Below are 144179 nucleotides of genomic sequence, written 5' to 3'. Positions count from 1 at the left end.
TTTTAGTTGTTAAAATAAATATTTTAAAAATACTTTCTTGATAATTTTAAATCACCTAAATATTTGACTCATGTGAATTGATGGCCTTTTCTACACATTTTGGCAATTTTAATAAAGAAAAAATAAAAGCATGAATGTTGAGTTGTGGTGATTTTAAATGTATTTCAACAAATTTAAATTGTCACAAATCATTTTTGAATAAATTAAATTAAAAAATCATGACAATGAGAAATCATCACAAATTGTGTCATCATCAATACAAAAGAAATAAAAGAAAATTTTAAAAAATTTTAAGGATTAATAAAAAAAAAATTTATTTGAAGGACTAAAAATATATTTAAGAAATAAAAAGAAATAGTACACTACTAGCTACTACCAGAAGAATATATTTCACCCGTAGTTTGAACACTCCACTAGATAAACTCTTCATAAAAAATTCCATGAGATAAATTTGTATTTTATACTAATATTTTAGTATGCGTAATGTATATAATAAATATTTATTTTACATGATTAAAATTTAAAATAAATAATTATTTGAAATATACAAAGTTTATTATAGTTAAAATTGAAATAAATAAATATTTTTGAAAATGTAAATTATATGTTAGATTCATGATAAATAAATTATATGTGATGTAAAATTATTTTTAATTATTTTATGTTATTTTTAAAAAATAGAAAATTAATATAAAAATAAAGATGAAAAAGATAGATTAAAAGAAATAAGCGGTTAAAAAAATATAATTTATTCATATCAATCAAAGAAGAAAAACTAAATCATTTTATTCAACTAATTAAATTATTTTTTTGCTTTTTTTTTCTTTAATCACAAATTCACTTTATAATTCTTAATTAATTAATTATCATATTAAATAATATAATAAGAATAATAAGATATTCTTAGCACAGTAAAAAAATTAAATTCTCACTTTTGATAAGAATAATTTTGTGAAAAACATATGTTCAAGAACACCATTTATATAAACTTGGGGTATTTTTTTTTAATGATAATAATGAGAAGAAGAAAAAAACCTTATTTGCGCGTAGTTAACTACCGACCACCAGAAGTATAAACTGAAGTTGACACGGAAATTCATTGAATTGAATAAGAATAATAACATGCAAAAACGTAACACGTGACAGTTCACGACGGACATGACAGGAGACAGACACAACTGATGCAAGTGCAGCCTTTGCTTAGATCTTCTGTTCAATCTGGTTAGTTAGTCGACAAAGATACTTTTTTCTTTTTCTTGTGGTTGCACACTTGCACGATTGAGAGTCTTAGTTAAAGGATATATGGAGTTTATTTCGTATAAGGATTGGGAAAGTATTTATCAACACCATCAACAAATTAAAAAGCAATAACAAAGTAAATAATATTGCTGATTGAACATCTAACTAATCTATTAGGTATCTTAATAATGCTTATCTGACACACATATGAGGCAAGGCCCCACAAAAAACAACGGCAAAGCACAGGCTTATTACTACCAGGAAGACAGCATGTGACAATTTGATACTCATCACCAGCAAAATAATTTAATCACACTTCTGCTAACATTAGTATATATTTAATGTAAAAGCAACGCCGGTAATTAAAACAAAGGATAGAAGAGTGGGAGATCCATTGAATTGGTACAACTTACAAGATAAACTAATCTTACGTAGACCCTATTAGAAAATGGGTATTCTATATTAATTTTGATGATCTTTTTACATCGATTACAACACGTGATTGTAGTCGATGTCGTTAAAAATCCGACACGTGATTGTAATTGGTGTCTAGACAACACGGACTTGTCAAAATCTCAAAACTAACCTGAAATGTATGCTGACAGAGCTGAATAGAGTATTAGAGTACGACCCATAGAGAAAAAGAATTCAATGTGATCTTTCATAATATAATAAGTAAAATGATATACGAACCCTCATAATTTTGATTTAAGTACGGAATTTTATTTGGTACCTTTCGGACAGATACATGGGTACATCTTTCAAAATTGTATAGAATTTTTTTATTAATCAAATTGATTTTAAAATTGTTTATTTTTTTATTTCAGTCATAATAAAAAAATAATAAGTAATGTGAAAAAGTCTCCCCAAAACTTATTTAATAATAATATATTTTTCTGTGAAAAAACATTATTAATAATATATACTATAATACTAATTAATAGTAAATATACTATTTCTAGTAAAAAAATAATATATACTATTTAGTATTTAATAATATATACAAATTAATAATATATATTGATTAATAAATCTGATAATTAATATATATTACCACTTATTATATACTTTTTAATACTGGAAAAAAGTATTAATCTTTTTTAATAATATATATTATTACTAATTATAAGCTAACCCGGAGATATATATAGTAATCAATAAATCTAATGAGGATGATATTTTTATATGGATTTTTCATCCATTGTTATTATCTAGATTAATTATACTTTATGTATTATTATAATTCTTATTTATTTATATATTTAATTATTAACATTAATTATATTATAAGTATATTTTATATATTATATATAATTCAAAATTTAATGTTGGTTCATTAGAGCTATAGAAACTTATACCCAGAATTCTCAGCAATAAAAAAAACTTCTCACAGTATATAAAATAAACTTTGTAGTTGAATATAAATATTTTTTTCCACTCCACAAAGATAAAATTAAAGTAGATAAACAGAACTAATTCTAATTCCCACATGATGTGTTATGAAATTTGATGACTTCTAATCAGTTATTATTATAATTGATATGTTTGTTTCTTTTTTTAATGTGAGATTATTACGTGAGTTTTATTTAATTGTTATCGTGCTTGTGAGATCAAAAATATCATTCAAAACTTAACAAAATTGTACAAGGTGTAAACAAACATATTTTCTTTTTGTATCATTTGAAATAAAAAATAATAATTTTACATATAAAATTAATAAATAATTTATAAACTTTATTATTTATTTTTAGAAGTTAAATAATTAAAGTAAAAAAAAATTCAACTCCTTCTTCGACGGTGTCCTAGATCCGTTCCTACTTAGAAGTGTACTTTTTGGAAGTTACAAGCTGCAGCATGTGTTTTGCTTTTCTTTCAAGTTTTATACTATAATGTGGTATTTAAACATTAAGATTGTGTTTTAGCTGAGGAAAAGGAGAGATAAATGAAGAAGAAATAATGTGAATTTTATGTGAGTATGGTATCTTTCACATTGTATTTTAATTTAATTATTTATCTTCTAAATCAAATACAACTGAACAAATGCTTGCATAAAAATTTATAAATCACAGACATCAAAATAAGATTTTTTAAAAAGCTAATCAACCAGCAAGTTCAGCGTAAAACAGTGATAATTGATTAAGTACTTAACTTTGATAACAAAGTCTGATTTTAGAAACATCAAATAAGATATATATTTTTATGATATCGACGAATGAAATTTAAGCAATGAAAGATTCTTCGTTAAAAATCATTTGAAATTCATAAATATTTCGGAAGCAATTGCATCTTAATCAAATTTATAAATTCAAATACAAGTATAATAGCATACGTTAATTCCTTCTTCTTTTTTTTTCGTTTGTCCATAGCGTGTGTCGATTCAGCCAGAAAGGATTGACACAGTGAATAATAATTGAGTTCCTAAGAGGATTCAATTATTGATCATGTACATGAGAATGCTTTATTTTGTTAAGAGGCATAAAGAATTACATTTTGCTTGATATGTAAGAGTTTGTCATGAAAGAAAAAGGAATGATAAAAAAAACACATTTTCAAGAATTCTTCTGATGTTTGTTAGTGTTTTTTTTAGAGATGTTTGTTAGAGTTAATAATAGTATGAGAGATGGAAAATAAATGGGCGTCACATATTTTAGTTTATTTCTACTCAAGTTAAGAAAAAGAAAGAAACACAAAAAGCATGAAAAAGATAAAACTGTCTAAATATTGTATTTTATTAAATTGAAAATGACATGGTTCTTTCTGTTAAAAAAGTTGTTTTTTCTTCTTTCATATTTCTCTCATATTAAATAATATAAATTTATTCTTTTTCTCATCACATTTTTTACTTATAGGATATGGGGCATCAATAATTTGGTTCATGTTTTTGTTTTTGTTTTTTCAAAATTAGGTTCGTTGTTTGGTTTTGGTACCAGCCATAGCGTTTTTTTTTTTCAAAATCAGGAAGATCTTCTCATACTACTTCCGGAAGCAGTATCAGAAGTACAGAAAACAATTTGAGAACAGCAGAAAGCAATAACCACTTTTTCCAAACCGGACCTGATCCATAATTCTACGGGTATTGCTATTAGCATTACCTTTTTGACTAATGGCACTACCTACATAGGTGCATTTTACCCATATTTCAAAACTGCCCCATAAAAATTACACAATAAAATCATGTTTTTATTGTTGTAATTGGGGGGGGGGGGGGGGGGGGGGGGTTGAAAAAATACACAACAAAAGTATGTTTTCATCGTGCAAGTGCACAATAAAATTAAGTTTTTGTTGTGTATTTTTTCACCTCCTAATTGCATAAATAAAACACGATTTTGTTGTGTATTCTAAGTTAATTTATAATATGGATTTAATTTCTTTAAAGTGATTATACATACTAAAACCATTTAAAAGAAAAATCAAATAACTACAATTACCGAGAGTATTGAATTGATTTTCGTGAGTAGCATGTGACGATATGGGAAAATCCTTTTGCTAGAAGCCTAAAACTGTATACAACAGAAGGGTGTAGCCCATTTTCTTTCTAGATTGCAACCATGGGCTAGTGGCCCGCTATAATAGTCCGTCTACATGCAAGCCTGAATTTGATCACACACTTATGGCTGTTTGTTTCCTGCATCTCTTCTTTTTGGATTCCGGAATTTTAAGTTACAGAATGATTACAGATTTTGGCTTCTTGAAAGATTAATAAAAAAAATAAAAAAACATAACCCGAACTTGTACTTAAAATACATCAAATTTAATCTTAAAAAATCTAAAATCGTCCAAATCAACTTCAGTCCGGGTCGAATTAGTTCATACTAACACATTATTTCCAGAACGCTTATATATACACTAACATCCCTCATATTTGTTTTTCTTTTTCGTACATTTGCATAGTTACTCTGCTAGTTCTTAATTTGAGTGAGTTTTTGCAGCTATCACCGTCCCACGCCTCATCAAACAGTAATATAATTGCCATCATCCGACCCCGTTCTACACATGAGCACCAGGGAGAGGAACACCATCTAACAATATTAATTGCCCACTCTTTCGAAATTCAACAATAATATATCTGAATGATAAGGAATTTAATCTCAGTAAATATTTCAAATCACAAATGTACACAAAAACTTCTCATTCAACGACATGGTGCTTGGCTTGAATATGCTATGCAGTATGCACAGTTGCAGTCAAAGTAAAGCATAAAGAATCCTCCTTTTTATTTAAAAGATTAGAGAATCATATATTGTGTTTTAAATGTTACTCTCTCTCTCTCTCTCTCTCTCACTCACTCGCGCGAGATTCACCTTTCACTATGCAGCTCATTGGTCCCATCACCACCTACAACCTTTTGTCATCTCCAATAAAAGTATAAAGTGGAAACCAAAAAAAACACTTACAAAGTTTTTGCACATTTTTAATGAAAATAAAGTTACATACTATTGTAGCATTGCTGATCTTTTTTTCCTTTCTTTTCTTCTCTTTTGATGAACACCATCTTCTTTATTTGCTTTTAAACCAAACTGCCAAATTCAAAGTAACACTTTTCACGGAAAATGGGAAATTAATTTGCATTCTAATATAAATTTAACACTGCATCATCCTGATTTATTTCTTTTACTATCTAAATGTTTATATTTATATTCAAATTTTAGTATATAAATATCGTTGTCACATTCAGCTAGTTCCCAGTATAGGTAAAGTACTATAGGCTAAAAGTGTATAATTTTGCAACAGAAGCATCAACCAACATACTTGCCCTGCTAGCCCATATTACTACTGTACGGATCATGTTGATTCCATGGCCTCCATAGAAGAGATTCATTAGCTCATGGACTTTTGGGCTGCTGTGGGGCCCAAATAAGACACCTAACAAACAAATCTATGTCTGAGTTATGGACAAAATTGTCCTTGGCTCTTTTGTTTTACAGAAAGAAAAAAAAAGTGAGTGAAGTAGTTGGCTTTTGTGGATTGTGGATAATAATCAAATGGACAATAATAAACAAACAGGATGAAAAGGAAGCTAAAGTGAAAGTACTACTTGGCCTTGTTTTGGGGTTTTTCTGACCATTTTTGCTTTTGAATGAATGATGAAAGTTTTTGGTGCCTTCTGATACGGACATAAGCTGTATTTGGCTCAAAGTTAGAAGGCATGCAGATGCTGGAATGGCATCTGCTTCTGCAGTGAAAACAGAAAAAAGACACACATTCTTGGCATCAGTGTAACTATTTTTAGTATTCTGGACCAATACAAATTCAAAATCAAAATAGATAAAATACTAAGTTCATATTAGTTCAACTTAGAACTTACACTAGTCTTTAAAACTCAACACCATGTTACAATTTGTGGGGCTCTAATGCTTTGGTCCTTTTTGATTGAGGTAAAGATCTAAAGCCTAAAGCCCGTGTGTCCTTAAAAAGCATGAATCTCTTTTCTGCAACAAGTGGCAATTTTAGGACATTTATTAATTAATGTACTGCATGAAAATCGAGCAAATAAGAAAAAATAATTGAGAAATTGGTAAAGGCATTCTAACATTGTCACATTAGACTTTTCTACCCAGGAGAAACAAAGTTCTTTACAAGGCTGCAGTTTTATCCATTATATGAGGGGAAAAACTGTTTTGTTGCCATTTTTGTCGATCCACTTCTATAGTCACAAAGCTATGTATAAAGTTAAAGGGAAAAAAAATTTGATACCTTATATGACCAACTCTGTAAAAGTCTTTCACTGTCTTTGCTTTTATGTTTGCTTGATACATGAGCATATGACAGTGAAATTGACAAGTTTGGTAGAGTGAGATAATTTGATTCCTTTTATTTTTGTTTTTAAAACATTTTGATCTTTCAATTTAAGTTACAGTTAGCATGTGAATTAAATGTGAGAAAAATGGATAATGTATAAAAGGTTGGCCTATAAGAGAATTATCTGAATCATAGCTCAGACTGAAGGTTAGTTTTTCAAGTTCAATACTCGAGCGCAAATCTGATCAAATAAATTCAAGCCAACTAAAGTGCAGCAGCACTTGATCAGCTTCAATTCAGCATAATTCTATCTACTCCTCTTATTCCACTGCCCCCGCTACAAAAACAATCAAACAGATCATTCTTATAAAGAATACATACTTAATACTTTTACATTAAAATTGCTAATAATTTGAAAGCCATAACATAGTTAACAAGCATTGAGCTTGAAAAATAAGCAAGGAGATATATATAGTACTATAGTATCCGGCCCCCTTCCCAAAACCTTAACTAACAAAAGGTAAATAAATTATGAGAAAAGAATTATATAATGAATTTTACACGGTGATTTAATTATTATTTATTATATATGGAAGCTTGTTAAATTTTAAAATAATTTAAATGATGATTTATGATTGAATGACTATATAAAACAATGAATAGACATTAAACTCATAAATTATTATGGTATTACTAATATAATTAGTAAACTCATAATTTTATGTATGAAAATATACTTTTTCATCTGAATAACTCTATCCCGGCTTTTATTTTCAACCCTCCAAAATAAAGATCAGAAAAATATTAATATAATACTGTCATCTCTTTGATTTCTTTTCTTTTAAGTTATGGATATTATTATAATTCACCTTTTAAATTTTTTTAGATAATAAAAAATCAATTTCTCTCTCCTCTCTCACGTTTTTGGAAGCATATCCCTTCCCTTCTCTTTTTTCTTCATCTTCTCCCACCCACCACTGTCAAGATCTCACCGGCTGCAACAGTATGCACATTGCAAAATTTTTGCTCAAGATAATATCTTATACAGTGAATAAAATCAATTGTTAACAAAATATACAATTTGGTGGAATTGTAAGGATTTCAATTGTTGCGCTGTGCTACATTAGAAAAGCATAATAAATTTCTCAATCTTCTCCAACTAACAAAACTTAAATTCTCATTTTTTTTTATGAGGTGGTGGGATTGGGTTGAGAGAAATTACTGTCAAAGAAATCAAATATGTTGTTGAAAAAGGTAAGTGGTAGAAATAGAAGAGAAGATCCCAGATCCTAGCCACTGAAGAGTAAGCATTTTTATTTTTCAGTTCATGGTTCAGAGTGTTACATTGGTTGCAGCACATCAGTTCCAATCCACTCAAATTCTCATTTTATTTGTCCCCCTTGTCGCTCTCAAACACGCTAGCAGTTAATACGAGAGTCACAGAGGAGAGAGAATTGCCTTTTTTGTTTTTCTTTAATTAAATATCTTAAATTACTCTAATACCCTAAAATAAATTAACTAAAATAGAAAAATAATGGTTTTTTCCCTAAATATTTTGATGTATATTACTAATGCAATCCAACTATTGAAAAATAAATGTATATATATTAGCAAACTCACATATATATATATATATATATATATATATATATATATATATATATATATATATATATATATATATATATATATATATATATATGGCTCTATCCCTAGGTAGTGAGAGCATGCTTTAGTTCTCTGTGGCCTTGTATTTAATTTCCCCCTACTATGTTACCCGTTACCTTGTTAGCAAAAATCCGCATGAGATCGAGTACCAAAGTTTCGATTGCATGCCTTGATGGATATATATTGGAAATGTTACAAGTGTTTGCATATTTTAATGGCAAAAGACCACAAACTGTTATTGCAATTATTATCCCAACTACAAGTGCAGGCAGAAAGGTTAGAAGCAGAAACAATTATCCACACCCATCATGAATGGAATTGCAGGCGTGCATTAGCAATCACATACTCTATTGACATTGACATTAAAATAATGATCTTTTTATAGTACATTCCGCATTAATAATTTAATAATAAATATGATCTTTAACAGGGACAGATGGACATAAATGCTGCGCATATGTGGTTTTAGAGTGTAAAATATTGAGGGCAACTTTGGTTCATCACATTGGGAGGATTTCATTGACATTCTATTAGTAGCATTTTATATTCCTTTAGCCATAATCCTTCCCTCACGTGTATATCACTTGGCAGTTTCATACTTGTCTCTAACCCATGTCTTTCTTTAAGCATTCCTACCTCTCTCTCTTGTGTTGGTGACTCTGCCTCTATTAATTTTATTTTGCAACCTAATGTTATTATATACACATATATATTGCACTACAGAGAGATATAGGTTAGAATTACGACATATTTTATTCAATTTTAATCTTCAGGTGTAACACTATATGTGGGTAATAATAACCAATCTCAAAAGCAGACTAGTAGCAATTAAAAAAAATATATGTCTGGATTGTTTTGTCGCATATGTCCCAACAATAGGCCAATAATAATGCCCATGAAGTAAAGCAGGCATTTCATTTTTTTTTTATTTTTTTTTATATTTCCTCTGGGCTGTTGTAGCATCCATATGAATAATTCTAGTCATATTTCACAATTTACAAGTATCTCTCACTCTCTCTCTCTTTTTAAGATTACAATTTACAAGTATCTTTCATTTGCAACAATTTTACTCGAGTTAGGACTATACTATGGACATAATGTTCTCTTTCCGAGCATAGTTAAATACTTAAACTCAAACTAAAATTATTAATTAAATTAGAATAACTCTGAACCAGTTAATCTATTGGTTGGTTTGGTGGTAGAGATAAGGGACTTTAATGTACAGTAAGATGTATTTTTACTTTCCTTAGGCAAAGTACAATTAATGGCGATTCTATGTTTCATAGTCGTGATTCTTTTTCTTTCCATCATTTTGGCCCTTTAAAAAGGGGGATCAACTCGTGTGTATGCTTTGGATCATATTTGCTATAAAGTTTATTTTCATTGCAAGGACGAGAACACGCGCATTTTAATGATGCTAACTTCTTTTAATTTTTTTAATGCGCATATCATATCAATATGGCATTATTGAATAAAGCTTTGTACCATGACATTTCTAACTAAATGATGGCTTTAACTTGGTAGCCACCTTTTAGCATACCAAACGTTAAACAATCCCTTGTCACTCTATGGGGGATAAATGAGTAGTGCTTTGCCGAGAATGGTGATGTCTTGGTATGCCTTTCACGCGATGGTGGAAAATGTAAAAAATTGAAAGTTCATATATAGGTTACCAAGGTTCATTGTTTATATGAAAGTTCAAGGCTATGGTGGGTCATCTATACACACAACACAATGGGCACCACCACTCAGTGCATGCTTGCTAACACAAAAGGATGATCAAGATGTACACCAAATTACACAAATAAATTTAATATTATATTTTAATTTAAAATCTTTTAAGAGTTTTTTTTCCACTTATTTAATATTTAATTGATTCGATATAAAATTTCACATCAACTTATTTGTACTCTAACACTAAAAGAACCTAACATTGAAATGGGTGGAGAAGAATCATAGACTGCAATGCAACAGTGGAAAATGTGCAATATTGGGATGTGTTATGTCATTGGAAAATATGGCCCCACCACACGCACTTCTCCCCCACTACCAAGCATCATGAATCTCAAACATGCCCCTTCCTTGTCCACAACCACGAGCACAAGTGAAACACACCCACATTATTTAAGTCCTTTAGTGACAAAAACAAATCCCAAAGCCCATAAAAGGAACGACTCTTGCCCATCATCCTCATCCTTGTCCTTAATCAATCCACTATGCGATGAAAATAATTAACCATGTGTCTACGTGCCGGAACAAAACATGCCCATGCCTCCTTAGAAAAACAAATCTCAATAACCCAGGGTCGTCCTTGTCTCTCAAATGATTTAGTGCATTAAATGTGACATGCAACATTATGAGCAATGCAAAACCGAAATTATCTGAAGAAGACCCCGCTTGTGTGGGAGAATTCAGTGAGTGGTCCTTGTTTGTGTTGGGTTCACTGGCCTCAAGCAACAATGTCGTCTGTAAATGCTCGGGGTCAAAGATGCAATATTTCTTGCAACAATAATTTCATAATACTATGTTAATGTATATGATAAATTATGAAAATATTAACTTATTATAAACAGTTATAATTTTATAATACTTTATCTGCTAAAGATACTTCTTCACTTAAAAACAGTTATTAAAAAGTAATTATTATTACAAGATCAAATTAAAACTAAGTATCGTTTTGTATCAACCATCAACAGATCGTTTTTTAAATGATTTTAATGTTTATAAAATAAGTTTAAACTGTCATTTAATTTTAAATTATTTTAAGTAAAAATCAATATATTTATAATTATAATTGATTGATTATAATGGTGGATGCTTTTGGTAATGATTTCTTTTCACTTCACTTAGTATCTCTAAAAGGAAATATGATGATGATGAACTGAAAAATCACCTCAGTCAAAGCAATTACAAAGCTTAGTTGTTGGCCGACCATTTTACTACGGATACCACAATTATTATATACATCTCAGTGAAAAAAAAAAAAGACAAATGTTAAATAATATCTTACGACATTAATTAAGGAATTATTAAAATATTTTTTAAATTACATTGTTTGTAACTTTTTTTTACGTTCTATTATAATTTTCATAATTAATATTTTCTCATTTTAATATCTTAACCAATGTTTTAAGTGTAATGATTAATAAGACCCAAAAATTAAATTTTTTTAAGTTTTAAAGATAAAAAAAATCATTACCATATAAGAAAAAAATATTTTTGATCTAAAATATAAGAAAAAATTATTTCATGCTAAATAAAAAAGTTAATTAATTTGCACAAATCTCAATTAAAAATGATTTTTTTCTAATTTATTCTTCATTGAAACTTGACATTAGGAATAAAAAAGAGTCATTCAAACTAAAATCTCAATTAAATGAATAATATTTTAAAAATAATAATATTAAATAAGGTAAAATTAATTTAAAAAAATATATATTTGAGATTAACAAAAATGTGTTTTTTCTTCCTATATTTCAAACCAGAGGAAATATATTTATAAGAATTTGAGATACCTTGTGTTTTTCAAAATTAATACTTATCCTACTTTAATATAATGACAAGAAAATTTTATTTCAAATTGATGCATGCTTTATTATTCTCAAATGCATTGCAAGATTCATGTATTGGGATGGAGGTGTTGACCTTGTTTAAGGGTGTCTTTAATTTAATTTAAAGGATAGAAATAGAAAAGATAAAAAAAAAGAATTAAAATAGAGTATAAAATATGTGAATCCCACATAAAAAATATCAAATTTTTCTCTCATTTCTCCATCCCACCCTAAATCAAACACAACCTAGCACTTAATGAAATGAGTAAGTACTTTGGACTAATATTGGTATGGAGTGGCCAATTATATATAAATTGGGCTTCAAGTCCAATTTGAAACAATAATTATTTTAAAAATTAATTTTTAAATTCTAAAAGAAAAAAATAAAGATAAATAGTTATTTTTGTCTCTCAATGTGTAATTCGCTGATAAATATGTTACTGAAAGATGAAAATATAAAATTTAGTTCTTGAAAGTGTAAAAAGTGCGACAAATATATTCGGTCATTAATTTCTATCCGTCACCGTTAATAAAATAGTATACGTGACACATAGGGACAAATTTGTCATTTAAATGATTGTCAACACGATCATTTCTAATTGCTAGCTAGCATAGGGGCATATTTGTCATAATATTTTTTTTTCGTTTTTCCACCCCGCTGACAAATACGTCTCTCAAAAATGAAAATACAAAATTTAGTCCCAAAAAGTATAAAAAGTATGACAAATATATCCAGACATTAATAATAGACTATGACCAATTATTATTATTATTATTATTATTATTATTATTATTATTATTATTATTATGTGTTTGTAATTTACTACTTCTATTCGTTTAGTACTTATACAATATATTTTTTAAATTGTATTTTAATATATATATATATATATATATATTATTTTGATTTCCTTGTCAAACCTTAATCTTTGTTGTTAAATTTTTTTTTTTTACTAAATTTCTCACTTTTAATCTTTAAAATTATTCCATATCTCAATTCTAACTTAAGTACCTTTATATTTAGATTAAAAATAATATGTCGAGAATTTTGAGTAAAAAAAACACAACCGCCCGCGAGATCAAATTTATTTATTTATTTATTTTAGAAAAATAATTTAATCAACTGATTTTTTTTTTTTAGAAAAAAAGTCTCATAAAATTTAAACTAAATAAAACTAAAGTGAAATTATAAGTCTTTTTCCTTAATCAATAAAATGTATATATATATCTTAAATATGAAAGAATTCCATGGATAAATCTTATGTGATTCCACTCAAGACAACACTTATTATATATATGAATAGAATGAAAGCAGTTACTAACAAATAAAAAAACCAAATAAATTTAAGCCTAATTTTGCATTTTCATCTTCTGGGGACATATTTGTCAGCGGAGTGGGAGGGCGAAAAGTCAAAAAAATATTATGACAAATATACTCCTATGCTAACAATTAGAGATGACCACGTTGACAATCATTTCAGTGACAAATTTGTCCTTTCGTATTATGTAAGCTATTTTATTAACGGTGACGGACAGAAGTTAACGCCCGAATATATTAATCACTATTTTTATACTTTTAGGGTTTAAATTTTTATATTTTCATATTTATAAGCAAATTACACATTAAGGGACAAAAATAACTATTTATAAAAAATATATATATATATATATATAGTTGTTCGACAGGAGACTTAATATCAGATTAATCCAAATCAAAATATAAGGGTTAAACTTTTAAGATGAGATCATGAACAAAGGATCACATCTAGCCCCAAAGTAAAGTCACCTTATTGCTACACCAAGATAAAGAAATGTTAAGAGACCATAGGCTTATGCTAAACAACCTAACCTATCTCAAACCTCTCTATAAATACAACCAATATCAGTAAAACAAATAAGAGTTTATTTCAAACCATTAGTTACTTTGGTGAATATTTCATTAACTTGAATATTAAAATGTCTTTACATGTATTTTCTAATTTCTCATGGTGTCTGAACTTTGTCAAAGAATTCGTAGCCACTTCAAAACCTCAAATATTAGCCTATGTGGAATGCACTTCAATTTGCATTACTTACATGTTAGTCTAAATCAACAGTCCATCTTAAAAGCATTGTTGTTTCTTCTCACACAACAAATCCCATACCTCTTTCACTACAACTCAATTTTAGTCAACGATTTATCTCAAACATGTCAACTTCGTCTATTTTAGATAAATCAATAATCATGGATCAATAGTGTAGTATTTTTTTTCTTCTAATAATGAATGGTGTAAAAGTGCAAAGAAAAAAAATCAGACTTCTTAATTAAGGAGGAAAACCCCATAAAAGAGGAAGCGAGAGAATGAGCCAATGAGGTGACCTAATAAAGAGCAAACCTCATGGGCCATGGCCGAAGTTTACCAAAAAGAATAACGCTTCTCTAAACATGGTGAGGTAAAATGTCTCTACAATAACTTTCATATTCCAATTAATAACCTAAAATTAATGTTCAATACAAGGATGACTTGGAAGTCCATTTCAGGCATCACATTATGAAATCTTCTATCTATTCCACGAGCTTTTAGAGAGGAACACAACCATCGACATTTAATTTTTCGAGGCCATAAGCTTTAGAGAGGAACACAACCATCAACATTTAATTTGTTGGAAACTTACTTTAGGGCTTTTAACAAATGAAGGGCAAAAGAAGAGGACATATATGAGAGCAAGATGACAACTTTAACATATATCAGCATACAGTGAACCATGTTCAATTCATATGTATATATTTAAGAGATATACTAATAAAATACAAATTATGTTTTTAGTCCTTCAATTTTTATCAATCTTTGTTCTTAGTCCTTAAACTTTACTTGATCGGTCTTGGTTTCAGAATTATTTTTCTTCAATATTTTTAGTTTCTATCATCATAGAGATTTATCTGTTGGTTTTTATAAGATTATTTTTTAATTTTTAGACGTATTAATTTTTTTTCTTACATACTCTTATTTTATTATTTTATTTTTAAATATTAATAAAAAATAATTAAGTAGATAAAAAAAGAAAAAAAATAATTTTAAAATAACAATACAAATAATTAATAGTTTTAATATGATTAATTAAATTAATTATTTAAAAAAATATGAATTAATCTAAAGAATTTTATAATTAATAAGAGATTGACTAATAATGTTCTGTTTCTTTCCTCTGTATAATATAGTATCTCATGGGACATGGGAGTCAAAAAAGCAATGATAAAAAGACCAAATTTCCAAAGGGCAACCTTGGAAAGTATAATCGAGTGGGTTTTGATGAAACCTATTTGGTTTCTCATGATTTGGGGGAAGAACCCAACTTGTTGAGCTCCCAAAACATGATCAGCAGGCAAGTCATATTCTCATATTTCTCAATCCAATGCTTAGCTCTACCGAAGCCACGTAGACAGCATGTACCCCACCCAACAAAGCCAAGTATTATCATCATGACATGATCTGAAACCAAAGTCATCATCAATGTAGATCTCTTGGCCTCCTTCCCTAGTCAACAACAAAATGTGGTAGACCGTCAAGTACTGAATCAGACCAGCTCCACAACACACCAGAAACGTGGGCCCCTGTATACGCCCAAAGCCATTACCATTGCCATTGCCATTGCCATTGAATGGACCGTTACAAAGGCTTCACAAAGTGAAAGTGTTTTGGGACAAACTACATAGGGAGAAGAGAAAAAAATTCACAACCAAAATTTTGAGAGACAAAAATAAAGAAGACAGAAAAGAAACAAAGAAATCACACACAAATGTTATAAGAAGCCAAGCCAAGCCTGCCAGAGAAGTAAGACCACTGCAAGTTCAAATTATTCTTCTTCCTTGTATGATTGCTTTTATAATCCTCAGTTACTCTTTTGGACTCACTATCCACAATATACTTGCACCTCTCTCTCTCTCCATATATAATATTAATTTCCTACCTTCATTTTGTTTCGAATATATCAATTTTTTTTATCTCAAGCAAGTAAAAGACTAATTTTTCGTTATAATAACTCTTTCATACATAAAAATCTAAAACTAATAATTTTTTTACAGCCTCCCAGGGAATGTTTGGCTGGATAAGTTTTTTCATATCCCAAAAACATAATTCCTGAAAATGTATAAAATAAGATTAATTAATATGTTTTACGAGAATTAAAAATTCACCTAAAATATATGTAACTAAAACTTTTCCTTTATTCTGGAAAATTAGATTTCTATCTATTTCCTTGAAAATGTCTTTATGAAAAAATAAATTAAAATTAATTCCCAAAAATTATAATATTTTGAGATATTATTTTATTCATTACATATCAAACATAAAATCATAATTTTTCACTTTAACATTCTCGGAAAAAATAATTACTTCCACCAAACGTCCCCTAAAATCAATCCTAACAAATGGAATATTCTTTGATACTCTACATAAAATCTAAAATGAAATTACTAAACACATAATTAAGAGATATAATTATCTACTACCAAATATGTTAATTTAATACTAGTATATGGGCATGGTACATCCCCGAGGCTGCGGAAACAGATAGGTGAGAGTAAAAGCAAAGAGGCAGGGAAAGCCTTCTACACGTGATAAAGAAAGAACCAAAAAGCGCATTGCATGCGTGTATAAGATCATCATAATCATCATCATCGCTCTTTCTTACCCAACTTGCCTTTCCTTTCTTCTTCCTCTTTCAAAATTCTCAATCTTCTGCTTCCACCAACACACCCTTCTACTATTCCTACCCTCCCTTCATTCCTTTCACTTCTTACTTACCACCCATGTTTCACAAGCCCTTCTTTTCAAAGAGGGTGAGTTCAAGTTTTGTTTTTTAATTCTTTTCCTCAGCTTTGCTTCTTCACTTTCATGCTCATTGTTACACTTGTTTCTTGGTGGGGTTTCAGTTTTGTTTTGAGGCATTTAATGGAAAACATTTTGCTCTAAAGTGTTTGCCAGCATTCTCTCTCTCTCTCTCTCTCCTTTTTCTTCGTGAAAATCTTAGACATAGTGATTTTGTTCTGTTCTGTTTGTTTCTTTTCCTTTTTCTCAATTTCATGGTAGTCCTGTGAAGTGAAGGTTTCAACTTTGTCTTCACAATCCATACATTGTTCTGTTGTCTTTTTTTTTTTTTTTTTTTTTTTTTTTTTTTTTATATAAAGTGAGGCTATGTGGCTGTATATGTTCTTCGTCTTGGTAACTTTCAGTTTTTGGTAGGGGACAAGCCTGTTAGAACTGGCTTTGTCTTCTGGCTATTTCCATTTCTGAGTTTCTCATATGTCTAATCACATTTTAATGTTAACTCTTCTCTTCCTTGCTTGTTCATATACATAGTCATTGGCTTCCTCACTGAACAATGTCTTTTTTTTTTTTTGTCTTTTGCTCTTTGTGATATTTCGTGTTGCACAGTTAATGTTTCGTGCTGCAAATTTGCACTGAGATTTCCTTTTCTTCTGGCCTTTTCAACTTTTAAGCAAAGGGCAGAAGATGATGTCGTCAAAATTTACTTTTTGTAGTTTTGTTTGCCTTATTTTGCTCTACGGACTCGTATATTTCTACTACCTACCATAACCTTTTTTGATTTACTTGCTTAAAGCAAGGGTGAAAATATTGGATTTTCAGCTTTGCAAAAGAATGGTAATGCTTTTTTTTTTTTTTTTTTTATCAGCAAGAATGGCAACGCTAGTTTTTAGTTTCACCCATACTAATTTTCTTCTTCTGATTTCATACATCAAATCAAACCATTGATCATTCTCATTGATGAGCAGTAATTACTACTGATCGTACCAACATAATAATTACATTTTCTATATTTGTATATGCATTCTTAGCTCAAGCAATTGGTACTGTTTTGCAGATATAATAACAATCAAAGGCTAGAAGAGTGTGAAATTGGTTTTTGCTGTGAAGCTTGTCACCTTTGACAAGTGTGTTGTACTGTTGTCGTTTGTTCACATTCTGGTGAGAGGAGTAAGCACTCATCAACAACAACAAAGCCAACATGCCAGTGAGGCAGATGAAAGAAAGTTCGGAGCAACACCTTGTGATCAAACCCCATTTGCAGAATCCTATGAATCAAGCCAAGAAGACAACCAAAGCTGCACAAAATGGCAAAGGTCCACCGCCACAAGAAAACCATAATCAAACTTTGCCTAACTCAAAGAACAAGGGAAGAAGAAGGGGGAGAGGTGGCAGAAAATCTGATCAAGGAGATGTTATGATGAGGCCTAGTTGCAGGCCATGCACTGCACCACTAACAAGTAGTGCAAATGGGAACGCTGAAAATGGTTGTATCTCTGATACGGGTTTTCCCACTTCAAGCAAGTCTTTGACCTTTGCTCGTAGGCCTGGGTATGGACAAGTTGGGACAAAATGCATTGTGAAGGCTAACCACTTCTTTGCAGAGTTACCAGACAAGGACTTGAACCAATATGATGTAAGATCCTTTCTTTGGTATATCTATGATCTATCACTATTCTGATAAGGCAATTAAATTGGATCTTCTGAGTGCACAAATATCGGGCCCTCTATGGCAGCATGCATTTAAGTTCATCCTGTGATTTTCCTCTTATAGGGGTTCTGCTTTTGCAGTCCTTTTTCTTGTAGTGCCATTAATGAGACTTTTAAATCTGGCTTGAGGCTTTTGTTCCCTATAATTATTATTTTTGCTTTTGCTTTAATTTAATGTCATTATATGTTGCTTTATTTTTGAAGGTTACTATTACCCCAGAAGTGTCTTCTAGAACAGTAAACAGGTCTATCATAGCAGAACTTGTGAGGCTGTATAAAGAGTCTGACTTGGGGATGAGACTTCCAGCATATGATGGCAGAAAAAGTCTGTACACTGCAGGGCAGCTTCCCTTTGCTTGGAGAGAGTTTAAGATTAAGCTTGTAGATGAAGAGGATGGAGTTAATGGCCCCAAGTAAGGATTTATTGCATATAATCACTTTAAATATTTTATTTTCTTCTCTCTCCCCCCTCTACTCACACACACACAGGCAAACTCCTTTTGTGTACTAGTATAACCAGATAAAATTGAACAGTTTTGAATGTTTGAGTAAGTTCAATTTTCAACTGACACATTGGCCACTTTTCAGAAGGGAAAGAGAGTACAGGGTGGTGATCAAGTTTGTTGCTCGGGCAAATTTGTATCACTTGGGCCAATTTCTAGCTGGTAAGCGTGCTGATGCACCGCAAGAGGCACTTCAAATTCTTGACATTGTACTAAGAGAGCTGTCAACTAAGAGGTAGTATTGGTCCAAGGGATTTAAGCTTTTAAAATTCAAGAAATGATAAGTTTAATGAAAGTGTGAAGCTTGAGTTCTTGTTTATCTTACTAAGGCTGCATTTTCTAAAGGTATTGCCCCATTGGGAGGTCCTTCTTTTCACCTGATATTAGAACACCGCAACGGCTTGGAGAGGGATTAGAGTCATGGTGTGGATTTTACCAGAGTATAAGGCCTACACAAATGGGCCTTTCCCTTAATATTGGTATATTATTTATGTTGATTGTACAAGTAGTCCTGTGTAATTACAAATGAAGGCATGTTCACTTTTAGAAATTGTTTTCTGTTTTCAAGTATTTGTAAAGGAAAGAGGGAAAACAATAAAAAAGTTTTTTCACCTTTTCTGGTATGAATCTTTGAAAAAAAATGAAAATAACCTGACATTTTTGTAATTTAAAGTGAAAATTGAAAATGAAAACAGATAATATTTTCTCAAATTAAATATTATTCATTTCTCTTCATTCTGTGCTTGCATTTCATAGATATGGCATCTGCTGCGTTTATTGAGCCTCTGCCAGTAGTGGAATTTGTTGGTCAGCTATTAGGAAAAGATGTGCTGTCAAGGCCATTGTCAGATGCTGATCGCATTAAGGTACTTAATACTATGGACATAGTTTGCTGAGTTCATCTCTTATGGTGTCAATATTGATCAATTTACAGAACTACTTTTTGCTGTCAAACAGATTAAGAAAGCCCTTAGAGGAGTTAAAGTTGAAGTAACACACAGAGGAAGTGTGAGAAGAAAGTATCGTGTTTCTGGGTTGACTTCTCAACCTACCAGAGAACTTGTGTAAGTTGTTTCTCTTTCAGGTCTCTTCCTACTGGCAGTCTTAGAAGGTATAGTGATTTTCCATTAGCTCACTAAATAATGATGTGTTTCTTTAGGTTTCCTGTTGATGAGAACTCAACTATGAAATCAGTAGTTGAATACTTCCAAGAGATGTATGGTTTCACTATTCAATATACTCACCTTCCTTGCCTTCAAGTAGGAAACCAAAAGAAGGCGAACTATTTACCTATGGAGGTAGGGAAAGTTCTTGGCAATTGGAGTAGTCACTCAACATTTTCATAATGATTTTGTGTAATGTCGTTTGCTTTTGGTTCCCCAGGCCTGCAAAATTGTTGAGGGGCAACGTTATACAAAAAGATTGAATGAGAAGCAAATTACGGCTCTATTGAAAGTTACTTGCCAGAGGCCTCGCGATCGGGAAAATGACATTTTACGGGTGTTTAATTTTGATTCTTTGAACCTTCACTACCACAACCAAGCCTTTCATTTAATGTTGAATCTTCACAAAAAACATGGCCACCTCCTATCCATTTTTTTAAAGTACTAATATCTGATTCCAGAACAATTAGGAAATGAAGGGCCATTAAGTTAATATTGTTTTCATGATTTGCTCCAAAATTACTTAGAAAACTTGTCTTCTACTTATCAAGTGTATGACAATGCAGTAATTGGAATGTTTAGATAAAGATTTGAAATTGGGGAGGTTTTATGTGATAAATGAAACCTTGGATTAAGATGAAGGAAAAGTGCATTTAACTATGGTTACGCACACATATTTATATTCTCTTAACTACATGACACTGTTGGGGATTCATAGTAATGATTTGTTTATTTTTTATTTTTATTTGTATGTGGTGGTGGTTGGGGTCATACAAGCAGACCGTTCAACATAATGCTTATGATCAAGATCCTTATGCAAAGGAATTTGGAATTAAAATCAGTGAAAAGCTAGCTTCTGTTGAAGCACGAATTCTTCCTGCTCCTTGGGTAATGTGCTTCTTCATCTTCTTCTAAAGATCTGGTTTGTCATATACTGAAACCTTAAGTTACCTTTTCCCTGCCATTCATTAATTTAAAGCACTTCTGAGCGCAGCTTAAATATCATGAAAGTGGGAAAGAAAAGAACTGTTTACCCCAAGTTGGTCAGTGGAATATGATGAACAAGGTGATGCATATTGGCATTACATTTATCTGTTCCCAAAATTTTGTGGTGGCTCACAGTATTGATACTGTCTCCTATATCTTGAATGACAGAAAATGATTAATGGAATGACTGTTAGCCGGTGGGCATGCATAAATTTTTCACGGAGCGTGCAAGATAGTGTTGCTCGTACTTTTTGTAATGAGCTTGCTCAAATGTGTCAAGTATCTGGCATGGTAATCTTTAATCTATTATATTATTATTTTGTCCATGTTTTAAGTGTAGAAATAAAATTTGTGATATTTAGTAACATGGTTTGTCTTGTAGGAATTTAATCCAGAGCCCGTTATCCCCATCTACAATGCCAAGCCTGAACAGGTGGAGAAAGCTTTGAAACATGTTTACCATGTGGCAGGGAGCAAAACTAAAGCAAAGGAATTGGAGCTTTTGTTAGCAATATTGCCAGACAATAATGGGTCTCTCTATGGTAAGCCACACTACAAGATTCTTATATGGTATCAATCACTGATTGCCACTTGCTTGAGTTGACAGAAGAGAATACAGAGGAACATGTTCCAAGTTAAAATGCAGAATTCTCATTTAAATATCTTTTTTTTTTCAGGTGATCTCAAGCGAATTTGTGAAACTGACCTTGGCTTAATTTCACAATGCTGTCTGACAAAGCATGTCTTCAAAATCACTAAACAGTACCTGGCTAATGTGTCTCTGAAGATCAATGTGAAGGTTTGTTTGCTCTCAATCACCAAACTACATATTCCTGACTAAACCATTTTTTTTGGTATTGAAGTCTATTTGGATTTGGTTAATTATTATATAGTTCCCTGTCCGTCTTTTTCTTCATTATAGTGTGGATAACAATTTTTTTTTCAATAAATACATGGACATTGGCCTAAAATCCCAATCCATGGTGTAGAAATTATTATGCATTCATGTTATTTTATCTTTAGCCAATGTTGGCTCCCTACTTTTGGGGTATTCATGAATTAAAAATTAAAATTGCTATTACTTTTGATAAATGCTTTCAATAGCTAAATAGTGGTCACTTACCCTCCTCTTGATGCAGATGGGAGGTAGAAACACTGTACTTCTTGATGCTGTAAGCTGCAGAATACCATTGGTTAGTGACATACCAACCATAATTTTTGGAGCAGATGTAACCCACCCAGAAAATGGAGAAGACTCGAGCCCTTCAATAGCAGCTGTACTTATCTAATTTATTTATCTTTATTTGTTTTATAGCATTGCAATAGTCATCGAGGGTTTTGGAAACTCATAATGTTTACCCAATCTACAGGTAGTAGCATCCCAGGACTGGCCCGAAGTGACAAAATATGCCGGTTTGGTATGCGCCCAAGCTCATAGGCAGGAACTTATACAAGATTTGTACAAAACTTGGCAAGACCCTGTTCGTGGCACAGTTAGTGGTGGCATGATCCGGTACTAATAATATCTTTTACTATTTTAATTCTGAATATTAATTGTTCTAGGTTGTTGTGTGATGAGTTTCAATTATATTACATTGTATTTTAGTTTATAATTTTCATGTGCCCTTTTTGTGCAGAGATTTACTGGTTTCCTTTAGAAAGGCAACAGGACAAAAGCCACTACGAATTATATTTTACAGGTCATTATGTTTAATTTATGATGAAAGATCTATAATGCATGTTATACACTTTCATAACAAAATTTTTAGTGGGTTGAACTGTACCTCCGTTGAATTGGTTGCTTGATACTTGGCATTGGTTTTAGTAGAATTACATTAAACATACAGCATTATGCATGCCCTTAGAAAACTCAGCAGCATCGAAAAGTCTGAAATTTGTTTGGTAAGCTTCTTATTAGTGGCCAGTCAGGGATGAATTTCCTCCTCACCCCCACCCTCTATTTTTTAAATTATACATGTAATTTTTAGCCTCCTGGCTCATCATTTTGACTTCTACATAAATTTATTTAAATGCAATTATGCATGCTTAAGCTTTCAGCCGCACTTCAGATGTTTTCTGGATGCATCCCTTGCAAGATTGCATCATTCATATAAACTGTTACGTCTACTTGAGGGATGATGTCATTTTATAGTCTGTCAAATCAAGTGCATGAAACATACAAAATGGTTTTTTCCCTTTATCCATATATTTAAGGCACAATCCATTCAAATCCTAGTTTACATGTGTGTGCTTACTTCGGAGCATGGCTTTCTGAAAAACATTCTAGTTTGACGAAAGAGTTTGCTACTGGCATTTTAACATTGAATGTTGAAATTTGAACAGGGACGGTGTAAGTGAAGGGCAATTTTACCAAGTTTTACTTTATGAGTTGGATGCGATTCGGAAGGTCAGGATCACTTTCTCTCATTATACACTTGTTTTCTTATTATGTCAAAGATATGTTCTGAGAAGTTATATCTGTGTAGGCATGTGCTTCCTTAGAACCAAACTACCAGCCTCCAGTAACATTCATAGTTGTGCAAAAAAGACATCATACCCGGTTATTTGCAAACAACTACAGGGACAGAAGTAGTACAGATAGGAGTGGGAATATATTGCCTGGTATGTTGCACATTCCTAAAAATCTTATGTAAAGAAATGCATTTCTGAATCATTCTTTGGTTTTTCAAAATGATTATCTTATGGGTTGGAATTTTCATGTTTTAAATTGTCTCTCAGGGACTGTCGTTGATTCCAAAATCTGCCATCCAACAGAATTTGATTTTTATCTCTGCAGCCATGCTGGCATCCAGGTAGAAGATAGTTTTTTTTCCCTCCCTTCTCTACCAGGATTTATTATTATAATCACAGATGAGAATTGGTTTATGGGAAAGAAATTTTCCATAGTTCATAACTGTCAAAATTGGAGGGAGAGTGAGCAGTATCAGTAAGAAGTTTTTTGTTGGTTTTTCTCACGTCTATTATTTGAAGTTATGCAAAATCATTCACCTGGTCTTGTTCTAAGAATACTTTTCAAGGTTTAAAATATCAATCTTTATTAGCAATTAGCATTCTGGCCTTCCCACTTTGGTGTGGTTGTGATGTCTAACAAACAAGTATGTCTTAAGATAAGGACTTGTTTAATTTTAACACAAGAGGATTACACATCAACCCAGAGTAAAATTCTAGATCTGCTTTACTAGTATCTTAGAAAAATCTAAACCTTTGATTTTTCCTTAACTATGCATACTTTTTTTATATTATCATTCAGGGTACTAGTCGGCCAGCTCATTATCATGTCCTGTGGGATGAAAACAACTTCACAGCAGATGGAATTCAGTCTCTGACAAACAATCTTTGTTATACATATGCCAGGTGTACGCGCTCAGTATCAGTTGGTAAGCCTGTGCTTCAATTAATATGTTGTTTTTCAGTTGTTTGGTCCCAGTTATGACTCACCATGTCCTTACCCTCAAGACTAGTTGAACAGCTATGCTATTTTAATGACATGGTTGAACTTTTAACCCTTTATACTTGTCTTGGATAGTTTAAAACTTAATTGACTGGAAATTGTTGTTGTGCAGTTCCTCCAGCATATTATGCACATTTAGCAGCGTTCCGAGCACGTTTCTATATGGAGCCAGATATGCAAGACAATGGCTCTGCAGGTGATGGCAATGGTTATGGTGCCAAAGCAACACGAGCAGCTGGTGATTATAGTGTCAAGCCATTGCCAGACTTGAAAGAAAATGTGAAGAGGGTCATGTTTTACTGTTAGACTGCTAGTGACTTGGCCTTGGTGGAATGATAGATATATAGGGCAAGCATCAACATGGTAGGTAAGTGAAAACAATCATGGAATGCAATGTTCAGCTCACATTACTTTGTACATTAGTCGTGTAGGTTTCCTGTGATAAATCCATGATTACAGTTCTTGAGGCATAGCTTAGAATGAATTCCTACAAGTACTATTAGATTCTATATAGATGTCAAATTTAGCATTGTAAAAAATATTCTATGTCAATCTTTGTAGAAAATTTTGCCATAAGGCCTTTACAGATGCTGAAGAAGAGTAGAAATTTCCTTCATCTTTGCAAGGAGGGAAGTTTTTCCAAGTATTCATGTTTATTCTGCACTATAGCTAAAGCATAATGGGATACAAGTTAGTGTAACGTTTCATTGCTAATTTGCTATCTCTCCCTGTGAATAAACAACCGAAAATATTGCTAGAAGAAAATATAAAGAGAAATTATATCCATACAATATAATATATGCAACAATAACAATTTATACAAATAAGAGATAGTTTCTTTTAAAAAAAAAGATAGTAAGAATAGAAAAATAATGATTTGAATTAATAAGATATCAATGACAACAATGGTCTGAATTACAACCAGCCAACTAGATTTAAAATTTTAAAATATAAATCACTTAATAGCAAGAACAAAATTCATCCACTTTTAATAAAAAAAATCAAGTAAAAATATTTCTAGGAACTGAGACTAAATTTTGTGACATACACAAATAGACTATAAACATATTTGCGAATGATTAGAATACTGGCAACGGATCGGGGGTGGATTTGCCAATCCTCCATCTTCACCCCTGCAAAAGGTGGGGCAGGTTCCTGTTTTATAAACAGGGATAAAAAAATGGAACTCAATTTCATTCCCATTGGATTTGAAAATACTGTGCTTCCTATCACATTAAAAAAAAAAAATATTTGTTCATATATTTGGATTTGAAAATACTCGTGCTTCCTATCACATTTTTTTTAAAAAATATTTATTCATATATTTTAAATAAATTATAGATTAAGTTGTTGATTACATTTTAATTCAACCAATAAATATAAATATAAATATATATATATATATATATATATAATATTTAATAAAGAATAAATAACGTTCAACATATTTAAGTATTAAATTATATATTTAGTTAAATGTATATAATTAGTATTATACTTATAATATTATTATTTAACTATTAAAATCATTATTCTATATTTTAAATTACAAAATATAAATTAATTACATAATATTAGAATTATATATAAAAATATAGGTTGTGGGAGTGAGGAGTGGCATACCCGTTCTCACTTCTTCAAATGAGAGAAAACTCGAAACTGATTCCGATGGGGATTTTTCCTATCAAACTCAGGACGGGACTGAATGAATACCCACAGACTCAGTTTTTATTATCATGCCTATGTGGAAGTCTAAGCTGGACCATGAAATTCTCAATGGTGATAATTGAAGGTGTAAAATAACCAAAAATAGAACTATGTTCGAATAGAATAACTCACTGCCAAAGCTATGAATTACGAGTTTGATCATTTACTTTAAACATATTACATGTCATCGTTGTGGATTGGTTGTTCAAATTTCAACGTAAAAGAATAGATAGAATAACTCACTGCAAAAACTATGAATTGCCATTTTATCATTTACTTTGAACAAATTAGATGTTGTGGTTTTGCTGTTCAAATTTAAACTTGATCCAATGCTGAACAACTTTTTAGTTGCAACTTTACAGTAATTATAGTGTTAACTTTCTTTCTTCTCTTTTACTCTATGCAGTCCTCTCTTGCAAATGATCTTATTTTTATGACCTAATATAATATTTTCTACTTAAATAAATGAGACATGTTTTAAACATATATATTTAGACTTTTCTCCGAAAGGGATTTCACTACCCTATAAAAGAAAGGAGTATTATGTAGGATCCAAAAATTAATAGAGCAATAAACTTGTCGAGGCAAGGTTGTGGTCAATATCTCTTTCATGTAGATGATATGGCAAAATTTAAATACCCCGGAACTAAAAGTTGAAATGATTAATTACTGCGACGATAATAGAAAGTTTTCGAAATTGATGCATGTGTCCCACTTATTTATATTGTTAGAATTAGCTTGTAAGTTAATCAAATAAGTTAAAGAATAATACATTCTTTCATCCAAACAATGGAACAATATTTTTTTATTTTTTTATATTATAAAATATTTAAGAAAAAATAGAGAGATCTTAAACATTATTGGAAATGATTGTTTCTATTTTGAAAGGTGTATCTTGTATTCATAATGAGTGATAAGAGAGATAAGAAGAGTGGGAGAATGAATAATATATAATAAGAGATTTTTTATCAACGCAAAAGGTTGATTGATGATTAATTTTCGTTGCAGAAAGTAATATTACCTTTAAGTGATTTTTTTAATTACATTTTTTTATTCCCAAAACTCAAAACTTAAAATCCTAAAAAGATTGAATTTAGTATCGAATGATTTATTGTTATCTAATGGGAGATATGAGTACAAATAAGATAGACATAGAAAGAAAAAATAAATGGAAAAGGAGTTATAGGAAATAAAATTATAATATAAATATATATTGGTTTTTTGATTTTTTTAATTCTTTAAAGTTTTATTTTTTTAATTATTAATATGTTAAATTACTCATTTGTGTATTAATTTTTTTTGCTATTACAAAATTTAATATATATTAAATTTTGTAATAATAAATATTTTATATTTTTTAAAAAAATATATGGATTAAATAATTCGTATGATTTATATCAAAATTAATTATCATAAAATTAATTATTTAAATTTACATGCGCATTAAATATACATTAGATATTTTAGTCTTATATATAACAACATTATTTATTTTATAATATAATTAACTCATTAGCTTAGTTAGATAAAATATTGTGCTAATAATTTAAAAGTTACAAATTTGAGTCTTGATTGGGTCATTATTTTTAAATTAATTGGTAATAAATATTTTAAATTTTTTTTATAAAAAAAACGTAAGATATCTTACGGAAGAACTAGCGACACCCAAGTACTTCACTGTGGATATGAACCAGCCCATATATATTGCTGCATACAAGGCTCATAAATATTGTTTTACTAATTTAAAATAATTCTTCAAGATGAAAAAAGATTATTTGACTTCCGACTTAAAAAAGTAATTCTTTAATTTGATGTGATTTTTTATTTTTATTTTTTTTGAAAAACAAACAAGATTAAAATTACGTTATGTTCTATGTTAATCTAAAAAATTTATATAGTTTACATATTTATAAATTAAATAACTCCACAGCAAGTAAATAAAAACATAATTATTACAATTAAAAGTGAACATTTTTTACTCACATGCATTTTTCAATGCTTAAGTTTTTATGGAAGTCATTTCTCGTTTGGCAATTGATTAATTTCGTAATTTTTTAAAGAAAAATACCTGTAACATATTATTTAATACTATGCCCTTTTATAATATATATATATATATATATATATATATATATATATATATATATATATATATTATTGACTGAAATATATTAAAATTACAAAATTACGTGAATCTCACTTTATATTTAATAAGCTTCATTATAATTTCATGATTTTTAATTTTAGATTTCAACTAACAGTAAAGAGTTAAAAGAGAAATGTTAAAAAAAATATGTTGTATCATTCTGTTTTCTTAGAAAATTAATAAAAATAAATAAACAAATTATTATTTATCCAAATTTTACGATATTCATCTAAATTTATGAAAATAACATATTTTTTTTATTTCGTATTTTAATGTGCGTGTTTAGAGTATTAAAGTTTGTAAAGTTAAATTTGAATGAACTTTCTTTTGCAAACTTAGTTTGCAAAAACAAGTCTTCTTAATTTTCATTCCACTTCAAATTGAGTTTTAAGGTAAAAATGAGAGAAAACCCAATTTCTAATAAGAGTTAATCGAAAATCAAACCAGAGACTTTTTTTTATATAAAAAAATGGACATTGGAGTATCCCAATTGAAAATCAAAATTGTCTTATTAATTAGGCTTATTAAAATAAGTTATACATTTTATATATAAACTTTGAAAAAACAACATATATACTGACAAGTGTAAAAAAAACTTTTATATGATGATCTAACCACAAATTAATATAAATGATAAATTTATTAATTTTTTATAATGAATACTTTAGAAGTTGTATTTAATTTATAATTCATTCACAATATAAAGTTTTCTAGAGTGAGAATATATAAAAATTAAACTCATGTTTTATTGTATAAGAACTTATTGAATAAGTATTTAGTTACGTTTATCTAAAACTTTTCAAGGTAAATTAAATATATGTTTTTTTTTATCTTGTGAGAATTAAAAATAATATTAAAAAATTTATAACAATATATATGTTATACTCAATCAATTGAGTGATATGTATATATCTAGCTAACATAAAATAACATTTTTATGAAATAAGGCAAAATGGTTTATATGCATCATCCACCCATGTGGTGATTTATTACATGTTCAGTTGGAGGTTTTCTTTTAACTATAGAATGGAATATAGATAAATGACGTTACGCGCCAAGATGGGGATGGTGATATTGTTATATAATTATCATGCATCATGCATGCCTATAGTCAAAGTATAATAATAGTGTAGCTGTAGATGCTTTAGCTTATAGGTAGGGATGGTGGTGGTTTTTGCTTCTGGTGCAGGAGTGCGGGGTGTTTCAGAGCGTGATGCCTACTTCATGGACTTTTCGAACAAAGGAATGATTCTCAGACGTTAGCTCCAGATTTTTAAGGGGTTGTAAGTTTTGGACACCACACAGTCCAAACACATTATTGATATTTTTTCATTTTTTTATACAAAAATCATCTTTAAGGACAATTTTACGGTGACAATAACATAATTGTCACTAATTGACAGTAAAAAAATAAAAATTTACCCACCATTAATATTAATGGTACGTAATTTTAGTATTAAAAACTAACACTTGAAAAATCTGAACACCAACTCTTTATTTTTATTTTTATTTATCATCACTTTCAATTTTTCTCATACTCTTTTCTCTCAATCTGAAAATTTATTGCTTTGGGCAACTCCACTCAATAGGGATCAAACCGTTCAGAATCAAGTGTCATGCCTTTAAAATAAATAATGAAACTGCAATTGAGTATTCCCATTGTTTTGTAACTCCTGATTCTCGATGGCTGGTATATAGTAAAGAAAGATAAAATAAATTATATATGGCTGGGTTCGTAATGGAATTTTTATAAACAAATTAAAGTTCCAAAAGTAGGGGACCTTTTTATGAAATTTGCCTTCGTATACTATACCTTCGGTTCCATAGGCATATGCTTAATTTTATATGATAATAATAATTTTAATGGGCTATTTCCTATTTACATTATTATTTAAATTTAGTCACTATTTGCTAAGCTCAATAATTAATACACATTCCCTTTCCCATTATCCATAGTATGCAAGTAACATAACATATTTAACAACCAGCAAATATATAGTTTTTATACGAGTATTTTTTGTTGTTGAACCACTTAATTATTGTGTTTTATATCACTTAACTGCTAAAAACCTAATCTGGTTTTATTTATTTATATATATATATATATATATATATATATATATATATATATATTCTTTTTTCTATTATCTTGAAATAAGCATCAGCTTACCTACCTACTTTCCAAAATTTGGTGAGGATTTAAATTTGTTATGAAGCTGAAGATCACAAAATAGGTAGGGTTACTGCCTCCTTTAAGCATATATAAATGAAATTCAGAGAAAATTTTATTTCATTTCATAGAGTTTATTGTTGAATTATAGCATGCATGACTTTTCCTTCAAATAAAAAAGAAAAATTATACTTTTACATAATATTAACTATGTATATTTTTTTAATAAATAAAAGAGAGATAGGAATAGAAGAAGCAAAAATGTGAGATAATATGTGTAATGTGACAGAACTAATAAGATAGAGAAAAAACATAACTCGTAAAAAGTGTTACAAAAATTTATTATGGGAATAATATATCTCAATGTAAAACATCCTCCCTTAATTTCCTCCTTCCGAACCACCTTAATTAATTACTCTAGCTCTCTGTTTTTCTTTTTACAATTTTTGGAAGTGTTTAAACCTTTTCTTTTTGGCACATGAAAGTGTTTAAACTTTTCAGCGGTCATTAACCTAAGAGATGGAAGGTTTTAGCTAATTCAGGTAATTAATTAATAAAACATCACGATAAGAATTCATGAACGTAACCTTTCTTCATGATGAGGCAAGTTTAATTGATCAGAGAGAAACTGAACATAAGAATTATCAAGTTAAATTTTTTATGGATGTTGACCAAAAGAAATTAAGACAATTTTAGCATCACGTGACATTCTGCATCTGATATCATAATTATGAATTCTAAATTGAATGCGTCCCCTCATTTATATGCTCTCTGACCATTAAGTAAAGGGGCAAATATATGCTCACACAAAAGCTTTTGTTTACATATGGTTTTCCTACCTTTCTTCTTTTTTTTATGACCAAATGGTTTTCACACTTTAGTGTCTAGATTTCATTCCGTACTATTTAAATTCAAAGAAACTAACATAATTTGAATCATGATCTGCTTATTTTGAAACCAAATAAATGATGCATCCACTGTAGAATATTATATATTGTGATTTGTGACTGCAACATTCCCACAACAAATTAAAGGAATGCATTTCTATTCTATGTGGTAACTTGTAAGTGATTATGCTTAAGAATATATATAAAATGCCAATCAGAGCACTTTCAATTACAACTTAGACTAACCAGTATATATAAATATATTCAACACAAATGAGGTCTGTGACAACTAACTGAGCCTTCAAATTATACATGCAATTAACACAAATACTTTTTGGGAGTGCAAGCACAAACACACATATACTACAATAATACAAAGGAATTCTTACGTACAAGACCTGTGAGCTAATCTTTAGAAATTGTCTCAGTAGCTACTCGGAAATCACCAGCTAAATAATTCACATATGTCCTCAATGTTTAAAGTATATACTGTTGAATCAATAGGTTGTGATAAAGCATATTATAGGGGTCCCATAACGATTTAAAGACTTAAACTTGTCTCAGTAGTTACTTAGAAATCACCAGTTAAATAATTCACTGCTAAAATATATGCCATCATGGTTTTAAATAGCGATCGTAATTGTGTCTACAATGTCAAGGCATTTTGACTTACCATAATGTAACTACAACCGTTGTGCCCGTATCAGCTGCATTTTCCTGTAATTATCCGTAATATAAAGATTTTCTGATTCATTTCGATTGCGACGCAACCACAACCGCAATTTAAAACGATTATGGATATATGCTCAACTCTAAAGTATGAACTTAATATTTTGTTGAATCAAGAGGTTGTGATTGTACAATCCAGTCACCTTCAGTGTGATAAATTATCTTGATATAAGTGCCGTCCCTCAAAACTAAACTAGCCAGATAACTGCATATGCTTCATTATGTTAATAGGTTTTATTTCTGACCTATTACATGTCATTTAGGTACTTGTTGCAGATTAAAAGCTATGTGGAATCTTACCGAGAGAGAAATAAAAGAAGGAAGAAAGAGGAGGCTTCAAATCCAAAGAAAACCCCGAGAGAACCAAAATGAACAAAGAAGATAAAAAAGAGAGGGAAAGAAACTTCAAATATGTACAAATATAACACAATCAGATGATATATATATATATATATATATATATATATATATATATATATATATATATATAATGGAACATGGTGATTCATGACTTCATGTGCTATGTTGTCAGAAACCTAGCAGATCATGAAGGTGATGATGAAATCAGTTGATTATCCATATGAGATTCTTCCAAGGAAGATCAATTTTCAATGCAACAGATGATTATAAACAGTAGAAGTAAATTATTAAAGTCTCTTATTGCTTGTTTTCTTCTTTATGATCTGATCATAATCGGAGGATTTTTTTTCTCTTTGGGATACAAAGTACATTATTGTCTCATCACGTAGGAAAGATCCTTAATCAAAAACCTATGCCAAAAGTCTGTACTCAGATCCTACCAAGATGAGGAAAGTACATTGAGATATTGAGAATCTACCATGACTTCAGCAATGGAATAGTTATTTTGTCTCATTATTTGAGCATTTTTCTCATATATCAGGCAAATATGAATTGGCTTAAGTAGATATATATGACTCAACTGTACTGTGAGCCATGTATTAATTACAAATTTGCAGTACCAACATCAATGTTTATTCAACACTCACACACTATCAAGCAATGAACAAACATAAATAGAGAAAGGTCATGTGTACATGTTAATCCCAAAATGTCATGGCGAAAAATCACTGAAGTTAAAATATTTGACTTTTTTCTCTCTCAATGTCTCTCTAGTTAACTAATTGAACCCTCTTTAAAAAAAAGAAAGAGAAAGCAAAAGAAAAGAAAAATTTAGGTAGTTAAAGAGTTCAGAGTATCTTAAGGAAATCCAGAAAGTACACACAACACAACCCTCATCATGAACCCTAAATACAGAATTTCACTGCCATCATCATCACCAAGGAAAAAAAGAAAGACACTAATGGTAAAGAAGCCCCAACAGATAAATTTAACAACAACAAAAAAAAAGGTATATTACAATTCCGATGTAATGGAGGCTCAGACACCGAAGCACGGATCGGATTTTGAAATCACGAATGCATTGCACCGAGCCACGCAAAACAATTCCTGTCTCTCTAAACCCTAACAATCATACAATTAAGATTTAGCACCTAAAGGTTATTCAATTTCACGCAGTGGCAGAAGGAAAAAAAAATAATTAAAAAATATCTCATATCCAGATACCCTTCTCTTATCCAAGAAAATAAATAAGGGGGAAATAATGAGCTATCAGTTATATATGCCATGCTGACATAGAAGTAAGAACCCAGATGAGAGAAAAAGAAGATAAGAATCCATTCCTCACTAGTCACACTTTTGTTCTGTTATATTAATTACAAACAAGAAAAGAAAAAATCCTAGAGGGCACACACATAATTAAACACACAATAGAGAGAAAGGTAGCCAAACTAACAAACTAGGGTTCATGCGGCCAGCAACTACTAGGTGAAACTGCCACATGATCTGATCTTTCCACGGCAAGTGAGGGAAGTTAAGATCATGCTGGCAGCTTCAACTGGTAGTGGTGCATGATGGTAGACAGATATTGGGAAGAACAAGAACCAGAACAAGTGTTCTAAAAGGTAATGATATGATGATGATGAGATTGGGAGTTGAAGGGAGGTTTTAACTGCTGCTTTTGCTAGCTAGGGTTTGGATGGAGAAGAGAGTAGGAAGAGCCACTATTATATATAGCAGCGATCAGGGAGAAATTAAGAAAGAAATCTATGCGAAAATTTGAAGGGGTTCTTTTAATTTAATTTTCTTATTTATTTATTAATCCTTTTGCCTCCCCACCCTTTGTTTAAACTTTTAATATTTGTTATCTATAAGTAACGGAATATTAGGGAGGGTGTAAAGCCATTGGAGAAGTTATTAAAATGAAAACAAATTAAAAGAGGTAAAAAGTGGTCCCTAGTGATGCAAATTGAATATTGTCACGCCAACACCACCACCATGCAGTTTGCAGACAAGATAGCGAGTGTTTTTCTATATATATTACAAGTGCATTAATAACTTTTGGGCTGCGTACTAAGGAAGTGGGGAACCCTTTCACATTCTCTCTCTTAATGTCACCGATGAGAAGGAAAGCAGTGAACATGAGCCAAAGGAATGAGGGGACCATTTGCATGGCTACATAGACATTAATTTGCATTAGTTCACACACATCATGCATATCAAGAAGAAGAAGGAGAAAAAAAAGCATCTTAACCAAACAAAAATAAAGTATCTATTTTTTCTGTTTTGCAAATTTGCCATTTGTCGAATACTTGCTTGTGCTGTATCTGGTAGGTGCCAGCTGCATATATACCACATACTGGAAACGTTTGATACTGGTGATTAGGAAAATGACTCATTAGTTATAAAATTTAATGCTATCTGAAAACCTTTTCCTTCTTATAGATAGAAGTAGTGACATGATAGATCTAAAGTATGTATGTCATTATCTATTTTATAGCTTATGTGTTTTAAATGCACCATTTTTTTTATAGTGGCTGGTAAGAGTTGAAAAAGGAAGAGAAGAAGTAACAACAGTCTGTACGTACTAGTCGTTTTCCCTTTGGCATGTGTAGATTAAGAACATCTAAAAGATGACACCATAATATACTCACAAATTAATTGCAAAATAAATAAATAGAATGGGCGCTATTGTTCCATTTATTTAACATCAACCAGATACTTAACATTCGTACCACATTTAATAATTAAACTCAAATACATTAATGCCATTTTTATTTATATAAGCATTGAATTATAATTGCATATTATCTTGATTTTATTTTATGAAATTTTGTAACAATTAAATAATTATATGAATTAAATAGTTCTTATTTTTATATATTCTAAATATATATATAATGTTAATCTTAAAATCTATTAACGAATAACTAAATTATTTTATATTACTATATAAAATATTTTATAGATATAATTTATATAATATGAACTTCTAATCATATAATTTTAACTTTTATAAAATGATTACCTAATATAAAATTATCGAATGATATAAGAATCATTTTAACTTACATCAATATAAATTATTTCTAACATAAACACCTTAGATATTGTTATAACTAATAGATATGTTTTAGGTGCATATGTAAAACTAGCTTTTTTCACATTTTTTTGGTACAAAAGAAAAAAAAATTATATTGATATTGCACTAAGTTTTTCAACTTTGAATTACTTGAACTTCAAATTTATATAAATTATTTAGTAATTTATTTCTTGATAATTTTTTTTATCACGGATTAATATATATATATATATATATATATATATAACGTATATGATTATTTTCCAATATTTGTTTACATTAATTAGACATATATATCAACTAAAACGGTGTCGTGGCAATGATAAGGCCAATTAGATCATTGTCTTAGGCCTCCCACCAAGCTCTTAATTTTATATGTATTTATAAAAAATAATTCAAATTTAAATTATTAAGTAATATATTTTATTATATTATTTATTATTATTTAGTTAGTAAAATTATAAAAAATTTTATATATGTATACACATAGATATATTATAAATCATTTGAGAAGTTTATAATTCATTTGAAAATTATAGAAAAATTAGTTTCCATTTACTTTAAATTAAAAAAATCATATTAAAATTAATATAGTGATTAAATTTTATAAAAAGAATATGATGTATATTTTGATGAAAATGAGAGGGGTAAGAATACACATTTTTCTTATTGTAAAATATAAAATTACTTTATACTTTTTATTTGAATCATAATAATTGTGAATTGTAAAAAAAGTGAATTGGAAAAAAATATTTGTCTTAAACTAAATTTAAGTTTTAATGAGATATTATTGGTGTTAACTTTTCTTCCTAAATTTAAGATATTAAAAGAAATACGGATAGAAAATTAATTTCTTATTGAAAATATTAAAATATATTAAAAAAATTAATCCTTTTCATATGCATCTAATGTTTATAAAATATAATTAATAATAATTGTAATTGTTGTTATTGTCAACAAAATATTTAAAATGATTTTTTTCTAGATTTAAGTTGAGATCGTTTATATTGTAAGATATAGTAAAATAAATTTACTATTGAATAAAATGTGACTATATTGCTTGAATATTAAATTTTAATTAAAAAATTTTACAAAAAAATGGAAAAATAAAATAAAAATAGATAAGATTCACAGTACAAAATTTGCCTAAGGCCAAAAAATATATAGACACAACTTTGAACTAAAAAAAATTAAACTGTATAAATATAAATGTTATATACAAAGAGAGAGATTAATTTTTATATATAATATATACACTTTGAATATAACGATTCTTCCATTGTCAACTAATTAAAATCATCTTAAATATGATTTTTAAAATAAATATTAAAAAAAATAACAATCTTATCATACATGATAACATATAATTAAATAAAAAAATAAAAAAATTTACAATGTTAATACATTTTATAATTAAATACATATATGTATACATTTGCAAAAATATATATAAATAATTATAGATATTAATGTATATTTTAAAAGAATTATATTACAAATGTCCTATATTATTCTAATCCATATAAATGTATCCTTTAAAAAATGATAATCTGATAAATATATTTTCATTTATATATAATTTAGATAAATACATACTCGTAATAAAAAATATTAATAATTAAAAGTATTTAATTTAAAATTTATAGTTATTGATTTTTAAAAAATATTTACATCATAAAAAAAGGGTAATTAACACTATCCAAAATTGGTGTACGTATTTTTTGCTCTAATATTGTAATATTGATATAAGTTTTTAAATGCTTAAAAGGTCAAGATATGAACTTATTACACCCATTTAAAAAGAAAAATGAATTTAATTTTTACGCATTGTTATTAAAAAAATTATATTATTAGTTAACTGAAAATTATAATAAATATAATGTTTAAAATAATTGTTATAACAAGTAACAAATTTTTTATGACAAATTTATCATTGATTAATAAAATAAAAATTCTCTTACACACACATGAACTATTTACTAAAAAATAATATTTATTTAAATCTTTCTAATGGTTTGCTTGATTGATATCGGTGAAGGAAAGGAAAGCACGTGGAACTGTATGTGGCAAGAATATATAACTTCTTAAAAGATTCTTTGATATATACCGAATAAGTATTCTATATTTTATTTGGACTAGGTATTTTATATGGGTACTTTATATGTGGAGGTGGCGGCTATGATTTTTTGTGAAATCAGAATGGTGCAAGGTGGACTAAAGTAAGAAGCCAAAGTGTTAATAAGAGAATATAGGAAAAATAAAAAGAGATAGAATCACATTACACAAGCATGGTTTATTTGATACTTATTACTTTTTGTAAACCTTTAAATGCGATTATACTTTATTCATCATTTTAAAAAATTAAAAAGGAACTAACTTTTTCAAAAAGAAATTCATGTGATTGTTTTATGTATTCAACCTCCATCATTTTCATTTTTTTTATGATTATATCATTTTTTAATAACTACGCAACATAATTGGAAGACTTATTATAAAGATAATTTAAAAATTAAGAGCTCAAAATTGTAAGAAGCTTACAACAAAGAAATAAGGTGTTTTTGTCTAAGTAATAACAACATGGTGAGCTTTCTAAATACTACTATTTTTTTATAAGGTTCTAAACTTTATCAAGGTATAACTCAAGTCAACTAGTTAAACAATGTATATAAATTATTATAAATTAATTGATACATAAGTTTTATTTTATCGATAAAAAAAAATAAGTTTCTAAACTCTATACGTACATAAGGCATGAGCGTGGAATGCATCTATGTACAAAAAAGACATAAATCATATGTATAATTCTTTTTTTTTAGGATATGTGTATAAGTCTTTAAATAATTTGAGAAAGGAGCATGAGTTAATCAAAAGTTAGAATTGTGAGAAATATAGAAAGTTTAATAACAATGATTCTATTTGGCTCAAACACAATCGCCTCTAATAAAAAATAATGTAGTCTAAAAAATTCATATATGAACCATCTTAATAATTTTGCATGAAACAATTATAAAAGAGTTCTCCAACTTATTCTGGATAAAATTGGAGTTAAAGAACTCCATCTGAAATTATGAGTACAATTAAGAAAATCGTACCAATTATTTTTAAGTACATACAAAATTGCATCAGTCACCTATTATAAGATTGTTTAGCACATTTTATCTGGGATAAGTTATACACATCTGCATTTTAAAAACATTACTAACTAGCTGGTAGTTTTGTTTTATTATTCTATGCCTATATATAAACATTAATTAGTAGCAATCATATAGTTAATGTGTGATGATGATAGGCTTCTAGACAGGAATTCTCGGGCTATAAAAATGCCTGGATCGATTTTATTCTGATTGTTGTCTTTTCGATGTTCACCATCTATTGGCTGGTCACCAAAGGCAATGTTGGTAACTTGCAAATAAAACATCATCATCCTCTACTTGTCTATGTTTCAATGCACAATTCGTCTCTAACCCAACTTAGGGCAGCATGATGCCGCCTCTGATGAATTTACTAATAAATATTCAGTTCATCCGAACACAATTGGGTTTAAAGTTATTTTTTATAATTTTAAAAACTGCATTCAATTGTTCGGAGAAGGGAATTGTATGCCTTATATGCGCATGACAACAGTAGCATTATATGTACTCGAATATATGCAGATAAAGCATTTACTTTAGGAAGAAAAAAATAAGATTTAAAATTGCTTAATTGTTATTAATTTAAATTAGGCATTAGGGTTTTATTACTAGTTTAAATTTTAAACCATGAGTGAAGAGAAAAATATCACACAATTATTATTATTACTACTACAAATAAAGTTGGGATTTTATTCTTTAAAACAAGAGTTGCGTTTCAGGGGAAAAATGTGAAGAGCTATAATTATTGATTAAAAATTAATAATTCAAAATCATAACAAAATCTATGCACATTTCTAACAAAATATAAAATTAAAAGTTACTCTTTTATTTTTATTTTTTTTATTAACGGTGATAACTCTTTACTTTTTATGTGAAGGACACCCCATTATTAAAATTTAATCTAATAATAAAACAACCATGATATATATATATATATATATATATATATATATATATATATATATATATATAGAGAGAGAGAGAGAGAGAGAGAGAGAGAGAGAGAGAGAGAGGGGGGGGGGGGGGGGGGGGGGGGGGGTAAAAGGACACCTCTGTCTGTATGCATAATTTTTCAAAAAGTCACTTGTTATTCTATGCTAACAGTAATATAAATGTCTTTGTTTCTGTAATATGTTGTTTAAGGGTTCTATAAATGTAATGATTTTTATTTTAAATTTCTGTAAAAAAATGTCTTTCTTAATATTTTAATATTATCGTTACCTATTTTGTTTTCTTAGGAGTGATATAATTTACGTTTATGCAAATATATCTGCTTTTGTTTTATGTCCTTATAAAGTATAGTTTTTTAGTCCATACAAATTAATATATAATATCTTTTTAATCTCTTCCTTACAAAATACAGTGATTTTTGTTTTTAGACTCTCCTATACTACAACAAAAACAGAAACAAGTGTGGTAACAATATATTATAAGAATAAAAAATTAAAAAAACTAAAGTAAAAAAATAATATATTAAAAAGACATAAAACATACTCTAGCATTAATAATATTTATTAGTGTCAAATAAAAAATTATAGTGTCAGATCATAAAACTATATATTACGCAAACATTTTCCGGTCTAGCATTAATAAGTATTTTTATGTTTTTTTTATCTTCATGAAATCCATTATTAAAGTTTATATTATGCACAAAATAATCATAAAACTTTACTTATTTTGAGACCATTTTGTAAATTATTAGAACATCATAAAATTATTGTATTTTTTTTACATATATTTTTTTGAGATAATCAAACATTGTCATTATTTATATATATCTCTCTATATATATGTATACTTTAGAATAAGATTATAATTTGTCGATTTTATCTCTCTTTTTAATCTGAAAATTATACATGTTTTTATATAAAGATCAGAGGAAGATAATCTTATTTGAACGGATAAAATTATTAAAATTAGTAAACCTTCTGAATGTACCAGTATATTATACATACATATGAAAAAGTAAAATGCTTTATTAATTTGTTTTAAATTAATTCACATATGTTTAAAACTTAATTCCCACATATTATATTTCTTTTCTAAAACGGGAAATATATCTGCAAATGTTTACGTTATGTTTGGTATCATCTCCCGTCGAGTCGAGGCACTACCATATACATAGGCTAGTACACTAAGTGATGGCCTGCACATATCCCAAGTTAAACTTTATATTATGGCAATGTTTTTTGTTATTTGAAAATATGGAAGATGTCCTATCTATGCTTTTCTAACCATACTTATATGAATTACCCCATAATTATATGAATTAGTTTATTCAGTCTGCAATTTGATCATTCTCTATTGTATGTAAGCCACAATCACGGACGGATTCACGTTTATGAGTGTGGCAACTCCTCTCACAAACTTTTTAAATATAATAAAAATTAAAATTTGTTATGCATAATACATAAACTAAAAAATTATTTTATACATATAAATATCTTCCACACAATTAAAAATTTCTTGATCTGTCACTCGGCCACATGACCGACTTGTTATACACAAGTTGAAACGCATAAGAGCAGATAAATCAAAAATTGAATTTTACAAAATGGTAGAATATGATTTAAGGCTACCTAAAACACGATGGATGGGAATGGTAGAGTGGATATTCAAAGTCGTTTTTTTTTAATAATGTTATTTATATAAAAAGAGGAAAAAAAAAGCATGAGATATGAGAAGGAAAAAAGTATTGTTTATATGAATAACATAATTCTGTTTTTTTTTGGGTTGAGGAACTTGTTATCTAAGTTAATGACGTACTTACGTGTGGACATCGATTGTCACAATTTATAACTTCTGTATTCATATTCCCGTAATTGTTGTTGACTTTGTTATACAATTAAGCACGTAATCTTATATTTTGAAGTGTAAATTGTTTCAATGATATTATTCCTTTCCGTATGAAAGAAACTATAGGACAAGAGACGCTGCTTATTATAAAACAAAAAGCAAGTAAATTAAATATGAGACATACTTCTTGGACAAATATTCTTTTCCTTCCAACAGATAATAGTAAATAATTATAAGAAGATATTCATAATCATGATGCTCGCGATTAGTTGCTTACTGGCTTACTGCCATTGGTCGTCTCCCTAGTCTTACACCAACCATAACCTTAGAGATCATTTTATACGCATTTTTTTACGTGTTGTATGGCAATGAGAAATAAGAGGCTACCATAAAACCTATTATTGATAACTATTACCTGTTGATGATTGCAAAACTATTGTCAAATTAATTTAAAGGGTCAAATATAATTTCTTCTTTCAAGAAAAACAATAGCTGAGTAGATTGCCAGAATGTGAGAAATGTATGCACAATTTAAAATGTTTAGAGGGTGGGGAAAGAAAGTTAAGTAGACTGTCATGTGATTAAAAAAAAAAAAAACAAATATAAGATACGGGATGGGAGGGTAATATACAGCTAAGGGGAGGAATATAACGTTGCCATAGATGACAGCATATATTTATTTGTCCCAGTAAAGTATTGTGTTACGAAAGTTAGATTTTTGTGCCAAAATTGTAATTGTTGCCTAGAATGGAAAAATTACTATTAAGTCTCAACATCAGGGTCCACAGTGTAATGGATATATGCCCAAAAGCTTGCAACAAAACAGGCTGGCTCAAACCCAGAGGACAGAGGTGGTCCGCAATTGATTTGAGGAAAGCATGCTCCAATTGGTTTTATTTGGGGGTCTCAATCTCTCAAGTTATACCAATGTGGTAAAAAATGCCAACAAAGTCAGGAAGGTAGAAAAATAGAGACAAGAGAAAGAAAAGGAATAGGCACCAGCACCACTCCCATGTAAAGCAAGCACCGCAGCATCTAAAGCCAAAAAGATATTTCCATTCTTCGCTGCTTTCATTGAACTTTCTGTCACATGTGCAGTCTATACTACTCAAGACTGGTGTCTAGAAAAATTTGCCATAGGTCATTTTTTCTCTGCACTTGTGACATAAAAAAAAAAAAACAGATAATAGTAAATAATTATAAGAAGATATTCATAATCATGATGCTCGCGATTAGTTGCTTACTGGCTTACTGCCATTGGTCGTCTCCCTAGTCTTACACCAACCATAACCTTAGAGATCATTTTATACGCATTTTTTACGTGTTGTATGGCAATGAGAAATAAGAGGCTACCATAAAACCTATTATTGATAACTATTACCTGTTGATGATTGCAAAACTATTGTCAAATTAATTTAAAGGGTCAAATATAATTTCTTCTTTCAAGAAAAACAATAGCTGAGTAGATTGCCAGAATGTGAGAAATGTATGCACAATTTAAAATGTTTAGAGGGTGGGGAAAGAAAGTTAAGTAGACTGTCATGTGATTAAAAAAAAAAAAACAAATATAAGATACGGGATGGGAGGGTAATATACAGCTAAGGGGAGGAATATAACGTTGCCATAGATGACAGCATATATTTATTTGTCCCAGTAAAGTATTGTGTTACGAAAGTTAGATTTTTGTGCCAAAATTGTAATTGTTGCCTAGAATGGAAAAATTACTATTAAGTCTCAACATCAGGGTCCACAGTGTAATGGATATATGCCCAAAAGCTTGCAACAAAACAGGCTGGCTCAAACCCAGAGGACAGAGGTGGTCCGCAATTGATTTGAGGAAAGCATGCTCCAATTGGTTTTATTTGGGGGTCTCAATCTCTCAAGTTATACCAATGTGGTAAAAAATGCCAACAAAGTCAGGAAGGTAGAAAAATAGAGACAAGAGAAAGAAAAGGAATAGGCACCAGCACCACTCCCATGTAAAAGCAAGCACCGCAGCATCTAAAGCCAAAAAGATATTTCCATTCTTCGCTGCTTTCATTGAACTTTCTGTCACATGTGCAGTCTATACTACTCAAGACTGGTGTCTAGAAAAATTTGCCATAGGTCATTTTTTCTCTGCACTTGTGACATAAAAAAAAAAAAAACACCAATGCTTGTTGACTGAAGGTCAAAATTAATACTATGTGTAAACTTAAACTAAACTAGTAATCTCACAAGTAAATAAATTTTCAAAATGGGGTTTGGGTGCTCAGAGTTTTTTGCTGAGTGTTGTTTGTTGAGGGCCCTCTTAGAAAAAACTCTTTGGGTTGTGTTGTGTCCACAATCCACTGGCAAAGATGGAGGAGTGTTTTGGGATTGCGTTCCCTAAGAACCCTACATACATATAGGTACATAGTTTTTTTTTCAATGAGTGACTCTGGTCCTTATTAAGGATATGGCAGATATAGGAGAGAGATATAACTATTAAGTACAGTACAAGAATCTTGTGAGTAGAGTGGTCCAAAGTTGCTGCTACTGCTTGCTGCTTGCACTCTTTGTATAAGGATGCAAAGACCACTAAGTTTTTTCCGTTCCAGTCTCAACTTTAGACTTTAGGTGCTCACAGAAAAGGGAACATAAAGAGCAGCTGAGGGATGAAGCATATGCAAGCCCATTAAACAAATTTAACTAATTGGAGTACAAGCTGTTCTGAGGTGGGTGGCAGAATGACACCCCTGCAGATCAGTGTCCAATGCAATGCACCTCTCTAAATAATTGTTATTAGTTAGAGGAAAAGGACGCCGACTTTTTCTTTTTCTTTTGGTAAATAATTTAAGGGTCATTATTATGACACCAAATGCTGCATGTGAAACCAGTTAAAAAAGCAAGATAGGTTGAAAACATGAGCATAGAGAGGTAATAATTATTCATTGTAGTCACCTGCTTACAACCAGTTATACTGTCATGAAAGAATATAGCCCACGTCGTTGCTGATTTACGCTATTCCTGCTTCCGGTTAAGTCTACGGCACCACGGGAACAGTGTAATAGAAAGCCCAATCCAATTCATTTGAAATACTCTCAGCATTTTCAATCAACAAATTGATTTTGCAATACAAATACAGTAACCTTTCTTTCCCTCAAATGCTCCTTTCAAGTTATGAGAGTGTTCTACAACACTTCTATCACACTCTAGTATGTTATAATTCAGTACTCCTTCCGTGTGTGTGTCGCATTTTGAAAAAAAAGAATATCCTGAAATAAGTATTGGATTTGACTTTTCAATAAAACATTAATACTATTATTTTATTTGTTTAATATAATTTTATAAAATTATTATTATCTTTCACTTATTAATTATTTTTATCAGACGATACTTATTTTAAAGTGAAAGAAGTAATAATAGGAAAATAATAATTGAAACTCGTTAAATAAGAAACTAGACCTTCAAAATTTTATGATTAAATTTTAGCATTTCTCATCAAGTTATCCCAGGTAAAATGGTTTGCAAACTTTATTCTCATCCTATTTCCCTGCAATTTTACAACTGTACGGATCTTGATCCAAGGAAAATAGAATTCACAGTTCTTTGATAACAGCCAACATACAAGATAAAGCAATCAAGCTCATGCATCTCGTATTTATCAAAATTATTTTAAGGGGGGGGGGGGGGAAATCCCCACACCTAGCTTGATAGCACCAAAACTGGGCAAAAATAATACGTTCTAATAAAAACGGGATACAACTCAAAGGCATCAATAAATTAATCAGAGGATTCGATTCAATTCAATGGCATCAATAAATTAATCAGATACACTTGCAGAATGGTTGAACTCATGTTCGTCTCAACGTTTACAATCCGAAAGAGATCTAGCTACACTATAAAGATCTCAATCAGACTTATATTAGAGCCGCATGGATCTAACCCTTTGAAAATAATATACAAACGATACAACTCACTGAAGACTTGGACCTAGTACAAACAATTATTCTTGGATTAGCCCTAACACACATTATGGAGAAAAAAGAATGAATATACTTTCTTATAATGATATATTTCGCTAGGACCGGGCCACTCCAATAACCTAACTAAATCGTCCTAAAATCTTAAACTTGTAAGTGACCTGTGTGTGCAAGCAGCATTTTATGGATTTCTTCAGCTGTAGGACGTTTGCTTGGATTTTCTTCCACGCACTTATAAAACAAATCAACAAGGAATTTCAACATGTCTACCTCAGCATCTGATTTTTCCAGTTCTTCACCAGATGCAATCATGGTGGGTTCATTCATTGAACTCAATACTTTCAGCTCATCAGTTAATTCTGGTCGTTTACCCATCTGTATTGGTCATTGTAATAAAATTAATTAAAATAGGTATGTTAGGGTTGCACATGAACCCAAATACTACAAGCACTGGCGTGGAGTACAAAAAGTGGAACAAAAGATGATCATACCTGCAGACTATCAAGGAAGTGTGAATCTGAAAGTCCAGAATATGGAATTTCCAGAGTCAGCATCTCCAAAAGTAAACATCCAAACGACCAAATGTCAGCTTCCTGTCACAAGATAAAGAGATAAATTACAACCCAAGATACTATTTCTGGTTGCTGAGCAAATTAAATAATTTTCACTATACATCTATTCTTGACTAAAGTCATGAAGCAACATATGCACTTGCACCTCTAACCAAAACAAGAGGGGGGGGGGGGGGGGGGGAAATGGAACAACAAATTTGTTCTTGCTACACAGGGATATCATACAATTTTGATAAACTAACTGAATTTTAAGAGGCAGCAGAACAACAAAATTCCTAAAATAATTGTATTATTACTGATGTTTTATTATTTTAGCTAAAGCAATTGTGGTCTCTCCCAAATTATGGATTACATGACATGTCCATGCAAATTAATGACTTAGTGTCCTAAGGAACACATTCTAAATGATGATGCGATTGGAACACTAGATTGGAACACTAGAATAAAAGGGGAGTCCAAAGAAGACATCAGACATAAATTTATCTATAAAGTTCAAATGAGAAGCAAACCTAGCCCCACACAAGATCCTCTGGCAAACACATAAATCATAGTATCATACAATGATAAATCTTATGAACACGATTCTCTTAATCTTTCCCAGTATAATAACCTAAAACACAACTTTTCACATTATGCAAAACTAAATTTTTAGTTTTTTTCTATTTGAAATAGTTTTTATTCAACAATAGAATATAAAAAAACATTTAAATTTCCTAATACTATGTATTCATTTTGTGAATATGATTCAGTTCTAAAATAAATTTTAAAAAAAATGGCCCATGCATTGCACCAGCTTACATAATAGTATAGTAACCTAAAATAAAACAGAAGACAACTTTTCTTATAATATAATATTAACATCAGTTTGTTTTACTGGTTATCCATGTCAAGAATACTGTTAGATATACATGATTTTCTTTTGAGGTATCTTTCAAGGAGATTATTATATATCAACATTATACAGTCAAGAATGTACTAGTGGTAACATCAAAACGAATTATTTGTAAAACTAATGTAGTCTCTGATAACTTCAGCCATGTACTTTACAATGAATTTACCTAAATTACTGTAAAACAATTTTGCAACTAAGGAGGTGTTTGGTAGAGGGATTCTTTTTAAGTTTAGGAGAAATCTTAAGTTGGGAATGTTAATTTCTTTGTTTGGTATGACAATTTTAAAAATCATTCATAAAAATTCAACATTCCCAAGAATAATTTTTTAATTATGTTTTTCACTACAATTTTCCCATGGGAGGGAATAAGAATTCCAGATTACCATGTATGGGGAATTTTTTTTATGATTATGTCTCATTCCAGTGAATATTTAAGACATATCAAACATATTTATGGCATTCCCAAGAAACACGATTCCTGGGAACAAAATGATTTTGTACACTAAATGCCTCCTAAAGGGAATCTAACACTGGGAGGTCTCCAGTTTCATTCCCTCTAGGTTTGCCAAAGTTTATATTCACTCCCCATTAGCATATGTAATATAACTACATAAAATAGGTACACAGCTATGTGCATAAATAGGTGGGAGATAAAAGCAGAAATACAATAATAGGGACAGTGAAAAAGAAAAGTGTTGAAGAAAGCTAGGAAATTGCTGAAAGAAAGGGAGAAGTCATTTTTCCAAAATATATTTGGTTTTATCATAGAGAACTACCTCCCATTATTTTTATTAATAGCGCATTTACATAAACACAATATCCTTTTCCAACATCACAGATAACTTCAAAATAAAAGGACCCGGACCTATAGTTAAACTTTTGAAAATTAAATGTCAGCAACACAATTAGTGATAAACTCAAAATAAATGGCTGATTGGTAGGAGGAGGATCTTACCAATCCATAGGAGTTTTTTTTATACATAGTCCGCATGACCTCTGGAGCCATCCACCGAGGTGTTCCAACACATACACAGGGAGGAGGTGTTCCCGCATGAGCAATACAGCACGCATGTAAAGTTGATCTTAGTGGCACTGCACTATCAAAATCACAGAGCTTCACAGTGGGAGTTCCATCATCTCTCTTCCTATCCAAATCAAACAGTATGTTTTCACTTTTTATGTCACGATGAATTATGTGCCTAGAGTGCAGCTCTGACAATGCACAAGAGACATCTTTGGCAATAAGCAAAGCCAACTCCACAGGAACATGCTTTTCACCAGCTTCTGACAGCTTCTCCAGATAGCTCTGCAAGAAAATTAAGTGTGAACTTTTTAAAAGCAACCAAAAATATGTTAATAATAACAAATAAATGATAGAGAAAATCTTACTTTTAGGGAGCCCCCTTCCACATACTCCATAAAAATTGCAGATCTTAATACACGGTGTTCAGGATTACCATCAGCTGAGACAGACCATTGACATGAAATTTGGTGTCCATACATTTCCACTATGCAGGGGTGTTTTAAAGCACCAAGAATTCTAATTTCTCCCAAACAATTATATTTGAAGTTTTTAATTTTGTCTGCCGAACTCCCCTGCTCTTCCAAAGTACGCACCTACAATACCACACAAAATGTGTATGAAGTGCACCATATTATATCCAAATAATCACAACAACATTTTAAATGACGAGGAAAGTGGAATAAGTCATGGCCATTATGTTTAATTACAAACCTTTGCTGCAGCCTCAACTGATCCGAATTTGCATTTAACTAAACTAGTCGAAGCCTTTGTCTCAAGTTCATCACATGTAGTGAGAGATGGAAAAGAATAATCAGGACCTGGACATCCTATAGTTGATAGAGGAATTGTGGTTCGATTAAGAGGTATGTACCTGGAATCCAAGTCATCGGGCATTCAATAACCCCATATAATTTCACAGAAGTCAAATTTAAATAAAGTTCTAGGATGATGAATAAATCCATATTAAGAAATTTGAATTAACATGAAGAATTCTGCCACTGCCAACCAATTACCAAAGATACACATTTGGGTCCAAATTTTGTTAATCATTGCAAATGTAATGCTGACTAAACACCTTATCCAACAGTACAAAAACTATGATATTCAAAGTCACTAATATTCATTTAGTTTCATACGGGATACGGTTCCATAGAGATATTATAAAAATAATTACACAAAATGTAATGCTAACTTTCAAAAATATGCTTGAAACCCTATTCAAACATGCACCGGATCTAAGACTGGGTTTGGAGAAATCTATGACATTCAGTAATTTATACAAGATTAGGCTCCATGAAGATATTACATAAATATTTGGACTAAAATTGGATCCAGGTTTGCTGGTTTTAGTTTGGTAATTTTAAACCATAAGCAATATTCTTTCCACATTACAATATGATATAAGATTTAATTTCGAAAATCAATTGAAGTTCTAAAATGCCAAATGATTGATGATTATTTAACATATACTAAATTTATAACCGGAATAGAACTAACACCAAAAGTTATCTTTCAACATGAATCAAGAATAACTAAACTTAATTGGCATACAAAACTAATCTTAAATATAGCTAACTCAAGTAAAAGCAATATAAATATGACAATATTATACAATACCAAGCCAAACTGTGTTTTGAAAAAAGAAAAGGAGTTCCACATCCACTTTTGACTCAGGATGTACATACCTGCAAAAATATTCAGGATCTTTCTCTTCTCTTATATCAAGAGGTTGACAAGCATCAATCAACATTCGAACCCATGTAGCACCCCTCTTAATCAGAATGATATTCCAGGCATGTGGTGAAAAATCTAGGTAACCCCTGACAAGCTCACAAGGAACTGGTGGCTCCATGTGATCACATAAATACTGTAAAACAAATCAACTAGCATTAGATCATAAGGCACAAAAACTGAAAAGCTACAGCACAAAACTATAGTATGAACATAGTAACAATAATAAGTCACCAAAAAAACAATGATCACCTTAAAAAGCAGAGCTCTATGTCTACATACACCATACTGCACAGAGCCAATTGGAATTATGATTGAATTTTGCCTTTTTTTCATAGAGTCAAGAGATTTTTCTGACATCTTTGAAAGAGTGATATCTTCTATGGTGTTTGCAACTGGTTCAGTGGGAGAACTTATACTGGTACTGCTTCCAGCTGAGCATGTACAGACAAAAGGCTTATTATAGTTTGAACCAGACACAGATTTCCGTGTCCGTTCTACAATAGCACTTCTATCACTGCCACCAAAATGATCTGATACAAAGAGTGCAAGCAATGATGCCGTCTGCAAGTTATCAACCCCGACCTGGTTTCCATGTCTGTTTAAACCATTTAACTTCTTCAAATTATAAACCAATGCCTGGGCAGCTAGCATAACAGCATCCAACTCTTCATCCCTTTTTCTGAAAGATAACAGACAATCTAAATACATTAGGAAGAAAATTAGTGTATCATATGCAACCATTACTACTAGTTTGCTACTCTACTACTAAGAATAATAATCGTAAAAAAACCTGTCCAAAAGGATGACTTCACGAGAAGCAAGACACTGATTTTGCTCATAACTCTCAAGAGGCATAAACGGCCGATCTCGTCCTGCATCATAAAAGCCATCTGATAAATGGTCTTCAGTGCCACAAAATGAGATCTTGCTGTATTTGCAAGACAATAATGAACTAGAACTAATTGACTTTCTAGACTTGCATGGTTTAGGATTATCAAGATCACGATCTAAATGTCTCTTTGATTTAGAAACACTCTCCAAAAGTTCTAAACAAGATGCTTCTTCCTGTTCACTTTGCCTCTTCTCTAAGGAGCATAAGGATGCATCTTTTTCATCTTTGCTTTCAGTAGTGCAGCAATCTTCTCCAGAAAACTGTTTTTCAGTAATTACTTCATCATTGTTATCATTATCAATTGCATTGTCATTTACTGCTCGTTCAGAGAATATTCTTTTATTATTATCATCCAGGCTCCCATTCTCTGATTCAATTTCTGCACAACTTTCAGAAGCAAGACTATCATGATTTCCTGATTCAGAAATTCTGTGAATCTTCTTGCTCAACAATAGGTCATCATGATCTACAGCTTTCCACTTCCTACTGTTGTTCAAACGTTCTTGACGAGCTTTCTGCTGTAAATAATACCGCCTTTTCCACCGTTTGCCTGACTTCCGGGAAGCAAAACATCTGCTGCTAGATGAGGGGCTTGTTAACATGCTTGATGAGGTATTATGAGGGCCTGCAAAAGAATTCATAGAAGAGTACTAGGATTTAAATACATGAACTCAATCATTCACACTGCAAATGGGAAGAGCAAAGACTAAACGAGGGGTAATATACCAAATGCATTATAAGCCTCACCATCAGAAAGGGTTTCATCATTTTCCTGAAAGTTGCTTTCGTAAAGATCCATTTCAACAGAAGAACTGCAATCATCTTTGTATCTAGCTTCATCATTTCCCTCCATATTACAACACATCCATGAAGGAATTTGGAAAATTCTGAGCAGCTTGTTGTACTTGAACAATAAATATACATACAAATAAGTTAAAAGCTATTTAGGCATATGAAAATCATACGATTTATAAAAAAATCAAAACACTAAATTATATAGCTAGAACCTTAATAACACACAAAAGTAATGTAAAATGTAGATAAATGTGCACTGCCATTTACACCCAGAATCATTATCGTTTTGTTTCATATGCTAGCTACAGCTACAAAATCAATACCTTGGATGCACAGAGGCACCTTCAATGCGGTCCCTCCATGTAAAACACTGTCAGATTCCACCAAATTAAATGCATATTAAACACCAATTCAAGCAAAGGAAACAAGACAAAGATTGCATATCAGACACTAGTACGCACAAACAGCCATAAAAGGAATGCAAACATGCACTTTCGGTAATTTAGTTTAGACCAAAAAGCTGATCTAACAAACCAAAACAAGTTTACACTTACGGACCTTGAGATGTAATTTAAAACAGCTATCATAGACACCCAAAAATTTCATGGCAATGAATCAAATGAATAAGAATATATTTCTCCCATCATATGTGTGTGCGCATTTAAGGTAAACAAAATTAGCTTCAGCATATATTAAAACAACTAGCAAAGTCTGAAACAGCAAAATCCCCAACCGAGAATAACACATATTTAACTAAGTACCTGAAGATTTAACTCTTGAAGTCTATGCATTGAGGCAAGTTCAAGGGACCCTAACGAAGTCAACCTATTATTCGACAGGTCTAAACTCTCCAACCTTGACAGAGAAGACATCGCTGCCGGCAGTTCCACCAACTTATTATTCGCAACCTTCATCGATATCAAGCCTTTCAAATAAGTAATCTCCGCCGGCAAAGTCTTCATTTTATTGAACGAAAGATCAAGATACTCCAGTTTCTTTAAGCATCCAATTTCCGGTGGAAGGTATCTATAGTTTCAAAACACACACACACACGCACATATCTTAATGCTCCACAAATATCACATTTTTTTGTAATCTAGAACCACAATTCAGTGAAAACAAGAATAATTCAGACAAATGAAGTGAAAGTTTAGTAGCAAAAGAGGAACGAACACAAACCGAATAGAGAAATGGCAAATGGAAAGCTTGGTCAAACACTTGAGACCCGAAATCTCGGTCAGAATCGGAAAAGCCGAGGGTCTAGGAGGTCCTTTGGAGAGTTCGAGTTCCTTCAAACCCTTGAGCGTGTGCAACGGCAAGCCTCCAATCCCCGGCGAGGAAATCTTCATCTGCAAGCACTCTAACGTCGTCAAGTTCCCAAATTCCGGCGCAAAAAGGTTAATCTCGTTTCCGAAGAACTTCAGCGTTCGCAACCGGGCGAGCCGCGAAACCGACTTCGGAATCAAGCTGTAAACGTTCTTGTACACGTAAAGGCACTCCGCGGAGTCCTCGGCGTTCTCCGCCGCCGGAAACTCGACGCTTTTTCCGGTGACGTCGAGAGCGGCGCCGTCGTCGGTTCCGGAGTCGAGAGAATCGTTGTCGGCTTTAGGATCTTCGGGTTTCTCCGGCCAGTCGCGGCGCTCTGGCGCGGGTTCGTCGGAGTGAACAAGTTGCATTGGCTCCGATAGGGTTCGCGGATTTGGAAGTGGAGAATGGCAAGGGGGAAAGAGAAACCCTAGAAGGCTAGAATCTAGAGGCAGCGTTTGCAGATTTGAATATTTGGGGGACTAATCGTGAATCGAGACGTTGGTTGCCAAACGTGCGTTAAGGCAGGGTACGATAATAGCCCCCGTTTTCGGCACTAATTACTAGGTTTTCAGGGGTCACGGCCAAAAGAGGCTGCGGGGTTTATCATCATATTTAAGAAAAAAAATTAATTACTCATTTATAATTTATATTTTAATTCTTTTTTAAATCATATAATTTATATTTTATTTTTTTAGTTTTTATAATGTAATTTTTTTATTCTTTATTATTTGTATTTTTTTTTTTTAATTTTATAGTTTAAAAATAATCTTTTTAATCTTTATATTTTATATTTTAATTTTTTTAGTCTTTATCACAAAAAATAATTAATATTATCAATTATAATTAACTATAAAAATATTAATAAATAATTTATAATTAATTTATCACAAGATAATTTATGATAAAAAAATAATTTATAATTTATAATTAATTTGTAACTAATTATTTTTATATATTTTTTTAATAAAGACTAAAAGGTAATTAAAATATAAATTATATAAACTAAAAAAATCACTTTCAAGAGAAAGAATTAAAATAAAAAAATCAGTTTTAAACTAAAAGAGAATTAAATTGTAAATTGGAAACTAAAAAATCATTTTAACTAAAAAATATAAATTATGAAACTATAGATCAATAATTTTTTAAAAAAAAGTAAAAAGTCGATGATCTCATGCTATTTCAATTTTACCCAGATTACAATTCATCGTGTTTATTGGAAAAAAGATTTAAAAAATCAGAGAGAAAGAAATAACTGGTATAAGATTTCAGCCCGGAGATTAAGTATGTGTTTGATTTGTTGGTAGTATAAATTTCCATACCATTGAACATAGAAGTATGTGAGAGTTGAAATCAACCTATGCTTATTAACGTATGTTGGGGTGAGGAAGTAGAGATCGCCAAACACAATATAAACTTTTGTTGTAATTTGTTGATCGAACAGCATGATTGTGTGAAGAGAAAAGAATTTCAATCAAGAATGGTATTTTATCTTTTAATTTTTTTTATAATTAGATATGATAATCAATAATAAGTAAGATAATTATCCACTAAATGGATATGAGCTCAGGCACGAGTACCTTAATATCTAACTCTAGTAATTTTTTTCATGAAAGATGATTATCTCATATCATTAAGAAGAAGAACACAAATACTATTCGAAACATTATGAAACATGTGCGGATTAGCATAGAATCGAGATGCTAGAGCTAACGAATGAGTGACTAGATTGGTTTGTTTGTGAACTAAACTCGTAGAAGAGTTGTGGACTAAGCTCGATTTTTGTTTGCAAATGGCAATAATGGACACCGTCTTTGTAATGGAGCAAGTTGGAGATATCATGGTGTGATACACTTGTTTGCAATCAACTTCAAAAACAACATTTTGCAATTGGCTTCTTGGATTGGTAGAACTCTTGCATAGTGGGATGAGAGAGCAACAACAAAATTACCTTGATCATTGGGGATACAAGCTTTTGCGCCATAGTTGCCATGGTTCGCAAAGATTGTAGCATCAACATTACACTTTCTTAAGCCAGCATTAGCTCTTGTCCATCTCGAGATGATAGTTATATATGAACAGGACCGTGTCTACGCGTTTTTTTAAGGCCTTTGCCGAGTATATTTAAAGACTAATTTAATATAAGTTGTCAAATCTCATTTTATTTTATCGATTACAAAATTGCTCACCGGAGTTATATAATTAAGTATTTCTAAACTCTTACCATCAATAATATATAAAAAAAAACATTCAATTTATCTTTTAACATAGTTTATATAAAAAAAAAATTGAGTAGTTTGAATTTTACAAAATTACTTTCAACAATAATAAAAATTACAAGTATTATCAATAACACTTTGAAATATAATGTATATATTTGAATTTTTAAATAATTAATATTTTTAGTAAAATATGAATTTCTTTTGCCTATACTTCTTGCAATATCTTTATTTTTTTAAAAATATCTAAATTTTCAATAATATTCGGCAGAAGTTGAAATCTTTTCAAGATTAATGTAATATTCTTCTCAATTTATATTCTTTCAGGATTTTCAATTGGCCAATTAACAAAATTTTAAAATTACAGTCTTCATACTAAAATTAATATTATATAATATATTATATAAAAATTCAAAAAAATAATTAATATATTTTTAAAAAGTATAGCATTTGTTATGCCTTAGATAATCTAGGGGCCTAAGGCAACCGCTAAATAACGTTGCAGTTGCCACGATCCTGGTTATGAGTTAGTGGACAGTGTACAGTGTAGGATACAATCTTTATCTAAAAGTTCACAAAGACAAATTATTTGGTTTTTCCAAATCTTCCCAAACCTTTTCGGTTCTTCCGTGCGACAATGCCCAAAAGGTCGAGATGAAAATTATCTACTGACCGGAGTTTAGGTACTTTACTACTGAAAAAATACATTCACGGGTAATTTGGGTTGTAATTTTAATCTTTATTTTAAAAGAATTTTTTTGAAAAAAGAATAATTAAAAAATATTATAAATTATTTATAACTAATATAATTTATTTCAAAACGTTGAAAATTTTATAATTAATTTAATTTGTCTTTGAACATTGGAGATTTTATTAACTAACAAATTTTATTTACCATTTAAACTAATTAATTATAATATCTTTTAACTTGTAATTTATCTTATATTTATTTAACCATAAACCAACCAACGACAACACCTGTGCCGTGTATTCATTCAGTTACTGCACATTGTAAACAAGCAAAAGCAAGTGCATGTGAAAGCTCTAGGGAATTAATTGCCAAAAAGTCAACTACCACATATATACCAACCAACCATATGTAAACCTTTCCTAGGTACACATAATATATTTCTTTGGCATTTTTGTTTCAAACACTAACTTGGTTTTTGATCATATTTTTTTAATGTTATTATTATTATTATTTATTCCTCCTCTTTTTTATTGTTTATCTTTGCGTGTTTATAATTTTAGTTCCATTAAGATGTTTTTGTTGTATCATGAGATATTCGTATGAAATACTACATATAAATCTTTTAGATAATGACTTTTAAGAAGTTTAATCATTTTTATGATTTTCAACTCCAATAGCAACAATTTGTGCATTATGAACAAGAGTCTTAATATGATTCCACACATATTATAATAATATCTAAAAAATAAATCACTATCAGGTTCCTTAACCCATCAAAGCATAATAAGATCATTTCACTATTTGTTAAGATACAGACATGTTCTTTAATTTTAAAAAAATTGATATTACATGTGATGCTAAAATCAACACAAAAATTGTTAAAAGACTAAAATAAAAACGTCCCTTATTTTATAGGGATCAAATGTTTATTTAAGGTGAAAAAACTTGAATATGTTTTGTTTCCTTAAATTTGGGTCATTTTTTATGTTGTAAATTTATTTATTTTTAGTTCTCTAATTTCAAAAGTTTTTCTTTTTAGTTTCTTTCATAAAAAAAAATTACATCTCAATCATCCCAAAAATAATCTTTTTTTTTGTAATATATGATGACCAAAAATAGTATATATTTTTTTAAAAAAAATTGAACTAATAATTTCTTTGTAGTTATAAGAAAAGGAACTGCATAATTATAATAGTATATATTTGAATAATAATTATAATTTTTAAAAACTTATAATTTCTTTGTAGTTATAAGAAAAGTAACTGCATAAAACAATATAATTTAATTAAATTATATTTTTTTTATATTTTCATAATTTGTAAAAAAATTTGAAAGCTATTTTTTAGAAAACTATATGTATGTCTAATAACAAATAATTTTTTTGATGTAATTTATAAAAATAATTAAATTTTTAGTCCCTCAACTTTTTGAATTTTTATTTTTAGTCCTTCAAATTTTGATAACTTTTAGTCTTTTATTAATTTTTGTCAATATTTTTATTTATTTTTAATTTTTTCCCATTTTTAGTTTTCCATTTATTTTTATTATTCAAAATTAGTCTTAAATATAAAATAAACCAGAGACTAAAAATAAGTAAAATAAAAACTAATTTTATACAATAAAATAAATGAGAGACTAAAATGGACAAATTTTTTAGAAGGACCAAAACTACTAACAAAAAATTAATGAATAATTAAAAGTAATTAAAAAAATTTAAGAGGCTAAAACTTAAAATCTAAAAAAGATGAGAGATTAAAAACTTAATTAATCTTAATTTATATCATACCATATTGTTATTTTGTTTGTTATCTAACGTGTAATAAACATTTGATATCTTATCATATTTTTATCATATTCTCCTAACCTGTTATGACTATGAAACGAGTTCTGGAAAAAGTAAAGAGCCCTACCATGTTAATATTAGTAGCTAAAAGGTTCACTTGAAAGGAAGATATTGTTTACAATGAAACATTTTCTCATGTATCACCAAAGGATTCTTTTAGAATTGTAATGATGATTTGGAATTTTATCAAATGAATGTAAAGACACCTTTCTTAACTGATCTATACGACAATATTTATACGCAACAACATGAGGTTTTATAGATGGTAGAAAGGAGCGTTGATGAATTCGTTACTTGACTTCCACAAATTTTAAGGAAAATAAATTGGATCAATATCTCAGGGTTTGTGGGGGTAAACTTATATTTCTCATTCTCTATGTTAACGAAATGATAGACACATATGAAGTATTAGAAAAGAGTGAAGGACCATGTTTTTGGTGAGCTAAAACCACATTCTGTTGGTGTGCTATATGCCATTGCATCATGCCATTATCAAAAGCATTTTAGACTCCGGTGCAATTAATTAAGCAATGTTTCTTCAGTAACAGCAAGTTCAAAATTTCACTTTTTAGGTGGGAAAATATTTGAGATGTACAAACGATTAAAAGTCATGTTTTACACATTCAAGTTTTTGCAATGGAGTTTAAAACAATAAAATTACACTGAGAAGAACTATTAAACTGCACATTAAACATCACAATACAACATGTACATGTACCAAAAAATAATAATAATACAATGATAAATAATATATGGTAAGTGCTTTAAAGCAAGAATACAAATTATCATAAATCTCATAATCTTAAATGCTCTAAAGCAATAATACAATTATTTTATGCTATTTTCTTAAAATTTAAATAGAATCTTATTTTATTTTAAATTATAACAAATCTTATTATAATTATATTATTATCTTAAAAATTAAATTAAATGTCATTTTTATAATAATTTATTTCATTAAAAATATAATCAAATGGTTTTTTTTTTATTTTAACAATATTCGGTGAATTGGATCCCAAAAATATAGTAAGACCTCAAACTCAAAAAATATTTTGGTTCATCCTTAGATGATAAAAATACTCACCAACATGTCCTCACATTGACAACCAGAATAATACACACCTGTTTATAAGATATGATAATAATTAGTTTATAAAAGAAAATTTCAATTTAGTTAAAATAAAATACAATAATTATTATGTTCTGTATACAAATTAACGACAAATAATTTGTCATCAATTTATACATTCTAAGCATAAAAAAATCATTTAGCTATATAAAAAAGTTTCCCATAGGTTCACTGTTTTTCCTGTAAGGAAGGTTCTCTGGAATTAACATGGTAGTTTTACTATTAATTCTGATTTAACAGTGCATATAGTCGTATACAACAGTGTAATAGTACGCATAGCATGTGACTGTGAAGATAGTGGAATTGAATGTAATTTAAATATTTAATTAATTATTATTTTTCTAATTTTTTAGAAAACCTTATTCAAACGTCTTCTTCGTGTTGCCGTTGAAGCGAGGAAAATAGGTGAAGGCCTGAAGGGTGAATCACTTCTCATCTGTTCTCCATTGGAAGCCTTCGTCCATTCTGAGTCAGATCGAAAGCTCACAAGCATTACGAGTTGAAATCGTTGGAACCTCGTCGAACAACCGTTCAAATCGTCAAAGACAAACGAGCTCTGACTCGCCGGAATCTCACCGGAAAGCAAGTCTTTCTGAACCTGTCGTGCTCGGAACTCAGTTGGCGAACTTGAAATTGACGCTTAGGGCAACTCCAACGAAAAATTCCGTCTAAAACGAGGAAATTCTAAAATTCCCGTTCGCTCTTGCAGATTCACGCTCGTTCTCTTTTTCGCTCTCGCTGATCGTGGCTCGTTTTCCCTCTCGAGCTTTCTCTCTGGTTCGTCTCTCTTACTCGAACTCTCTTTCTTTCTAGTTTGAATCTCTCACTCGGACTCTCTTTTTCTCTGGTTCGTCTCTCTTTGCTAGTGTTTGATTAGGGTTTCATCCTAGGGTTTGATTTGGGGTTTAATTCACGATGTCCCTCTTGTTATAGAAAATCAAAGCGATTGAATTTTTGAATTTGTTGGTTCATGTGCAGGACCAGCCTTGAACACCTCTGTGTGTTAGACTTTTGTTGTGTGTTGTGGTTGTGGTTCTGTGTTAGACTTCACCCCTCTGCGTGTTGAGTTAATTTAGGGATTTGTATAGATTTCTGCAGCAATGGTTATTCATGCTCATTATGATCTAAAATAATTTTCGCTTGAATGGAATTGTAAACAATATATAGTTTACTAATTTACTCTATGTAGATTGCATTTTTAAGTTTTAAGTCTGTTTGAACATGAGAATATAGTTCAATACATCAGCACTGGAACATTACTTTTCTTGACATCTCCTAGGTTCCTTAAAGAGCTATTAAAAAAGTGATTATTTTCCCAACCGAGTATGCAATTTCATCAAATTGAAGCTAGGTTTAGGTACCACATTACATACCGTGCCTATAGACTCTATACCCACCATGCAATATATTGTTTTTTATTTTTGAAAAACCATTGTTAGTGGCTTATATAATTGCTCATAAGATAATTTTCAATGCCCGTTTAGTTTTACTTTATTTTTAAATTCAGGTGGAATATTAATTAAAAAACTGCCGCTGTTTGTGTTAGAATTTGAAAATGTCAATGGCAAGCGAATCTAGCTGGGTTGGGAGGAAGCCTGTGAAACGCATTGGGGGAATGTCCGATGCTCTATCAATTGCAGCCGATCTTGGTTTCTCCTTGTCCCCTCCCCCATCCCAGGTACCATACTTTTATTTGAAAAACACACACTCTAACATACTCTTATAAACACATTCTTTATTGTTAGCTGAAATTTATTAGAAATCACAAAATTCTATGGGTCGCACTACTTATCTGATGAACCCATTGATGATTTTGTAGTTTTCCAATAAATTTTAACCAATAGAAGAGAGTGCCCTGCTGGCACTCCTCTTCTCTATTTTATCCTCCAATTCACACTATTTGTTTGGCAAATTGTGGCATGTTATTGTCTCTCTTTCTAGGAAGGACTTCAGAATTCATCCCCCACAACTGGGGAAAAGGGTGAGGACTTGATCAGGGTTTTGAGAGAACTGACTACTGTCCAAAGAAAAATTGCAGATTTGCAAGTTGAACTTCAAGGTCGAAAGGTTAGCCTTTTAGCCATTCCAGTTGTATCTGGACCATCTGACGTTTACTAGTTGGCTAAGAATTAATTTTCTGACATAAGTAAAACCAATGCCTTCTTTTGATGTTATTTTAACTTATATCTGTCTACTCATCTAGAGATTTGTAAAATTTTTAGGATGACAAAAATGTTGCACATTTGACTCATGTGAGTGAAATGGAAAAGAAGATTGAGACATTGGCAAGGATTACTACTATACTCAAAGATGTTATTCAGAACAAGGTAATGTAATCTGTCCACTTTAGCTACCACTGCTTTAGTGCATCACAATCAAATTTTCCAGGTTTATTTTATTATTCTTCACATTTATATAATATAAAAGAATTTCTTAACCATTATCATTTTATGCTTCCATATCCTCGTGTTCACTTTTCCTGCTTAACAGTAGTTGGGGCTCATGTGATCCAGATATAACTGGACAACTTATTATGTTCTTTCTGACATTATTTCGTTGCCAAAATTTGGCAGGATCGCATTATAGCTCGCCTACAGCAGCCGTATTCCCTTGATTGCATTCCTGTTGAAGCAGAATATCAGGTTGGCTTAATTTATTTTTCCCCCCTATTGTGTTAGTGGCATTTGTCATTGGTATACATTTTCTTATTTTATGTTTAATTCCTGTGTTTGCCAGATGAAGTCTATAATGTGATATTCCATTACTTTGCTTGAATAAAGCATGTTAACTATAAAATGCAGCATTGCAGGAAATACTTGATACAATAACTTCAATTGAAGCTTTTGGACATAAGATAAAAGATTCTGGTATCGATTATAAATTACACATTGAGGGTCTTATTTGCTTCACCATCCATCCATCGCATATTTGAAATTTGGAATATAGTTCACCTCTTTCTAGGTCAATCAAGCACTGCTGTAATATTATACTACCTATGTAGTATGTGACTATGTGCACAGACTTAAATGTTTTATGCACTGTGCTTTATCAGCTACTGAGCTACACGAGTTTGTTCAATTATTCTCAATGTTTACTCTGCTGAAGTGAAGTTTTTTAATTTTTAATTTTTTTTTGTGCAAAATGTTTTGTAAAATTAAAACTAAAGTTAAGGATTATACTTAACTTTATATCTGAGCTATGATAATTTGGAACCATTACGGACTTACGGTCCAATGGTACTACAAAGGAATGATTTTTAAAAATGATCTTTATCATTATTTAACGACAACATGACATGCATTTAGACTTGCCACATTTGAGATTACATGTGACGTGACATGTCTAAATTCATGCCACATTATCAATAAATGATAGGGACCATTTTCAAACCTTTAAATTCATGCCACATTATCAATAAATTCTAATATCACCATATATCCTCACTACCAACTTTAGTTGAAAATTGATGTAAATGTTGAACTATTATTGAGTGTAATTTTAATCAATGCAAGACATGCATTGTAATGCTCGTGTCATATTTCTCTAATTTGTGCAGAAGCAATTCTCTGAACTACTGATGAAGGCAGCTAGTGATTATGGTGCTTTGACAGCATCAGTGGCAGATTTTCAGTGGAGTCAGAATTTCAAGGAACCTCCTTCAGTTTGGGGGGTATGCTTCTACATTCTTTTTATTGTTTTAAGCTAGTCTTGATTAGATATTAGTTCATTCTGTTTCCATTAATTATGTCTCAACTTGTGAACCAATTTGCACCAATAGACCCTAGTTTTAACCTTCTCTCTTGCGTTGAATACCTTCAATATTATAAATGTTATTTGAAAGCATGAAGAATATGATTCAGTGAGTAATTTCAAGTCTATTTAAGTCCACTTTGACACTAAAAAATGTCTTCAAGTCCTAATATCTGATCAACTAACATGCAAAACTATAAATGGAGTTTTAAAATAGTTTAATGAAATCACTGACATGTAAAAATAAACTTGTAAACTATAGGGACTAAAAGAGAATTAAAATATAAACTATAGGGACTAAAAAAATCACTTTCAAACCATAGAGACTAAAAGGTACGAATCATGAAACTATAGGAACCAAATGAGTAATTTAGCCTTTTTATTTTGTGCATAAGAAACTAATTTTAATGTCTGTTACATTTTCTGAATGTTATGCATTTGATCACATTTCATCAAGTGTTTCCAATGCAAACAAAGTGGAGAGGCATCTGTATGACCATCCCTTTTTGTGTGTTTGCTACTTTCATTTTAAATGATTATTTTTTATTTTTTCTTCAGGAAATGCTTCGGCCCATTCCTGTAGCTTTGGCATCTTGCACTCGGTTCTTTGAAGCCATGTCTGCCACAAGAGAGTCATTTGCATCACTTCAAAAACTGAGAGTTGGCCATTTTGATTCCCCTCTACCTAGAACACCAGCCGGAGATCCTTCCCAAAGAGTACCAGGAGTTTCTGATTGTCTAACACCACCTCCATGGAAAACTGAAACAAACTTTGATGACTTAGGCATCAGAAACCAAAGAAGGCAACATCTAGATCAGCAGGTGGAGGATGTAAACAGCTAGGTAAATGAGATCCATCAGAATATCTGTACAAGCCTAAGGATCTTGTCTTGCCTTCCCTCATTTAAAGAAGATTGTTACATAGATATCTAACATACTCTTTGTATCATTTGTGAGATATATCATATACATCAATTATTTTTGCAAATCAATTATTTGTCATTGTTGTTGCGGAATTATGTATTTTTGAGTCACTAGAACTTGCGTCACAACTGATGTGCTAGATTGTCTGATAGTTTTGCCAATGCTGCAAGGCTAAAAATCCGGGTTGAATAGTTTAAGGTAACTTATGCAACCACCACTTTAGATATATAATAAAATAAAATTACCTAACTTGTTTTTAAAAATAAGATTTTTGTAAAATTAATGATAAAAAATTAATTTGTATGTCATGTTTGATATTCATGATTTAACTCAGAATTTTGTAAAATCTAATATGAAATTATGAGATGAGACTCGGAATCTTCTATAATTTATGACATCTTACAAAACTAGGATAAAAGCAAACTAAAACTGATAAAAAAAATACATTTACAATGGATAGCTAAAATAGAATTGAAACAATAAATATGTTTGTTGGGCTGTCTGCACGCAAAAGCCAATTCCTGCCTGAAATCTCTATAGTGATGCATTCTCTTGAAGAGTGTTATGCTGGTTGGAGCTGCAATTTTCGATTTCCTCTACTTTAAAAGCATTGCCACATCCATGCACGTTCATGTCAAGGTCAAAGAGTAAATTGGTTCCAATTGAAGAATATCTTAGTGTCTAGCAATGTGCAATGAGATTGAAGAAAAATAATGCCAACTCTGTTGCATTCATACACAAGTCCAGCTCTCTGCCTCTCTGTCGATACAGCAAAATGAATTTCCTCTATCTTCCGTGAGTAAACAAGTTCAATAGCTATATATTCGTGCTTAAGTTTGTTTTTATGAAGAATGCAGCTTAAAGCACTGAAAACAATGGAAAACATCTTGAAATCATATCCTATGTTAGATTTAGACCTCCATCGCCTTAAAAAGAGCGTTGTACATTATTTTGGGAGATGGATTCACCAACTTTGAAGAGGGAAATTTACCGTGACTTTTCCTTATTCTCGTATAAGTAGACTACAACTTAAATAATAATTTATGTAAGTGAATATCAACTTAAATTAAGTTTCTAACAACTGACTTTCCTTCCTCAAAGTCACTGAATCCTTGTCCATTATTTTGTGAGTATTTGTAAATTTAACTTTGAATTATTTTTTATCTTATAAAATTAATTTCAGTAAAAAGCCAGTAGAAATTGAAATCATTTTTTTCTCTCAATTTTGTATTGAAGTTTAAGATAAAACTTTTAACAGTGTAATAGTCATATATATATATATATATATTTCATTTCTTTATTGAAATATGTTTTTAGGAGTATTTTTAATTTTGGTAAAAAGTAGATAAACTATTGTTATTATTTTGCAAAATCTCATTAGACACGTTGGGGGTGTCCTAGAACCAAACATAGCATTACTAATATGGATATTAGTCATGATTTTACAATTATACTTGATAATTAATTGTTTAATTATAAGTTCACTCTCATTTATATTTTTTTCACTTTTCTTTTTATATTGCCCTCTTCATTCAGATTAAACTATATATAACAACCTTTCAAATTGAAACAGTACAAATCACTGTGGATTTTCACGTGACAAATAACATTATAACTTCGATAAAATTATAATTTAGTCATTTAAATTTTATTTTTGTTTTGTTTTGACTTGGTCTTCTGTTTTTATTTTTTTGTTTTGATAATGTATTTCTTATTTTTGGTTCTATTTGATCTTAATTATCACAAATTTACTTATAAAAAAATACACGAACAAATAAAGCAAATGAAAATGCAAAAAAAGAAAATAGCGGGATCACTAACCGTTTGCTTTACGAGCATCCTATTCTCGTTTCCCCCGCTATATATATATTGATTCCCTCACTTCTTCAGACCTCATTCATAGTTCAAAATTTCTCTCCAGAGTCACGATGCTTGCGACGCTCAAGTAAGTCACAAACAAAATCCATTACAATTTCGGCTCCTTTTCAGAATTTCAATTCTACCTCTTCGAAGCCATCCACAAACGTATGTTCATTCTCTAAACTCTATTTTCTCGTTCGTTTTCGTCGTTCTTCTATTTTCTAGATCAACGCACTAAAAACCGATCTTTGTATTTAGCATCTCTCAGCTCTTCGTTCTGAGCGTTTATTTTGTTCTCCATTTTTTCTACTCCTAGCTGAGAGTTTTTGTTAGATTCACATTTTCACTGAACAAATCGCTACGATTGTAAAACCTTCATCCGCAGCGGTCTTTATTTTCCTTCTCTCTGATTCTTGTGAAATTTTTGGCTAAGTACACTGTTTCACCGAACAACGATCTAGTTTGAAATGCACAACACCGTGCTCGTTTGGATATTAGAATACACGTTTTGTCTTCGACTCAACCATATGCATATACGCAGTTATTGCTCAAGGCATCAATGCCGGAGATGTGATGAAGCTTCAGGACGCAGGGATATATACTTGCAATGGCTTGATGATGCACACGAAGAAGGTTTAACTTAAAACACACCACTGATTTAAACATGTAGTAACGTGGAGTTACTGTGCACTTCAATTGCTAACATAGTTTTGTTATATTTTTGTAGAATTTGACTGGAATCAAAGGTCTATCTGAGGTTAAGGTCGATAAGATCTGCGAGGCTGCAGAGAAGATTGTGGTAAATTATCGAAATATATGAAATCTAAGTTAGTTCATAAATATAATTTCAACTCTTCATAATTTGACCTTCCTGCGATGCAGAATTTCGGTTATATTACCGGAAGTGACGCACTGCTCAAAGTACGTTGTTTATTGTGTTTCGGAATTTTTTTTGAATTACGGATTCGATTTAGATCTGCATGTCTTTAACGTTTTAGAAATTTCGGTGGCTTTCGTTAAGGTTAACTCCGTTTGTCATTCACATGCACTAAAAATAATAGTCCCTCCTCCCTATGTGATCTTCTACTGACTTGAACAACTATTCGCAGCAAAGATTGGCACAGATGCTTTCTCGATTAATAAAGATAGCAGAGGAATTCAATTCCAATTGATTGTTTTGAAGCTGTTGTTTATAACAAGCAGCAACATTATCATTCGATCATTAGTTGTGGCTTTTATGAGAAGACCAGAGGCATAATGTTTAATCTACGTTACATTGTGAGTTTTGGTTGCAGTCATATCTGATCCAGGAGGTGGCGTGTTCGTAACTGATCCAAAGAAACCAGCAGGAGGGCATGTGCTAGTCCATGCAGCCACGGTAAGGTTGATGTTCAGGAAAGGGAAAGGGGAACAGCGCATTTGCAGAGTGTTTGACGCCCCCAACCTGCCAGAGGCTGAAGCAATATCCTTTTACCTGAGTTTTTGCACCTTCAAAATAATCTATTCGTTGAACAAAATATGCCTGTAGTTAACTCAATGTTAGTGGTTTGAAATCCGCCCCAAATCAGTAGTTACGAAATTATGGTTGTTAAAACATCATGAAATTAGCTTACACATACTTTTAAATAACCAGCCACACTAGTTAACTTTTATAAGATGGAGCGAAAACATCATACTTATAAATAACGAGACACATTAGCTAGTTACCTCTACTATCCGCGTGTTTTTTCTTGACAGAGTTACGTGTTCCAGATAACAGCAGGGGGGATTGCAGACGCTAAGGACTAAAAACTCGCTTCTGACTTCTAATCTGGGCCGAATCCACAAAAGAAACAGGAGTCGCTGAATATTTCTAGTAACCTTGATCCTCCAGATATTTGTGTGAAAAGTGCTGTTCCTTGAACACTGTCAGTATTTTACAGTGATACGATAATGGTTCCCCTTAGTTATACTTATGCACGTTTCCTTTATTATTGTAAGTTGCGAGATATTTTGCAATTTGAACGTTACACAAACATTGAAAATGTTGCTGCAAGTGACTTTCTAGAGAGAGCCTACTTTTGACACCATATCCATCACGTTGATAGTTTAAGTAGGGCACAGATAAGGCTAAATAAAACGAGATGAAACAAAGGCAGTAAATAATCATTTGGAAGAACCTGTCCGCAAGTTTACATTATTACATGATGAGTGCGAAGAGAGTATGAGCTTAATATTTGCTTCAAAGCAACTTCGTATAGCTTCATGAAATCATATCTCAGATTCAGTAAATAAATTAATATGATAAGCTAAGCCTCGCCAGTAAATAAATTAATATGATAAGCTAAGCCTCGCTAGAGCCTCAAAGTTATCATATTATGGGAACAGGTACAGAACTTCAAAATTCGGCCGAGTGCAGCTATGATAAAATAAAAGTCTTAATTCAAACAGAATAGAGTCGCAATCAGATATTATTCGACCAGTTAGCAGCACTCCCAACCCTTGGCATGCCAGTTGCTTCCTTCTTAGCCTCAGCATCCACCTTGAAAGTTGCACCACACACCTGTCCAGAACTGTCAACCCTTGGTACAGGCTTCACCTCATTAAGTGGATGCTCAAAACTGCTCAAACCTCCGGATGTTGAAAAGAAAAATCCTGAACATAGGATAATTTATGTTATTTCTTGCATAGACCATTGAATATCCAAATGTCCGACATGGAATAAACATAGACAGTGAACAGTCAAATACATAACATAAGAACCTTGAAATGGAAGGGTAGTTGCAAAGTAATATAAAGGTAGTTGGGAAACCAAAGAAAATATCAATTGTAAAATGATAGAACTGGACCAGAAACAGAGAAAGAGAATGTGCATTATTATTATTATTATCATGCTTCCAACACCTAAGACAGAAAACAAATGAGTTTTGAGGTCTCACCACCCTCCACTTCCTAATTCTCCTCATTCTAGCTTCCCTCTACTTGACTATTTATAATTTCTTAACTAATTGATAGTTAGTTATAACTAACTAACTCCTAACTATCCTAATTAACTATTGGATAATTAACGCTCCACAAACACAATTATCCACAACCACAAAAGATTATGAGAATACAACAAAGATTACACCATAGGAAAAATAATAATGAACACAAGAATTTAACATGATTCGATACCTCTTGCTTAAGTCCACAGAACCGTCTCAAAAGTATTTTACTATCACAAAAATGATTATAAGATTGTAACTTAACCTAAATAGTGTATCACTCTAAAACTTGAGTGCTCCACTTAATAGTTACAAGAAATGATAACACTTTCACATGAAAACACTTTTCTCTCCACAAAGTGACTTTGTTTCAGAATCTCTCTTCTCACACACTCTCTTCATGTGTATCTTCTCCACTAATTCACTTCTCTATTTATAGGGAAGATTGTCATTAACTAAATAAATAAGTTTTCTTGGAAGTTGAAACAAAACAACTTTCAATGTTCAAATAGACTTCATATAGTAAAATGTAATTTTTCACTTTGCATTTAATTTCCACTATGCATTAAATGCACCTTATCTTTTGGCTTGGAACTCTACACTAATTAACGACTAACATACACCATTCCCCATCTATCAATACCCCTCTCTCTTCAAGAGGGACAAGGTCAAGTTGAGGAAAACAACCTGCATTTCATAAGCAAGGGTCTCTGTTGTGCCAAGATCAGATTTTAATTCACAAAGAATGAGTTTCTTGTATGAACAAGAATGAGCAAAATGCAGAAAAGAAAAACAAAATGAACCAAAAAACTGCACTGTGCTCACAGCAGCCACTTTATTCAATCTCTGCAGAATTTTCTAAGTACAGAACTCTCTACAAAATTAGGCTATATAAGAAGAAGAAATAGAAGCACTATTTCAAGCCTAACTAACCCAACCAACTTAAAACTAATTAACTGTTACATGCTATAACAGAAAACAGAAAAATACAAGTTGGTAAAGAGCAAGAGAACTAACTAATGGTTATTAATGAACTAACACACAACAATTCTCCACCTTGGTTCAATAACAAAACATTAACAAAACCAGTGGCTGCTGCAGAAACAGGATTTAATCATCCTTCAGCTGAATTAAGTTCAAACAATGGAAAAACTTGCTACTTGGAAGAGCCTTTGTGATCATATCAGAAGGATTGTGATCAGTTGAAATCTTCTTGACTATAACTGATCTTTGACCAATAACTTCTCTGACAAAATGCAGCTTAATATCAATGTGCTTTGTCCTCTCATGATGCATAGAATTTTTGGATAAATCAATGGCACTTTGGCTGTCACAGTATACTGTGATCACTTCATTTTGTATCTTTAGCTCCTTAACAATGCCTTCAAGCCACAGAGATTCTTTCACAACTTTTGTAAGAGCAATATACTCAGCTTCAATGGTTGATAAAGCCACTACCTTTTGAAGGCTAACTTTCCAACTAATTGCAGTGCCAAAAGCAGTGAACACAAATCCTGTGAGAGATTTCCTTGAATCTAAACAGCCAGCATAATCAGAATCTACAAAACCTTCAATAGCAACTGTTCTTCTGCTATTCCTAGCTCCACCATAAATCAGAACTCTTCCAAGTGATCCTCTGATATATCTGAGTATCCATTTCAGGGCTTGCCAATGTGCTTTACCTGGATTTACCATGAACCTACTCACTAAGCTCACTGCATGAGCTATGTCTGGGCGAGTACATACCATAGCATACATCAGTGACCCTACAACATTAGCATATGGAATACCTTCCATGTAAATTATATCATGTCTTAGGTGCTTGACTTGTACTGAGCTTAAACTGTTGTGACATAGGAGTAGTTACAGGTTTGGAATTTGACATTCCAAACCTTTCAAGAACTTTTATGAGATATAACTCCTGGGACAAATACAACAATTTCCTTTTTCTGTCCCGTTTGATTTCTATTCCCAATATTCTCTTGGTTGCTCCCAAATCCTTCATTTCAAATTCCCTGCTCAACTCAGATTTCAAGTTTTCAACCTCACTCTTGCTGTTACTTGCTATCAAAATATCATCAACATATAATAGCAATATCACAAACTCAGCTTTAGAAGGAAATTTGAAGTAAACACAGTTATCATAGTGACTTCTATGAAATTGTATGTGAGCCATAAATTCATCAAATCTCCTATTCCATTGCCTGGGAGACTGTTTTAGATCATACAGGGATTTGTTTAATTTGCAAACATAATCCTCTTTACCTTTGACTTCAAACCCCTCGGGTTGCTTCATCAATATCACCTCATCAAGCTTCCCATACAAAAATGTTGTCTTCACATCCATTTGTTCTAACACAAGATCAAATTCTGCCACCATAGCCATAAGAATTCTGATTGACCTATGTTTCACTACAGGAGAGAAAACTTCATTGAAATCAATTCCCTCTTTTTGAGTGAATCCTCGAGCAACAAGTCTAGCTTTAAATCTGTCTGGTTCAACTCCTTGGATGCCTTCTTTCATCTTGAAGATCCATTTGCAGTTGACCACTCTAGAACCAGGTGGTTTTTTAATCAATTCCCATGTATGGTTGTCATGGAGAGACTTAATCTCTTCATTCATGGCACTTAGTCATTTTTCTTTCTCCTTACTAGCTAAAACAGCTTTAACATTTTTTGGATCTTCCTCCAAAACTTCACTAGCAGCTACTAGAGCAAATTCTATTAGATCAACATATCCATACCTCTTAGGTTGTTTGATTTCCCTTCTGATTCTATCTCGAGCCAGCACATAGTCAGCTTCTTCTTGTTCCTCTTCTTCAGATTTTTCTTCATCAAGAGGCCAATTAATAGCTTGTGTTTCAACATGTTTATCTTTAGTCTCCACCTCAAAATTTAATTTTTCAGAATCAATTTCCTTACTCTGATCAGTGCTGGACTGAACCATGCTAGGCTTAGTCTTGTAGGCCATCTCAGCTTCATTGAAGACAACATCACGACTCACCAAACACCTTTTAAAACCAGCCTCCAAACACCACAGCTTATACCCTTTCACTCCTTTAGGATATCCTAGAAAAATGCACTTGACAACTCTAAGTTCCAATTTGTCTTGCTTGATGTGAGCATAGGCAACACAACCAAATACCTTTAGCTGTTTTAGACTCGGTGGATGGCCAGACCAAATCTCCTCAGGGGTTTTGAAATTCAGAGCTGTTGAAAGACACTTGTTTATGAGATATACAACAGTCATTACTGCTTCAGCCCAAAAAATCATGGATAATCCTACACTCAACAACATACATCTCACTCTCTCCAAAATGGTCTTGTTGAATCTTTCAGCTAAACCATTTTGTTGAGGGGTGCCCGCAACTGTCTTGTGCCTTGCAATGTCATTCTCTTTACAAAAATCATTGAAAGGTTCAGAACAAAACTCAAGACCATTATCAGTACGAAGCCTCTTGATCTTTCTGCCTGTTTAGTTTTCCACAAGTGTTTTCCAGCTTTTGAAGTTATCAAAAGCCTCATCTTTTGTTTTCTGAATGTAGATCCACAACTTCCTTGAGTAGTCATCCACAATGCTCAAGAAATACCTTGCTCTAGAATGAGAGGAAGTCTTGGTTGGACTCCAAAGATCAGCATGAACATAATCAAGGGTACCTTTTGTTCTCTGCTGTCCAGCATTGAATTTGGCTCTGCAGGCTTTGCCATAGACACAATGTGCACAGAACTTTAATCTTTCCATTCTGTCCCCACATAACAGCTCCTGTTTTACCAATTCAATCAACCCCTTCTCACTTACATGGCCCAACCTCATGTGCCATAACTCAGTTTTTGATAAAACTCTTCCAGTTGCAGTGGCTGCAGAGCTAATTACAACTTCACCATCTACAGAATAGAGGCCATTCTCCATAATTCCCCTCATGACAACCATGGAGTCTTTAACTACATTCAGTATTCCTTTTTCACCCTTGAACACATACCCTCTTTTATCAAATTCACCAAGAGAGGTTAAATTTCTCTTCAACTCAGGTACATATCTGACCTCTGTGAGAATTCTTTCAGCCCCATCATGAAACTTGAACCTTATAGACCCAATTCCTTCAATTTTGCAAGGCTTGTTATCTCCAAGGAGTACTAACCCATCTGCTTGATCAGAAAATTGTTCAAACCATGATTTGTTTGGTGTCATATGCCATGAACACCCTGAATCCATTATCCATTTAGTTTCTGGATTCTTTTCAGACACCATCAATGTCTTTGCAGATTCATAACCATCATCTTGAACAATTGCAGCATTTCCTGAGTCCTTCTTCCTATTGTTACTGCCACCATTTTTCTGCCTTTTAGGACAAACTTTTCTTGTAGGACCCTCTTTTTTACAGTGATAACATCTGATTTTGAAGATGTTTCCTTCACCATTCTTCTGATTTTCTGGCTTTTGCTTCTTCTTATCAAATTTACTATCTTTCTTGAAGGTCTTGCCTCTTGCTGTCAGCCCTTCACCACTTGTAGAGGACTTCTTTTCCTTTCTTTCATTCAATTCTTTTGAATTCAGAGCAGTCTGCACTTCATCAAGAGAAACAAAATCTCTTTCAAACAATAAAGTCTCTTTGAAATAAGAGTAACTCTTAGGCAAAGAGCACAGCAATAACAAAGTTTGATCCTCATCATCAATAGTGATATCAATATTTTCAAGATCTAGAATTAGTTTATTAAACAAATCCAATTGTTCTCCTACTGATCTATCTTCATGCATTTTAAACGAATGCAATGACTGCTTTAGGTAAAGACGATTAACTAAAGATTTGGTCATGTACAAACCTTCAAGCTTTGACCAAACCCCAGCAACAGTTGTTTCCTTAAAGACTTGCCTCAGCACCTTGTCTCCGAGACTGAGGATAATTGCACTGTGTGCCTTTTGCAGTAGTGCTTTCTTATCCCCATCAGCCATCATCTTTTCAAGTTTGGCTTCTCCATCAAGTGCTTCCACCAGGCCCTGCTGAACAAGAAGAGCTCTCATCTTCAATTGCCATAACCCAAAATCATTTTGCCCTGTGAATTTTTCAACCTCATACTTGGCCGGGCCCATTTCTTGAATCGAACTCAAAATCACTCCACGCTCACCGCACCAATTTGTTGTGCCAAGATCAGATTTTAATTCACAAAGAATGAGTTTCTTGTATGAACAAGAATGAGCAAAATGCAGAAAAGAAAAACAAAATGAACCAAAAAACTGCACTGTGCTCACAGCAGTCACTTTATTCAATCTCTGCAGAATTTTCTAAGAACAGAACTCTCTACAAAATTAGGCTATATAAGAAGAAGAAATAGAAGCACTATTTCAAGCCTAACTAACCCAACCAACTTAAAACTAATTAACTGTTACATGCTATAATAGAAAACAGAAAAATACAAGTTGGTACAGAGCAAGAGAACTAACTAATGGTTATTAATGAACCAACATACAACTATCTCCTTCATACTCTATGAGGAGGATTATACTTCTCTTCACAGGTGAAACATTCTCCTTTCCTCATCTTCTCATTTACTTTTGCGGGTAACAAATTAAGGAAGGTTCTTCTACCTAGCCATCCACTGGATCCTGTTTTAGCAACATTAGTAGGATTGGTTACCTTACAATTTGCTGGTTGCCAATCCCTTACAAATCTCTAACCCGAATAACTGGGTTTCTGAAAATTATACCCCTTACTATCACTCACGGGTAACTTTCCTAAGATCCGATTCTTATCTTCCACCCTACGAGCCTTGACCATAGATTCCATCAAGTTTTTTGGTTCATGGAGCCTTACCTCAGTGTTGATCTCTTCTTTCAGCCCCTTGAGAAACATCTCCACCAGAAACGGTTCCTCCAACCCCTTCACCATTCCGACATGCTTCTCGAATTGGCCTATGAATTATTGCACTGTTTCTTCATGTTCCAACGCTAGCAACGCCTGAAAAGGATTCCCCAAGTTAGATGCTTGAAACCTTTGGGAGATTGTGATCTTGAACCCTTCCCAAGAATGGTTTGGGTTCCAGGATTCCCACCATTGGAACCACCCTAGAGCTTCTCCGTCCATGGCAACCATCACTACTTCAAGCTTATCCTCTTCTCTTACAGCTTGCAACCGGAAATACCTTTCTGTCTTTGTTAACCAGCCCATAGGATCTTCTCCCTCGAATATTGGCATTTCAAGAGTTCTTCACCAATTGCTGCCCTGCACAACGTTCCCCTTATTCCTTCCTATCAAATTGTTTGCGTGAACATTCGATTCAGGAGGTTTTTTCTCCCATGATGCTGCTAATCGTTGTATCATCCCTTCTATCGAACTCAGTCTCGCCTCAACCGCTTCACGATTCTCCTCTATAGCCTTCTCCATGGCTTCCATGCGTGTCTCCATTCTCGTGTTTGCCTTCGTCACCATTAACTATTCCCACGCTCCTAGATCGGAGCTTTGATACCAGTTGATAGAATTGGACCAGAAACGGAGGAAGAAAATGTGTATTATTATTATTATGGTGCTTCCAATATCCAAGACAGAAAATAGATGAGTTTCGAGGTCTCACCACCCTCCACTTCCTAATTCTCCCCATTCTAACTTCGGACTATTTATAGTTTCTTAACTAACTGACAGTTAGTTATCCTAGCTATCCTAACTAAGTGGCAGCTAACATACACCTTTCCCCATCTATCATAAAACAACTTAAATAATGTCAGAGCACTTGCATTTCCCATTTTCAAGTCATTGAACTAGTCATTCTTTTCTTCATCTTAACTCACTTTTAAATTTTAATATACTTGGATGATTTTTAAAGGAGTGATCTCACAAGAAATGTTCAACAAAGGGGTCTTATTATTACCTTTGGGGAATGGTGCAGAAGATTTCCCACAGCTCTTAGTTACGATCTCTGTCTCATCTGAAAAAATGAGATTTCCATCAGCATCAGTTCCCCAGACAAAGGGAACACTCCCATCAGCATCCTGTAAAAGACCAGGAGATATATGCCACGTTAGAGAAGAGAACCATTAGCAAATATGACATGAAAATGAAAAGAGATTAATAGAGGATAACTCACCGCAGCAACAAATGCGGTCTTAGAACCACTGTCATACAGAATAAATGCAAATTTGCCTTGGAAATCTCTCACAACCTGAGCAGCAGGATAGGGACCACGATCTCTTAGAGTCCTGTATGCCTCTATGATAATGATCACCTCAGTTGCTGTTTTGTTCAATCCATATTGTTGCTTAAGGTTGGCAACATTCTCAAGGTGACCTTGAAACAAACAGAAAATGTCGTCCACAACTGCAAACAGCCTGACAACATAACAAAACAAACATATTAGTTGATTTTCAAGAAAAGTACTATCTTTACCAACTTTATAGTATCTAATTTCTTTCATAACATCAGATTATAAGAAATCAGGATTTCCAGATAAGATGATTCTACTTATCAAAGCGAAAGAAGAGCAGAATTTCAGCTTAACATTGGAGAGGAACGATTAGGTATGTATTGCTCTAAGGCCTAAGCAGAACAGTAACCTGGTGATGTATGAACTTAAATTTTATCTCATTAGAATTACTAAATAACACTAACAAGAAGCAACAGAAAATGGTTAAGACCAAGGTAGAAAGATTATAAATGGCCATCAAAACTATCTTAGAGTGCCTTCTACTGGTGGGAAGGGAGAGCAAAAGGAAGGGTGAGAATCCACAGTTAATATACTAACAAAATATATCTTAAGATCTGTGAAAGAATAAAAGAAAAAAAAAAGTTTTATATCATACCCAAATAACCATCAAGAAGAATCTTTATATATGGAATAGCATGAGTTTCTACTTTTTTTCTTTTGTCTTGTGTTAAGATTTAAAGCCATCAATAGAAACAAGATAGATAATGCCAGAACCGAAAGAAAAAGAAAATCATACACGGAATCACGTGCGTGCTAATAAAATAAGGAGATCAAATCCACGTTTATAAAAAAACTGGGCAAAGCTGATGTTTGGTCAAATTAAAGTCTAGTAACATTAAGGCCAGGAAAACAAACAAGAACAACTTAAAAAAACCATAAATAGCCACAAGAATCCAACATTTTCCATCAACCAATAGTCGAACGCTACAATAAGATGCCAACCAACACAAAAGATCCAACAACACACCCTTATCCTAACAAGTGTGGGGTTTAAACTTACAAACACAAACGAATATACAGATTAAATTTACCAAGACAGCAAGGAAATCATCTAGGTTTATAAAAAAGATTTCAACATTAATCTCCGTTCAACTCAAAAGATCACCCCAAAAGAACCCAAATAAAGGAAAGACATGAAACAAGGGAATTTATATTTTTCGACCCAAAAATCATGAGAAAATAAGATACTGAAGAAAAAAGGATGGACCTTGGGAGAAGGGGGTTCTGTCTGTGAAGGGAATAGGCCAAGAGACCGGAAGAGCCAAGGTTGACGGTGACGGAACCAGGGTGAACGGAAGAGAAGTGTTCTGCGATAAAACCGTCTTTTAGGGCTGAGACGGAATCTGAGTGAGGGCTCTGCAGACCCTCTGGGCTTTTTGCCACCGATTTGTCGAAAACAGCCAACATCTTTCGTGGATCGTTCGTTGGATGGGATGTGAAAGAAAGCAAAGAACGTAATGTTGAAAGTTGTGCTATGCAATGTGCTTAATAGAACATCTCTTCTCTTGTTACCCATTTTGCCCCTTCATTTTAATATGCTGTTAGTATAAATTTGAGTTTAATAGATATGCATCATGATTATAAACGTTTTTATACGGTTAATCAATCAAATCTTATTTTTTATATGATTTTTATACTGTTTTTTTAAAATTATATAAGCAAAATTATCTCTTTAAACTATTAGTATATGTATATTTATTTATAAAAGACTATGATTTTTTATATAATATTACTGTTGTAAAAAAATATTATATTATTCTTTTAAATTATTTAATGTGATAAATAATTAAAGAGTATAATAAAAAAGTTATAATACTCTTTTATTCTGATGAGAAATGATAATTTCTGGACATGAAAAATATTTTTTATATAAAAAATAAATAAAAGGAATGACAGTTTATATATAAAAAGATTCTAACTTTACCCAGTTTAGGACGTTTATTAATGTGTATTTATTAGAGAGAAAAGCAGATGACATCTTATTGTTGAATTGTTTTTCTCACCAATATTTTCAACTTACTAAATTTCAAATTTCAAATTCAATGATTTAATTTTATTAACTATTACAAGGTGTATCTACATTTGAAGTACTCACGGATTACAAATCGTTCGATCTAAGTTAAAGTTTGACCGTGCGGTATTTTTAGTAGTTCTAAATTCTTACATTTCAAAGTACTCACGGATAATTTGTTAATATGCGATCAAATTTATTACATTTTGATTTTGTGTCTTATTTATACTTTCAACTTTGTAACTTGTAAGTTAGTAGATTTGGATAAAGAGTGTGCTAAAAAAGAATTGGATAAATGGTGAAAGATTAGGCAGACAGATTATATATACAAATTTTATTACCACAATTATAACAAAAAGAAAATTGAACTCTAATGTGACATTTTCTGTGTGTTAATGGTACCATTCTTTATATTATTTTTTAAAATAAAATGTTCTCATATTTTTTAATATGTGGGATTAAATTTTACTCGGGTAAATATATGACCCAAAGAACATCTCCGATGATAATTTCTTGGAGAGTTTTTTAAGTGAAAAAATTATTTCTTTTAATTTATTTTTCACTTAAGTAAATCTATGTGATAGAAAACAAATTTAAAACTAAAATTTTTATTTTTTACAAGAAAATATTTCTTATTAATAAAAAAATAATATTTATCTAATTGCTTTTTCTTTAATGTCATTATGTTCAATTATTTAATAATTAAAAAATATAAAAATGAGTTTCTTAAAATTTTTTATAATTTCTTATCATTTACCATTGAAGTAAAATTGTATATAGATTTGTTATAAATGATGTTACATGCTAGGAATTATAAAAAATATTCTAGAAAATAATAAAAAATAACTTAAAAAATTCTCATTTGAGATTTTTTTAAAATTTCATAATTATTTTCAACATGTTGTAATATTAAAAAAATTAATAATAATTTTAGTTTTTTAAGTTCAGTAGTAAAAACAGGCAAAAAAAATTATGTAAGAAGATGAATTTTTTATTTAATTAGAATATATTAACAATTAAATTTTTTATATTTTTAATCACAAATAATTATATATGATAATTTATTATGACTACTTTAAAAATAATACTTAAAATAAATAATTATTAACGTAATAATAGAGGAAAATTATATTATTGATTTTTTATATGGATTCAAATAAAAAAATAAAATCTTTCTGTATTAAAAAAGACTACAGAACAGAGACACAGTAAACTGTAAACCGACATTTCCGCAAAACTAAGATGGGATTCCGCTTTACTGAATTGAATGCAAATGCATCAAAATCGAAGTCATTGTCCAAATGCAACTCATCTTTGAGACTTTGACTAAATTAATCGATTACTAATTTCTATTATTATTGGTCAAAGAAATAATATTATAATAATAAAATCTTTTTATTCAAAATCATGTCAAAAGTATACTCCAGTATTAAATATTATGATTATATGTATTAAATAGTATTTTAATAAAATCTTTTCATTTGATAAAAAATAAAATAAAAGCTTTTCATTTATTATTCTTAATTGATGTGTTTAAAATATTATTAACATTTGCACACGAAGGATACTTGTTAAGTTTACGATTTATTGTCCTACATGCTAAAATACTACTTACTCATTTTAGTCGTTTAAGATTGTTAGGTAAAAGTTAAGAAAAATAATATATATTTTTATTTTAATAAAATAGTATTGAGATTTTCTTTTTTATTTCTTTTCACTCCACAGTAAATTCATGTGTAATATAGACAAATGTTAATTAATGTCTTTAGTATTCTAGTTAAGAAAGCTAAAGTACAAATATTTTTATTGGAAAACAAAAAAGACAAAAAATTGCATGGATCTTAATTTTTTTTGTGTTATTTTATAATTTTCACACTAAATGTTTTCCTCATTTAGTTTCTTATTTAACACACTGGTTAGTAAGACCTATAATTAATATTAGAATAATTAATATCATCTTGAAATTTACAAATAACAAATAAATAATTTTAAAAAAAAAATCTTGACACTTAGACAGAAACAGAGGGAGTACTTGTTAAGTAATTTCTATGCAAGAGACGGTTGCCGCTTCCCTAAATAAGGTTTGAATTATCAAACAATCAATGTACCAAAAGTATAAAAGGGCCAGAATTAGGACTAGGAAACCAGCAACCGATTTTTTACTTAAAAGTTCAGACATCATGAAATAATAAAAAGGATAGAGTATACTTTATTTAGCTGTAATTTCCCTTCTATAACTTTTTTATTAATATTTTGTTATTATTAATCTTTTCCTAAAATTTATATTAAAGTAAAAAAAAATCATAGTTGCAATTCAATTTATGATTGATAAAACTAGAATTGTAATTAAATCAAACAAAATAAGAGACAAAGAAGGGTTTATTAATGTTAAAAAAATCGAGGGTAAGTTAAAATGTGATTATAAAGAAATAACGTTTAATTTATGATTTATCCTAATAAATAATAGAAGTAATATTTTTCCAAAATAAAAAGGACTCGTAAATGAAGTTAATTATCCTCTAGAACCGTATATAACTAAACTGGATTAGTTCCAAATGACTCTATTTACATTGATCATTTTTTTCAATTATCATGCAAATTTGGAATACTGCCCACTTATTTACAATTAGTAATACGTGATTTAAGGCCCGTAATTCTATAGGCTTTTAAAACAAAGTGATCACGATTAAAATAATAAAAAATATGAATTTTTTATATTCTCATTTTTTTTTTCAAAAGCTTAAATAAACAGACTACAAAAATTAATTTTTTTTAAAATAAAATTATTTTTTCTTTAAAGAAAAAACTGGAACAAGCATTCTCCGAAATGAATCACTTCCGAATTTTTAGATACTTTGACAATGTTATTTTCTTTAAATCTAACTATTTAACTGTTTCCAGAAAATGCTATATAAAAAAAAGAAATTGGGGGTATACTTGGCAAAAAAAGATTGAATAGTTGATCGATTTAAAAGGCCATATTGGCTCAAACAAATAATTATGTAACTAATGATGCATTAAATTATCAACTATGTCGTTGGTTCCTATAACATGTGACCCAGGCGCCATGGATGATTCATAATTCATCATGATGTACAACTAAATTCCTCAGCCATTCACAAAAAAAAAAAAAAAAAAAAAAATATATATATATATATATATATATATATATATATATATATATATATATATATATATATAAATCTCACAGCCGATGCATAGATAAGGAAAACAATGAAGCATATTTAACAACAGATTCTCAGATAACCATCTTCGGTTCCAATGAGAAACAATCGAGAGAATGGAAGTATACTAATACTTGATAACGCTGACAAGCTTCTCTGACCATTATCAGAAATATATAGTTTCTGGGGGCTAATGTGATGCTGCCCATCCTGTGTCATTGAATCACATAATCAGGATTACAACTTAAAAATTTGAGCACAAATCTATATCTATATTATCCCCCCCCCCCCCCCCCCCCAAAGAAATTAACATCTAGCTAGGGGAGAAATCTCAGGAAGAAAAAAAAAAATTCAGGCCTATAAGGCTGAAAACCATCTAAAAGGCGTCAGGGCACATGTCAAGCATATGCATTGCACTCTTTAAATCTGTGAAGAGATGATTGACTGGAAGGTTGGGTTTTAAATAAATGTTTTCAGCACACATTCATATATTGTTGAGGAGCAGAATCTATGAACAAGCAAGGGGGATCGCATCAAGCAACAAGATGTAATTAAAGCAAGAATGAACATTGTTTTGACATCTAAGTTGGGTGTTAGACAAGCAAAATTAACTAAACTGATCTTTCCTAATCCCTATCCTCGTCATGCAAGTTGTGAGCCCCAAAAAAGAGAATCTTACTGTTTCATTGGCAGATTTAGACAAGGAGAGAAGCCCGATTCTATTCCGGGAAATTGAAATAACATCTTGGCCCCAAACGGAGAAACTGGATATGCCATCTGAATGACCTCTGAAAATAATGGGCTGCAATGGCAGATTCCTGCAAGGATAACAGAGATGGGCTTCAGGATATATCCTTACGGAAATGAGAAAGAAAGCTTATCACCTTCATTTAGGTTCTTTTAGGAATATATCTTCAATTAAACACATGCAATATATCAACCACAGACTCAAATGCATGAACAGTGAAACAACAGAAACATGGATCACAAGGAAAGTCCAATACTGAGATGACAACAAAGAAAGAAACATAAAAGAGTGGAGGTCATAGAGGTTTTATTGCTCATCTTGATTGCTGATAAATTCTTTAATTTCCTAAGTGAAATTATATGCACCTAGTCACCTACATCTTATAAAAACATCTCACCATGTAGTTTATAAACTACCAGCAGCTGTATAGGCAATAAGGGTGATCATTCTTCAAACCTCAATAACTATTTGCTTTACCTTCTAACAACTTTCATGTGTCAAAAGGCACAAAACTTTGACCTCTTATTAAAAGAAAGCTTAAGATAGACAGTTCTAAATGGTCCAAAACTCCTAATGAATCAACATTCATGAGGGTGATAGCTCTTACATTCTTAAGTCCCAGACTCGTAAAGTTCTGTCCAGAGAGCTGGAAACAAGTAGATGTTCCTCAGGTGCTGCCAACTGTAAACAAAGACATTGATGAACCTGTGTAAAATCAAATTGGGCAGCACTAATATTTTGAAAATAACCCACATACCTTTGTCACATATCCATCATGAGCTCGCCAAGAGGAAATTACATTTCCACTCTTTGCATCAAATAATTTACAGTGACCAGAACTTAGTCCAGCTGCAATAAAAGATGGCAAAGTGGAAATTCCACCTGCTTGCATCTTGTCAGAGCCAGTGGAACAAATGGCAGAAATAAGTGAAGGAAAACTAGATACAGTAGATTCGCCTCTCCAGATATGAAGCTTTTGACCTCGAGCAACATCAATGAACCTGTACAGTACAGCAAAGATTCAAAAGTTGGCAGGCATTGACATATTTTTTAATTATCTGATTGAAATGGCATTCAAAAACAAAGAATTAATTTCACCTCAGAGAACCATTTCCAGTTCCAACTACAAGAGTTTCAGTGGAGTTTAATAGATGCATACAAGTATAAAGGCTTGAGTCAAAAGCACTAGACAATATTCCATTGGATAGTGTATTCATATTAAGCACATTTGCCTGGTCACTGTTAATTTTTGATGCAGAGGATGGATGGCTTGTAGGATGGCCAGATTCTGTTTGGGACTCAGCAAATACTAATATCTGCTTCCCTGTTTGACTATTCCAAATGTGAATTGTTCCATCACAAGAAGCCACTCTTCCACTAGATGATAAGATGTAAATATCATTCACAACCTGAAATTGGAGATAAGTAATGACTGGTGTATTCACAGAAGTAGTTACCATAGAGAAATACATATCTAAAGGCCATTCACAAGTAGTTGTTAAGATCGGCTAAAGTGCCAAACTAATTAACTGTATTTTCTTGCACTATGATAGGTCTGTTAGGTTAGGGTCAGTTAGTGCGTTAATGAGTCAAGTGGCTGATGATGTATATAAATAGGAAGAGGAGGGGTAGAGAGGGGATTCATTCTGTGGGAAATTAATGGGAAGGTGGAGAGGTGCTGAGGTACTCTTGAATTAACCACAGGAAGTGTATTCAATTGTTTAGAAACAATAACTGGGCAGGGACAATAGAAGTTCTTCAGTTTCTTGAGCGTTCTTGACTTTTCTCTCTCTTTTACCAGTTGGTTCTATCACACTAGTTACTAATACATTCAATCACACGATAGCCCATTTTGTTTTAAATCGTCATCCATCATGCTTCACTTTGTACTTTGTACTTTACAATTTGCACATTGATACCATAGTTGACACGTGATAGTGCTGAATAGTTCTCGGCTATGGAAATATATAAATACTATATGGATCCATATCAAGCAGTAGTTGTCCAAGGTTGAAGAATGTAATTTTCAGCAAAGAATCAATAAACAAACCTCCTCATGGCCATGGTAGCCGGACAGACAGTTAGTTCGGCTCAATTCCCATTTCTGAACAGTTCCTTTATATCCTTGGCCAATTCCTGCAGTAAAAACAGTACATTCATCTTGGTTAACAGCCAGAGACCTCACTGCTCCATGATGTGCACGTATAGAGTATATAACAGATGCTCTGATCTTCCATGGAAGTTCGTCTTTCTGAACCCCCACCCTCCCAAGAAATTCAGGCCCATCCCAGATGGTGGCTGGACTAGGGAACCAAAACCAGGGTTCATGGTTCATTTGGTATGACATTCCTTCATGCACTGCTACTGGACTTTGATGAACTTTAAATGGTCGTCTTTGAGGGATCAAATTTTTGGCACTTCTTCCTTGGGATTGTGGAATTGACCATCCAACCCCATTAAGCAACAGCTTTGCAGGATTGTATTCAGATGTAAATCCCTGGGCTATTACAGGTCTTCTAGCAAGAAAATTTTCTGAGCTGTTTTTTGATGATTCTCCAGCATATTCCCACTGAAGCACAGGAGGTTTAGAAATAAGCATACAAGAAAGATGTACATAAGACTAAGGGACACACATTATCACACCAACAAAACCATGTAACTTTTCCATTCATATGGGGGAAAAGAAGAAAAGAAAATGTAGCATACCTTCCAATTATGATGGCGTAGAAGATGTTGTTCAAGAATCAACCATGTAGCACAACATTGACGAAGTTTCTCTATCCCAAGAAGAGATGCAAAGGAAGGATAGAGAACCAACCTACATATGTCCCAGAAGATTATATACATACTAAATAAATAAATAAGGCCAATAGAACAGACATATTATAAAATAAAACAAACTTTAAAGTGAGTCTAGGAGGACAGGGCACAGCCTATTTACAGTAGGGAATCAATATTCAATACACTTTGATGACAACTTGATTTATTGATCCAATTGCACTTTCCCATGATTTTACAAAAGCACATTTAAACCTGATTCAGTGACTGTTTGATATGCCCGATCTCATGTCCAAGTTAACTCTCTTGGTTTCAGTAGAATGTGCAGACTGCAGAGTATGTGACACTTTAGATTGAAAGAAGATCTGACTATAAGCTTATTTCTCCTAGAAATGATAGTTTAAGGGAATTAATTGATCTTTCAAGTCATTTTGCCATCAATAAGTCAAGTGCTTTGCACATGGGTCCCAAATTATGATAATTAACCCTGTATTCTGATGATAGGTGGAACACTACAAAATGTAATATTATATAGGGAAATGTGCATGACTTTTGCAAATCAGGCAGGACACTGCAATCAGGTTGTAAAAGCAGGTTAGCAAAGTTAAACTGAAACTCAGTGGGTGTACATATACACACAAGGACATTTAGGAATACACTCAAAGGAGTTTATTATTATTTATTTGGTTTAGTTTAGCATATTAAAAGATGCATTTTATTTTTATTTGGTGTTAGAAGTATGGATTTGTCTTATCATTAGAATTGGAAGAAAGATATGAAGCCAGAGGTGAAGCATGGAGTTCATGTCTTCAGACACTATGCTCAGAATTTTATCAAAGTAATAGAGCTTGTTTTACAAGCATTTACAGCTGTTCAAAATAATATAAATTAATCAGTGAAGCTGAAGATACAGAACTAAAAGTCTAAAGCAATAATAGTAACAAAAACATCCCTATACATATTTAACAATTAGGATTGACTAACCAAAGATAGTCTCTGTCTATGTGATCCAACATTAAGACGAGCTAGGGGTGAACACAATTAAGGTGGCTTTCCAACATATGGGATTATATCGCTTAACATAATAAAGAAGATTTAGTACAGTGTATTTTTAAATTTGACATAAACCACTAATGTGACTCAAAAAAAATTCATTATGTTTAGTCTTGCATGATTCCTTCTCCATCACTTTCCTTATCTACCTTATCTACCACTCCCTCTTCTCCTCTACCTAGAGTTCTTCTAGTTTTGCACTAAACAGCAGCAGAGTAATTTGTCCCAGCATAAAACGTACTCTAGAAAGCAGAATTGACACTCACACTAGATCCATACGACTTTCAATATGCAAGTCTCCTCCAATTTTTATTTTGCCAACCTTCAAGTTTCTGCCCACAGTAGTTGAACCTTTAGAAATTTCCTGGGAGAAAGCAAGCTCATCAAATAGTTCTTTCAGTTTTGGAAGAATATGCAATGCTGTCAAATCTGCTCCAATCCGCTGACAAATTCCAAAAAGAGTAGAAGCAGCCACCTGAAAAAGAGAGAGCAACTAGGATTATTTAACAATTTAAGTGATTAGGTAAAGAATGAGATGCATTATGGTAATGAAATGGAGCAGACATCACCACACTATCAGGATACAAGCCAAATAAAAGGCAGGAGAAATCTATCTAAGTTTGAAATATAACTTGGGGGAATTGCGCAAAAACAGTTTGGAAGGAGTATCAAATTTTGTTTTATGAGCAATGATCAGTTGCTTTATGGCAATGAGCCAATGCACAAAATCATTGACCTTGTAACTCTTCATTTTTGCCATTCCAATTAAAACAAGTCATAAAAAAAATCCTGATGTTTTCACATAAAACTGTATAATTACTTGGTGACTTATGACAGAAAAGTTAAAAGTCCCTGGTAAGGGTTAAATTAAGATTCCAATTAGACCCAACAGAACCAAGGAATGAGTGATGGATCCAAAACAAACCAATGGATAATTTGAAGAACCTGAAGCACTGCAATTTCCATATGTTTCTGCATAAGAACTCCAATGTGTATGCAACATAGGTCCTGTGTATTTTTCCAACAAATTCAACAATTAACTGTTACACAATATTTATTGGCAATTAAAGCATTTTGAAGCCAAAAGAGAATAAGAACCTTACTTCAAGCAGCTCCTTTACAATGACCTCTTCTGTCAAGAAATATACAAGGCCATCTAAAGTCATCATGCAATCAATAAGTGCTAAAGCACTCCAACTCTGGACAGGATCGGCCTTATTCATGCATGACACATCAATGAAGGAACGGACAACATTTTTCAGTAAAGGTACCATCTGTTTAATGATAAACAATTCCCCAAAAATGCCACCTGAAAAGTCAAAAAACGGAAGGGCATTACAAATTACAGGTCTCAGGGGTGGAAAGAGGGGAAAATATGAAAGTCAATATACTAAGAATACCAATTCTGACCAGCACATCAATGCCATCCGCACATAGTCCCTTCCCAAAGCAGTGAACAAGAGGCAAGATAGTCTGATTCAAGAACATAAGGAAAGTAAAAAATAATGATTACACATAAGTAGGAGTTGGGGCATGTGGATAAAGGAAAACATAGTAAGGTAGCCAGGAAGGTTATTGCAAAACCAAAAAACCTGATGGATGGTAATAGGTACACCAAGTTCTTCACTAGAACTGATTAGAAGAACTGAAGCAGAGGCAGCTGAACTTTTATCTGGAGAATTGTACAAGTTTGACAAGACCAATGGATGAATAGTTTCCAGGTATGCTTGTTTACCAACTCGATTCCATATTTCCCGTACAAATGAATCTTGCAGAAGAGAAACCTTTAAACGTAAATAACCTGTGGTCTGTAAAAAGATGTTTAAATAAGAAGTCAATTTGTTGTTAAAAAAAAGGAAAGAAAAGAAAATTTTCTAAATTATACAGACTAAACAAAATTCACAAAATCAAGTTTGCAACTAGCCTGTAAAATTTTCTGTATGGTAGGCAAGATTAATGTTTTCATTGCTTGAACTGTTAGGCATTTCATAAATTCCTTCAGTAGCATATATGCCCATTCAGCTTCAGTATCACTCACAGCATTCACTATAAGTGGTAAGCAATAAGTAGTGCACATTTCAGTCGCAAATGCACCCATTTCCCTCAGAGCTCCATGCTTTGCAAGATTTGCAGCATAATGAAGACGAGTTTCATCTTTAGCTACAAGCTGAAGTGGAGCAAGAAACAAGTAGGAGGACTTGACAGTCTTTGGAAAATAAGGAGATTCCAGAAGAATTTTGGCAGATGGCCTCCTACATATAAAAAATAAATACTTAAATAATGTGATAGAAAAACAATCACAAAAGTCAGACCTAATTAGGCCAAACACATGCATTCAGTTGTATGTGTGTGCATACACACTGATACCTCGTCCAATCCTTTTGGATGCATGCTTCAACAAGTAATCTAATATCAGGAGGTAGATCCTGCAGAAATCCTGGTAAGGTTCCATCTTCCAAGTATATTGCCAATGAGATTGGATCAAAGAGCGGCCTGCAAAGATGAAGTTCAGCCAAGAGACAACCAATAGAAAATATGTCCCTAGCAACATCTTCAGAGCAAAGTCTTGAAGAAGATAATTTCTGCTTCCAAAGTAGCAAGTCTGGATATCCTAAGGAGCTTTCATCTTCCTCTTTCATATGTTGAAGAAAAGATATTAGGTTCATTCTATACGGCACCTGGTAATTTCTGTCAATCAAAGATAGTTTGCTTATACTTTCACTAAATGTCTCTGTTGTTGGATCTCCCAAAGATGAGATGTTTTTCCCTGTTGTTTGATTTAAGGGATAATGGTAATAGGCATTCAAATGCCTAGCCTGTTCAGAAAATGTAGATGCTTGCTCTAGTTCTTGTAGATAAGCAGTTTCAGATAGAAGAGATGTCTCTTGGTGCATTTCATTTGCTTGAATCCAAACTTTGGCATATTTATTGGAACCATGACGTTTTGTTCTGGTAGTGGCATGACGGATGGGGTGTGGTTGTGTAAAGAGCTGACGACGTCCTGTTGATCTTGGCATCATGGGTTCTGATATAGGAAGCATAACATTCTTAGCAGCAATAGCTGCCTGGCCAGACATTTTGTAACCAAAGGTTATATCTATCCAATGATGGAGTTGAAATGACACCCTATTACTTTCTAATGCATCACGATGTAATTTAATGAAATCCTCAGGACTCTCTGCCCAAGAGGGTACAGCCAAATCAGCCATTCCATCATGTATTGACTTAAAAATTTGGGCATGACAGTAGAACTCTGGAATGCACTCATCAGGGGTCCATTGATAGAGCCTCTGCATTGTGGAAGGATATTCATTAGGCTCATACACTGAACGAACAGCCATTCGGAGAACACTCAAAGGGAGTCTTCTTGCTTTATAACTACAGACAGCCAATTCAGACAAACATTCATCTGAAACATGATGAGGGATTTCAGACGTTGAATAGGTGAAATCCAATTGTTCATCACCTTTTGCCAAGCGCCATTTGCTCTTGCTCAAGTCTCGCCACCCTGCGTCACAACTGTCATCAGGTTTTGAGCTAAAATCAATTACCCAAGGCATTACTGGATGAAATGTATGGTCCCCCCACCTTCTTCCTGCTAATCTGTTTAAGATGAGTAAATATTCAAAATTACTTAATTCTCCTCTCCACCATTTATGAAAACAAGATTGCCAATCTATTGTTGGAGAAAGCTTTAGATCAGCATAAAGGTCATAAGAACGACAAGCCACATTACAACAACCAATTCTTGCAGGTTTGGAGTTATCTCTTTCACTCTCTTGCAAAGTTAAATTAGATTCCAATACGGGTTCATTCCATAATCTCAGCCAAGACCATAATGAGTCAGTCAACATGATATTGGACGGGCATATATTACCATGAGAAAGCCCTAAACCATGTATGTACGATAAGGCTGAGAGTAGCTGATACATAAGAAATATTATATTCCAATTAGACTTTAATGCGTTGGGGTTAAAATGAAGAATACTTTCCAAGTTGTATGGAGTCTTTGGAAGCACAACATTAACGTGATCGGATGTTTTAAAAATTGCAAGGACAGGAGCTATGTTTGGATGCCTCAAAGAGCCTGGAAAAGGATCCTCTTCAAATGATGGCAACCCAATTAAACTAAGGAAATTTACACTGTCCCGTCCAGACGCTTTCCCTTCAATGAAGAGATCAAGCGACTCTAACACGTGATCTTCGATTAACTCACACAAGAAATCAGTGGAGACCTCTTGAAATGTGGAATAGGAAGACATTCCCACACGAGCAATCGGCGCAAGTGAAGTGATTGTCCTCAAGCAAGAAAATCTTCCAGAATGACTACAACTCGTGCTTCCAGAAAAAGCTTTTCCACTCTCAGAATCATCTGATGAAGTAATTCTAACATTAACAGCATTATTATCTTCACTGCTTCCAATACCAGGATCACTACTCCTAGTAGTGATTTCACCACTATCCAAAATATATTCATTTCTGCAAACAAAACAAGTGTTTATTACTTCCAATTTCCAAATCAGCCAACAACAAACCCAACCAAGAACTAAAACATCAATACTTTTGTTTACCCTTCTATTTTTTTTATAAAAAAAAAATTAAAAGAATGCACCAAAGCACAAACAGACCACATAAAAAAAAATCATTAAAATTGAAGAAGAAAGCAATTTGCAAAAAATGAAAAAGAAAAAAATGCAGAACATGAATCTTACACATAATTGATAAAACAATTCTTATCACGAGTCGGCATGTACTGCAATATAAATTGAGCACCCGAAGATTCGCCATCAGCTGTACCAGAAATCTATTTTTCAAAAAACAAAAAAAATTAAAATAAATAGATTAAGTAAAAAAAAAAGAATTTCATCCGAAAATTCAAAGAGAGAGAGACATTAACGATAGCTGAGGATCCGAAAGGAAAAGCAGAAGTGGAAATGGCATAATTGAAAAACACTTGCTCCGAGAAATCGGACTTTATTCGAAGTTGGAGGCACTCGAAGCACTGACTCTCTTCTTCCTCCATCGATTCGCTCTACTGAGTCAACTCACCGATTTCTCATGCTCGCTCTGGAGTCTGATTCTTCTCCGACCAGCAAGCAACACTCTCTTTTCCAGCTTTAAATATGAAGGCTAATTCTGTCATTTCATACCACATCAGTAAGTTTAACGCACCGTTCCAAATTTGTCCTTCAAAAAATCTTGAGAGCAAATATATTTAGTTTTCTTAATTTGCCAGCCATATACAAATCATTTTACTTTAAGAATAAAAATCCTTAACACGGGACATTTCTGTAAAAAAAAAAAAAAAAATCACAAAATTAAGTTTTTGAGAAAGACTAGTGTGATTAACGTATGCCCTTGTAGCATATATGGTGGATTAAAACAAATGATGGAAAAAATTTGTCTAGCAATGTTGTATTTGTTGATTGAGATGATAAAGTTAAAATTTTGAATCTTTGATCATATGTGTTGCCTCTACACCACCTACCATTGTACCGAGAAATGATGAATCAACCAATCAAACCATTGCTAGTTTTCATCAATGAGGATTCCACACTTTATTTCTTTGAAGTTCACGGCCATTGGAAATTAAATCAATATCAAAATAACATTTGGAATAAATAGAATAAAATATAAAAAATTAAAATAGAAAGTTTTCTAAAAAAAAGTCCTTTAATAAAACTAAATTATATCTTATTTTCAAGATATATATACCAAACGTGTTTTATGAAAAGAGTTTAATGGTTGTGTCTAATAAAATAGTTTTATATTGTTAATCAGTTACAAAATCATCATTTTAAAGTAATCATCATAAAAATATTTAATTTGTAATTGATAATATAAAATAATTTTACATTTTAAAAAATATTCTGTGCATTGACCCTCAACAGTGAGAAATATGTGCATGTTTGAATTAAGTTTGAAACACAGATCGACATTCTCTCTGCATGGAAAGACAAAAAAACATAAGTGAAAATTACTTCACAAGTTGTTTCAAGTAAACGTAGTTTTTCATGTTTATAATGAATTTCCAAACCCACTGTATATCGTTGCCATCAAACAAGGAATGTAGCCTTCCATATATACGCCACCCTTATATTTCAAGTAACAGACAAAAAGTTCTCAATTGCATACTTATATTATTTCAACTTAAGATCCATTCTTTAAACTACATACATATTTATATTAACAAAAACTATATAAATTTTTTTTTTTCTACAAATCAAAATCTATATTTTGAAAATTAAACAAATTTAACCTCTTCAATTTTTTTTTACTTAAAACCTTACAAAGCTGTTTGCTATTTGAATTCCCAATGAAATAAAAACATAAAACATTTTCTTTAAATTAGTGAAAAAGTAATTGAAATTTAATATTGTAGTTGATAAAATTTGAACAAAAAGTGTTTAAAATAATTTAATCATTTCAATTTATAAAGTTTTAAATAAAAAAAAATAAAAGTTTATGTTGAAAAAAAGAAATGGAAGAACTGAAATGGAAAGATTGAATTTGCTTAATAAATTATTCAAAGACCAAGATCACACTTTCATTGTAATAGAAGGACTAAAAGCATATTACAAATTACAATCATATATAACATCAAATTTTTAATTTGTGGAGATGTTTCACCTTTTGCCAGTAGAAGTGAACAACATAAAGAGCCAAGTCCTAAAAGAACAGGTAAAAAATAAGCAGTATGGGCTTAGAGTTACCAAAAAAGTCTAATTTTACTTTCAGTTTTTCAACCATTTTAGGAACTCAGACTACCATTTTACAAACTTGGTATTGATTCCCACACGGTTTGATTTCTGTGAATCCATTGAAATTCAAGCTAAGGAATTTAAATATCTTGTTGGGTATCAACATACAAGTGGAGTCTCTGTTGAAAAGAAAAAAAAAAAGTGTTCACCAAGGGATCGTAATCGTACTGTTGAATGAATAGAGAACGCATATGTAAACCTAACCCTGTTGCTAATGAAGGAAGCCATTAACGTTAATCATGAAGGCGACTCAAACACGATTGTAGGCCACTGACTTGCTGAAAAGGCGCCTAATGTATATGACTTGCAGTGCACTAACAGCAGCCAAGAGAAGGTACTCTCCCACAGTGTAGAATACAACACGCTTCCGTGTGCTCTCATTAGCTACAAACAGAGTTGAGCGTTGAATGAGTATTGTATTATAAGAACACAGACGAGGATAACATATGTTCCCAAGTACCTATTTACTCATGTAAACAGTACAAGTGGCAAGATGTAGGATATATAAGCATCAGATATAAAATGATGTGTATAATCAACAGATATCATGTCACTGAACAGTTTATCGACGCTAAAATTAGAGCATTCTAAGCCAACAATACAGTGTACAAACAAACTGTTTATTGTATCACAAATGTTTAAACTGTTAAACTGTTATTACCTCACAGAAAATGTTCAAATTTTTACTTAATATGAAACTAAATACTAAATAAAATCTCAAGCACTTCACGATTAAAATGACTAAATGAATGATTGAGTGCCTGGATAACTTAAACAGAAATTTTCTTTTTGTGCTACATTTGCCACTAATCTTCAAAATAGATAAACAGTAAAGATACTTATGACTGAGAATAATCCCTATTATGAAGAGGAGGGGGGGAGGGGGGGTCTCCATATAAATTCTACAAATGCAGATATAATATCATGACTACTAGATAAAGTTTTCCTAACTGAAACAGAGCCAGCTAATAAAAAAGAAAACCACTTACTATGACGATGCCTTGCATCACGGGCTTTCAAGTACTTCTGTTCAGCTGTAACAGATTCTAGTGCCTCTCTGAGCTCAGCGATCTTAACATTAATTGGGTCCAAATGCTCTGCAAACCATAAAAGTTAAAGGGGAGCCTTGAAATCCAAAAAATAGAATGAAAAAGGAACACAACACTTGGACCATTCTTCATAAATGTCATGCACTAGGATAGTAGAATCTAGTAAGAAAAGCAGCTTACACAGAACTTACCATCTTTGGCAAGATCATGCTCAGAGGGGATGTGACCAACATGAATGTAGAAAGAAACAGTCTCAGGTGTTGAGTAAGGGTTATGAAAACAAAATTTATACATTCCATGTGATGGGGCTTTAAAACTGAACTTGTCACCAGAGGTTCCCTTGATACTGTGGACAGTATTCCCTGCAGCAGTTGTCACCTGCAGATAACTGAAAAATTAGAATATCTGGAAGGCTAAAGTTACAAACTACTTACAAATTTGGGCAGGTCATCTGACAAATTACTGTTAAGCCACAATTAAATCATACAATCAGCAACCAAAGATGGCCAATGTGCTTCCCACAATAGTAGTTAGCATAAGATTTTACACAAAATGGCCCTTCATGCAGAGGTTACCAACCAACAAGAGTCTTCAACAACTTAATGTTCAATAATTGAACGTTATCTAATTATGCGCAGAAACTAAAGGCCACCCACTTGTAAAATGTGCATTATATCCTTTAAGTCCCCTATTTCACCACTATCTGCCATTCAATTTGCAACCCGACTTCACCGCAAATACTTCAAAAAGGGAATGGAGAATGTTTTCCGGGTTCCAAGTTATTGATGGTGTCTCAGTTAATCTCAGTCATAAATTTATATTGAAATGTGTGATTTTTATTGAAAAATGAGAAATTTGATTTTTCTAAAGCTAAAACAAGTGTTTTTGGTGCTGTGCTGCTCTTCTCCGGTTAGAATTGCTACACCAAGGTAGCCAATGTTGATCTTTAATGCAAAGTGCAAACCTTTATAACGCGGATTACCAAAATAAAACTCCAATTCTTATCGGAGAATAAGACCAAAAGCACCTGTTAAACTGCATCTAAGTTTTGTCCATATCTCCAGCAAGCATGCTTATCAAACTAGGATTCGTAATTATGTACAATACATGGATCATCATAATTGATCTTCGTAATAAATATGTAAAAAAAAAAAAAAAACCCTCTAGAAAATGAAAATGCCAACTATTACCAACACCTAAAAAAATAAACCCTCACCAGTAAATTGATAATTGAGTCAATTAGCAAGTGATTAGGGCAAATGATTAGATGAGAAAAGTGATAGAGATTGCACTGACCGTGAAATCAATGCCGGGGTGATCAGAGCTCCAGAAAATGTCATGGTCGACGACAACAAAGTTCCCCGAAACGGTGTCGCCCTCGTAAAGTACGTACTCGTAGACGCACTCGACGTCGTTCACCGTCACGGATAGCGATTCAATGCGAGCGAAGAAGCTCACCGTCAGACACATGAAAACCATCCACATCTTCGAGCTTCTCATTTTGCTTGCAACCCCTCTTTTAGGGTTTTATTATTTTCAAATGAAAAATTGAAATTTGAGAGGAATTCTTATTGTGGGCAAGTGAGAAGCGCTTCCAGATCTTAAAGACTGTGTGTGACAGACACTTTGACGAAGCTTGATTCTTTGGTTTTCTCCGCTTCCGCGAGTGCAACGCAACAAAACGGCACCCTTTGGGGCTGCAGAGATCTGATGGAGGCGTCGTTTTGAAGAGCTGACGTGTAAAACGTACAAAGAGCCTACAACGTGCAACCGCCCAATCAGAGAACGGGGACGTTCAAACTCAAACACAAAAATACTTGTATTAAATAGTTTATATATATATATATATATATTAATATTTTTAAATTATTCAAATTTACATAAAAAATTAGTATTTAATTTCAATAAAAACTTTAAATGTATTAAATAAAAAAAATATTTTAAAAAATAATTTAGTTAAAATTTTAAAACTTAGAATAAGGAAAGTTAATCATGATATATTTAATTTTAGGAAAAAAATCCGAATCAATCACTATTTTTAATTTAATTTAGTACATCAGAATAATTTTTTTACTAATCAATGTAAAAATAATATCAAATTCATTTAAAAATAACACTTTAACTCATTCAAATATACGGAATAAATATTTTTGAGTATATAATTATTTTATTGTATATATTAAAATAAATAAATTTATTTTATGAATTAAATTGATATAAAAATATTTAATCTGATTTAAATTTAGAGATAATGGTATAATTATCACAATTATTTTTGTATTATAAATTATAATACGTAATTTGAAAAGTGATATTCCCACTTTCTCATAGTCCCTCTGTTCTGTCTTTTAGAAGTTCATTTTACATAGGATTGATAACTAAACATGCCAAAATTGTTATTATGTTAGGATGGAAAATATTAATAAAATGATGATAATAATTAAATAATTTATAAAAATATTAAAAAACACAAAATTTTATCTTTACAATGCTAAAAATTAAAATTAATTTTATAGATTATTAACATTTAAAATACAAATCAAATAAAATATATCAACAACACATATTAATATTTATTAATAATTACTTATAGAATAAAAAATTGACAAACATTTTAGGTTGTTTTTTATTTTTTAACATAAAACTCAAATGATGTTGTATTAAACAATTTTTACTGATCCGCTGTGAACCTTTCTTTGATGGTTTTTGACCAATTTTTTAATCTTTTAGCCGATTTTTCTTTAGACTAATTATGTGGTTTATTCGAACTAATCACTTCACCAATTCACCAATTTTCAAGTCCGGGCAATCGCTTCGCTTTGATTTTCAAAACACGGTTATGCACCACCCTCACAACTAGTAATTTTTTTTTCTTTTTTCTTTTTGAGTACAATGGTGACAATTAGTTACAGTGGAGCGAAGAAAATGGGAAAAAGTTTGAATTTGAGTTGAAGAGAAAATAAAAATTCTTTTAAAAATTCAAAATTTTAGTCCTCGTATCTTAAAATAAAAATATTTCATCTCTTATTTTAAAAAAATTATAATTTTGATTTAATATTTATTTTATCTATATTTGTTTCTTTTTTTATATTTTAACAAATTAAATAATTTTTTCTTAATGATATCATTGTAAGTTTAGGATTCAATTTTTTTTTTATAAAAGTTAAAATTTCTCCCTCTTTGATTTTTATTCTTTATTAACTAATTAAAAAATATCATTTTTTATTTTTTCTAAGCTCTTTTCTTTCCTCTTCTTACCATGTGCATTTCTATTGCTCTTATGTTACGGAGTATGTACGGAAAAAAGTTTAAATTACATCTTTTTCTTTCTTATATTTATTTTAAATAGGCTAAAATATTAATTTGTTTCTTTTATTAATTTAATTAGTTCAATTTAGTTTTTTATTATTAATTTTTTAAATTCAATGCTTTTATAATTTTTTATATGTTATATATATTTTTAATATTTTCTATACTTTTATTTCCGTATGCAATGTCCTAATGGCACAGATTAGTAATTTACATTTGTCTAATTTTAATTAACCAAATAATTAAGAAAATAAAATTATTTATTTAAAACATTTTATTATTCAAAAATAAAATAATGTAAAAATATTTTTGAAGTAAATGTATTTAATAAGTTTTTGGTAAATAATATGGTTTTAAGAGACTTATTAACTTATGTAAACAAAAAGAGAGACTTATTAAAAAAACTATTTTAAATATTATTTTTAATTAGTATTAAAAAAGGATCTATTTTTACACTATTATCGTCCCTATTCTCTGTTTTTTCTTTTGAAACTAGAAAGTTAATATAAAGAGAAAAGGTCTAATTACAGATTAATAATTATGTATCAGAAATTTTTTTAAAACATCCTTTCTTTTAATAAGCTATTTCTAAATTAGTATTTATTTACTTATTTTGCAACTTCATTTTTGCTATTTTGGGATTAATTTGCAACCCTTACGTCTTGATAAAAAAAACTATTTCTATTCTTATAAATTTCACTTTTTTAAGACTAAATCATTCATCAAATGTGATTGAAGAGGTCGATTACCATGTTCATTTTTTAAAAAAATGAACCATGATCATTATTTATGAAGCCGGATTCTTTTAATGTATAATCTATGTAAATTGAAAAGGTAGATATCTTACTTTGTTTATATATTTTCTTAGACATCTTTATCCCTTATTTTGATTTTTTTTTACTTATTTATCCTTTAATTGTGTAACTTCTGCAAACCATTATAAATTTGAAGTTTACTTTTCCAGAGTAACAGTTGTTTTCTTATTGTTTCAAAATTTTAATTATTTAACTAATTTTTAATATGTTTTTTTATTTTATAGTCAAAGTTATATTTAATATTTAATAAATAACAATATTTATCCTCAGTATAATTTTTCTGACAATATGACACATCTCCACTATTTTAATTTTTAAAAAAAATGTTTTTTAAGTATTTTTATGGAATATTTTTTAAACAAAGGAGCGTCCCTATTTTTTACAAAATATTTTTTATCTTAAACTTCTAATTTGCATGGGCACCCAATTAATCTCCAGTCAACTCATTCATTCTAACATAAAGCAATATCTCAAATTGCGATTTCATTTTCAAATTAAGATAAACTGATATTTTGATTAAAAAACCTACATGTCGAACCACTTATCTACAAACAATTCTTGGTGCACCTCAAATTTTCAAACCCCATTTTTTTTATGGGAATTTTCAAACACCTAATCAACACTTCTTCATTTCTTTCTATTAGGACACAATTCATGTCTAAAAATCATTTTCCAGAGTTAGTTTAAATTTATTTGTTAAAAAAATAGTTATAATAATAAAATAAACATCTTTCTCATTTTTCAGTGCTTGTTTAAATTATTTTTGTTTTAAAAAATAATTTTCTATTTATTTTAAGAAATAAATCTTACCTACTTTTATTAAATAAAGACTTTTCTAAAATGTATTTATTTTAAGTTGAAAGAAACTGACCTAATCTTATACTTCATCCACAATTCTAGGTTGAATCAAATTCTTAGAAGGCATGTCATCTTAACTGCATGAAGCGTTCAATGAATTACGCTTATCTTCCAGGCTAAACACGGTCTGCATAGAATAGAAAACATTTTGGTTAGAGCAACATTAATAACATTGTTTTAAAGGCAGTTTTAGCATCTTGGTTAATTATCAATCAATGAGGATGACGCAGAGCCACCAATAAATTATCTAGTAGATGTTTATAGAATGTTCTAGTCCTTACCAACCTAAGAAGCAGTAACAAAAATTAAAGTCTTCAACCATTTTAAAACCTCAAATTCACCGAAGGGTTCCTTGGCCCTCATGGAAGCCACGTCTCCTACTTTTACCATGTGTGGACAAGTGAACCCACGTGAACCAATGACCTTTAGGACCTATATACGCACGACGTGGAACCAAAATATCCACTACAATGCTTGCCCTCTAATTCTATATAAGCAACCTTCTCCAGCAATTCTTCTACCACATCAACTCATCAAGGGTTGTGAAAGCAGAGAAGTGAGATACACTAAGTTATCCTCATAAATACACTCTAATTAGGTGGCAAGATAAGTGTCTAACCTTAGTAACATTGCCACATATTGTGTTCATTTTGGAATTGTGCCACTAAAATTCTATTCAATTCATCTATGGCTGCCTCTTCTTATGCTATGCAATCAATCCTGGCAAACCCTTTGATCCGCATTTCCAGCGGGTCTAGGGTGAACCAATTTGGCGTTCCTGCTTTGCACATGAGAAGGAATGTTGGCCTGAGAGTTAGGTCCATGGCTAAGGTAGTGGATCACAACACAAATTTCAGTTCTCATAGAATACATGCCTAGTGTTTTTGTTATTATTTGGTATGTTTCCTCAAACATTTAGGAACAATCATAGGTAACCATTGTTCTTGTTTTTTTATTTCTTTGCAGGAAGAACAACCAAGTGAGCCTGCAACCCCAGTTACACCGCCACCATCAGTAGAACCCAAGCCACAGCCAGTCTCTGCTCCTTCACCAAAGGTAAGCCTTGTGTTAAACTTAAATGTAAATCAAAATATATAACCTTTGTTCTTCCTGATTTGAGTTTTTAGCATATACTCTATTTGATTTTTGTGCCAATTATTGTGGAAATCGAATTTCACATTCTTCATGTGGGTCATTAATTAATTTAAGTTGGCAATTAACTAACCTTGAAGGAATAATCACTTATATCAGATGAGAAATTATTACATATATGGTCTTAAGACTACTGCAAGCTTAATCAATTTTCACATGGCACCAAGTTCAGTTCTATTAGTTTTTCCATATTAAATTAGTAAATTTAAATGCATGCTACATAGAGAACAATTGAAACCTGGGACACATGATGACGATCCGAGACTACTAATAATTTCTTAGTTATGCAAATGTGAATTTTGATAAGCAATATGTCCCTCTCTCTATTGATATCATGGTTAATGGCAGGTGAGCACTAAGTTTTCTGATGTGTTGGCATTCAGTGGGCCAGCACCTGAGAGGATCAATGGAAGGTTGGCCATGATTGGGTTTGTGGCTGCAATGGCAGTGGAAGTAGCCAAAGGGCAAGGTGTGTTAGAACAAATATCCAATGGTGGCATCCCATGGTTCTTGGGGACAAGTGTGGTCCTTACCCTTGCTTCCTTGATTCCACTCTTCCAAGGTGTCAGCGTGGAGTCTAAGTCCAAAGGGTTCATGTCCTCAGATGCAGAACTGTGGAATGGGAGATTTGCTATGTTGGGTTTGATTGCTCTGGCTTTTACTGAGTATGTTAAGGGTAGTACTTTGGTATAATTCAGTCATGAAGGCACACCACAATGGACTTAATCTCCTTTGTGATTAGAGAGACCAATGTTTATTTGTACTTCGTGTGTTTATTTAATCTACATATCAAAATTATTTCGTTAATCATAACCAAACTTCTTCACATTGAATTGCTGTTTGCCTCGTGTAATTACCACGATAACTAAAGCTTTTTATTAAGTTAACTACTACAAATCAAACAACGCTTCTTTACAAAGCAAGGTTAACTACATAGACGCGGCTTTCTTAATTCGTCTAAAATCAAAAGGAAAATTATTTGTGTACGTCCTCTTAGTTGTTTGTACCTTGAGAGAAATAGGCATTGAAAAGAGATAAATAATTGACTTGATTGATAATAAAATAGTGTAGTTTGATAGAAAGAAACTTAACATGAGTTTGATTGTGTAGAAGAAAATGGAAGTGAAGAGAAAAGATGAAAAATATTTGAATTAAAATAGAAAGATAGAAGTATGAATCCATGTTAGTTTTTGAAAATTTCTCTTCATTTTATCTTTTTTCTTCTCTAATCAAACAAAGAATTAGATAGAGATAGAAAAAAAAAATATTAATGAAATATTTAAAATTTATGAGTGTTCAAATATAATCAACCAAACTAAAATAAAAATATACTTAGAAAAAGACTTAGACTTGTAAAATACCTCTTTCAGTCTCTCTTTCTTGATGTGATGTAGATATGAAGATTCTTGTTTTTGTTTTATTATTTTTTTGTTTATTTCATTTGCAGAAATAGAAAGGTAGCTGATGAAATTAAAGTAAAAATAAAGTAAAGAAATTATATTTATACAACTTTTTACGTAAATGAAAAATTAAGAAGAGGAAAGTACTTGACAAGATGATTTATATGTTATAGAAAACAAAAAGAGTAATGTATAAAATGTTGTACAAGAAAGTATGAATAATATAATTCAAAAAAGTGAACTTTCCGTAACATGAGACGGTATTTGTTATATTACTTTTTTAAAAGTTTTTTTATACATTTTTGACGTATTTTTTATAAATAAGAGAGATGAGGAAAGAAGTAACAAAAATATAAAATAAAATGAGTGGTATAATGAATAGAGATTTAAGAAAAAAAAACTATACAAGTTGTATAATTTTATTATACAAAACGCAATCTCTATAAATCATAAAAATAGTGTCATTCTTGTCATGTTAACAAATATACCCTTTTTTAATACTAAATTAGGACATTTTAAGACACCTGCTCCAAACCTGTAAGCATTTCAATTTGTATAATTAAAAAATAATAATTTTGGTTTCTCTTTAATTTTAAGAAATATTTTTGGGATAGTATATATAGTAAAAAAAATAAAATAAAATAATATACCATGTCAGATACAATATAAATTATTTTTTGTTTAAATAATAACATTATTTCGATTATACTTAATAAATTATTAGTTTAAGAGGATAGGGATTCAAATTAATGCGTTCTAGTAGATAATTATGAAGGTAATGCTTATCACAATTATAACTAAAAAAATTAGGGAAACTGAAGGAATTTCCAGTTCAAAAAATATAGTGGTAGTTCACAAAATTAGCAAACATCCGTCAATGATAAAAAAAAACTAACATCCGTATGTTTAAAGAAATACATTTAAATTAAAAATATGATAATAACTATAAATTTAGTTAAAAAAATTATTAAGATAAAATATATTTTTGGTCGTTTATTTTTTTTTTTACTAAAATTATTTTTATTTTTTTACTTCACAATTTAATTGATATTAAATTTTAGTTTTCAATTTCTCACGGAACTCATTTTAAATTTTTATCTTTTTTTTTTAATAACAATCAAAAAGAGGACTAAAAACCTCTAGGGATAGAAACATGAGCTATATCAGCTCTAAGCATTGACAATACAATTAGGAACAACATTATACTCTTAAAGGTATCTTTCGGCAAATAAATTGGCCAAAATGTGAGCCACTTAGTTAGCTTCCCGGATAATATGACACCCTTTAATGGAAACTCCATCATTATAGACATTATGAATCTCACGAACAAGGGTATAGCAGTGATTCGTGTTGCTGCAAGATTGCAGGAGCTTGATCGCATTAAGGGAATCCGATTGAACAGTGATCTTTTTTTTGGAACCTTCATCTTTTGTTAGATCATTAATTTTCATACTTTTCATGAAAAGAATGATCACTTTTTTAAGAGAACAACAAAAAACTCAAATTTTAAGTTAGGGTATCAAATTGAATCTTTTTAAAAAATAAAAGATCCAAACAGATTATAATAAAAAGATGAAGGATAAAAATATATTTTAGCCAAAAAAACATAATAAAATCGCATTAGCAAAGCATAATTGATAAACGAATCGCATCATAATTTCTATGTCAATATTCCCTTATTGTTCAATTATAACAATCGTAAATAGACATGCAATACAAAGCGAGAGAATTCCCAGGTGAAAAGCAGTTACCGAACCACAAGCAACTGAGCACAGCTCCAAAAACTTATGATATGACATGGATATCTAGTGTCAGCCCTTATTGATTACACTGATATCTGATTTTCATCTACGGGAATGAACCTCTACACTCAAATTTATGAACAGAAAAGAATGAGAACAATACACATCTTAGCAGTTTCCTTCTTTTTTTTTTTTTCCAGAAATCGTACGTATTGCATATGTACAAATATTCACCAATAGAACGATATTGTCTTCCCCCTGTTATGGATCAAGCTGATACTCAGACTTGTCAAAATCACCATTTTGGAGTGTGCTTCCCACCACCCCATTTTCAAGTCTCTGCAAACCATTACAAGTCAATGACCAGAACAGAAGAAATCATTGTCTCATATCCAATACGAATACATTGATGTTTGACCTAACACTACACAGGAGAGCGCTACACATTGGAAAGAGGGAACCAAATTTTCCCCTTTAATTACTTGTTTTATACATCAAATACAATGGGATGCTTCGATCAAGTGGAAAAGACTTTGGTTTCTTAGAAAATAAATAAATGTGTCTTCAATTGCGCATTAAATAAATAAGATATGAGAACTATGAAACACAGACACCGGACACGGATATATATATAAACATTTTCCTATTATAATGAGTAAAAAAATATACTTGGAGAGACATACAATATTCTACAACTATCTTGACACAGTATGGCACACATATAACAAATATCAAATAGAGATACTGTTGTCTCATTATAATATGACACACACGCACATAACAAGAAGTAAATTAATATCATACAATGTTAGTTTCCATATGTGAAATAAAAACAGAGTTGCCACTTCTTTTGAAAGCAAAGGAAGTATGCAAGTCGAGAATGAGAAATGTAGAAGAGGGTGGGAAGTATGGAAGTCATTAAAAATAAGAGTTGGGAGAAGTCAGTGAAACAGTGGGCAGCAGAAAATCAAAAGGTCTCGCACCAGCAAAGAATAGGAAATTAGGAGAAATAGAGATGCGTATGCGATAAGTTTCTGTCTTTCTAGTTTCTAAATTTGAAATTTGTCTTTTGAAATTTTTAAAATAAAAGTTATACACTGAAGCTGTGTCCTTTGTGGCTGAAGCCATGTCTTTAAGTGTCGGGGCAACAAAAAAACTAATATTTTAATCTGACACCAGAGCAGAGTGCTGGAGACATGTCGTACATGATAAACACAAGGTAGAAAGGTTATCACCAACAAATAAAAAAAATTTGTACTCGTTTACTGTTTGATTAGTCCTATGTACAAAGAATCATTAACAAAAACAGAAACAGAGAGAGGTTCAGATACATACTTCTGTTTGTAGATCAACTGGAAACAAATTTATGGCTCCTGTGTTGAATGAGAATCCACTGAAGATGACACAATTTTTGCATTAGAGACATGCACAATGGAAAATAAATGGGTAGAAAACAATTAACAAAGTTAAAATAAAAAATAAGATAGATACTACAATGAATTCCTTGAGCTAGCGTTTCTCAAGTCTCAATACATAATGATTATCAAGGTGGGTACTTAATGAGCAAGCACATGCAATTTACAAGCAGAATGAAATAAAACAAGACCAACACAACTCAAAATGTAAGAGTAAAATAATTATATGTAGCCTTGAGACAATGTGAATAGAAAAGCTCCAGGAATCATACCAATGGGATAGAACTAGCTGCCAGACATATGGGATAAAAAACTCCTCTGGATGACTCTCTTGTTCATATGTGAAGCGCAGTTGAGTAAACATCTGACAAACAAGATACAGCCTCATAGAAATAAGACAAATAATCCACCTAATGGTATTCCACACTGGAAGCAAACCACAAATCAAAAAATATATTTCCATCTTACCTTCATTCCATCACCCCTCCAAGAACGACAATTGACAATTATGACTTGGAGCACTTCATGGACTGACCAGTCACCATCCTCTCTTTGAGCATCCATTCGACTATTGAAAAAATCTAATACCTGTAAATATTTAATAGATACATTTTGCACACACTTGAGAAACATGATTTATTATACAAAGACAAGCTTCATTAATGTGACTAAAGATAGCACAAAACTTGCTCCTTTAAAAGTTACAAGATTGCAAAGGGTCAGCATATTTTGGTACTTTCATTTAAATAAAACATATATGACACATACAGTATAAATGTTATCAATCAGTTCATTGAAACGTGGATGATTCTTGAATGGCTGAAAGACTTCCTGCCTGTGCATTATTGCATACACTACCTGCCCCAGTCACACAAGAAATCAGTAAGATAGATGCAAAAGGTTATAATGTAAATTTCTATTACTGCAAACTAGATAAAAATAGACATGATAAATCTTCTCAATCAATCAAAATCGTTTACCTCAGGATTCCGAGGTAGTGCATAAGTCAGGATTGCATTTATTATTTCTAGTACAAGCCTCAAGAAGTCAGTATAAATGTGCAATTCAGTTGACTGCACCAAAAGAATCTATAATTCAGAAAAAAGGAATAGTTTAAGTTTGTAATCAATAAAACCACAAAAGCACCACGACAGTATATACCATATCTTCTACAAGGTTGTTTCCTTCAACTGAGTTTCCTTTTGCAATATGGAGCTTATTATCTCTGCGTTCAGCTAATTTGTTATACCTAATAAGAAGCAAATATATGGTGGCCAGATTTTTAACCAGTGATTACAATGTTCTAAGACATAAAGAAATGGAATAGAACATTATGAAGGCAAACAAAAGAGTGACATACTTGCGTGAAAGCATATCAAAAAGGCTGACTAATCTCTGAGATGCATATGCACTCAAACGATGAACATGAGGTGCCATGTTTGCCAAGGTTGCCAGGCATGTTGTTTGGAGATAGACATCCTATCATAATTCAATACATAACAGAAATATATTTTACGTATTTTTTCCATACAATATATGCAATGTCTGAATTAAATAATCAGTCAGCAGAAAAGCTAATTTTTAGATAAATGAGATTAAATTAATAGTCCATCTAAGTTTAAGATTTATACCCGTAGTTTTGACAAATTATACTGTACAGTTCTGCTAAGAATTATGACCATGAGCGAACCAAGAGAAGTCTGATGGAACAGGCGTTCTTTGTACCAAGGAACACCAGTTAATATCTGTCGATTCGCATACCAAATTAGCATTAAGTGCAATCCTTGTAATTTTACGGCAAAACATATTGCCAAAAGACAACTCTTACCAGCTTATGAATGCTTGCATTAAAAGAAGAATCTTGACTGAGTATGAGAAGTATAATTAGCAACATGTAAATTTGATTAGCAGTCCTACTTGGAGCATTGTATAGAGCTTCCAGAATTGGCATTAACTGTTAATTTCATAAGATGTCCAGGTATCAGAATAAGGCTTAATTATTAGTCATTCTACATGTATCAGCAGGTAGTTACATATATCACATGACAATCAAGTAAATACAAGTTTTACAAAGTAATAATCCTCAACATAACTTCATCCGAAATTCTACTTGACTTTTACATATAAAAATAATTAATTCATTCCCACTTTTTTAATAGGAGAAACTTAAGTTTGCTGCCTCATACCAATGCATCCAGATCTGTCCGCACTAATACATACTCCAGAAAGGCAGAATTCCCTTGCAACAATGAGTAAAGCAATAGAACAGCTGCCTCATCAGCTAAGCATCTGCAGAGGAATAAATGTTGCAAAGTTTTTTAAAAAAACTAAAAAATGTGCAAAATCCAAAATAATGAATTGCAACTACTATGAGTGTATGACACTATACACACACTGTACATTAATTAAATGTCCAAAGTGACAAGAAGTCTGACAAATCTTGCTATATCTAGAAGCAAGGAGAGTGAAGGACACTACTTATTAGAAAACTGAAAGTCATGGACCACAACATACTAGAGCCTCAAACAATGACATTGAGGTAATAGGGACACAAAGTTGCAAAATAACAATTATATGCCTGAACCATAAAAGACAATGAAATCAGGAACTAACTAACTGAAGACCAAAGATGAAAAAGGCGGGGCAGGGCATAGGGAGAAAATTTGTATTTCTTCTTTTACTTTTTCCCTCCCTTGCTTTGATGTAAGAATCAATTGGTTAACAGAGTGTAAGAAACAAGTTTTCTAAATGTCATAAAAAGATTGATTGACAACTAGGTATGCAATCTGATCATGTGACATAGAAACAGGAGCTTTCGACTTGTCATCATGATAACAAACAATTACAAACATGCAGATTGTATTATCATATTTTGCAGAGATGGACTCAATTAAAACCATAGGTAAGCATGAGAAGGATGTAGTATGTTAATTGTCAAAAACCACAGGAGCAAGAAACTCACATGCCAAGTGTATCAAACAATGAAGCAAAGGGAAGCTTTATGTGTCGAGCACTATGTGCATTGCCCTCAATATCTACACGATCCACTGCATTTAAAGGTCGGATAAAAAAATTTGCTAGCCTTCTCAATCAAAAAAACATGCATAGGTACAAAAAAAATATTACATTCACAATCAATTGCATGTTCTAAGGCCTTGCAGTAAGGATTGTCAGAAAAGTGAGGATTTTCTTTGAGTAAAGAATCTGATGTGGAAGATTTGTGATTCGCGTAATCCTCGCTCACAAGACATTTATGATAATGAACGAGAACAAGAAGCACATGAATACTGATATCTGCAATAGGACTTTTTGATTCTTCACCACTCGAACTGACCAGATAACTAAATGGAAATAAAACAATATTTGCTGCAAGGCAAAATTAAAAAAAAGCCAAAAAAAAAAGCACATATGAGTAAGTTTCCGCTTTCAAACCTGTACATGAGAATCTTTGAGCAATAAGACAATTATGATAATATTATCCAAAATGGATATTTGACTTCATAGAATCCATAAATATTACAAAAAAAAAGTATCTACAGTAATCATACCAGCTGCAGAACCAACTCTCTGTAGCACACTACTCTGATTTCCATCATACAAGATGGAATAAGTTGCCCTATTAGATGGAACATTAGAACGGGCCATGAAATTTAGAAGCAATCTGCAAACAACTGCACCAACCAGAGAGCTGTCCTGCAAAAATAACAATACACATTTGTTTACTATCTGCTAATACACAATAACTAAATAACCAAGGTTTGATGTTAAAATTTCAAGTTCTAACCTGAGCCATTGCTGCATCAAGAAAGGGGTTCACATCATTTGGTCCAGGAGATGGCCCACAGAGAAGTTGAGTTGACATTCCAATAATCATGAAATTAAGCAGCTCTAGATGTAGGAGAAATGTGTCGGGACTACAATAATAATAAATTTCACTTGTCAGGAAAAAATAGTTTGCTCAATAACTCACCAAGAATTAGCAGGTCAAATTACTCATGAGTCATGATATACCTCACTTCTACTGATGCTATAAAGCTCAGCACATTACGCATAACAAGATTTTCGATGGTTTGGTCTGTATAAAAATTTAAAAACAATTAAGAGATTTGAATAATACTGGAAATACATGTATAAAAACCAAAAAAGACTTGAAAGGGGAAAATGACATAATTCATGTGAAACCCAAGAAAAGTAAGGAAGTTCTAATTCAAACAAATGACAAAAACCATTTTTATGTCACATCAAACATAATAAGATGACATCGAAACCAACATTTCTCACTCAGTAGGAATCAAAATTGAGTTACATCCTTCACATGAATCTTATGCTAAAACCCACCCAAAATAAAAAATGCAACAAAGTTCAATAAAATCTAGACATTTTACATTTGAAGATTTTAATTCTAAATCTGAAACAATGGGAGTCATACATACCTCTCAAAACATCCTTCTGTACATCCTCATTATCTTCAAGAGACAGGTATAACTGGATATTCTCACCTTGGACGCTCTCAATCAAGTGCTTTAAAAATATCGAACTGATGTACACTGCATTAAAAGCCTTTTCATAGACCAAGGGCAACGCACCAGAAGAAGACATGTACTCTTGCAAGCAGCACGCTAGATGGAACAAAATCTTCGCAAGATGCCTGGTGTGACAATTGTTTTTGGCTGCAAAACAATTATGGAAAAAAAACAAAAACAAAGAAAAAATTTCAAATAACATCTTGCCACGAGAAACAAATTTACTCTTCTTAACAGTCAATACATCAATTAATACATAATAACATAACCAATAAATTCAAAGAGAGTTAAACTATAAATCATTCAGAATTACTTCAATTAGAAACCCAAATCTTATAGAATACATAATCACCATTCTGAAGTCCTTGGCATTATCATAATTTCGAGATAAGAAAATCACACTCCAACATGCTAAGCTATTAACCAATACTATATGCCACGAATCAAAGAATTGAAGCCTCTAGTTCAAACCATTATTATCATACTAAGCCTAACAAACGGTGATCAAAGGAACTAGTTAGAATATGACTAACCTAATAGCTCGCAAGCTTGTTGAACACGCTGAGTGGACCATTGAACATTGAGAGGAAGCTCCAGCAATTTCTGCCAGAACTCCGATGAGAGGGGGAAGGGCGTGTCGCCGACGAAAGTTCCGATCAGATACTCCGCCGTCTCCGGAGAGTATGCGCCACCCCTGCGCGGCGTTGACGGCACCGACCCCATTCGAAGAAGTAAGGGTTTTTTTCTCTCGCGATGTGGTCGTAGATAGTGTATCAAATCTAATTCGGTGCTAGATTCAGGGTAACGGCATTGCGCAAAAACTCACGGTGAGATCAAAAGGGAATGGGTTTTTAAAATCTCGCGAGCTCGTGAAGAGAACAGAGAGTGTAGAGGGAGAAGAACCGCAACAACAACAACAACAACGAGAAAGAGCTTCGAAACGAAGGTTTTGTAGAGAAGTAAAGGACTTGTTTGGAAGTTACGCGTTTTGCCTTTTCTTATTTGGAGAAATCGCACTTGTAAATTGTGGGAACCCAAACAGAACACATTTCAATTTCGTCAAATAAAAATTATTTTTCTTTTTAATTTTATTAATATAGTCGATAGAAAAGCTAAAAAATTCACATAATATTTTTATTAAATTATTTAATATGGTAAATAATTAAAAAAATAGAAATGATAAAATTCCAAAAATATTACATAAATATTTTTAAAAATATTTATAAACAACTGCACAGGTACAATTATCTAAACCACGCAGTAGATCAAATAATAAAACTTATAAATAATGGAAAATAAAACATTATGTGGATGGTTTTCATGATGCAATGAGCATTCTACCTAATTAATGCTTGACTATAATCCTACGCGGCTCTGCCTAATTTGTTTTATTGTAGTAAAAATATCATACACTTGTTAAATTATTTAATGCGATAAATAATTGAAATTATTGATAAAAATATCACTACCTCTTTGATTTATCTCCTAGATGAATAATACTAGCACACACTGTTCTCACACTCTCCCTCACTCTCTTTTTGGGTCCTCCAATACTCTCTTTATGATGAGTTAAAATTTATTAAAGATCATTAATTTTAATAATTTTTACATCTCATCTCATGTAAATCAGAATATAGGTGTATTGAATTATGCTTAATTTTAAGAAATATACATAATATTTAAAAATTTTATTTACAATGAATTGTTTATAATAAATTATAATCTGATAACAATTTTATTTTTTTATTATTTTATAACACACGAGTTTAATAATCTTTTAAAATAATACTAAATAAAAACAATAATAACTACAAATTTAAAATTTTATAATTTAATCCACTACATGCATATAATCTGGTTAATGAGAATATAATTGATGGCTATAAACCTATATCAACTTTTACGGACATGAAAAAATTTCTTTTTTTTTTTTTTTAAGATGGGATGGATGAAAAGTTTTACCTGTTATTAATTTTTAAGATACTTCGTCTTATATATATATATATATATATATAAAATTAAATTTTTAATCTTTTTTATAAAATGAGACATATGTTGTTTTATAAATTAGATTTTAAATTCTAAAGGAGAGTTAAATTTATTCATAAGGATAAAAAATAAAAATTAGCAGCATGTTTTCTTTACTAAAGCATTTCAGTTTTTATTGTCATCTTTATTGTTGGATTCTACTTAACTCATTCTTCAAATATATCCATTGATTATATATATATATTTGCAATTCAGCACTCAGCAGTGTTCAAAATTACTGAATTATCTTTTTTTTATAAACCCCTGCATCGCATGTCTTACTTTTATTAGCCAGATCTTCTTCAGTATAAGACTATTGTGGCCAAGTAAATATTTTCTGCCATATATAAAGCCAACTAATCATTATATTGTCTTCAGTAAAAATATGATTGAGCTTACAAATAGGTAACCACAAATTGTAGCTATGAAAAAGCTACAATTTGTGTGTGCAGCGAATAGTTCACGATAAAGGATTTCTTTGAATAATTGGCAAAAAGAAAGTTTTTAAGAAAATAGAGCAAAACTATCTGCGGATTAAAGTTTCGTGTTAAATTCTGGAAAACCCAAGCTCACCTGAATTATAACTGCGAAAATGTAAATGTGTTTACTCCAGAGACAGATATCACTTAACTATCTGGTAGATTACTAATATCATTTGTTATTATTTTGGAAAACTAAGTAAGGGGGTTCAAATAAATATTTTTTCTCTGCACATTTTTATATTATATTTATGTGCACAATTGGTGTCAGATTGGTAGAACAAACTCAAGAAATTGATTCGATGAGTGCCAGCATATAGATGGTGATGCTGTTGTCCGCCACTATGAAAAAGTTAAGAAAATCCGTGTAATAAACAGGTAGATATTATTTTTCCTCTTAACTAAAAGTTAAGTATATTTTTTCAAAATGTAGGATTAATGTTGATGACAGTGGTGGCCTGAGTAGTAGCTGATGAGGTCAAAGTGATAAATGTAGGTAAGAATATTAGTAATTTGGAAAATGTGTAATGTGATTTTCCCTAACTATTTATGAAATTAATTCCAAAGACTTGGGACATTAATTGGTGACTTATCCAGTTTGGGAATGCAAATTCTGGAACACTCAGGTAAGGGCTGAAATTTCATGATCCACTTTGGTAATCTGTCACTCTCATTGACTAATTAAACAGGTAAGTCTATTGTTCTTCTTATATGTGCTGATATGTGATTCAACCTCTGTTGATAAGTCTATTTTTTCTAATCTTATTCGAACAGAATGTTGGGATGTATCATCAACTGTTTGAAGGTTCTAAGATATTATTATTGCTAGGACTAAATAGAGAAGAGAAAGAATTCATTAATGTATTTTTTCTTTGGTGAAGATCAAATAACAATGATGAGATACCAAATGTTTTTCGTCTGTTTCAAACAGTATTACATCAATTGTTGCTAAAGACCTTGCTTTATCACTCCCAAACGTGGTTTTTTCTTGTATCAGACCAAAATTATGGAAAACAATGAAATCAAGTTCTTTGTCTGTTTTTTTAGCTTTATGGTCTTCAAATATAGACACATAACAAAATAGCTTATCTCAGTCATTTGATTAATCAAACAATAACAAGTTCCATCATGCTTTTGTTTGTTTCAACAAATCAGAATGCTTAAGTTTGTTGGGGAAACAAAATTCAACTTTTGGTGAGTGGAAAAGTTTTAAATTTTGACCCTTTAAGAACAACTTAGTTTCCTCACCACATATTCATGCTTATAGACTACCAATCTTAAATCAAATGCTCTATAAACACTTATTACTGCTACATTTTATTGCCAAGTTTTTCTCCAGAATTATTCAAAAATCCCCACACATTGCCCATTAATCACACCCCATAATAGTGAAACACTATATATGATATTAGTTGTACCAATTAGTGTTGGGAAAAGCCTATATTCACAATCTGTCTACCAATACCAGTGTGTCGCACGGGTTTAATTCTAATATATATATAGATATTATATGATGATATCACGTCACATCTTCCTATTTATTCACTCAAAATAATTTAATTAATATAGATATTATATTTATTTTATTTTCAATACAATCTTATAAATCAATTATAAAATCATAAATTAATTAAATACATAAGAACCCTATAAATTCGAATATTCAGATTTTATAGTTATTCTATTTTTTCAAATTTTATATAGTAGATAAAGTGATGTTCTTATTCTATGTTATTGATGAAATTTAGGACATACTTTGATGACACTAAGAAAGACAAGCAATGAGTTATGATTCTCAATTATTATTATTCTCAAATTCTTGTATTATGTAGTTTTGTTTACATATTATATTTACTTTTGTACCTCTTATATATTGAGTTTTATTTACACATGTTTGTCTTATAGATGAAAAAAAAATACTTGTTCAACTTCGTGTTTTAAATAACAATTTGAACAAGAATTAAAATAATATTTATTGACATATTTACTCACGTGTATTTATTAAAATTTAAATTAAATAAAATATATTAAAATTCAAATAATATAAAAAAAATTTACTCTTATATTATATAAAATGTAAATTTAATAATCATACAAGACACAAGAAACTGATCTGGTAATAAATAAAAATAAACAAGAAAATTTCACGCATATTAAACAATAAATTCTGGTGAAAATATCATTTTTCCACTCCTTCCTCGGGAGAAAGAAATGTTAAAAAACATGATAAAAAGTAAACTTACTGGAATGTTTTTTTCAACAACAAAAAAACTTGTACCAAACACGTGAATGTTTATATTCCACGTTTTTTAAAGAAGACATATAATCTAATCTAATTAAAAGATTAAAAAAAATTGCAATTAAAAATATCTTGTACCATCTTCTATAAATATAATAGTTCAGGGAAGGGGGCTTCCATTCATCGTCTTCCTCTCACCTGACTACAACACCGTCGATTATGATGTTTAGTATGCCAAACCAGGTACATTTTGTCTTAACTCCAAATTGCCCAATTTTATGTTTGCTTACGTGTATGTTTTATTTAAGCATTGCATGATATGTGGGTGTTAGGTTTAATTTCATTGTGTGGTGTCAATCAGGAGAAATTAGTGTTGGATTTTGATTTGAATTCCTCGATGGAGTGCATGCAACAAAGACAAGGCTGTAAGCGCTAGGCAAGAGTTGAATTTGTGGAGGCACTCAAGTTTGCTACCAAGGCCAAAAAATTGTATGCTGATGTTGAAAACATCACACTCAGATTCTTACAATTTGTGAGGTTCACAATGCTGCGCAGAAAAAACTCTCTAATGAAAGAGACTGGTATGCAATTCTTCAGATTGAAAGGTTGGCTGATGAAGCAGCCATAATTAAACCGAAGACATTCTGGACATGCATGTTGAATTGCCAACATTGTAAAACTAAGTACGGATACGGCGTGCTTCTTGCAAATAGAACCATATATGCAGTCAACACTGTAGGAAGCCATGTAAAGCTTGCGTTTTTGAGGTTGTCTCACCATCACTGTTTACTTCGGTAAATACCCAGTCTCCAATGCATGGTCCCTCAGAAAGTGAAGTACTGGTGGAAAATCATATCCCATGGTGATATGAAAAGATGTGCTGCTGGAGTTGGTGCTTGTTGTGAAGGTGAAGAGAGTAAAGATGGCTATGTTCCTGCATCCAGAGACGACATCGAGTCACAAAGCTCTACGAATGTTGCAAGTAAAAGAGTAAGGCAATCAACACCAGATTCAGGAGAAATTCTCAAAGCTAGAAACGGTGAAGAGATGAATGATGCTAATGTTTGACAAAATCATCATGTTGATCCTTCATGGGTTAATGCAAGGAAATCTTTATATGTGTGGATAGTTCTCGATCTTCTACACTTTCAATAATATTGCACGGTCTATTAATTGATAATTGCTCTACGTTTAATATCACAAAAAAGTTGTCTTGAATTTTTATTTTTTTTTCTTTTGCCTCTTAATTATTGTCATGTGACATTTGCAATAAGAGTATTTCTTTTTCCTTTGTTTCTTGAATTACTGTATGACATTTTGATCTTGGAATTTTTGGACTTTTGGGGGACAATATTATTTGTGTTGTTTTCTATTACATTCTGATTTGATGTTATTGCACTTGTTCTGTGTGGTTATGGCTTCTCCTTTATAGTGCAACCCTTTAAAACGTACTGCCTGTGAAAACCCGTAGGCTTTGTCATTTATGTATCAAAAAAGTATTAATTGATAAATAAAATCATTAGTGTAAATGAAAGGCTTTGCTTTGAAGGGAATAAAAACAAAAAGAGACCTTACGAGAAAAGCTACCATGGATAAATAAATAGATTTATGGAAATCTCAAGGGCGGATCAATCAATATGACATAATTAAATAAAAACAGATTTGTTAAAGAAAAATATGTATTTCATTTCCGTTTACAGCATTTCAGCGAAAGTTTTTCATTTGTGAGTGATCTCTAATTTAATTAAGTTCAGTTGTTATTTTTTTTATCAGGAAAAATCAAATACAAGTAACATAAAATTTATAAAAGTCACATACTTTATTAAACCAATTCAACTATTCCTCATAAAAAAAAAACAATTGATCTATAGTTTAGTTCTTATTCTGATTATTAGGCCAAAACCCCTTAATTAATTAAAACATAAAAAAAATTGCCTTCAAAAGACTGGGCCATAAGAAAAGGTAGGAATATAAAAAAATTAATTAAATGCTAAACAGTAGAAAACGAAATTCGTAAGAGAACCGGATTGGTGTTTGATTTTCTCTCTCCTGCTAATTAAGTCTAATCCTTACCTTGATTGATCAATGTTATCTTTTGATTGGTTGAAGGGTTTTTTCGTGCAGATTTGTACTCAGTTTTTTCATAACAAATGACACTATAATGATTTAAAAAATGCTAAATAATAGTAATAGACTAACTTTTCGCAAAAACAAATTAAGACAAAAGGAAAGACCGAAATGAGAAGAAAATATTATTTTTTTATATTTAGTGAAAAGCTTTTGGATTGATTTTCAGCACACATATTTAGTAGTAGGAATTTCCAGGCTAAAAAAATATTACAAATGCCCTGCCAGCTACACTGCTCTTGCATGTCATGTGCACCTTATCACTTAATTAGGCAGACAATTGATGAAGCAACCTATGATCCAACTCATTTTAACATCATCATCAAATTTTCTGCAACTCAAGGGAGCTACTATTATTTTAGCCTTTTCTTTGTCTTTTCCATTAAAGGAAATAAAGCATTGCAAAATCTTTCTTCAAAGAAAATTTCACCAGCATGTATTGTTACATATGCTCCCTGTTGGTATATGACTGACACATGACAATCATCACTGCCAGACCAACCACTTCTTACTTAAGCCACAATATTTATTTTTTGTAACTAACTTTTTCAGCACCTACTTTCAGCTGAGTTTTGACTGATGATTAACTTCAATGACAACATAAATAAATAGACACAAAAATCGATAATTATACTCAATCTAAAGTTGATGTTTCGAGAAACGCTATCACTAACAAATACACTAGTGCATCAGAATCTGTGTGTTGAAAAATGGTTAAAAAGCCAATTCCTTAATTATGAAGAATACAAAATGAAAAACCCCCAAAAAGTTGCAGGTATATGTACGTTATTACTAAGCTAGTTACCATAATCCCAGATGGGCCCCTCTCCAGTGTACTGCATGGTACCAGAAACCCTTCTAAAAGATGGCGTGGCATCTTGAAGTTGAAATCACAAAATTAATGGCATGCAAAAATTCGGATATAAAGTTCACTTTTGAAATAGACTTATTGAGAGACCACGAGAACAACCATTCCATTAATTTCTTGATAACCACGTGCTTTAAATTTGGGCCAAGAAATTAAGTCTAGCTAGTATATCTTGAGTATCAACACAAAAACTGGTCAGAAAGTATATATCTAAGGAATTATAAGGAGATACTGTCACCCAGCTAGTTCAAATGAATAATAGAAAATACAGCCTTGACAATCTCCTATTTAGGACTAGAGGCCAAATAACCAAGTTGATTGGCCAATACATCTACATCTTCAACACCTAGTACACCATGATCTTCAATACCCTCATTAAGCAAATCTTGCCAAAACACTTCATCAATATCTTTATCTCTACTTTCTAGTCGAATATTATCTTCCTCCAATATTCTCTTTTGGCTTTCAATATTCTCCTCATCAAGATTCAAAACAAGGGGTAGATCAGGTACCTCAAACTCTAATACCTTGGCAGTGTATTCCTGCGGTTCAAGTTTAACGAAATTTGAACACTCTTCAGCACAACCTAATAACTCATCATCACCACCTACTTCAACAACATTACTAGGCCCTTGATCAATAGGCCTCCTCCTCTTCTTGGAAAAAGCTTCCTCAAGCTCCTTTCTCCAGTACTCCTTTTGCTGAGCTAATTGTTGGACGAAGTTTGGATTCTGCATTGCCCTGGCCAAAAAATTCATCATTTGTTGCTGTTTCTGTTCAGTCTTTTTAAGCCTTCCTTCCATTTCTTGAAGGTGAGATTTGGTACTTTGCTGCTGTTGTCTGAGCTTCACCAACTCCACCATAAGAACTTGCCTGTCTCGCCTCAACCGATCAACTTCTCCATCTAATCCAAACGGCCCCACCTCAACACAAGGCTCTACTACACCTTGCTGCTGCATTGCGTGAGATTGATGATTTGCTTTCCTCCTTCTAATGTTCTTCAGAAGAATCTTTTGCCCTCTAAGAAACAACTCATTAGCAAACTCCCACTTATCTGGATCAACCTTTCTAAACCCCTACAGATCATGTCATCAAATTCCTTCTTCATTTTCAAATCTATATATCAAATATCGCTGTAATAATGGTTTGACAAATGCATGTGATAAAACTCTTATATACCTAAAGCACCTAGCTAGATAAAAGTGGTAAATTTATTAAGCCTTAAATATATAAAAATATAACAACATCACTGCAGATTAAAGGTGCAAATTAATCGATACTGTCTCGTGTCATTTTATCTTGTAACTTTTCTGCTAGCTTTTTCCTCTTCAAGAATCAAAATAGGGGAAGTGCAGAACCTAATAAACGAAAGAAACCGGGGCCAATCAAACCTACCAATACCAAATATGATAATTGAAGATAGAAGAATTAATACAAACACATTAATTCATGAACTTCAAATTAAGAAGATAATTAAGGTTATATATCATTGAATCTAAATATACAATTTATAATGAAAACAACATTTCATTTCATCACACTAAGAAAAACTAGGAGAAGAATAAAATAAACATCATGTTATATATGATTGGGGAGTAGAAAGAGAAATAACTGACATAGGTGTTGAGTTGCCTGACAAAACTGGAGAAATTGTTGTGCTTGAAGAATTTGGGGAGAAGGGTTATGGAAAAGGCCTGTGGATCCCACACAACGAAGCTGTTGTTCCCCGTGCTCCAGGAGACTATATGGTTTGTGGAAGGGTCATCAACGATGTCGTATGTTTTTGTGAGGAATGGTGGAGGGCCAGTTTCATGAAGCCCCTCAATTGGTTGAGGAACAACCAGTATTGGCTGCGGATCATAGCCACCACAAAAGGAAGAACTTTCTCCAAGAAACTCTTCCTTCACTTGACCATGAGGATCCATATTTGAATGTATATATATGGAGCTAGCTCTAGCTTAATTTGATCTAGGTACCCTTCTTAATTCTTCCTGTGAAACAAGATGGGCTTGCCTTTGACTTTGACCTTGTGATGAGGCTCTCTCAGCAGTTAGCTATATGGAAGTAGCAATCAACAAGTTTAAGTCTAACAGAAGACATTAATTTCTCGTAACATAGTGAATCAAGATTCAACAAGTTTGAGTCTAACAGGAGAGATGTTTGCATTTAGTGTTTAACCATATTTCAAACAAGATTGGCTCCATGGGAGAATAGGTGTTTGAGAAAAAGAAAAAAGAAAAAAAAGCTATGGAAGTAGCCAATGCAGTGAAGTTAAACTATTCACAAAGGAATTTGGCAGTTTTGAATAATGACATAATGAAAAGGAAGATCAGATTGTTTCTCTATAGAATTGGCTATAGCTCATAGCACAAGAAAACTTAGAAGGGAGAGAGAAGAGGGTGGAGCAGTAAATGTAGACTGGTTGTATAATGTCATGGTATGATGATGGGGAAGGAAACTTTTGGAGTAGAGCGACGTGGAGGAACCAGAAGCATTTGCAGCATGAGAGTATAAATGGCTGTTGTTGATGCCTTTGCTCTTTTCTCTTTTTGCTTTTTCTTTTTGGGCTGATATTATTATAATTTGTGAGTCATGTGTGTTTTTTCTCCTTTGGGAAAGCCGTTGTGCGTTGCAATTAATTTTGCCCGCAGTTACCGAAACATATAAAATTAAGAAGGATAAGATATTAGTATATTAAAATAATTCCTTTTGGTTTGCTTTGGTTTTTTGTCAACGGCTAGGGTAACCAAGAAGTTACTAGAGAAATTTAGTTTAGTTTATACAAGTAATTTGTTTTGTTTTATTATGTCCTTTTTGGTCATCTTCCATCTGATTAATTATGTTTATCCCTTTCCTTTAATTTCCTCTTCTGTATGGTTTGTCAGATGTAGCTCTCCTAGTGGAGGAATTACCATGGCTGAATGAATAAACTTCCAATTCCAGTTTGCTGTGCCAATGTAGCACATATACAAGAGTAATGAATTTCCTAATCTCCTAATTAAAACAGTATAACACACTAACACGTGTTAGTTGTTACACATCACATTAATTATATAATCACTTTGGATCTGGTTGGAGGTGAGGAATTGGGATGCCATAGTTGGAATGTCGTTGAAATATCAATCTCTCTTTCTCCTAGATTCAACTGCCTTTTGTTAAAAAATATATATATAATTACTTTAGTTTTTTATCTTGTATGTGTTAAGATATATGGACGAAAACTCATTTATTAAAAAATGCTTAATTATATGTAGTCTTTCTTTAATCTCCAAAGTTACAATTGTACTAATTAGATCTTTTAAGTATAAAAAATATGTCTCAAATGCAAATTCTAATTTACAACAAGAGTTAATGAAAGGGATCCGATCTAATTGTTTATCTTTTTACTTGTTTTCAGCATAAAAATGATAAGAGAAGGACACAAGTAGGTGGGTATTGTTTCACCTTTTTTAGCTCTTAAAATGGAAAAATAAGAAACATTTTTTTTATAAAATTTGTTAATAAAACAATTTTGTAATTTTAGAAAACGGATAACTATTTTAAGGAGTAGTAAACAAGCACATTTTTGTTATAAGACATTTAAATTTTTTCCTTTAACAATATTTCTTCTGCTCTTGTCCATGATTGCCAATGAAACTGACCCCAAACACATGTCACTTGATCATTGATAGAGACATAGGGTGCCATATTTTTTGTAGAGCCCAAAATTCACTCCGCTTATGAAAGCAACCAATGAATGTTTTAGAACGGGCACTATGCATGTGGAGTCTCACTTCTCTGTTGTTCTTTCTTGTATTTTCTCTTTAAAATTATATAATTTTAGTGATTTTTAAAATTAAATATTATCATTAAATATTAATATAGCTGTCATACAGCATTATTTTCATGAAACAGTACAGAAATAGTATGGGAAGGAACAGTAAAAAAATCAAATTCATGCATGTGTATTGTGTACATAATTTCCTCTAGCAACCAATGAATGTTTCAGAAGCACTTTTAAAATGTTCTCAATATACTCAGCTAAGAGGTGATGTTAATACTAAAAGGATGTAAAAAAATTGTTAGAAAATAATTAATAAGGTTTATGCTATTTATTGAGGAAAAAAATTGTTCATTTGCCACATAAGAATATTCTCGTATACTTTTATGAAAAAGAAATAGACAATTTATTTTTATAAAACTTGGTACAAGTATACGGTATACCAAAACCTAAGGCCTCTAAGTCAAAAATAAGCTTTGAAAAATGCAATGAAATCTTTTATAGATAAAAAAAATGCATAAAATATTCCTTTTACTAAAAAAAAAGAGTGAAAAATGACCTAGCACGAACTAGCATAGAGACAGAGTCACGGAGATTCGGTCCGTTTGGAGACGTGTAGAATCGGCGAACTAAATATGATGGACTAGGTGGATATCAGCGACTCAAGCTTGTCAAAATTAATATCTGATTCTACACAATATTATTTTATTCCATAAATTCATTAAAAAAGTTTTACATCTATTATTATATTATACGGTAAATACTCATATTCATAGCCAAAGATTAGCTAAAAAATTCACTCCTCAAAAAAAGAGAAAATAAATTTCGTTCTTAAATATATAAAAGTAAGATAAATTAATTCTATTGTTAAATTTGTAAGATATTTTGTTACGAAATTATAATAATAATATTTAATGATTAATTTAATAATAAAATATATTTTTAAAAGATTAATTTAACATTAAGTTATAAAATTTAAAAATCAATTTATCACTAAATTTTAATTTTAATTTTAATTTTTTTAATGACCAATTTATTAGTGCCTCATACTTAAAAAACAAAACTATGTATTTACTCAATATTATATTAATATTATTTATTCAAGCATCCTGCCACACCCACAGTCACCGGGTTACTCCTCCCCTCCAATACCTTTTGAATTAATTTCAATTTTTTATTAAAATTTATTTTAAGGATTTTTTTAAAAAATAATCGCCATTAAATTGCACTTATTCTGAAGAAAGAAATCTTTTATTGTTGACTTAAAAAAAGTTCTTCAAAAATATTTAATAATTTATCCTCTTGTCAAACAATAACTGTCCCTTTCTCACACTAATATTACACACACACAAAATTATGTGAAGCCTTCTATATCTACTGTTGGCCAAAAGGAATCCATTATGATCAAAATTGGATAAGTAACTTTTTTTTCCCCTATATTGTATGTTTCCTTGGGTAAGTTGCATACAGAATAAGCGGTGAAACTTCTAGCTAGCAGGATTTAAATGAAATTAACGATCTTAGACTTTCATGAGGTGTATATTGAGATTGCTATGGTTTTTAAACAATACTAATAACTAGCAATATATAGGTATGACAATTATTCCTGGGAGATCTCCATGGGAACTATCTCATTCAGAGCCTGTGGTCAGGAGACAGGGACTATGTTCCTCGCCCCGCAGGGTCCTCGTATCTTCGCGTATATAGAATTTTACTTATATTTTACTAGTAAAAAAAATACAAAAAAATTATCAGTAATATCTCACAAATCATAAAGACACAAACATTACTTAAACCCTAAAACGCCATCAAACATTCAAACTTCATTTCTTGAAGTCCTTCTTCACCTTTGTTCATTTTTCACTCCTTCACCTTCGTTCCTTCTTCACTTCTTCACCGTTCGTTTTACCGTTCCTTCTTCACTGTTCGTTTCAGCCGTGAACTCGTGGAAGCCTTCGTTGCACCTTTTTCTTCTTCGAGTCGCACTGTGCATTTCTGGGTTTCGCAACTTCGAATTGTTCTTCCTCTGTTGTATGTTCTTCCTCTGTTTTACTTATTTATTTCTATTGTATTTTCAATTCTTTGTTCTGCTCCTAGCTTATTGTGATATTTTGGTTTGACTGATTCATTGAGTTTAAAATTTGTAATTTAGCAATAAGAGTCAGATTTGTGCATTTACAATTTTACATGACTCATATTTGTAATTTTTGTTACTTGTTTGTTGTACAGAAAATGGGTACACCTATTGATGCATCCGTTAATACTATTGCTCCATTAGAAACACAACAAGTTGCTAATGACGCACAAAGCAATCCGGTGGAAGAAGCAGAAAATTCTCCAAATATAGAAGAAGTTGAAGATGTTGAAAGAAGTCCAAATAAAAGAGGATTAACTTCCACTGCTTGGACCCATTTCAAAAGAAAGAAGATAGAGGGAAGATGGAAAGCTATATATAAATATTGTGAAAAGAAACTTGGTAGATTCCATTAAAACAGAAATGTTCAATTATAATCTCTGAAAAGGTTATATGACTATTACAACCCAAGTTCTATGATAGAAAGGTATCTACAATATTACCAATTATATAAATAAATAAAACAGAAGAAGAACATACAGCAGAGGAAGAATAATTCGAAGTTGTGAAACCCAGAAATGCACGGTGCAACTCGAAGAAGAAAAAGGTGCAACGAAGGTTTCCACAAGTTCACTGCTGAAACGAACAGTGAAGAAGGAACAGTAAAACGAACGGTGAAGAAGCGAAGAAGTGAAAAGGGTGAAGACAATGTGAAACGATAAAACGACGGTTAAGAAGTGAAGAAGGAACGAAGGTGAAACAGTGAAGAAGGAACAAAGGTGAAGAAGAAAGTTAAGGAACGAAGTCTGAATATTTGATGCGGCGTTTTAGGGTTTGGATAATGTTTGTGTCTTTTTGACTTTGAGATATTACTTATATATATATATATATATGATAATTTTATTTTGTATTTTTTTTACTAGTAAAATACTATATTAACCCTTATATTTATGTTATACATATTATAAGTTATGAGAGTATATAAGTAAAATTTTATATACACGAGAATACGGAGACCCTGCGGGATGGGGAGCATAGTCTCCGTCCCTGTCCCCAAATTAGCTGCGGGGGACTTTTATTTCCATCCGTGTCTCTGCGGAAAAAAAATTTTCCGACCGCAGGACCCCGAATGGGGCAGTCTCCACTGGGGTCCCCGAGTTGCGGAGAGAATTGTCATGCCTAGTAGTCATGTAGGCTTTTTAGTGATAAAGGAGCTGCACGCGAGACACCTGGCCAAACTTTATTGCATCACAAATAGACAGACACGTGTAAGCACTTGGCTAATATTTTAGTGTTATAATAATAATTTTTTTAGGAAATTGTTATAATAATATTAGAGATTAGAATTAAAGATTAGAGATGAGTGTAGAACTAGAACGGCATCGAATATACCCGACACCCCAAAATTCAAAAGGCAGGCACGACAAAGAAAATGAAAGCTTAGTGACAAGGGTCCCATATCTTGCTTTTTGTTTTTGTTTTTCTTTGAAGCACTTAATATTTTCTTTGTCTAATTTCAACTTTAGAATCAAATTATTGCCCCTAATATTAGGCAAAACTTGATTAGGGGTAGTTTTTTTGTCATGCAACTAAGACCACTGATCTCACTCACAGAACCAAGAGTTTTCTAAGAACTGGCGTAAAACAGAGAATAGAAAATTCATCATTTCATTGTACACGTCCTATGCCTTGGACTAGCTATGCATGACTTAGCTAAAACACCAAGTTTGAAGATGAAGATGAAGAAAATAAGATAAATTACTTTATTTTGCTTTAATTTACATAGTGGATTAATATAATAAACTTAACCTATTAACTTATTATATCTTTTACTTTTAAGAACCAGTTTGAATGGTTATTTATTTTTCCACTTTATTTCTTATTAGCTTATTCAAAAGTCATTTTTAGAAGAAATATTTATCTTCTTATCCCAAATTTTGCAAATCTATTGAAGATATTTTTTCTATTTTCTTCTATATTAATTCAAAATTAAATAATTGAAATAACAAAGTTTTTATTCTTTGCTTTTGTGTCGGTAAATAAGAAAAACAATAATCAATTTGAAATTTGGGTAAAAAGGATATGAGTTGAGAGTTTAAGAGGGAGTCTTATTCTACTCTAGGCTCACTCCACCCCCTGTCTTGTCTTATTTCAGTAAGTTTTATATCACGTTAAACACTTAGGTTAGGAAGATGTTATTATAGATATTTTTTCCCTCCTTTTATCTTTACTATCGTGTTACACACATAACGTGAATTAGCAAGGGAACATTTTTTTTTCCGCTAATAATGTCTTGTTAATTAGCAAGGAAATAGCGACTAATTTGCGTTCCCTAACAAAACTGGTAAATTGTTTAGTGAGGGAGTTATTCCTTTACAAATCCCTCGTAAATCTCTTGCAAAACCTTTGCGAGGTTTAGAAAAATGAAATTTGAATTTAGCAAGATAATTATTTTCGCATAAATTCATCACAATTCAGCGAGGGGATAAATCCCTCACAAATAATTCCTCCAATTTTCTTAAGAGCATAAACAAATTTCAATGAAAAATACAAATGAACTGTCAATTAATGCACAAGAAATAGTAAACTATACTTAGAGCTGAAGACATACTACACGTTCCTCTTTAGTTATGTTAACTAATTTACAAAAATTGGATTACACTATTTTAAAGTGAAAATAATCTTAATGTTGTTATAAAGTGAAAAACAATTTTATGACCAGTTCTAATCAACTATTAATGTTAACCAAGACTAACCATGCTATGAAGCACCATACCCAGACTTAAAAACGCCAAACACCAATGCCATATGATCGATTGCTACATGACCACTAATTCCTTTGCCTTACCACACCTCACCTATTTTGCACTACCACTTCCCTTAGACGAGCAGCTCCATATGCAATGAGCTATATAGACCCAAGCCAACAACACTACTAAGTTGCAAATAGTCATTCAACTTGAAGGCAGTGTATTTTGAACAGAAATCGAAGAGGGATATAAGTCAGTGTGTTACCAAAATAAACAAACACCTAGAAGCTCGTCTGATCAGCTTCTTTTTCTCTGTTCTTTCTTCCTTAAAACAAATTTTTTTATAGAATTTTTAAATTGTATGTAGCTCAACTTTTAAACAAAAAGAGAAGCCAAAAGAAAAACCATAATCAACACTTAAGTGCAATCTGTTTCTTTTCCACAGATGGAAAAACTAATACTTGATGGACAACTTTAAAGCGCATGAGATATTCATCATGAAAAATATTAGCATCACACTAAACCACATCTATCTATGACGTCACCTATATTTAAGGCTAGGTTCTCCCGCTTCAATTTTATCTCGTAAAATTTAAATACAGCCCAAGCATACATAAATATACATCAGCATACTAACATATGCTTATGTTTATTCTGTACCCAATTCTAATAATAATACAATGCAATCTTTATACAGGGACAGGCAACAAAAACACTGGCGAGGGTACATCAAGGCATAACAAGCCAGGACCCTTTATTTAAAGACACCATTATTTTCTTTTTTTCAAACCTTACTTTAGCAACAAAGTCTTGGTCCTTTTCATGTGGTACTATGATTAGGCAGAACCAGATCTTACGCGGCGGCATCAACAGCATGGTTGCTAACATCCTTTTCCACAAAATCCTTGACATATTGTTGTCTGCGCATTGAAATCATTTTATGAGGATTGAAAGAAAAGCCTCTGATTGAGTGACTGTTTAAGACAATAGAATTTATTAATTCATACCTTGCAGGGAGATGGTCATTTGGACGATTGTATGGAGTCCAAACTGGCTCACCAACAAAAAAACGCAAAGCCTGCACATCATAATTGTGTAAGCATTTATAATGTAGAGTAAATTAATCAAAAAATAATATAAAAAGAAAGGTTGAAAATGCATCAATAAAATAAGATTGCATGATGTCATATCTCAAGTTTACTATATTCATCAATCCTAGATAGCAACACAGAGCGACCCACTCCAAAACCGCTATAGCCAGTATAGCGAAAATTATAAATACAAAATAAAAATTTATATTTATATTTTATACTATACAGAGCCGAATGCTTCAAAAAAATTGTCCGAAAAGGTATATGCGTAATTAAAAATAAAATAAAATAAGTCATAGTCTAACACATTCACCATTAAATTAAGCTATAATTAAACAATAAGAGAAGTGAGAGCATAAAAATGAAGGCTAGGAGATAAATAATAAGATGGAATTTATAGTGAGTTGCAAGTTGAAAGTAAGGGTGCCAGAGGCAGAAATATTAGTTGATGTAAGGGTGCAATTGCAACAATAAGATTGCTACCTTGTGAACCAGAGGGCATGGATTCAACCTCTCCACTTCCCTGGGGTAAAGGCATGTACATATTCGCTCTCCAAACCCTACTAGATTGGAACCTTTTGCTCTACATCACACTAATGAACTATGAAGTGTCATAGTAAAACAAGGCCCTGTTATCTCTACTTTTTTAAACTACAACAGAGGTTGGAGGTGAGTTTGGCTGGAATATGTGTTGGCTAATATCAAGGTTTGGCCACAAAATGGATGGTTGAGCGTGAATGGCATTTTGGCTATCCGCCACTAATTGGATGCTGTTCAGCTGCAATTTTGGCTGCTATCACTCAATGCAAAAACTCTACGCTATAATTTTATGGTAGCAGCCAGCAGCTGTGACTTTCCACTACTGTGCAAATTGATAACTATGCAAGTTCCACCTTCATTTATGAGAACACAACTAAACAAATTTTTGCAATCATGTGCTTTTCTTTAAAAAAAATACAAAAAACAGATTCACAAAAAGCGTTGAAAAAACAAAAAAGGCACGGGGCAAAGTCAATGATAAAGTATTCGGAGAACTGACTTCAAAACATCAAGTTCCCAAAAAATGGGACAGAGGAATATAAGTACAAGGATATAATGTTTTTCTATTAGCAACAGAAAAAAGTAGCAGCGCAGGTAATACTTGTAAATATGCAATCAATACCTTAATGTAGTTGCTCTCATCTAGCGTAAAGCGATGATAAATTCCGGCAGGTAAGATGATCATTCCTCCTTTCTTGACCCACACACGAATCCAAGCTTCATTGCGATCCCTAACATCAAAATAGCCTAAAGACAAACATGATATATTTAGCAACTTAAAATGGTAGGCAAGGTGGCAAGAAAATCAAAGTAAAGCAAAAAATTAGTTCATACCACTTCCAGCAGCACAAAAGCGGATCTCCTCATCAGTGTGAAGATGCTCTTCAAAGAAGCTTTTGATTTTCTGTTCATAATTTGGCAACTTTTCTGGGCAGACCTCACAAACATCCTGCAGAAAAGGTGACTCGGGTTGAATTATTAAAAATATAAGCATAGCCAGAATGTCAAAGATGCATAAGTAGTGCACAATGTTAGACATAATTAAAATTATAGTGACTCTTTTGCATATTGTTGATATTTCTCAACATATATTCATTTATATTGAGTAGAAGGAAAGTTAATTCAAAGCCATTATGATGAGACATTAGTATAACAAACCATGTAGGTGTAACCACGCTCTTCACGAATCTTCTTCAGCTCTGGATCATTTTCATGGTTATCAGCATCTAGTTTCCAGCTAAGGACTCCAAGTTCTACAATTTAACACGTGTCAAAGATCATATGTTAGCGTAAAACCCTTAATCTGCACATAAATATAACCGATAAATGCAACAAGAAGCTTACCAGCAAGTTGGTCCAACGAGACAAACTCCTTGGGTTCTTTGTGGTGGGGGAGTCTTTGATCTTCATCACTATCATCCATGTACCAGGCTTGAAGGACATCCTCTCGTGGATCCTATGAAAAAATGAAAAATAATAAGATCCTCTTATTTATCGGGAGTTCTTAATGAAGAATTCATATAACCTCTCAACAACTGAAAAAGTAGCAGCAGCAGAAGTACACGTCTAACTGATTTGATATAGTTTGAGCACATGATCAATATATACAAGATTAAGAATATGCTAGTAATTGGAAAGCAAATAATATGTTTCAAATAGATAGCTGGCTTTAGAAATATCACCACACGAATGCCATAATACCGTATAAGACATTGAGACAAAAAGTAAGTTCTCCAGGAGTAGGAACAATGATAATCAGCATTACTTAAGAATAAACTACTTTGACACCACCTGAGATTTCTCAAGATTGTACACAACTCCCAGCTTTTTTTTTTTTTTTTTTTAACATTTACAGCATCCTTTCCTTATAGAGATACACTCACGGTGTAATCTTTTTCAAACAATTAAGCAGAGTTAGCATAGTTGTGGTGTCCGAGAGAAATTTGACGTGTCAGCATAATTTACTCGTTACTTAAAGGTTTCCATTTCAAAACTCCAAGGAATTTTTTGGGTAACATGGCGCCTGTTCTTTCCACAAATTTCTTCGCAACAAATCACGAAAATATCAATAATTCCTCATAAAAACTTAAAAATATTCCACAAACACAAACAAATAGCCAAGTTGAATTCAAATAAAATTAACATAATTATTCATGATGAAATCTGCGCTAAATTGTCGAAGCAGAGCTAAGCGAAGAAGTATTTTCTTAAAGGCAAAAGGTACAATTTGCTGATTAACAAAGGAAAAAGAGAAAAAAGATTATCACAGGAAACAAACAAGAGAGTTGGATTAATAATACCTTGTCGGAAGAAACCATGGTGACAAGTTTTTCTGCTACGACGGGTTCGATGCTGTTTTCTGATCGGATTTTTGCAATCCTGTGCTTAATGCCTACGCGATTTATAAACCCCTCAATTGCACATCCGATTTTACCAAAATAGCCTTTTTCGCCGATGGACAATTTTGCTTTTGTTTCTTACTTAAGAATATCCTTGTGACGATAATATTTTGTTATTTTGGCTATAATATATTTTTATTTTATTATAAAAAATCATTTTAATCCTTTATTTTTTAAAAAAAAAATATTTTTATCTTTTATTTTTTGCAAATTGGAGTCAATATTATCCTTCTTTCAGTTTACAATTTATTTCATTAAATGTAAAATACTATAAATTCCCAAAATCATCTTCATCAACAGATCTCCTTCCTTACAATCTTCAAACTCCAAAATCAATCCCTCTTTTTTTAACGATGAGAAAAAAAAAAGTTATATATCAACAATGTAATTTTTACACAAAGGTTCAATTATAATTATTATATATGACAAGTTTATTAATTTTTATAATAATTATCTTAAAAAACATATAAATGATAATTTATAATTGAATGATAATATAAAATCATTTTATATTATTAATGCATAGAACTCTATAATTATTTTGTTAACTTATAAAATAATGCAAAAATAAGTTTTATGCATAATGTGGTAAAATATTGTTTTTAAGAGTAATAAGAAATTTAAAGGAATTTTTTTATGTAAAATAGTCCTCTGAAAATAAAAGGATAAGTAATTTGTATGATATAACCGTTTCTGGCAACATTTTTATTTTTTATAATTTTTCGTATATTATTACAATTTTTATTTAAAAGCAATAAACTAAAGCATTAAATTATTTGTGATATTTAACGCATATTTATGAATCACTTTTTTTAAAAAAATAACTAGTTTTATTAAAAGCCTTCTAAAAAATAATTATTTTTAAAAATTTAAACTAAATATACATTTGTACTGTCAATTAATGATCCTTAAAAGAAATTAGTGAAAAGCTATTTTCTAAAACATATTTTTTTTCAAAAGTTTAATGGAAAAATATTTATAAAATAAAAGCAATCCAAGCATGTAAATAATAATTTGGTTTTTTTTGGGAAAAAAAATTGTATACAATTCAAACAGGAGGTATAGAATGGTAGGAGTTGTGGAAAATGCACGAAATTATATATAAAAAAAAAGTCAAACTTTAGGTAGTATTTACTTTAATTACATTTTGAATACATTTGAGATGAAAATTTTAAAAGTCTCATATTTCTAACTCTATTTTAATTCAAATATTTTATTTTTTTCATTCTTTTAAACCAATCGAACCCATAACATCCATATGTGTTTTTGGGCGTGTGAAGCAAAAATCCATAGTAAAATGAATTTCTGAGGCTGAAAGCCTGAAATCACCATGGAAAATTGGAGTTGGATTCCTGCATACATGCAGTTTATGTTGACTTATCATGATTTATCTATTTACTATTTTTTAAGAGAAATCATCATATCAGTATCATTTTGGTTAAACAAATAATATTTTTTTTATCATTCTGAAACGTTTATATACACATTTATATATTTATAAAATTTAATTAACAATAAATCACTATATTTACTAACCATTTTTTACCTGCCAATCGACACTTCAAACGCTAAGGTCAACAACTCAACATACTAATTTTAATTTTAATATTAAAACAAAATGTTTTGCAAGACTAAGATTTCTACGGTTAAAATTGTAAATGAGGGTTCTCGAGATTCCAGATCCAAATTGAAAGGTCAACTAAATAAATAAATAAAAGCCATCAAAAATTCCTTTCACACCACGCATGTTGCATGCGTTATGGTTGCGTGTAAGAATTTTATTTGATAGTACTTTATTTCGAAGTTAGCATTAATATGTTATCGTAGATTCAAATTTAGTCGAACAAGTTATCGTAGATTCAAATTTAATTGCGATTATCAAAAGTTAAAACCTTAAACAACGTTCGGCTAACTAATTAGGATTCTTCATTTAAAAAATGAGACTTCGAGAACGTTCGGCGAACAAAGACATATTAGAATGTGTAGTTTTAATTTGTTCCTTTTAGTTACACACACATTTTTTAGTAAAACGAAAACATGCTACTTTTTAATTTCATACTTAGTTCCATTGTATGTTTGAAACACACCAAATACAAAATTGAACTCATATTCCATTCCATCTCACACATTCATCAATATTACCTTAGAAACCCGTGGACATTGAAGCAAGCATGGAACACAACACGAATGCAATGACAGCACGATTCACGAAACATGTTTCCACGCATATTTCATCATTGGGAAACCAAATCAAATGCTATAAACACGATTCACTAATTATTTATAATTCCTAACATTAATGTGTTATGAATCGCACACTTTCTCAAAGCCTACATCCCGTGAATATATGCCAGTATCACTAATCTCCTCAAAGGAAAAACATGATCTAAATAACTGAACACGGGCAAACAGAACATAATAGCAGCTTCACAGAGACAAGAACTAGTAGTATATAAACATATATCATAAGCTCTTGGGTCTGTTTCATCTCATGCTTGGTATGTTTCAGGTTCATAGACAAGTCTTCTCTTATGATAAAACTACACAAATAATATACTAACAATTACATCACAAACCTTAAGCTGTAATATCTGAAACAAGATTTACTAGTGTATTTCAGGGCCCTAATGAGTTGCAAGTGGCACTCCAAATTTCTCAGTCAGGCCCTTAATGTATTCCTTTCTAGCAGGATTGTCTTCCTGTGGTCGATTATATGCTGTCCACACTGGCTCGCCCTTAAACAACCTCATTAACTGCACACAAACGCATATTTCCACAACAAAACAATGATTAATCAACCTAGAAAAGCATCTTGATAAATTTAAACAACCTTAAACCAGCATCATTTTCTTCCTTCCACATCCCAAAATGAAGCCCTAACAAGAGAATATATGGCTGTGGTTAGCACAAGACTTTCATACCTTCACATAGTTACTTGGGTCTAGGGTGAAGCGATGATAGATTCCAGCGGGTAAAATGATAAGATCACCGGCCTTGATCAAAATGCGAATCCAGCGATCATCCTTGTCTCGCACATCAAAGTAGCCACTTCCTTCTAAACAATAACGAATCTCTTCATCCTGATGAATGTGCTCAGTGTAGAAGTTCTTCAACTTCTGTTCATAATTTTCCACCTTTTCTGGGCATAAATCAAGCAGGTCCTACAGCATAAGATGCAAACAAATGTTTATACCACCTAGAATATTCGTAACAATGATTAGCAAACAACAGCAAACTTGAAAGATCGCCTTATACTCCTTGATTATTGAAATGGACTCATAAACAGGCAAGAACATGTTTAGTCTTAGGCTCTTAGCCAATATACTACTAAGTACTAAGAGATGGACTCAGTCTCAGAGCAATATTGTGTAGCTACTAAGTTCTGCGTGTCCTATCCCAGGAGTCACACTCTTCTCCAAAAAGTAAAAAGATATTTTGGAAATTCTTTTTAGTAAAAATTTTGCAGGATTTATTATATTTTTAGTCCTTAAATTTTTAAGATTTCTGTTTTTATTTCCTGAACTTCACTGATTACTGTAGCAACAGTCCTATATGTATGTTCAAATTCATATTATCCTGGGAATTCTAAATACTATTCATATCATGTGTTAATCAATGAAGAGGTAACAATTCAAGCACCATCTAATTACAGAAAACAAAATAAAATGAATTGAAATTAAGAAGAAAAAAATAGAATATTACCATGTAGTTGTATCCCCTATCTTCTCTAATCTTGGCCAACTCTTCATCGTTCTCATAGATAGTTGGATTCAGCTTCCAGTATAACACCCCAAATTCTGCTAATTGGTCCAATGAAACTGACTTGTTGGGATTGCGGCGGTGAGGGAGTCTTGGATCTTCATTGCTTTCGTCCATCAACCATGCCTGTAATGTCCCAACTTTTTATTAATAACAAAAACTCCTAGAACTAGATTCAGATTAGTTCATGGAGAAAACTCACCTCAATCGCCATGAATGAATGACAAGTTTCAAGTTCCAATTACTCTGATTTGTTCTCTCTATCTAAATTGCAACTGACCAGAGTGACATTATTTTATATATTTGTTATCCCAAGACATTAAAAAATAATAAATTAAAAACCACATGACATTATTGTGGCGCATATATTTCCTCTTTTTGTTTTTACCATCTCTTCGTCTTCCGTTGCGTGACGTGTGGCGGGTGTTTCCACCCGAAAAAAAAAAATATCGTTATCGTCGTTTTGTTTGAGTGCTTGCACCCTCTTGTTAACTGTCTAATTTTGTGGCAGATAAATGTGTAAAATTTCAGAATATCACTTTTTACATCACATGACAATAAATTTAGACATTTATATAATTAATCATATTTTTCCGGTCACAACATATAATATTTTAAATGAAGATATAAATTAAACCAGAATGTTCTAGTCAATTCAAAGGTTGTTTGCGGCCAAAATAAGGTTGGCATTATTGATTATGGCGTAACACATTTATCCTACAAAATATCAACATTCAATGAAATTACTCAAGTCATTCGTATGCTGAAAGAAAATCAAAACCAGCAACAAGAGAGTAAGCAAACGTAAGAGAAGAGTAAGAGAGTGGTTTGGCTTTGCACAAAAGCTATTAACATTTAACAAGAGGCAGCGCCATGAATTTACATATCATATATTCCTCGGAAAATGGCTGCTCCTGGCTCTACATTTCAACTCATAAAACCTTAAAACTTCAGTAACAGGAAATTCCCGAAGGATGAAATTAGATTACAAAATTGATCAGGTAAGCAGGACACTCCACTATCCTAAACAAAAGAAATTTGCCCAAACAGTTAAAAGATACTAAAATCGACCAGTCTAAGAGCAGTCCAATTGTTGCAGTAGGCTGCTAGACGCTATGGTCTCTTCAGTTATAATACTTTCATCATCTCTCTTCAATCATTCATATACGAGTCCCAACTCTGCATAATCTATCTAGTTAGAGTTTTAGCATTCTTGAACATCTGCAATGACACTGAGACAACATAAATTTATGACAAAATATTGAAAAATACTTTAGTTACCTAGCATTCAGATTGACCGTTCATCATATTCAACATTAGGATTTTAATCACCACCACAAATATTATATGTAAACTAGTCATAAAAGGTAACATCAGTTTACAAGGTTCTCTTAGAAGCAGTTTACAAGGTAACATCAATTATTAATATAATTTTAAAATCTTGTTGAAGGCTAATTATCACATTCTTGTAAGAAAAAATGTGTTTTGTTACTTAGCAGTTGAAGAGAAGATTGCAACCAACCTTTGTCATTGAGATCAATGGGAAGGGCAACCTTTAGCTGGTTGTCAGCTGAACCACTAGATACTAGAGGCAGTCTAGGCTGTGGTGGAGAGCTAGTACTGCTACGGCTTGAATTCCCATTTGAGGCATGGACCTTCACTGGAAGGTTCAAATACATCTCGAAGTTAGATGAAGTTATCCCAGTCAATTTCTTGCCTTTCAATCTCCCCCTAACATAGAAGGCAGATTAAGAGAATAATTCAGCGGGCTATCACTAAAAGTATATACACTTGTAACACAATGGCTGGAATACATGTCTATAAAAATGGCAGTTCAGTACTGCAAATACCTGTCCTTACGCTTTTCAAGATATCGCTGCAATGACACTTTTCTGCTTGCCTGACCCTCTACATCTTATCAAAGCGATATATATATATTATGAATACTTAAGTTGTAACAATTTGATGTATGGAAACTTATTACAATGCTTTAAAAGTTTAAACAACAATTCTCTGTACCTCTTAAAGATAGTTGCAATCTAAGATGAATATTATGCTACCATGTGGGTGCATAAATATATGTCATTAAAGTTGTATATCACTTATTTGATATTTTGACAATTTATTACAACAAAAATCATCCTCTTATACCCGTAATGATAAAGTACAGCCAACCTACAAGATTTTATCATATTCCATTGCATTTAGATTCGCGAAGAACAAGTTCTGTTCACCAGATATTTAAGTGGAGCAGGTGCACATTACCTAGATACTAAAATGGCTGGCAATTATGAGCACCAGTAGGGGGGACATAATTGATGAATGATATCAGCACCACTACCCATACATATATGATCAATTTAGAAGTGCACACAACACAGCTGAATCTAGAAATACACTGCAATTCTAATGGTAGCTTTTTTTTTTGTTTGTGTGCATGCCGGAGGGAGGGGGTTTACAGCTAATAGTAGCAATTTTACCAGCAGACATGATGGTAAAGTATACAAGAAGCTCTTGCACTCAAAAGTGGAGCTTACATTCAAAACAAAGGTAGAAAAATTGTGGCATAACATCATAACTCTAGGACAATGGTAGCAATAACAACAAAAGCCTTTTCCCATGGGCTAAATAGATCAAAGAAAGCCATTGTGGTTTATCCAAGAAAGAACCTTAAATCAAGTAGGTGAATTTTGTTTTTCTTAATTCATAAAGACCATGACCTAGTATGCCTAGGAAAAAAACAAAAAAGGACCTCCAAAGACTAACCAAATCAAATGAAAAGAAATGGGGAGGACATATTAAAAGAAATTCAATAAAGGAAGTAGCAAGGGTCCAAATTCAGGCCATTAGTTTATCAGAAATTTCAATTTTCTACTTCAAAATTTTCTGCAAGTTTGCCGTAAAACAGAACAAGTTCTAGCAGACTGAAAATTCCAAATAGTTAATTATACTTACCAGCATCACGAGCTATGCTACCTTTCTCTCTATATTGCAGAGGATATTCCATCATCTTATCTGTAAAATACAATTCAGAACACCAATTATGAAGTTATAAATACCGCAAAAGGTGTACATATGTGGATCTTAACATTAGTTCAAAATTATGCAGGTTATCATGATTTTATCAAGTCAGAGATGTTGTGCCTGTCCATCTTCAAGACACAGACTCAAAAGCTATAATTCTAATATTAGGCATTCAGAGTGAATTTGATCATAATAATGACTGGACATCCAATTATTTTTCAACTTTCACAGCAACGGAACAACCAGTAGCATGAAAAACTCAACGAACATGACACATGAAATAGTTCAACAAAAAGCAACTATTAGCTTCAACCCTATTTCATGATTTCAAAGCAAGGCAACTTGGCATTGTATCCTCCTTTAAGAAATATATTGAATCAGGATAGTTAAACTAATAAAAAGACTACAATATTTTCCTTCATCTGTTCATCAGATGAAATCATTCCTTGAATTCCAATTTTTTATGCAATGGGCACTGAAGAAGACTCATTCCGTTGCACATCAAAGTACCAATACTTCAGCAAAATTAAGCAATCTTTCAACCCACTTGCTACCTGATTGAGCAACCTGAAGGATTGTTGTATCTACAGGAATGAGGACATCCTTATCCATTGGTAAGTGGCAAGGAGAAGGCCAAACAGCTGCATTTCCATTTGAAGGATCATCTTGAGTAAACTGGACAGGACTCACCGCAAGCTGCATGATTGCTCGTGCCTGCAAATCCAAATACATTGCATTGAAAGGTGAAATCTTATTGGATTTATGGCCAACTATTTATGCAAGAGGATGGATCATTACCAACCTTATCAGGCGAGACTCCATCATAGACATTCACCTTACCACAATAGAAAATTGTCATTTGCCCAAATGATCCACTAGTTGCACACCCTCTGTGATCACATTTGTAAGTAATGTTAAGAGTACAAATGGACAATACATAAAAGAAACACTGGCCAGCAACTAGTCACGTATTTTTAATGCCAAATGTATTGAATCTAAGCTAATTGACATTTTAGGTTACCAGATCGCTCTATTCATAGGGAAAGTAACTATGTAAAGAATGTTTTGAACAGTTAATCACTATCCTAGACTCCTATTTTTGTAAAGAATGGCACAAGGGCAGTTTTTAATTTAAACATGAATATTAGTTAGTTAGATGAGGTTAGTAAGGTAAATAAATAGAAGGATGCAAGGGAAGTGGCTTCATTCTGTTTTGTTATCATCTGGAAAACTGAGCATTAGCTCTATTGGAAATGGAAACCCTTCGTCAAGGGGAAACCCTTGGAGGAGATTTAGCTTTCCTTTGCCTTGTTCATTTTTAATCAAGAAATACAATCTTTCTCTTCTTTTCTCTATTTTCTCATCCAGGTTCCTAACACCTAATTATAATACTCATGTCAGTTTTCTTTTCAGCTAGGTATGATTACCACTTGCTGCAACTGAAAGCAAAATTTCCAAGAGATTCCATATCCACATAACATACAATTTCCTACCATATCCATGGCTGAAATCAAGGGTTGTTGGTTATCCACAAATAAACAGGTTCATTTGTTTAGATGCTAGAAATAACAAAACAAGCCTTGACAGAGACCAACACAAATTTATGGATGGAAACTTCACTCTTATTTGTTTGTACTCCTAGAATCTTGAGACTCATGATATTAAACCTAAAATAATCACTTTTACACCTAAGGAACTTCCCTCCTTCCTTTTGATATTTAACCTGCATGAACCTTGTCTCCACCTCAATCATGATATCTAAATAGAAAATTTTAAATTAAAGCATGACACAATCGTATAAGGTTGGGCATGAATGGAAAACAAAAACCAACAATTAAATATTAATTAGTCAACAAAAGTGCAAACACAATGCAACAAATATAGAATAACAACAATATTAAAGTTACAGGGATATCTAGATTTGGAAACAGCAGATATTTGCTTCCCATGCGCCAACTGGTTGTTTGGAATTGATAGAAATCCATAGTGCTTCTGGAGGTAGCACTTTCCAATCATCCCCCCCCCCCCCCCCTCCTAAAAAAACCCACCTAATACATCCCAGAAAAATCCACACATCCAAATTAATGACCATAAACCTTTTTCTAACCTCACTTTAAGCACCAACCCATGATCCCACGACAAACTTCTGTATAGGAAAAAATAAGAATATAAAACGAATTGAGTTTCTCCCATAAGCTAAAAACAACTTATACACTTCAGTTTTTGGAGAAGTTAAATTGTTAAAAGAAAAAGCTTCTATAAAATTTAACATTAGCTTATAGGAGAAGTCCAATTCTTTCTTTTTTTTCTCCTGAAGAGTTTATGGAAAAATTTATCCAAACAGACCCTTAAGACTAGTTCACCAACAGCTTTTCCTCCACTTAGCCCACCCATATACAATTAATGGATACCAAAAACCCACCGTCCGTATCATCTCCCACCTCACAAAAAATTTTAAGAAACAAAACAATGAGCCAATTTTCCAACCTAACACCAAAAGCAAACCGTAACATTTAAAGTTTTAACCACCCAAATCCTCCTATCTAGTCCCTCTAGTCCACAACCTTCACTCTTCACTGAACTCCAAAACACACCTTACCAACCACATTATTTTCTTCCCACAAAGTTTCGAAAGCAACATCAAAGATCCAACTAGCTTGGACGAGATTCCACACCCCAAAACCTTAAAAAAAATGATTAAAAAAAGAACTATGACGGTCACACAAAAAAAGGCATTAAAAATCATGGAGAGAGAGAGAGAGAGAGAGAGAGAGAGAGAGAGAGAAAGAAACAAACTTGGGGCTAGCAACGTTGGTGTTGGTGTCATTAGTTTCCGAAGGTTTTTCCCCAGACGACGCAGGTTTCTGAATGTCTTCAGCAGCATGAAAAGAGGATTCTTCAGGTGGCGGAGCCTTGGGCGGAGGAGGAGGTTCAGTCAAATTCACCTACAACCACGATTCATGAGATAATATTAGAGGCTCCAGAAGCAAAGGTGAAAGGAAGAAGAAAGTAACTCACTTGAGATTGAGGTTGAGGTGGAGGGGGAGGAGCATGACTACGGTGGTGCATGGCGGTAGGAGGAGGAGTATCATCGTCGGAAGGTTCCAGCAGCGCTTTCAGGGAAATGACCTGTTGGATCGCCTGCGATTTGTTCCAGGAAGGCCTGCGCATCCCTGTACGAACACGTGTCTTGGACATTTTAATTACTAATTATTAATTCATTAATATCGTTCTCGTTAAATTTAATTTATAATTAAAAAAACCCGCATCCCGAGCGAGCAAGGGATTAATGTTTTAATTATAATATAATAATGTATCTAGGGGAATGGAGGTTTATCAGGTGCCGGAAATCATGGAGGAGAGAAGAGAGAGAAAGAGAGAGAGAGAGACCTTTTTCTTTGAGGAATCTGCGACAGTCTTCGCGAGTGAGCTGAGAAATGTCATCCTCGGTGAGCTGGTTGAGGGGCTTGTCGAGGATGGATCGGAAGGTGGCGGTGGTGGCACCGCCGTTCATGGCCTCCGATTCCGGCACCCGCTCGTCGGTGGGACCATCAATTTTGTAGAGAGTGTGGTTGTTGTTCAGCGTTTGGGTTGGGGGGAAATGGGGGAAGGCTGGGAGGGCTTTTTTAGGACTTGGGGTGAACCCTAAGCTGCCACGTATGTTTCTGTCTTAATTATTCACAACTAATCTTCCTTCTCTTATCCTTATAACTATACGTTTTTATTTTTTTTTATATTTGAGATTTCAGATATCTTAATCTATTTCATCGTAGATTAATGCTATCCAAATGAATTTTACGTAAAAAAAAAATATATATATATATATATATAAATTTTTTCATCAAATAAATTATTCCCATAAATATAAATACCTCGAATTGGGTCAACATCATTGCTTAAGCTTTACTTACTGTTCATTTATTTACTTTTATTTCTGCGTGGAAGTTGGCGTCTCTTTGTAATTATTTGTGTGTTGTTGGGGTTGGGGGTTTCTTGGGTGAATAAATTGCCTTTGTCCACTTGCGTTGCTACTTTTCTTCCCTTCACCATTGCACTTTGCAACGGTATGGGCTTCCACTCCCCACACGCATGGCCCTCACAAGGTCTCTCCCCGCATTGACTCCCATCATCTCAATTACTATTACCTTTCTTAAGGTTAAAAAGACTACTTTCTAAAAAATGACGTCTTCATAAAATACATAGTTTTCCTATATTTAATAATTTAATTAATATTCATTTGATCAAAATTAATTTTGTTTTGCCTCCAAATAATCGAATTCATTCTGGATAGATCGATCTAGTTCGACCTAACTACAATGTCAACCTAAAGACTCATGAGAAGTTGAAATCCACAATGTATAACCCAATTGCAAGGTAGATTAAATATGTTTACAATAAGAAATTATACCCCAATCAAGAGTAACAACATAACAGGTAAATATTTTCAAATTAGGAGTCTTTAGTCCTATCTACAATTAGGTCATTGCAAGTAATGATAAAAGAGTAATTACTCGCTTTAATTCTTGAATCTGTTATTCGTTGTAACGTTACTTTTTGGATTGAAAGAAATTCATAAAATAGTCTCTGAAACTATATTTTGTTTATCATGTGAGTTCAACCATTAGTTCTCTTTCGTTGAAGTTAGCATTTCGTCGATGTGGTGCATTATATGTGTATGTGACACTTTTTTTTTTTTTGATGTAGTACGTGACACTTGTTAGGTACACATGAAAGGAAAAGAAAAAAAAAACTTTTTACTATGCTTACTTCCCAACGATTACTTTTTTTTTTCATTTTATAGGCATTCTTTGCGTGGTGGAAGATGATTGGTGGATTGCGCATTTGCACGGAGAAAATCAAAGGAAAAAGAAAGCAGAAGACATAATCGCTCCTTCCCAAAAAAAAAAAGGGTAGAAAGAATCCTTAATCCTCTTTCACTAATTCTTATTTTATGTAGGCTATTTGTATTTTGGTTTTTTCTTTTTGTGTTTTCATTTATTCACTATAGTTTTAATTTCCCTTCTTCATTATCTAAAGTTAAAATATAAAAAATAAAGTGAGATAAATTTCCACTAAAATTATAATAATTTTTCTTTATAAAATTATTTAATGAAAGAATTCAAAGGTGTTGAGTTTAAGGTAATTAACCTTTGATTTTAATAATAACAATGTATAAAAAATAGTATATTGTTAGGAAAAAAAATTGTAACAAAGAGTGTCATTATCATTACCAATATTCTCGAAACTGGACCGATCATCAAACCGATGAAAATATTAGTTCAAGGATCAATAGTTCAATCGCATTCAAATAATATCAAATCGATTTTAATAAATTTAAATATTTTAATATAATATCCTAATAATATTAAAAAAAATAACATAATGTATATAAAATGATGATAATAATAAGTAAATTTCACTTAAAAATTTCATAAATCATAATATTTATTTAAGAAGAAACATCGTTGTCTTGAAAGCTAAAGAAATAGTTTTAAGCAAAATTGGTTAATTCACCAAATTTTATCGAATTTTCGAATAGTTTAATGAGCTTGAACCGATTTAAGGATATACCAATTTTTTGGAAGCGTTGGATCGAACACGGGATTAGTTTCCAATCCAACCGACTAATCCGATGTGGGTCTCAGCATTACTCTAATTGTAAAAGGTAAAAAAAAAAGTTTTTATTTCCACTTATTCATAAAATAACATACTTAAGAGTCATTTATGCTCAAGCATTTTATTATTAAACACAATAAACTTTTCTTTCATTCATTTTCATAAAAAATGTTAAAACATTTCTTATATCAAATGCCAATTTATATTACTCAAGTATTTTTTAATATATGTAAATAAAACTAAAAATATAACCATGATTAGATAATGAAAAAAAATCATGTATCTTAGGAAAAAAGAAAAACGTAATAAAATATCTTTATTGTAAATAACAGGAGATCCATTTTACTGGATAAGAATAAACAAAATAAATATTTTTTCAATTTAATAATAAATTATTAAAATAAAATATTGAAATCAAAATATGTGCTCTATATACTTATCAATTTAATATAATGCATGGAAATTTTAAATTTAAATTACAATTTACTAAATTTAAGTGATACTAATTTGGTAAAAAAAAATAAGTAACACTAACTAAAATAATTCGAAAATATAAAGAAAATATGGATAGAATACATAATAAATGCATCGACAGTCTAAAAATTTAGTCATGTAACGTGAGTTATAATTCAAAAAAGTTCAGATGTTTATTATGTATTCTTAAGATATTTTTAAGTAAATTAGGGAATTTTTCTTATATCTAGTATTCATATGAGTTTAATAGGAATGTAACTTGAGAGTAAAATTTTACCTTATTGGATAACTTAAAATATGAATAGAATGCATAATAAATAACTAAATTTTATAAACCTATATGATCATATATCTTTATAATAATTGTCTTAAAATTATACCAAAAATAAACTTTAGTTATCCAATAATGTAAAAATTTTACACTCACGATTACATGCATATTAAACTCATATGAACACTGATGTAAGAAAAATTTCCCAATTTACTTAAAATATCTTAAGAAAAAATTAACATTTAAGTGCTAAAATAACACATGCAAGGTCCATCTGTTTTTTCTTCCTCTGTACTTCATTGCCATTTGATGCGTGATGAATTCATTAAAGTATTTGGTTACTTTTATATCGGATGCATTTGAGATGAAAAAAAAATTAAAAAATTAATATGAATCTCATGCCTGTATTTTAATTGAAATCGTTTGTTTTATTTTGTCTCTTTTCACTTTCACACTCATTTTATTCTTTTAAATCAAAAATATCCTAAGCATTGGATCTCCTCGGGGCGAGGGAAGGTTTTCAGGTGTACTACTGGTTTCACTGTGTTGTGTTCAATCTTTTATGTCAAGTCGTAATCTTCCTTCCTGAGCCTTATGAAGTTTTATGACTTCGTTTTCGTTATCATACTATTATTTTTTGGCAAACATATTCTTGCAGATTTTTGGTGTAAGATTCGTGTTTGGTTTACTTTATTCAAAAAATCTTTTATTTCTATTAAATTTTTCATAAAATTAAAAAAAAAAACTATATTTCTCCTCCTTCAAAAAGAATGTATTTCCACATTTCCGTCAATTGGATTGAATTGTAGGATGTTTTACTTTAGTGTCATATTGATCTTGATCCATGCCCTTTACAAGCATTCTATTATAGCTTTGTGTTGATTGAGTTGTTTGACTTCACTTTAGTGCCGCCTGTGGTCTAGATATGTCGTTTTATTTATGCTATTGGTTTTGAGAGAAAATTATATAATCCAATTATTTAGGTTTAGATCAAATTGATTTTTATTTTTTATAAAAAAAAAGTCTACTCGTATTAAAATATGTTGGGAAAGACCAACATTATTTTCTTTTCTATGGACTCAAAATAAGCATTTAGTATAAACAAAAAATAAACAAAAATAAAGAATAAAAGAATAATATTAAGAATTTTTAACATAAAAAATTCTTTCAATGTGAATGGAAAAAATCTCGAGACTAAACCACTAAATATCTTTACTATTAAAAGTAAAATTATAATGACTCTTTCAATATAAGATAATATCTCTCAACCTCACTCAATAAAGATGGTTTACAATTTATTTCAATTCTCACCAAGTATGGTGGAAACTATAACTCTCTTTCTTGCTATTAGTCTTGCTTTGCTTTTCTTCGGATAAGATGATATGGAATGTTCCAACTCTTCACAAGTCCCCCTAGCTATTTATAGGAGGGGGGTGTGTTAACATAATGAATTGGTAAAATGAGTTCCTAAATTGTATTCATCAATAGGATAAGAATATATACAAGTCATGTGACAGCTATGTTAACAACTATATTAGAAACTAAGAGTTGTACCAAACATATTAACAACAAATTATAGTGAATGAAATATATTAATAGTCCCCCCCTCAAGCTGGATCATGAATATCAGTCATGTTTAGCTTGTACAGCAAGGAAAAAAAACAAAAAAAAAGAGTGTTTTACTATGTAAATCAGCCAACTGATCCTTGGATGCAATGGGCATGAGATGAATGGTTTCATTATGTACTTTGTCGCGAATGAGATGAAAGTCTATTTCTATGTGCTTAGTGCGCTCATGAAACGTTGGATTTTGAGCTATTTTGATGATTGATTGGTTGTCATAGTATAGAGTAACTGGCAAAGAAGTTTCTTGATGCATATCAGTGAGCAAATAGCTCAACCATTAGAGTTCATAGGCACTAATTGCCAAGACACGATACTCCGCCTCTAATGATGATCTAGAAACGGTAGGTTGCTTCTTTGATTTCCAAGACACAAGAGAGGAATCAAAGAAAATGGAAAAACTAGTGATAGATTTTCTTATTACTGGGCAAGCTGCCCAATCTGGTTCACTAAAACCTCGAAGCTTGAAGTGACTAGCTGAAGAGAGAAAAAGAATTATGTTAATAAGGTGTGACTTCCTTCAAGAGTGAGTAGTGTAGATATCAATAAATGAATTACATTTACAAAACTTTTTATAACTCCAATCTTTACTATCTTAAATGGAGTGTGTAAGTCTCAGGGTTAAAGAAATAAATTCCAAGTCCTAGACTTCTTATACATGTCTTGAAATGTGCTCCTCAAT

General features: G+C 31.6%; 13 protein-coding genes and 2 non-coding genes across 25 annotated transcripts; 5 read left to right on the top strand and 10 right to left on the bottom strand.

Annotated features, from left to right (window-relative positions):
* Window positions 1–16772: 16772 nt before the first annotated feature.
* Window positions 16773–25480, top strand: LOC100816999 (protein argonaute 10). Of its 2 annotated transcripts, none has more exons than XM_003556022.5 (22): window positions 16773–17016; window positions 18060–18638; window positions 18917–19125; window positions 19301–19450; window positions 19561–19694; window positions 19972–20081; window positions 20173–20279; window positions 20375–20513; window positions 20599–20715; window positions 21159–21266; window positions 21373–21444; window positions 21534–21656; window positions 21748–21907; window positions 22043–22164; window positions 22505–22642; window positions 22736–22878; window positions 23003–23065; window positions 23709–23772; window positions 23852–23987; window positions 24105–24178; window positions 24637–24763; window positions 24950–25480. In XM_003556022.5, exons 2-22 carry the CDS (start codon window positions 18204–18206, stop codon window positions 25141–25143), a joined length of 2925 nt encoding a protein of 974 aa, XP_003556070.1. In that variant the 5' UTR covers window positions 16773–17016; window positions 18060–18203; the 3' UTR covers window positions 25144–25480. The 2 variants fall into 2 exon arrangements, with proteins under 2 accessions (XP_003556070.1, XP_014628369.1); XM_014772883.3 differs by lacking the exon at window positions 16773–17016 and adding an exon at window positions 17104–17839.
* An 8819-nt stretch (window positions 25481–34299) lies between these two features.
* MIR167E (microRNA MIR167e) lies at window positions 34300–34408 on the bottom strand. Its single transcript, NR_048654.1, has one exon. It is a non-coding gene; the product is annotated as a microRNA MIR167e (primary transcript).
* Window positions 34312–34462, top strand: MIR167I (microRNA MIR167i). Its single transcript, NR_048836.1, has one exon. It is a non-coding gene; the product is annotated as a microRNA MIR167i (primary transcript).
* An 11141-nt stretch (window positions 34463–45603) lies between these two features.
* Window positions 45604–53577, bottom strand: LOC100811118 (ras guanine nucleotide exchange factor L). Of its 2 annotated transcripts, none has more exons than XM_041013322.1 (11): window positions 52875–53577; window positions 52457–52721; window positions 51648–51804; window positions 50799–51525; window positions 50258–50687; window positions 49960–50141; window positions 48986–49145; window positions 48640–48867; window positions 48206–48556; window positions 46278–46379; window positions 45604–46161 (listed from the first exon to the last, which is right to left on the bottom strand). In XM_041013322.1, exons 1-11 carry the CDS (start codon window positions 53369–53371, stop codon window positions 45931–45933), a joined length of 3330 nt encoding a protein of 1109 aa, XP_040869256.1. In that variant the 5' UTR covers window positions 53372–53577; the 3' UTR covers window positions 45604–45930. The 2 variants fall into 2 exon arrangements, with proteins under 2 accessions (XP_040869256.1, XP_040869255.1); XM_041013321.1 differs by having other exon boundaries at window positions 51627–51804; window positions 52875–53571.
* Window positions 53578–59229: 5652 nt separating this feature from the next.
* LOC100816472 (AUGMIN subunit 2) lies at window positions 59230–63620 on the top strand. Of its 2 annotated transcripts, XM_003556021.5 has the most exons (7): window positions 59230–59659; window positions 60429–60560; window positions 60824–60949; window positions 61105–61209; window positions 61456–61524; window positions 62439–62552; window positions 63191–63620. In XM_003556021.5, exons 2-7 carry the CDS (start codon window positions 60438–60440, stop codon window positions 63473–63475), a joined length of 822 nt encoding a protein of 273 aa, XP_003556069.1. In that variant the 5' UTR covers window positions 59230–59659; window positions 60429–60437; the 3' UTR covers window positions 63476–63620. The 2 variants fall into 2 exon arrangements, with proteins under 2 accessions (XP_003556069.1, XP_025983303.1); XM_026127518.2 differs by lacking the exon at window positions 59230–59659 and having other exon boundaries at window positions 60423–60560.
* Window positions 63621–65989: 2369 nt separating this feature from the next.
* Window positions 65990–66944, top strand: LOC100810578 (meiotic recombination protein DMC1 homolog). The gene is made up of 4 exons (XM_041013567.1): window positions 65990–66049; window positions 66144–66215; window positions 66299–66344; window positions 66712–66944. The coding sequence occupies exons 1-4, from the start codon at window positions 65990–65992 to the stop codon at window positions 66942–66944; spliced, it is 411 nt and encodes a 136-aa protein (XP_040869501.1).
* Window positions 66945–67540: 596 nt separating this feature from the next.
* LOC100526912 (YGL and LRDR motif-containing protein) lies at window positions 67541–77035 on the bottom strand. The gene is made up of 4 exons (NM_001248951.2): window positions 76784–77035; window positions 75460–75700; window positions 75244–75364; window positions 67541–68050 (listed from the first exon to the last, which is right to left on the bottom strand). Exons 1-4 carry the CDS (start codon window positions 76981–76983, stop codon window positions 67860–67862), a joined length of 753 nt encoding a protein of 250 aa, NP_001235880.2. The 5' UTR covers window positions 76984–77035; the 3' UTR covers window positions 67541–67859.
* Window positions 77036–80588: 3553 nt separating this feature from the next.
* On the bottom strand, window positions 80589–90486 carry LOC100810047 (protein GFS12). Its single transcript, XM_003555304.5, has 16 exons — window positions 90243–90486; window positions 90064–90155; window positions 87719–89830; window positions 87276–87603; window positions 86944–87159; window positions 86752–86824; window positions 86455–86660; window positions 86297–86359; window positions 85618–85826; window positions 84227–84338; window positions 83571–84089; window positions 82619–82929; window positions 82278–82521; window positions 82128–82201; window positions 81452–81590; window positions 80589–80982 (listed from the first exon to the last, which is right to left on the bottom strand). The coding sequence occupies exons 1-16, from the start codon at window positions 90372–90374 to the stop codon at window positions 80833–80835; spliced, it is 4980 nt and encodes a 1659-aa protein (XP_003555352.2). The 5' UTR covers window positions 90375–90486; the 3' UTR covers window positions 80589–80832.
* Window positions 90487–92021: 1535 nt separating this feature from the next.
* On the bottom strand, window positions 92022–94941 carry LOC100499675 (uncharacterized). 2 transcript variants are annotated; one of them, XM_006605239.4, is made up of 5 exons: window positions 94458–94941; window positions 93353–93539; window positions 93102–93209; window positions 92317–92496; window positions 92022–92231 (listed from the first exon to the last, which is right to left on the bottom strand). In XM_006605239.4, the coding sequence occupies exons 1-4, from the start codon at window positions 94659–94661 to the stop codon at window positions 92363–92365; spliced, it is 633 nt and encodes a 210-aa protein (XP_006605302.1). In that variant the 5' UTR covers window positions 94662–94941; the 3' UTR covers window positions 92022–92231; window positions 92317–92362. The 2 variants fall into 2 exon arrangements, with proteins under 2 accessions (XP_006605302.1, NP_001238171.1); NM_001251242.1 differs by lacking the exon at window positions 92022–92231 and having other exon boundaries at window positions 92329–92496; window positions 94458–94704.
* Window positions 94942–98667: 3726 nt separating this feature from the next.
* Window positions 98668–100128, top strand: ELIP (early light-induced protein). Its single transcript, NM_001248825.2, has 3 exons — window positions 98668–98974; window positions 99110–99199; window positions 99644–100128. Exons 1-3 carry the CDS (start codon window positions 98831–98833, stop codon window positions 99986–99988), a joined length of 579 nt encoding a protein of 192 aa, NP_001235754.2. The 5' UTR covers window positions 98668–98830; the 3' UTR covers window positions 99989–100128.
* Window positions 100129–102352: 2224 nt separating this feature from the next.
* LOC100815942 (dymeclin) lies at window positions 102353–109344 on the bottom strand. Of its 4 annotated transcripts, none has more exons than XM_003556020.5 (18): window positions 108909–109344; window positions 108286–108522; window positions 107864–107927; window positions 107637–107766; window positions 107401–107545; window positions 106979–107218; window positions 106815–106899; window positions 106039–106141; window positions 105681–105806; window positions 105484–105597; window positions 105213–105331; window positions 105014–105101; window positions 104833–104925; window positions 104621–104710; window positions 104321–104440; window positions 104125–104216; window positions 103773–103830; window positions 102353–102776 (listed from the first exon to the last, which is right to left on the bottom strand). In XM_003556020.5, exons 1-18 carry the CDS (start codon window positions 109096–109098, stop codon window positions 102699–102701), a joined length of 2172 nt encoding a protein of 723 aa, XP_003556068.1. In that variant the 5' UTR covers window positions 109099–109344; the 3' UTR covers window positions 102353–102698. The 4 variants fall into 4 exon arrangements, with proteins under 4 accessions (XP_003556068.1, XP_014628392.1, XP_014628393.1 ...); XM_014772906.3 differs by having other exon boundaries at window positions 104833–104940; window positions 108909–109324; XM_014772907.3 differs by lacking the exon at window positions 106979–107218 and having other exon boundaries at window positions 104833–104940; window positions 108909–109324.
* A 6964-nt stretch (window positions 109345–116308) lies between these two features.
* On the bottom strand, window positions 116309–118730 carry HSF-37 (heat stress transcription factor 37). The gene is made up of 2 exons (XM_003555303.4): window positions 117733–118730; window positions 116309–117192 (listed from the first exon to the last, which is right to left on the bottom strand). Exons 1-2 carry the CDS (start codon window positions 118039–118041, stop codon window positions 116401–116403), a joined length of 1101 nt encoding a protein of 366 aa, XP_003555351.1. The 5' UTR covers window positions 118042–118730; the 3' UTR covers window positions 116309–116400.
* A 6409-nt stretch (window positions 118731–125139) lies between these two features.
* On the bottom strand, window positions 125140–128711 carry LOC100306042 (putative 1,2-dihydroxy-3-keto-5-methylthiopentene dioxygenase). Its single transcript, NM_001249722.2, has 7 exons — window positions 128632–128711; window positions 127676–127787; window positions 127490–127584; window positions 127166–127280; window positions 126954–127078; window positions 125708–125778; window positions 125140–125620 (listed from the first exon to the last, which is right to left on the bottom strand). Exons 1-7 carry the CDS (start codon window positions 128647–128649, stop codon window positions 125554–125556), a joined length of 603 nt encoding a protein of 200 aa, NP_001236651.2. The 5' UTR covers window positions 128650–128711; the 3' UTR covers window positions 125140–125553.
* A 2251-nt stretch (window positions 128712–130962) lies between these two features.
* Window positions 130963–132760, bottom strand: LOC100500592 (1,2-dihydroxy-3-keto-5-methylthiopentene dioxygenase-like protein). Its single transcript, NM_001249586.2, has 4 exons — window positions 132692–132760; window positions 132433–132615; window positions 131652–131891; window positions 130963–131483 (listed from the first exon to the last, which is right to left on the bottom strand). Exons 1-4 carry the CDS (start codon window positions 132701–132703, stop codon window positions 131355–131357), a joined length of 564 nt encoding a protein of 187 aa, NP_001236515.2. The 5' UTR covers window positions 132704–132760; the 3' UTR covers window positions 130963–131354.
* A 562-nt stretch (window positions 132761–133322) lies between these two features.
* LOC100808970 (protein TIFY 4B) lies at window positions 133323–139190 on the bottom strand. Of its 4 annotated transcripts, none has more exons than XM_006606013.4 (9): window positions 138904–139190; window positions 138532–138686; window positions 138310–138458; window positions 136316–136403; window positions 136068–136227; window positions 135445–135504; window positions 134340–134403; window positions 134012–134220; window positions 133323–133721 (listed from the first exon to the last, which is right to left on the bottom strand). In XM_006606013.4, the coding sequence occupies exons 1-9, from the start codon at window positions 139025–139027 to the stop codon at window positions 133678–133680; spliced, it is 1053 nt and encodes a 350-aa protein (XP_006606076.1). In that variant the 5' UTR covers window positions 139028–139190; the 3' UTR covers window positions 133323–133677. The 4 variants fall into 4 exon arrangements, with proteins under 4 accessions (XP_006606076.1, XP_006606078.1, XP_006606077.1 ...); XM_006606015.4 differs by having other exon boundaries at window positions 133323–133710; XM_006606014.4 differs by having other exon boundaries at window positions 134340–134397.
* Between the last annotated feature and the right edge of the window lie 4989 nt (window positions 139191–144179).

The sequence above is a fragment of the Glycine max genome, chromosome 20, assembly GCF_000004515.6.
Source record: "Glycine max cultivar Williams 82 chromosome 20, Glycine_max_v4.0, whole genome shotgun sequence".
NCBI lineage: Eukaryota > Viridiplantae > Streptophyta > Magnoliopsida > Fabales > Fabaceae > Glycine > Glycine max.
The sequence above is the reverse complement of the archived record's forward strand: the minus strand, read 5'-3'. Positions and strand labels throughout refer to the sequence as shown.

Coding starts and splice junctions, on each gene's coding strand:
- LOC100816999 (XM_003556022.5), top strand. CDS start 18,204: ATGCCAGTGAGGCAGATGAAAGAAAGTTCGGAGCAACACCTTGTGATC. Junction 20,082..20,172: donor CAGATGCTGATCGCATTAAG/GTACTTAATACT, acceptor GCTGTCAAACAG/ATTAAGAAAGCCCTTAGAGG. Junction 20,716..21,158: donor GGGAAAATGACATTTTACGG/GTGTTTAATTTT, acceptor TCATACAAGCAG/ACCGTTCAACATAATGCTTA.
- LOC100811118 (XM_041013321.1), bottom strand. CDS start 53,371: ATGCAACTTGTTCACTCCGACGAACCCGCGCCAGAGCGCCGCGACTGG. Junction 52,722..52,874: donor ATTTGCCATTTCTCTATTCG/GTTTGTGTTCGT, acceptor TTGAAACTATAG/ATACCTTCCACCGGAAATTG. Junction 49,146..49,959: donor GATCCTGAATATTTTTGCAG/GTATGTACATCC, acceptor CTTGGATTCCAG/GTACATACCTCTTAATCGAA.
- LOC100816472 (XM_003556021.5), top strand. CDS start 60,438: ATGTCAATGGCAAGCGAATCTAGCTGGGTTGGGAGGAAGCCTGTGAAA. Junction 61,525..62,438: donor CTGTTGAAGCAGAATATCAG/GTTGGCTTAATT, acceptor TAATTTGTGCAG/AAGCAATTCTCTGAACTACT. Junction 62,553..63,190: donor AACCTCCTTCAGTTTGGGGG/GTATGCTTCTAC, acceptor TTTTTTCTTCAG/GAAATGCTTCGGCCCATTCC.
- LOC100810578 (XM_041013567.1), top strand. CDS start 65,990: ATGAAGCTTCAGGACGCAGGGATATATACTTGCAATGGCTTGATGATG. Junction 66,216..66,298: donor AGGCTGCAGAGAAGATTGTG/GTAAATTATCGA, acceptor CCTGCGATGCAG/AATTTCGGTTATATTACCGG. Junction 66,345..66,711: donor CGCACTGCTCAAAGTACGTT/GTTTATTGTGTT, acceptor TTTTGGTTGCAG/TCATATCTGATCCAGGAGGT.
- LOC100526912 (NM_001248951.2), bottom strand. CDS start 76,983: ATGTTGGCTGTTTTCGACAAATCGGTGGCAAAAAGCCCAGAGGGTCTG. Junction 75,365..75,459: donor AGACCGCATTTGTTGCTGCG/GTGAGTTATCCT, acceptor GGTCTTTTACAG/GATGCTGATGGGAGTGTTCC. Junction 68,051..75,243: donor TTCTGCACCATTCCCCAAAG/GTAATAATAAGA, acceptor TCCTATGTTCAG/GATTTTTCTTTTCAACATCC.
- LOC100810047 (XM_003555304.5), bottom strand. CDS start 90,374: ATGGAGGAAGAAGAGAGTCAGTGCTTCGAGTGCCTCCAACTTCGAATA. Junction 86,360..86,454: donor TTGTAAAGGAGCTGCTTGAA/GTAAGGTTCTTA, acceptor AAAAATACACAG/GACCTATGTTGCATACACAT. Junction 81,591..82,127: donor CGAGTCTGGGACTTAAGAAT/GTAAGAGCTATC, acceptor TTATCCTTGCAG/GAATCTGCCATTGCAGCCCA.
- LOC100499675 (XM_006605239.4), bottom strand. CDS start 94,661: ATGAGAAGCTCGAAGATGTGGATGGTTTTCATGTGTCTGACGGTGAGC. Junction 93,540..94,457: donor ACCCCGGCATTGATTTCACG/GTCAGTGCAATC, acceptor AGTTATCTGCAG/GTGACAACTGCTGCAGGGAA. Junction 93,210..93,352: donor GCATGATCTTGCCAAAGATG/GTAAGTTCTGTG, acceptor TATGGTTTGCAG/AGCATTTGGACCCAATTAAT.
- ELIP (NM_001248825.2), top strand. CDS start 98,831: ATGGCTGCCTCTTCTTATGCTATGCAATCAATCCTGGCAAACCCTTTG. Junction 98,975..99,109: donor GAGTTAGGTCCATGGCTAAG/GTAGTGGATCAC, acceptor ATTTCTTTGCAG/GAAGAACAACCAAGTGAGCC. Junction 99,200..99,643: donor TCTCTGCTCCTTCACCAAAG/GTAAGCCTTGTG, acceptor GGTTAATGGCAG/GTGAGCACTAAGTTTTCTGA.
- LOC100815942 (XM_014772906.3), bottom strand. CDS start 109,098: ATGGGGTCGGTGCCGTCAACGCCGCGCAGGGGTGGCGCATACTCTCCG. Junction 107,767..107,863: donor ATAGCATCAGTAGAAGTGAG/GTATATCATGAC, acceptor TTATTATTGTAG/TCCCGACACATTTCTCCTAC. Junction 104,441..104,620: donor TGATTGATAACATTTATACT/GTATGTGTCATA, acceptor AAATATTTACAG/GTATTAGATTTTTTCAATAG.
- HSF-37 (XM_003555303.4), bottom strand. CDS start 118,041: ATGGATCCTCATGGTCAAGTGAAGGAAGAGTTTCTTGGAGAAAGTTCT. Junction 117,193..117,732: donor TCAGGCAACTCAACACCTAT/GTCAGTTATTTC, acceptor CATGATCTGTAG/GGGTTTAGAAAGGTTGATCC.
- LOC100306042 (NM_001249722.2), bottom strand. Junction 127,079..127,165: donor CTTTTGTGCTGCTGGAAGTG/GTATGAACTAAT, acceptor GTTTGTCTTTAG/GCTATTTTGATGTTAGGGAT. Junction 125,621..125,707: donor AATGACCATCTCCCTGCAAG/GTATGAATTAAT, acceptor TTCAATGCGCAG/ACAACAATATGTCAAGGATT.
- LOC100500592 (NM_001249586.2), bottom strand. Junction 131,892..132,432: donor ATAGGGGATACAACTACATG/GTAATATTCTAT, acceptor CTTATGCTGTAG/GACCTGCTTGATTTATGCCC. Junction 131,484..131,651: donor ACCCAAGTAACTATGTGAAG/GTATGAAAGTCT, acceptor GTTTGTGTGCAG/TTAATGAGGTTGTTTAAGGG.
- LOC100808970 (XM_006606013.4), bottom strand. CDS start 139,027: ATGAACGGCGGTGCCACCACCGCCACCTTCCGATCCATCCTCGACAAG. Junction 135,505..136,067: donor CCTTCAGGTTGCTCAATCAG/GTAGCAAGTGGG, acceptor TGTATTTTACAG/ATAAGATGATGGAATATCCT. Junction 134,221..134,339: donor CTTGAAAAGCGTAAGGACAG/GTATTTGCAGTA, acceptor CTTCTATGTTAG/GGGGAGATTGAAAGGCAAGA.